The sequence below is a fragment of the Sinohyriopsis cumingii genome, chromosome 1, assembly GCF_028554795.1.
Source record: "Sinohyriopsis cumingii isolate HCF-2022 chromosome 1, ASM2855479v2, whole genome shotgun sequence".
NCBI lineage: Eukaryota > Metazoa > Mollusca > Bivalvia > Unionida > Unionidae > Sinohyriopsis > Sinohyriopsis cumingii.
This window is the reverse complement of record NC_142961.1, coordinates 157,552,993-157,697,171: the sequence shown is the minus strand read 5'-3', so window position 1 is coordinate 157,697,171 and position 144,179 is coordinate 157,552,993. Positions and strand designations below refer to the sequence as shown.

The window sequence follows — 144,179 nt, the reverse complement described above, 5'->3', positions numbered from 1 at the left end:
ATTTCATTCCACAATGCTTGTGTTGCTCTCGATTGTTATAACCATAGTCACATTTCTCACAATAATAACTGTATCCCAGGAATCCAGTGATACTGGTAATGGTATCGAAATGGTCATCGTGATGATAGACATGAATGTATTTTCCGTCCTTACAATCTTGGCCTCGAAACAACAGAGTTCCACGCATTTCTTGAGGGTGCACTTTCAAGGTGTAGCGTGGAGCTAGGGCATCTTGCAATTTTTGCATCTCAGGAATGCCACAGGGTGTGTCTTTGGACAGTCCGGCTTGTTGCAACAGGAGTTCTGCTTCATTTCGTTGTTTGGCTCGATCGCATCGTTGAATAGTTTTCCAGGTTCTTTTCCATTCTACCGTGTCGTTCTTGTTGGCATAGGTTCGTCCCACCACGATGGCACGGGCTAAACACATCTGGTCTTGAGGGTTGTTAATTCGGACGAGACTCTTTTTGGTGTTGCGAAGGTCGTCCACCAATAACATCTTTTTGCATCCAGTTCCTTGAGGAGGAGAGACGTGGGCCATTTTCAGTGTGGCTTTACCATCGGTGATGTCAAACTGGTCATTAGATTGTTGCACCTGTTGTATCTTGTCCATGACTTTGGAAGGGGTCAGTTCTGCGGGTCTGCTAAACTCGATCCAAACAGGGGATTTCAAACCGTCGTGATCTATGGATAGTGTCAAGCGATCGTCTTCTTTGGCTTGACATTGTCGCTTGAGTGCGGTGAGCAAAGAATCCCACATCTCGGTGATAAACCCTTCTGCTTTCTCCAAGGGTACGTCGGCCTTGAAATCTTTAAACTTCACCGTGTAGGTGTAAGCCGTGGTTCTAAATTTTCTAGAGGAGCGCTTTTCCGTCTCTCGAATGGAATAGTAGTTTTCAGGGTTGACTAAGGGTGGTGAACTTGGTTTAGAGGGTTCGGATTCTGGTTCACTCATGTCCTCTTCAAAATCACTGGCATGAATTTGTGCCAAGATTTCAGCCCTGGTACGAGGCGATAGATCACGTTTCTGCCTCTTACTTTCTACTTCTTCTTCTTTCTTCTCGAATGAATGGGATCGTTTCATCTTGAGTGCAAAACGTCAAATGACTCAAGTTTAAACACCACAGACTAATTTATAGTCTTGGCAAACCAGCGTATATAAAAAGGGTGTGTGTCTTGTCCTTTCACTATTCATTTCACTCTCAAGCCGAGCACAGCAATGGAAGAGACTACCCAGATGGAACGTTTCGTCAGAGCTTTGCGAGGGGTCATTAGAAAATTCTCTTCAGACCAGCCGACGGACTACTCTCCTTCCTTTCGAGATAAAAGTCAAGATACTTGCTATATCTGTCAGAAGAAAGGGCATTGGTCTTCAGAGTGTCCAGACCGTCAAAAAAGAAAAAAAACAGGGGCTAAAAAAGACAAAAGTCAAGATCAAGATACCTGTTATTATTGTCAAGAAAAAGGACATTGGTCTCCAGATTGCCCAAAAAAGAAACAAGAGGAGTCAGAAGAAAAGAAGGATTCTTCAGAAGAAGAGAGGGATTCTTCGGAAGAAGAGAGGGATTCTTCGAAAGAAGAGAGGGATTCTTCAGAGGAAGAAGAGGAAGAAAGAAGACAATTCTATTTAAAAGAAGCAAAGAAACATGAGAAGAAAAGAAGAAGGGAAGAAAATGAGGAAAAAACGGTGAAGAAATTCAAAAAACAGAGAGACTAAACAAGGAGAAAGAAGAAGTCAATGAACTTTTAATTAAAGTGTTCTGTGGTGAATTGTGAATTGGATTGTAAAAAAATGGATAAAAGAATACATGAATGATATAAGGTAAGTGTCTTTGAGTTTTGATTTTAAAATAAGAAGCTACACTCACGCACTCATACACAGACACGTACTATAAGGTAAAATGGGTGGGGTTTATTTTTGAGTTATTGGCAAATTGAAATTGTATTTCTTTTCGAGAAATGTGGGTGGCCCTGAAAAGGGCCTTTTTATTTTGGTGTAGGGGTGAGTTTAACCAATCAACTTTAACTGCCTTAAGCCTTTGCCACGGCCAAGGCCTACTTCTGATGATTGGGTTGAAATCACTAAGGGTGGTACGATAGGCTTAGTCACAGGGTTGGCGTGTTTAGCTCGGGAAGGTCGTATTCTCTTCGGTCGTGATAATGAAGTCTGATACATTTGTTTCAGACTTCTTAACTCCGCTAAAATGTCCAACAGTACCGTAGCCGTTTGATTTTCACCCTCTTGTTTCTTTGCTGCTACTTCTTCTTGCTGTTGTTGCTGTTGTTTTTTTCTTACCTCTTCTTGTTGCTGTTGCTGTTGCTGTAGGAGAAAAGCTTGTTCCGCTTCCTTTTGTCGTTGCATAAATTTCTCCAATTCTTCTTTCTGTCTCTGTCTAAAATTCTCCACTTGCGGTAATGAAGAAGGTAACGAAGGTTCTGGAACAAATTCTTGCGAGGTAAGAAAATCCACAAAATCCCAATGTACCTCTTCTGAAAGTAAGTCCGGGTTCCCTTGGGCAGTCTCCCCTGCTGGTGCACCCCAATGGATCGTTTTCTGAGTTTCCGTCATGTTGAATCACTGTCGCATAGATTGAGTGCACACAAGCGCTAACGAATCTATATAGACCACGTGACGTCACAGACTGCTCTCTTCGGATTGGATGCGAGCTGACTGAATTTTGTAACGCGTGTTCGGATTGGTGAATGAATTCAATCCGTTTCAATCCTTCCTGTACCTATAAATAAGCGCAGTTCACTGCATTGATTCACTTGTTCTCGTCGCTTCAAGATGTGGACCGATGTGCAATCTTCTACGCTTGTGTCTTCCATGATGTTCCGGACGGACATGCTCATGTATGTCCGATCCAAGTGGACCGTTGTCCACAGGACAAACACCAGCCTGTGGATACGTAGGATCTACGTTGAAAGACAAGGATGCCTGAAAAGAGTGCTGATTTACGGACCAACAGTGAGACGTAGCCTAAGGACAAGAAGAAGACCAATGCGGTACCATTTATGTTAATGAATACATTAACATAAACCCAAAGGCCCTTTTCAGGGCCAGCCATATTTCTCGAAAAGAGATAGCCTTTCCATTGCCTACCCTTTTTTTAAATTTAAATTTAAATTTAAATTTAAATTTAAAAAAATTTAAAAAAAAAAAATCCCAAAAGCCCAAACTCTATTCCCCACGTTAATTTCCCCTTGTCGCTAGACAGACCCACACTATAGTTCCATGTTAAATTCCCCTTGTCGCTAGAGTGACCCACGATTTTTCTCCATGTTAATTTCCCTTGTCGCTAATCTGACCCACGATTTTTCGCCATGTTAAATTTCCCTTGTCGCTAATCTGACCCAGGGGTCTCTGTAATGCTAATTCCCATTGTCGCTAATGTACCCCACCTTACTACTCATGATGCTGACCCGTTTACCCAGATTTGTCAAAGCCTTCCTGAAATCACAAAACTTACTTGTTATTGATATGTTCTCACAACCAACTTACATTAGTTTTTATGATGCTGACCTAGTTACCCAGATTTATCGTGCTTCCCTCAGACCTGTCTCTGAAATTCCCATAGTCAAACACATATTACTAGTTAGAAACCTGATATTGGTCCTGCTCTGTATTTTACTTTTTCCCCACGCTAAAATGTACTAAGAATCCCATTGGTCATAAATGCATATTGAACTTTTCGATTTAGTTTCTACTGACGGGTCTTTGTTAATATGTTTGTAGTATTTTTATCATTTAATTGACGTTCAACTTCTTTAACACAATCTTCTTGATTCATAATAATAATAATGTTTGATTTTTCAGCCTTTTTAAGCAATATACAGTCGTCATTCATTAAATAATATTAGGACTTAATTTCGTCCCTAGAAATATTACTATAATATTGCTTTTGATGATTGCCAATTAATATCTTTTTTTTGTGATCGCGTCAATATCAAAATCTAAATAGGAATCACGTCCACTAGGTGGTATAAAAGAAGATTTAATTGTGTTAAAATAATCCATTTGTTTCACAATGAAAAGAATCCAACTTACCCTCTGAATTGTTGCATGTTTTATCATAAAAAAATATTCTTTTAATTTTAGGCGTCTACAAAAATGAAAAATTTCTTCAGCTAATTAATTTTATTATTGTGATATTTTGGTTTGGGACAAAATTTTAGCCCTTTGCCTAACGGTATATCGTCATTATCAGATAATCTTTACATGAGAGATTTAAAACTGTTTCTTTACCTCTCTTAATTTGTTTTCTTCGCTTTTATTCTTTTTTCTACTCTCTTCTACTTTTGAATATGTGGAGCCTTCTATTCTTTTGTTTTGTGATGTCGTCTCTGTTAGTCCTTGTAAAATCTTTTCCGTGTTTGTCAATGTCTTTCTCATGGTCACTGTTTCTGCCCCCCCCCCCCCCCCGCTTTTTTTTTTACGGCTTCTGCTGTTCCTTGCTGTAGTTTCTTTGGATTCTGACTACTTCCTTTGTTGTCGTTCCTTACTCTGTTGTTGTGATGTTTTGCTGCTTTTCTGCTGCAGCTTTTTCGGTTGTTTATGGATTATATGCTGTTCTCCAGTTTTTTCAACTTGTTGGCTTTTTTCTTCTTTACTCTTACGTAAATTGTTCAGTTTTTCATTCTTCTTTAGAAGTAAATTTTTTTCCCCACTGGTTCTGTTTTCTAATATATTTAATGATCGAAACTGAAAAGGCTTTGCCCATCTAGTTTCTTGTTTAATTCATCCCTAACATTTTCCATCTGTTTTCCTATATTTAGTGATCTTTTTGTTGTTCTTCTGCTAATCCCTCGCATATGTTTAGCTAGACTTTATGTAACAGAGTATCGATAGAATTTTGGAATTCTTCATTTCCGCTTCCTATGTATATTTTCAGTTTCAGTCGTAGACCTGATGGAACGATCCCGTCCTCAACACATTTGTTCAAGAAACTGCCGTGAAGGGTGCTTTTCATTTGTTTTTCAGATAGTTTTAGTATTTTATATTTCAAAGACGTAGTTTCCTGTGGATCATAATTTGATGCCATTATGTTGGTGAAAAATGTCAGAATTGGGATTTTAACCACCCCACCCCCACAAATTTACAGCGTTTGTGTTTTTTTTTTTTTTTTTTTTTTAATCCTAATACTTTCAATAAAAGACATTACATTTAATGGATACTCCTTTCAGATGGTTACCTCCCATTTGGAAGTATGTTGCCACAGCCAAAGCAATTTAAATCTGGTGGTCAGTCAGATTAAATCAGATCTCCACTGTCCTAAGGAAGGACAGTGAAGACCTGACTTTAGTCAGATTGATCTGGTGGTAAAATGCTGCATGGAGAAAATCGCATGTTATAATAACTGCACTGCACTCAGTTCACATGGAAATATCTGACTTTTTTGCCGTCTGTGAAAGTGTTACCTTCACTTGCAACGACAAAGCACAAATACATTTAAATAAGACGATTTGACCCACCATAATTTCCGAGGATGTGGCAATACTCATGTGGCCTCGTCAGAGTCTCCCTCACCACTACCACTACGGAACCGTTTTAGGACTCAGACTGAACTATCCCCATTTAGGAGGAACTCCTTAGCAAGTCGAGAGAACTCCACGAGGTAGGGGCAGGTGACGCGCTAATCCAACCATCTTAGTCAGAACTAACATTTTTATTTAAATAAATATATTTAAAAAATGTAAACAGCTCAGTTCAGTGGCAAAAACATTTGCGCTTGGTTTAAATTTGGGAGGAAGAAGTTGTGGTAATATACGGTATTAACATTGTTTTGCTACAAATGGTCTGACAGTTACAGGTCACCTAAGGTCAGCTCCAGGAACTCACTCAGTTGTAATCTAGCCATTAAAGAAGTTAGACCAAACCATGTTTTGTGTAATTTAGCAAAACATAACATGGTGTCAGATGTGAAAAGTTTGGTATAATTTTGGATTAATAACATTAAGAAAACTCAGTCAGTCACCTGAAATGGACTTTAATTTCCACCATCTAGCTTGCATATAAAGAAGACAAAGAAAATGTCAGTGCTTTCCTATATGTTATTGGTCAGGATGGCAGAGACATTTACAACACATTTACATATGACGTCAATGAAACTGAACAAATTGATCCACTGACCAAAAAGTTTGAGGATTATTGCAGTCCGAAGCAGAACATTGCAACAGAGAGCCACAGATTCAATACAAGAATCCAGCAAAAGAATGAAACCATTGACCAATATGTAACTGAACTTAAATTGGTTGCAAAGAACTGCAAATTTGAAAAACTACAGGATAAAATGATCAAAGATAGGATTGTCTGTGGGACTAATTCTGATAAAGTAAGGAAAGACTTTTACGAGAAGATGAAGTGACATTACAAAAAGCACTGTCTATATGCAGAGCAGACGAAGAATCCAAAAAGCAGATTCAAAGTATGCAGAATGAAGCAGCTGCATCAGAAGTTCATAGTATGAAAGTTAAGAAAACAGAAAAGAAAATGAGACAACCAAAGAAAGCAGAAATGTCATATATGAAATCAGCGTCCAGATTATTCAACTGTAGTAAATGTGGCAAATTACATGCAAAAGGCAGGTGTCCAGTCTATGGAAAAACTTGCTACAGGTGTCGAAAACAGCATCATTTTCTAAAATGCTGCAAAACAAAACGGGTGCATGGTATGCAAGAATACTCAGCTGAAGAGGAAGATACATCTTTTGTAGGAACAGTGACAAAGGCAAACACTGAAATCAGTGACAAAGAATGCAACGTCACTCTGACTCTTCATGGTACTAATGTTAAATTTAAAACTGATACTGGCTCGCAAGTAAACACCATTCCAAATTACATTTGTGAAACAATGAACATTGACAACGTTGAAGTAAAACCGACCAAGACCCGTCTCACAAGCTATTCTTGCGACAAACTAACTGTTATAGGCAAATGAAAATTAAATTGCATGAATCAAGAACTTGATTTTTATATCACAAAATCAAACCAACCGCCTATTCTTGGGTTCAAAGCGTCTCAAGGTTTGCACTTAATACAAGTAGTTTGCAATGTTCACAGGGATAAGGACAGGTCATATCGTGAAAGAATTTCCCAGTGTGTTCAAAGGTCTAGGATACTTGAAACAAATATATCGTATTGTAATTGACAAAAATGTGAAACCTTTTATCAATCCACAACGGAATATTACTGCAGCTTTACGAGACACAATGAAATCAACTTTGGAAGAGATATAACGGAAAAGTGTAATACGGAAAGTATATGAACCAACAGAATGGGTCAGTTCAATAGTAGTTGTTTGAAAAACCCAAGTCGGGAAAACTACGAATTTGTCAAGATCTGAAAAATTTGAATCAAGCTATAAAGCGAGAGCATTATCAACTTCCTACAGTGGAAGATATAACCACACGGATGTGTGGCGCTAAGGTTTCCTCTAAACTATACGCCAATCGTGGCTTCTGGCAAATACCCCTGGATGAGGAAAGCCACTTATTGACAACATGTAACACCCCGTTTGGTAGATATTGCTAACTGAGAATGCCTTTTGGTATTAAATCTGCTCAAGAAATGTTCCAGAAACGCATGGCACAGTGTTTTGAGGACCTGCCTGAGGTGGAGACTGATCTAGATAACATAATTTTGGGGGGGGAACTTCAAAGGAAGATCATAATGGAAAACTGAAAAATGTTTTAAAGAGATGACAGAAAATAAATCTGACATTGAATCTGGAAAAATGACAATTTGGACTAACATAAGTGTGCTACGTGGGACACATGTTGACATCATCAGGTATTAAGCCTGACCCAGAACAAGTAATAGCAATCACAGAAATGACCGCTCGGACGGACAAGAAAGGAATTGAAAGATTACTGGGTACAGTCAACTACCTAGCGAAATTTATCCCAAATATGCCTACAGTGACAGAGCCAGTCAGAGCACTTTTGAAAAGTGACACTGAATTCGTTTGGGAAAGCTGCACAGAAACATGCATTTTAAGAGATCAAACAGATTCAAAGCAAAGAACTTGTGTTGAAATACTTCGATGTTAAGAAGCCTATCGTTTGTGTTAGTTGTAATGCATCAAAATCAGGACTTGGAACACTGTTAATGCACCTTCTGACACCATGTTATGTTTTGCTAAATAGCACAAAACATGGTTTGGTCTAACTACTTTAATGGCTATAGTACAATTGACTACAACAGTGAAAACACACGCACGCTAGTTTCTCACGCTAATGTTGTCATAAGGCATATAGGGTTACAACTGAGTGAGAGCCTGGAGCTGATCTCAGGTGACCTGTAACTGTCAGACCATTCGTAGCAACAGAATGTTAATATCGTATATTACCACACACAGTTAGAAGCAATAAAGAATGACACTAAACGTGAAAATAAAATGACCAAATTACGAGAAATGATTCAAAAGGGATGGACAAATGATAAACATATCGTACCTTTTGAAAACAGAAATTTCTGGAAATGATGAGATGAACTTTCAGAAATGGACGAGTTAGTTTTAAAAGGAGAGAAGATTGTAATACCAGATGCTCTTCAGAAAGAAATGCTACAAGAGTTGCATAAAAGTCATATGGACACTGAGAAGACAAAGCAAAGAACAAGATACATTATGTATTGACCTGATATGAATGCACAGATAACAGACACATTATGGAATTGTTCTACTTACCAAGAATACAGAAAATCGAATGCAAAAGAACAATTGTTGTCTACACAACCTGCTGCCCCATGGAAAATGGTTGGAACATATTTATTTATGCGGAATAATTACAACTATGTCTTGATAGTTAACCATTGCTCCAGATATTTTGAAGTTGCCAAGTTAGAAAGTACACGAGCAAGCACAGTAATCGCACACACAAAGTCAGTTTTTACAAGACATGGAATACCCAGAGAAGTAAGGAGTGATAATGGACCACAGTTCTCCTAAAAAAAATATGCAAAAACCCTAGATTCAAACACATTACGTCAAGTCCCAAGTATCCACAGTCTAATGGTTTAGCAGAAAGAACCATTTAAACTGTCAAAGGAATTCTCAGTAAGGCAAAGAGAGATGGAAAAGATCTATATTTATCGATATTGGAGTATCGAAATACGTCAATTGATGATACTGAATCTGAGGCACAAATATTGATGAGTCGATGACTTCGATTGACTTTACCTACTTCCAACATACAGCTACATCCGCAAGACGTCAGAAAAAGTAGCACTCAAGATCGCATGATCTGAAAACCCAGGAGGGTGCTATATACGAGAGAAACCGAAGACATCTGTTACAAACAAAAGAGACATTACCAGAGATATACGATACATACGAAAATACTAACAACGAGGTCACTGAACTGAATGACAAGATGCCATTAATTACACTGGACAACAAATTTTTACAAAAGTCATGTTACTGAAATAAAATTAGTCAATTCTTATCAATTTTTATGTGCTGAACACGAATATGACAGTCAAATTGCAAAATTGGCTCTAGTTTTTTTGTAATCTGCAAGAAATTAATGTTTACATAACGAAATGCATTCCAATAGTAAAAGGTCAACTGTAATAGCCTACCTATAAAAAATCAAGTCATTGACTACATCTTAGATTTCTTCGCCTGTCTCTTGTACAGCTGTTCGGGAGCATCTCTGAGGAGTGTCCAGCAGTAGTCAGCCAGCATTGTAGTGGACCATTTTCCCTGGTATCTTTGTTCCATTGTTGCGATATCTTGATGAAAACGTTCGCCGTGTTCATCACTAACAATACCACAGTTGCTAGGAAAGAAATCCAAATGGGAATGAAGGAAGTGAATCTTTAGAGACATATTGCAGCCAAGTTTCTTATACTTCATCAACATGTCTTCTACTAGTTCCTTATAGTTTTCTGCCCTAACATTTCCGAGGAAGTTTGTAGAAACTAGGTGAAAAGCATTCCATGCTTGTTTCGCGTCACCTTCCAGCAAGTTGTTGAACCGGTCACCTTTGAAAAGCTCTCGAATCTGAGGACCCACAAAAACTCCCTCTTTAATCTTTGCTTCGCTGAGTCGAGGGATTTTTTCATGCAGGTATCGGAATGCTGGCAAAGTCCGGTCAATGGCTTTCACGAAGTTCTTCATCAAACCTAGTTTGATGTGAAGGGGTGGTAGCAAGATTTTCTGAGCCTCAACCAGAGCTGGGTGTTGGATATTCTTCTCTCCAATGGCTACATTCTGCCTGTGAGTCCATTCCTTCCTCATGTAGTGCATTTCCCTTGCTCGGCTATCCCACTCGCATAAGAAACACATGTATTTTGTATATCCTTGCTGCAGTCCCATTAAAAGGGCAACTACCTTCAAATCACCACAGAGGTGCCAGCTGTACTTGTTATACTCAATGGAATTCAGTAGCTGCCTTAAGTTATCGTATGTCTCTTTCATGTGGACAGCATACGCTACTGGAATAGATGGAAGAATGTTTCCATTGTGCAAAAGCACAGCCTTGAGACTCAGTTTCGAAGAGTCCACAAATAGTCTCCATTCTTGTGGGTCATGAGTGATTTTTAAAGCATTCATGAGGCCCTCAATATCGGAACAGAATATCAGATTACTTTCCTTTCTGAAGAAAGGCTCCAATTGCTGGTGGCTCTTTCGATATGCAGTAATTGTGACATCTTCTTCTAGAAGATTCCATTGTTGGAGTCTTGATCCTAGCAATTCTGCCTTGTTCTTTGATAAGTCCAAATCACGAATCAGGTCATTTAGTTCTTCCTGTGTTATTCTGTGTGGGGTTGATGATGCACCACAGTGAAAATCTGGATCACTGCATGCTGATGGACCAGGAGAAGAACAGGTCGACTCACCTTTGTCTTCGTCAGATGAATCAAGAGAATATTCTGCTGGAGGTTCTGGAATAGGAAGTCCCTCACCATGTGGAACTGGTCTCAATGCAGACGGAATGTTTGGGTAGACTATTCTCGACTTCTTTCGCTTCGTTATTCCGCCGGAAAGAGGAGGAACCAAGCAGAAGTAACAGTCATTTAGGTGGTTGCTTGGCTCTCTCCACACCATTGGGACTGCAAACGGCATTGATGACCTTTTGCAATTCAACCACTGTGAAAGCTGTGTTGTACATGTAGCACAGCATATATGCGGAGCCCAAGGCTTGTCTTGGTCACCAACCTTGCATCCGAAGTAAAGATGATATGCCTTCTTCACTTGAGAATTGATACTTTTCTTCTGGTTGGCAAATGTCACTTCCCCACAAATATAGCAAAAATTGTCCGCGGTATTAACACACTTTCGAGGCATTACTGTTCTTTATTGTACGTAAATGGATAAAATAATAAGTTTTATGTAACAGTAGCTTGAACTGTCTCGCACAACGTCTAAAATATTTTAAATGCTGAACCTATCTGATTGGGCTTTATATAGTACACTGCTTACGTCAGCTTCAGCAGCCGCCTGGCATTAGTATAATAGGCCTACACATGTATAGTACACTGCTGACGTCAACTTACTTCAGCAGCCGCATGGCATTAGTATTGCATTGCATCAGAAAATGATGCAATCAACTGTGGATGATGTGAGCATGATGGTATTATGCAATGTTACATCATTATTCCGGATGTTGCTGCAGTCCTACTGGAGAAATTTACACAGTGAAACATAGAAAATGAGGTATATGAATATCTTCAAAACGAGAGCCAATACAAATTTTTCACGGTTATATTCGTGTTCGGCACACCAAAATACTACAGATTAGGGCCTTTTCAAGTCAGTAATGATTTCACTGTTGACCAGTGTTATCAGTGAGCCAAACCAGAAAGGAGCGATTCGAACAAAGAGTGGGCGTCTAATGCAAAAGCCTGCAAGATACAGGGATTTTGTTATGTGAACTAGATAATTTTTCTAAACTATGTAGTGTCTTGTGAATATTAGAAACTGTAAGTGGTCAAGGGCATAATAATACATCTGTTATATCGCATCACTTTATAAGAACTGGATTGAAGAATAAACTATTAGGATTGCAGATTTTAGTGGCAATGCCAATATATCACCATGTACTTGTTTTCATGACTAGAAGAATGATTGTGAATGTCATTAGGGCTACAATTTAATTTTCACTACAATTGGTAGAACTTTTACAACTCACCAGAAACTGTTTGAAATATATATTCATGTGCGAAATAGAACTTTGTCAAGTTTGAATATGTTTGCAAATTTATGAAAAGGAAAAGGAGAAATGAACGTGTGAATTTAAAAGAAAAGCCCTAAACTCACTTTTAGGGGAAGTTGTGGTATCTACAAATGGTCTGACAGTTAGAGGTCACCGTAAGTCAGACCCAGGCTCTCATTCATTTGTAATATAAACATTAAAGTAGTTAGACCAAACCATGTTTTGTGTTATTTAGCAAAACAACAGAAATGTATCCGGAAAAAAACTATTGGTGAGTATAGCGGTATACACGTAGCGAAGTTGAGGATGTTGAGTTTCCCCATGCTGACAGTGTGTTACTGGAACATAGGCCAATTACATGACCTGTAAAAGCTTTGATGGTTTTAATCCGGCAAATAACCTGAGGAGAATATAAAACAGCAAGGAGGCATTTTTCATAACGTTATCTTTGAGCTTCAGACAAGAAGAACCCTTCTTAGAGAATAGGTGTTACCTGTACAAAGCGTGACATTAGCACAGCACTGCTTCTACTATCACTTGATAGAACAAGCTTCTCCGAAGAGGGCAGATAATCCAAATTGAATATGATGACGCGCTTAACATATTAATGGCGACTACAGGGGGATCGTCAGTCACCCAAAAGACCAGTTCCGGCTCCAAGGCGCAGGGTTCAGACTCGTGTTGACCCCTAGAAAAAATAAAATTAGTCCTACCAAACGACAGTTTCGGCTCTTATAACAGTGTATTGCCTTCGCCTCCACCCCACCCCTAGTGTAACGTTGGGGATCTGCCAGCCTTGTATAGAAAGGCCAGGAATAGTTGACATGGTTGCGCCACCATTCATGAAAAGCACAGGCTTGCAACAGTTACAGGAGTAGCCATAATATTAGAAACTACTAAATCCCGTCCCACCTCACGCATACGTCGTGCTTGATAGGAGCTGCGACATGGCACCCATTACACCCGGCATAAGACAAAATGCGGCAGTTTGATGCTTATCAAAAAGGCCCGGAAAATCTGATCATCTTTTAAAACTTTCTCCGGCAAGTAACTTGCAGCTGTCTTTGGGTAGAAAATGGTTGTCACTGCCGTTTAAAATCTAAGCAGTGACGAAACTAGCATAGCCTCACATGGGGGCGATTGGATTTGCAACATGTACAATGGGGAGAATGTTAGCATACCTCTATGTTACTTTCATTTACTGTTATTTACATTTCTTCGGATAATGTGCTGTACATAATCTAAGCACACAGCTAACCCGAATGACTGCTCCTGGATACTCCAACGATCAGCCTGAATGAATGTAAAGTACGCTATCTTTGCAGTTATTGAAACAGGGAAAAATAATTTTACCAGAATAGACAATACCAGCTTATGAGAGCGCAATGACTGAATTACTAAATATATAAAACGTAAAAAGGTTATTGGCTCTTTTCTTATAATTTACCTCTTTAAATCCTGGAAGTGAAAATGACCATGAGGAGCTAGCAATTTAATGATAGTTTCACATCCTCAGTAAGGCCAAGCTGTATAACCCATAACACACCCATCAGTTAAACACCAAAAGAAAGGAAATTAAATGTTCTTTTAACAATACTTAAGATAATCAAGGCATTTGAATAAACAGTACAACCAGTTAAAAAAATAAATAACCCCCCCCCCCCCAATTAATCATTATTTTTTTAATTCTAAAAGCTGTAGAGAGTCACCTATTTGGCATGAGATTTTGTAGTATTGTATATTCATCGTTCTTTGCCTTTAGGTCCGAAAAGGTAAGAGACTCGTGTACTCTTTCGCTGCTCTACAAGCCACTAGCTTACACATACGGTAATGTTGATATGATGGTGTTTCTGCTGTTCCAGATGCACTTAGGTAAGCCATGGTTGTGCTTTCCGGCTTGGATGCCATTCCGTGCAGCAGTTTCTCTATATCAATGTTACTCATAGGGTCTGACATGGTTTTTAACTGACTCCAAGTAGCACTTAGACCAATGCCACGAGTCTTATGGTGTGGCTGCCGACGCACAATATATTATGCCACCACATCAAGCGCCACCTGACGTTATCGAGCAGAAACAAACTGACAGGATACTGGTCGGTCTGGTTGCAGAAGGAAATTACAGAGACTTTCCCTTTTAAGAAACACCTAGTTTTCTGCTCGACGCGAGGCCTCGATTATATCTTTTTCATTTAGCGTATCAATAAATGAGTCTTGACACGCTGATGTCGGTATTCGTATGGCATAGACGAGTTTACTACGGGTTGTTTCCCTATGCCGGATGCCAAAAATAAAGGCACAGTCTTTGAACAGAAATAGAATGGTGACTTCCTCGAAGGTTTAGCGAGCGAGCAATGCAGTTCGTCCAGATCACAGCTGTAAAGGTTGACCAAAATTGCTACACGGTTTATCGTATACTAGGGTAGATGATGATAAAATCCAAGTGGCTCTGAAATGCCGATTCGTGAAGGTCGTAGGCAAGCATGCTTTTACCACAGTCGAGACGGCCGATGATTATTTCGCAGTGTGCCTGTAAGTTAAAAAAAAAAAAAAACTCGCGTAGGCTACCCGTCCTTGCGGTACTGTAGACAAAGGGCTAACCCTGAGGCTAAATCGACTTGAAGCAGTCGCCCCCGTTTGCTACAGTGGATGAAAGCCCCGACGGTGAGGTTGTCGCTGTTTTCACAGGCAGCATCGCATTAAAGGCCGTGTCCTGAACGGCCGATAGTATCACGTTAGTTGGCCGGGCTACAGCAACAATGCGTCATTTTACTATCCCCTGGAATCAATGCAAGACTTTTAAAATGTTAGCGATTTTACACTCAGCAGTTACAACGATCATCGTCCTTGACGCTGGTTTTGACTTTAATAACCTGCATGACGGATGTGGCGAGGGAACTAAGGCAGTGATTTCAATCGGTGTAATGGGACCTTCATGACACAGAATAGATGTGCTGCCGTTAGGACTAATACCTTAAACTAAAGCTTTACAACGGACTTTGCGCCCATGTTTGGCGCCGGAAACACCATTAGATGTGAGAGGCACAACGTCGACGCAGTATCATACTAACGGGAGTGGGGGTCTATGGGGCCAGAGATTTTGGGGCGCTGAGACAACGGGCGCCAGAGGTCTTATCGCGCCAAAACCCCTTTTGGCCATCATCGTCTCCCCGAGCGCCATTTACCTATAATACGCCATTGAGACGACGCACATCTGACGAGATTTCAAGCAGCACTACCCATAATTGGATTCCTCATGAGCAACAATTTGAACTCACATAACGTAAAACAATGGCTTTAACAAGCCATTTGGTTAGTGGGGAGTAACCAGACAGACAATTAATACGAATCATTCGTGCCGCTCGCCAATCATGATATTAATGACAGAGTATTAGCGCAACTTGCAAAAGAGTTGACATCGACAAGGAATACAAACAATTGGTGGAAGAGTATTTGCGTCAACTTGTGGTTGACACGTACTGGTTCGAATTTGGATGAAAAGATGACCCAAAGCAAATGGACATTGAATATTTGGGTTACCCAGAGCACCCTCAGCCAACCCGCAATCGCTAACAAAACCAGAGCCCAAGTATTTTCCGGGGGGAGGGGGGTCTGACGTGATTGCTACTATAATGCAGACGTGGTATTTGATGGTACGGCCAAAGTAAAACCCTTTCGTTCATGGTATGTAACGTCATCTATCACTCATGTTACCAGGAATAAAAGCAAAGTTATATGCGAATAATACGAGTTTTGTCACTTTGCACCGTTTGGTCATAAAAACAAGCAGAAGACAGGCTGTTTATCCTCATGTCGAATGTCTTTTTTTCGGATATAAAGATACAAAGGAAACTAACAATTTATTTGTTTAACATCTTAGCCGACTTTCCAATACCTCATGGCGACGGATTAGAGGTGCGTATTCCGAGGGGAGCTAACCCCGCCACCACCATCGGATTAATTAAACTTCACTACACGCTCCTGATAGAGGAATTGAACACATATCCGAGGCTGAAATCCATCACGATCAAAGGCCGAAAAGCTATTTGGGCTCTAGAGAAGGTACCACCTAGTAGGGCAAATGGATTGACACTACACTGACACCCATGTCTCTTGGCACCTGAATTGTGTCAATCATCGTTGCCGGCCCCATCACGATTGTCTTGGAAATTACTCTTTGAACTTTGATCTAGTTTTCATTGGAGGAAATTGTTTTAGTCGCTCCTCACTATGAACGCTAATAGCATGATGAAATCTGCATCTTGGAGAAAAGACAAACTTTATACAATCACGGACACTATAGTCAAAACATTAAAACACCATGGCTAATAACACCATCTTGGCGAAGAAATTTAAGCTCATATTCGGTGAACATGAAAAACATTGCCCTCAAAAAACATAAAGCACACACAAAGTCTACACTCTGATTGTCGCTGGCGTAGATCAAACCTCAAATCGATAGTCCGCGGAAAGCCGAAGTTAGAGAGGACATAATGAAACGTCCCGCTAGAAATTCTTAATAAGCTGTGCGAAGTCTGTTGAAAATAAAGAAACCAAAGAAACGACAGAATGGTCAGAACAATAGCCACCGTGCGTTCCCACCTTAAATTACAATCTCGCTAGAGCAAAAAGAAGTCAGAGGTGGCTGTCAGTAATTTTTGGTTGTTGCCGTTTCGGCGTCTTAAGCAGGGCAACAGCCACCTTGCCCCCCCCCCCCCCCGTCCAAATTCAGTATAGCTTTAATCTCTGTAGTAGGTCGTACATCACGAATGCAACCGTTATTATTTTCCTTTTCAGTCCTTGTCCCTGGACCAGAATGTCCTGCACTCGATTTCCAAATTCTCACACTTACGAAAAGCTGCGCTTCAGCCGTCAACACAGATAACGAATCGATAGTAACCAAGCCCGTGTACATGTCACTGCTGATGTTAAACTGGTGTCACTTTTAAATTGCGGGTGACGTCTGGAGTTCTAATATTTCTCCAATGTCTCCGCCAACCATTCACTTAACATGTTTGTCCAACTTTGCTGTTATTATCCCTAACGCCTGCGAAGTCATGCAAAGTGTCAGCAACATTTCCACAACAAGATCAAAATTTTACCACCGCGACTCAACTCCCTTCAGCGGACCCTCGGTGCCCGTATCGTCTGCTCCTGTGCCTTCTGGCACTTGTTCTGAATCGACATCTGTTGCTGATGGGCATCCACCAACTCTTCCATTTTTTCCAGCTTCCGCTGTTGTGCAGTAATGTTCTTTGTTGTGTTTTTGCGTCACGTCGAACATCCAGGTCTCCCCGGATATCTAATAAAACATTGTCTCTTAACTGCACTACCCAGCACAGAAACACATATGTTGTGCCGGCTTCGTGTTGTGTTCTCCGCCAGCCGGACAATAAGCATTTGGCCCGGCGCAGTGGACGATCCTACAACTTCCATTATTCGAAAGGAACTGATTGGGACCCCTCAAGGATGAAAAAAAACAAAAAAGTGGTGGCGTGAACGCTCCACGGTTGCTTAACTTGGGCTGGGCCGACTGAATGAGCATGTTCACCGACTATAGTTCTCCTGGACTAAGACCAACTAAATGGGGCGAGAAGGGGCAAGCCAGAGGTAGCCCAATCTGTGTCCTGAAAAGTATGCGGGGGTGTAGTGGGGCAACCCAGCCATGGCTTCACGAGTTTTCCACATCCTTGAAGGGTAGTGATTGGAAAAAACTCATCTAAACATAGCCTGGTTGTTTACACCTCTTTTACTAATTTACTAATAATAGAAACAAAGTAGAATCTTGTTGGTACATTAATGCGCAAAGATGGCGTGCTAATGTATAGATTACCTTGGGGTGATAATAGCCTTCTGGCATAGAGATATATTCTGAAAGCCTTATCTATGAGGACATTCTCAACTTCGAGGTCAAACCTACGGATCAAACTGAGACATACTTTTGTCTCGCAGAAAGAGCTAAGTTGGTCCGAACGATGTGACGAGCGTGACGCATTCGGTACATTCTCGTCTCTTTCGAATGCGTGGTGAATAAGTATAGTGTAGTGTCACTTCCCAGATTGGAAGAACATCCGGCTAGATGTGTGTGTGTGTGTGTGTGTGTGTGTGTGTGTGTGTGTGGAACAGTCTTATTAAATGAGTGTTACAAATGTCACTACACCACATTTTGTCAGCAACAGCATGCTGGAATGTATTATTATTCGGGCAACTTTGTCTTCAGAAAAAAAATGAAGAACTCATTAACTTTCAATATCCAGAAAGTATTGCTTACGTTGCTGATTGGGTTTACATGTCATCCAGACATTTGACATTAATGAATCTATTTATTATGACGTAAAAACAGTCACAGGCTTAAGGACAGATCAAAACGACAATATTTCACTCCGAGGGTTGCTGCTTTTTCTATCATGTGAATGGAAAAGGTGGAGAACGTTCCGACTGAAGAACGTTTGCAACTTCGTGGTTCATCCTACGGCTCACATGTTTCCCTTGCAGAAATAACAGGTTCGAAAGGAGAGTGGTAGCTGGCCTAAATTCGTAAACCAGTACTATAGTATAGGCCAGTTAACTAGTAAAATTTTCATCTTACCATTTGTTAGTCAATGATATGGTATTGCATACAGTGACGTAATTCTAATAACGGTTATTTAGGTGTAGTGTATGAGATAACTTACTAAGCAGCCCATGGATTTTTAGTCTAGTGGTTTGTGCGTTTGTAAAGCTTCCCAACTTGTTTCCATGTCAAGAGATTGCCAGTGCACTACCAGGCTTGATTGATTGATTCTTTAAATTAAAGTGGCATGCGTATAATAATTGTGTGCATGTGCCACTGTCACTACATCGTTTGATTGATTGATTGGATTTACGTCGCGTGCGCCCAGAAGGGCATGGAAATTTCTCGAGCTTTTTGTTGTTCCGACATGTCAATCATAGTGGGCACATTGACCAATCACAAACAGTCATCGATTTCACTGTCCATCACATTTGCTTACCAACACAAGACCAGGCTTGATTGCTTGCTTATTACATTGGAGAGAAATTTAACAGATTACGCCTAAAATCACTGAAAATGTATCAGTATAAATAGTTCCCCGTCGTACTTAGGGCACATGCAACGCAGATTGTCGTTATTATGAACGGATGTAGGACGGAATTTTACAAAAAATGTCACCAACCAGACACCATCATGGAAAAATGTCTGCTTTGGAAGTGATAAATTATTTATAATCATGTTTTTATATAAATACACAAAACTGTATTTAAATAATGATAGTATTTATTGTGCTTTTAAAAATGTTGAATACGACTTAATGCTAATTATATGCTTATGTTCGAACTGCATATATCGTACTTGAGTCATAATATTACATGCAAGTAAGAAAACGTGAGTATACCTATTGTATATTTTTGATTTGGATTTTTAAAATAATTAAACTTGGAATATTGGAATCCTGCATCATGCTTCATTAATGCTGATTTTTTTAAATTAAAAAAAAATGCGCATTTTCTTGTAACTGTTGTCAAGCTTACAAAACACCACACCTTATACTTCAAAATTCTGGATTGGCACTAATCGTATTCATATCTATAAATTGGATGTTGATATCAAATGTTTCACAATTTTAAATTTAATTATTTTGAATACAATTTTTATTATCGATTTTATTAAAAACAAAATAGAACCATTTTAACCATTTTAACTCTATGAAGAGGTGAAACAATAATAAAATGTTTATATTGTCTTTATTAGGCTTGAAACTATAACTTACAGCAAGATATGTCCTGCCATTTGTTTAAATTTTTGTCATGATGACTTCGAATACAATTGATATCTTACAATTTACTGATTTTATAACGCCTGCACAATGTTATGACATTATTATTATTATTATTATTATTATTATTATTAAAAGAAGAAGAAAATGGAGCCGGATTTATAGTGGGTTATTCTAAAGCATATGTTGCGTTTATATTATGTACACTAATCTGTTAATATCTAAGAAAACATGGTGGCAGATTCTACGCAGTATTTATGGACTATCAAAATATATTTGATACGGAAGAGAGGAATTTATTGCACGAAAACTTGGTTAGTGGAAATATTGGTAGAAAAAATGTTAAGAATTCTTAAGGCAATTTATAATGATTTAAAAGTCCAACAGTTTTATTACCGATGTTTTTAACTGTCCTATGGGCATACTCCAGGGTTGTATTTTATTTCTTTATTTTTTAACGATCTGAAACGTTTCTTAGCTAAAGGAAACATAACAGTTCCTGCAGAAACCATATAACTATTTGTACTGTTGTATGCAGACGATTAAATTGTCTTGGTTGATAACTGCCCACCGGTTGCAAAATATTCTCAATAGACTGCATATTTATTGCATCAAGTTAAAATTAAAAGTCAGTATGGAACACAATCAAGAATGATTGCATTTTGCATTAGTGGCTATGAAAAGTGGTAGTATGGTCCTAAATTGATAAAGATTAAATCATATTTCAAGTATCGAGGGTGTATATTTTCTGGAATATGTGACAGAAAACTCTTTCTATCTTTGCAAGCATCAAAGGCTATGCATGTACTGAAGCTAAATCTTTCAACATTTGCCAAAATACCTGTAACTGGCTTAAATATGTAAGTTTACACAATTTTAAAATACGTTTAATTTTTTAACTTTTATGTGAAGAAGAAAAATGTTTAAATGTGTCGTTATAGTAACTAATAGATTATTCAAGCTTTTGCGCGATTCATCGTGTATCAAAGTTCCGCCATCTACTCAAGCCAAAGGTCGCCGGTCTACTTCCTCCACAGTGATGTGGAACGAAGTGGATCGTCGATCATTGGCTAACGAAGATGAGTATACTGTAGTCAAAAATCCTGCGAACTAATTAGGGCATGCTTGAGTTGGTCGTGGTACGATGACAGAACGTTAATTGGAATAGTCGTACTCCAGAATGAGAGGTTATAGTAAAAGTACTAGAAGCACACTTAACAGGGAATAATTACAATAATAACTGTATATATAATTGGGGTCAACGAGGGGTTAACGAGAAGTCTCCAATCATGGGTCCAACATACATACATACATACATATATATATATATATATATATATATATATATATATATATATATATATATATATATATATATATATATATATATATATATATATATATATATATAAGATAAGAAATAAAGAGGACGAAAAACAAAAATTATGAAATACCTGGATTATTTTAGGGTATAAAACAGCAAAATATCAGTTATTCGTATCGTAGCACAGCCAGACATCTGACCACTGTTAGGTCAAAATGAAAGCAGAATCACAGCCTATCTGAGCATGTTAAAGAATATTCCAAATCTTCTTCTCTCTATTTACCTTCAACCCAGAAATATTTGATGCACAACTAGAACTCGTACAATTATCAAAGCTAATATATAATGTCATCAAGTACATAACAAAATTATGACAATTTGCATGTAGAAACAGTTAAATAGAAGACTCTCTCAGAAGGGCAAAATAGCAACCCCCCAAAACCAAGAATGACATACCATCGTCGTAGAGTTTTTACAATACACGGATCTTAACAATCACTATGCAGTTTATGGTCGACTGGAAATTAGCTACGTAATATGATCCATAAAACCTGATGTTATAAATGTGAAATTACTCCAATAAAATCATTGCTAATGCAATTAAAAATGAATAATGATCATTGTGAAAATTCAAGTGCTCGTGTTCGGGTTGATTTACATCAGCTATCAAGATTAAAATTGATGTTTGATCCTTAACTATAGGCCTACAAATGTCTTACTATTGGTCTACTAATGCCTTACTATTGGCCTACTAATGCCTTACTATTGGCCTACTAATGTCTTACTATTGGCCTACTAATGCTTTACTATTGGCCTACTAATGCCTTACTATTGGCCTACTAATGCCTTACTATTGACCTACTAATGCCTTACTATTGGCCTACTAATGCCTTACTATTGACCTACAAATGCCTTACTATTGGTCTACTAATGCCTTACTATTGGCCTACTAATGCCTTACTATTGGCCTACTAATGCCTTACTATTGGGCTACAAATGCCTTACTATTGACCTACTAATGCCTTACTATTGGCCTACAAATGCCTTACTATTGGTCTACTAATGCCTTACTATTGACCTGATAAGGCCTTTCTATTGACCTGCTAATGCTAAAGAATATTGGCCTACTAATGTCATATAATATTGGCCTACTAATGCCAGAGAATATTGGCCTGATAATGTCAAAGGCTATTGGCCTACTAATGCGTTACTATTGGCCTCCTAATGCCTTTCTATTGACCTGCTAATGCCAGATTATTTTGGCCTGATAATGCCAAAGGCTATTGGCCTACTAATGCATTACTATTGGCCTCCTAATGCCTTTCTATTGACCTGCTAATGCCAGATTATTTTGGCCTGATAACGCCAAAGACTATTGGCCTACTAATGCGTTACTATTGGATATATAATACCTTACTACTGACCTGATAATGGCAAAGACTATGGGCATAATATACCAAAGAATATTGGTTTGATAATGCCTTGATTTTTGCTTAGCAATGCCGATGACCAATAGCCTCATAATGCCAACTATTATTGGCCTGATAATGTCCTTCTTTTTGTCTGATAATGCCAAAGACATCCGAATAAAAAAAATAGTTTTGTAGGTTTGGGTATTATTCGTTAGAAGCCTGATGAAAAACAAAGAGTACCAACATTCAGTTCCAAGAAATTGCATTTCTGATTGTTCTTTTCAAGGTACATTTCCTCTTTTCAATAACGATGCTCAACGAAATGTTTGTACTTTACCACGCAAATATGAACCTTTGATTCAGCTTGTACTATATAAGAACAGAAAAATGACTATATACGTAAATACAAAGTCATGCTTTCCTATTGTGATGTTAATGTCTATAAAAACCAAAAATGTTATAACACTGAATACAAATCATTAGGTCATCGTCTCTCGACGAATGAACTGCATAATGCAATATCTTCATAAAAGTTATAGACAATTTATCTGGCGAATTATAGGAATTTTGTACAACGTTCGACTTTATAGACATACAAAGAGATGTTAGTAATAGTTGAAACATATTTTATTGAGAACAAATATGAATATATAAAGCAAGAGGATTGAATAAATGTTGTAGAATTTACAAATTCCTCTCAATTTTAAAATGGCGTGTCCAGTATGTAGGAAAGGTGTATATAAAGTTAAATTGAACTATTTTGTTAATTTATGAGAGAGAGAGAGAGAGAGAGAGAGAGAGAGAGAGTCTGGTGAGGTCAGACCGGATAAAGTGTGGTTAAAGGGCAATAACGATACACTTCCGTACAAGTTATTGCACTTTGTGACTCTATTTGTGATTTTTTTTTTCGTTATTACAAATCCGTACATTTCCTTTTGTATTAATAGGTTTTGTTTCGTAAATGTTAATTTGATCTCTTATGTTATTATACAATATGTACCCTGAACGAAATGATAATAATTCTCCATAGGAAATCCACAAACGAAGTCGTGATAATAAAACAGCTGTTTGTCAGTCGGTGCCGGCTGAGCTGCCGGAGGTTGGACAGCTTCGCATGGGGTTAATGGTGACCCTTAAAATGAAAGCAAAACTTTGGATAATAGAATACGTTACTCGTCGGTTCGACAGTATGTGTGGAGAGAGAGAGAGAGAGAGAGAGAGAGAGAGAGAGAGAGAGAGAGAGAGAGAGAGAGAGAAGGGGGATAGAGTTGAATAAAATGGTCAGGCTATTGTTATCTACAGTATAAGATCATACATATTGACATATCTTATTATCTTTTATCCGTTTTAGAAAAAATGTTCACTTAGATTCGATATAAATATTTGAATTAGTTGCACCGTGTAACTAGGTTTAAAATTACATAAGACAGGGATGATAAAGTTTGCTTAAATAATTGAAGTGTGTGTTCTATTTAACAGTCAAGAGGACATATTATATTTATCACAGATTGTGGCATAGAGAAGGATTGCGTGAACAAATACAATAGTGCTGATGACAAGTCCATGTTTAAGAGATCACACAGCACTATCTCATTTGCGATGGCCACAAGTAAATACGAACAGCTGATAACTGACCTGGTAATTCCATTCAGTGATAAAACGTGGAACTTGACCTACTAATCTCTTATCAACTACCTGTTTGATCATCCCTATCGGATGATACTTTTCAACAAATAGAAGGACAATCTCTATCGTATGTATGCAGGTATGTATGTATGTATGTGTGTGTGTGTGTGTGTGTGTGTGTGTGTGTGCGTGAGTGCGTGCGCGTGCGTGCGTGCGTGCGTGCGTGTATGTATGTATGTATGTAAAGTAAAATCACGACTGTGACTACTCCTAGTTTACGACCACTACCCCAATAGCTACCAGAGTTCGGCAAGACAACATTCCAACTGGTGGGCTTAGTCTAAACCGGAAAGTGTTAAACAGAACGGAAAGTGTTAAACAGAACGGAAAGTGTTAAACAGAACGGAAAGTGCTATCCTTGGATTCTCCACGAAAATACTTGATAATAGTAACATAATTTTTATAAATGCGAATAAACAGCATTATCATACAGGTTAAAGAATTTATATATATAACGTAAAAAATCATACTAATAAAATCATCCTACGCCAAGTGTCCCAAGTTTGAACCCTGTCCAAACCGAAAAAGTTCAATGTATGAATACAGATGTTTGTGCTGGTATAAGTCTGCATGCGAGTTATTGTATGTTGGTTCACTTACAGGTTCAGAGCTGGGTTTCAGTTAACGTCAGTCTGTCTGTCTCTATATATGTATGTATGTATGTATGTATGTATGTATGTATGTATGTATGTATGTATATATATATATATATATATATATATATATATATATATATATATATATATATATATATATATATATATATATATATATATATGCCTTAAGTGTATTATAGCAGAAGAACAAGACGCTTGCAATGTTATAATGTATCAGAATGTGGCTTGATACGGATGCGATTGCCCTCGAATCGTGCAATATACCTCTGGCTTTATTTCATTTTCATTGGTTAGTGGGGAGCTTGGGCGCGCGCACATAATAACAAAGAGGCGAGTCGCACATGCCGCTGACACACACTACGACTTCACCTCTAAACATGCTTTGACATGCATCCGTAAAACTTAACAACTGACCACAACATATTTGCCTCCGTCCCTCCGAAAATAATTTGCGGAGTACAGTTTAGTGTGTAAGAGCTTCTACCGTTACATCAATACTTTGTTAAAGTTGTACACTTTGCCACATATTACATAGAAAAAATTCCATAATATGATTTAAAAGAACGCACGCGTTTTGTATCCAATTTGTTTTTCATTTCAAGAGGAAAGAAACAAAAAACGACATGGAATTGGTATGTCACTTGTTAACTACGACGAAAGAGTTCACAAACTGCATACAGATAGTGAGAGTTTCGTGTGGCATTTTTTTTCGGGTTACCCAATGTACCCTTTCTCATCCTTTTAAAACTGATTTCATGCCTCAAACTTACAAAACATACGTGTTATTTACACATTATACTATAGAAATGTAGTGAACCTACAGAAAGGAATGATATTTTGTTATTTTGTTTAAAGGAAAACAGATCTTACTGAAAATGATGTGCACACTTCGTGCAACCAAACCGGGTCACATCTGAAGTAGATTTGCACTCAGTGCCTTTATTAATATGTTCTCGATGCTGTATCTTGGAATTGCAAATTAAATGGCAAACATGATTGTTTATTATAGCATATGACAGATAACTTATCATTGTTGACTATCACGTATTAGCTCCATTCACACACATTGATAATACACATCAGGGTAGTTATTTCTAGTAAACGATAATTAACCTAGATTTCGGTCAAACCTACCCTTTGCAATCGGTAAATCAGTGCGGAGAGCAACTATATCTTTAAATATGTGACGCAGGTGCGTATGGACATTAGATTGTCCATTATTGAAGAGAAATGGAGAGCACAAAAATCCTTTAACTTTTTCCGCATATCACAATTCTCCAGAATAAGTTTATGCTTGATGATAACCACATTTCCAACTTATGCAAATATTATTTGATTATGTCGTTAAGGAAGTTTTTCATCCACGAGTGATAAAACCCACTTTACTAATAATGTATACGTAATTCTTCAAACTTTCTCGTACTTATCAAAGGTGAGGTGCTGATCAAAAGTAATGCAGGTATAAACCTAACAAATAACGTGATGCATGAAATTTGAAGCAACTGATTCCATCAGATACGTTTCAAAATAATACGTACATAGGACAATAACCCAGACAGCATACCTACGTTGGGCCAACGTTGTACCCACATCGTGTTCAACGTTGGCCCAACACGGTTAAATGACGTAGGCACGACGTCAGTTTGCTAACTGGCTCTCTGTTGAACCAATCTGTCATGCCCATGCTGGTTCAAGGGTGATGATTGTTCAACTAATGTCGGCCAAATGTCACAATTTGATGAAGTTCCATTATCATTTAGTCAGGTTGTGTCAACGTTGGAGACAGATTGGTATCCATTGTGTCAACGTTGTCTTACCTGAGGGTCTGTTAGTAAAATCACGTTTTATATGACTCAGTTTGTGTAATATTCTAAATAAAGGTTATATCACGGCTGATTTAATCCCTTAAAGATGCTACAATCAAGTAAAACAAACACAATCATAGATGCATTTCAAAAAAAAAGACGTATTCAGACAGTCAAACTTGACTATCTCCACCATGGCCATGCTTGAATAAAACCATGCCGTCTAGTTTCCACGAAAGTTTATGCAATTTCTGTGCTGAATGTTTCTCAAATAAATTTAAATATAAAAATATTAAATTTATGAAAATAAACCTACTTGCACTATACAATATGAAATTATCATAATAACCGGGGGATGGGTGGGCAAAATTAAAGACACAAACAAAAGCGAGTATGTATTGAATCATTATATCACGTACTCTTTGTCACTTACGGATTCCACAGATCAAGATCCAAGAGTCACGTGATTTATTTTAGGAAATATTAATCTTGGAAAACTTGCATCAATGTGGGCCAACGCATTATCCCAAAGTTGCCATTACAACCACAGAACAATGTTGTCCCAGCCAGTTTCTTTCCAACGTCGGCATCTGAAGAATAGTCCAACGTCAGTTCAACATCGTATACCCAACGTCCAACGTCAGTTCAACATCGTATACCCAACGTTCAGAATGCGATTATGTGCCAAAACTGGTCCAGCGTAGGTGTGTCATCTGGGAATTCAACAAAAACAACTGCAAACATACAACGATGATATACTTTGAGTCAACTAACGGAAGGGATTAATCATTGTTACAAGGCATATCGTATAGATTTTGGATTCTGTCCCCGTTACAACACAACTAAAATATGGACCCTCTAATGTCCAATAATACATTTAAAGTTAGGAAAGTTAGCCGAACAGAGCGCCAGATAGATAGACTAATACACTGAATGATCATGACAAGTTATATATATTTATACATACATACATACATATATATATATATATATATATATATATATATATATATATATATATATATATATATATATATATATATATATATATATATATATATATATATATATATACGTAGAAGGACAACTTAATTTTGATAGAACCTGTATCACACCCATTTGTCTTCAGAAACTTTCACGGCAAGAACGTATGTAAAAGAAGGCACATACAATAAAATTCGATAGATCGATACTTAGATACAAATTCGTAATCATCAATTAACAGAGCATATAATATTAAGCGTGGTGTATAACAAAGCACAGAATGACTAGGAACTAGATGTGAAATAGCAAGTTCCTAAGAGATCATGAAATATTCCGTATTATTGAATCTGTAATATGCAGGGGAAATGGCACAGTACCAAACAGAGATGCCAAAACAATTAATGACTATTACATACACAACGATGGCACAGTAAGAAATAGCGGCAAGTATGACAGGTCAAAATCCGTTTTATGAAGAGACAAAAATGGTAATATAGAAAAAAAATTGCTAGATTGACCTGATAGGCTGGTGGTATCCTAGAAGTCGATACAGTGGTACCATTACACATCAGTAACTATTTCGGAGATTATCCGTTAACTCCCGAGGAATTAAGGCCCGAGGAAAGGAATTTATCCCTTTTGCAGAAGAAGTTGACTGATGATTACCAAGGCACGAAATCATTACCAAAACTTTTGTTCACTAAAAATCGTTTTGCACTATAGACATAAAAAGCTTCGGAGCGGAAATAAGTTTGGTTTAAAACTGAAGAGGACACATAGGTTGAAAACGACCATGGCATAAGTCGATTCGAAAACAAGTCCATCACAAAAAAGCAACTAATGATTTAGATAAGGACACCTTCAAACGTTTATCGAATGCTTTGGTAAGCAAATGGAGAATATCAGGAATAAAGAAGTTGTACTGAAAACAAATATTTGATAAAAAAAGTTATATATTCGGTTACTTCTAGTGCATAAAGTATTCTAGTAATGTTTGCAAGTTCACATATTATCATGGTAGAGGACAATGTCAAGTACAGCTCTGACATCCGTGCTAACGCTATTTATGTGACCCACCCAAAATATCCGCTCTTTCTTATAATAACAAAGCGATGGGATATTGTGATATAATTCGTCCCTACATATGCACCATCCCTGTACCCCTCCAAACAAAACAAATGCCATGTGGAATTTGGAGTGATATAATTCGTCACCAGACACACAACAGGGCCATTGAAGTACCGAGAAATAAACAAGAATATCAGAAAAAAACTTGAGCAAAGCAAAATAAAATTGGATTGGACAAAAGTGCACAGAAATGGAGAACAGTCTGATAAAGAATAACAGCAAAAAGGCATTCCAAATTGTGAAAGACCTCACCAGACAGAAACAACCAAGAGTCAGTACCATTCAAGACAAAAATGGAAAATGCCTCACAGAAGCGAGTGACATTGCAGAAAGATGGACTGAGTATTGCAAAGAACTCTACAACCATCAGTCCACAGGAGACCCAGGAGTGCTTGAAATTCCAAACTCCTCAAATGATGATGACTTCCCCATTCTCAAAGAAGAGGTGGAGTCAGCAATAAGAGCACTGAAGAATGGGAAGGCAGCTGAAGTAGACAACATCCCAGCTGAACTTATCAAGAATGGGGGAGAATCAGTGAAAGAGCTACTAACAAAAATCTGCAATAAGATCTGGCAGACAGTTGAATGGCCAACACAATGGACCCAGTCACTGATAGCAGCAGGGAAGTTCTACAGACCAGACGTTTCAGACCAAATAAAGCCTCCTACGAGAACATTTCCCGTAGAAGCCTCAGATTTCAAAAATAAGCCTTCCTACGAAAATTAATTTGCGTAAATTCAACCCCGATTGCAATTTTTTGTGTGCAAAATCAATGATTCTAGACAAGGATTTTGGGGGGGGGGGGAAATTTATTCTGGTGTCGATGAAGTTTGCAAAGTTTGGCTGCGAGTTTCATGAATAAAACTGATCAAGACCGATTCGATATCTACTACGCGGATCATGAAGATTAATCGTGATAAAACCATGCGGTGTTGCCTGGGCGCGGCTGAAGAAAATTTTGAATTTGTTTATGTCCATATCGCCGTTGCACCAAGTCTGATGAATATTTCTCAACGTGTGAGTATCGACGCCATTGAACACCGATAAGATATTACAATTGTCCCTAATTACCTTTGGAATTTGCGTATATCGCTGCGTCACGTAAATCACATCGGTGTTCTTGTGTCGGCCACGCGAGAATATCCTAGCCGGATTAGTTTGCTTATCCAGCATAACATCATCGAAAACAACAAGATTATTAACATCGCCATCTAAATTTTCCACGGATGGGGTTTCATTGATGTCTGTGATGAATTCGATTGTGCCTTCGTCGGTATTGTCGCTAAATTCCTTTAGCACTTGATAACAACGCTGATCATCAACGGACGGTGCAACCAAATACAACTTATCCCATTTTAGCCATCGCATTATCAAATTTAGCAACAATTGCGTCTTTCCAGAACCAGATGGCCCAATAATTATCATCCTAATCGAATTTGGTAACACCGCGTTGTGTTTCACCTGCTCGCGTCGCTTCGTGGCTGAAAAATCAATTACATTCATGTTACTAGAATACATGAATCTATATTGTGTTAAGTGTCGCACTCACACAGCTACGATAAATCCAACCAAAATCGTCACACGCAACAACAGAAACGCAATTGCAGGAGAATGTGAAGTTTGTAATACACGCAAATTCAGATTTGTAAAAAAAAAATAGAAGAACCGGAGGAGACATTACCGCCTCCATGAAAAATCTACCCGGGTTGCCCTGGGCGAAATATCCCGGAGAGAAGCATCTACCAGGATACAATTACTGCGGACCTGGCACAAGGCTCGATATCAGACTCAACGATAATAATCAACCAAATCCCGGCGAAGATCCAGTAAACGCCATCGATAACGCGTGTTACTATCATGATCTTGCGTATCGCAGCGGGGATTTACAACAAAGACATCTCGCTGATATTAGGCTAATTCATGCAATAGACGCGATTCCTGACAAAAGTTTCAAAGAAAAATTGGCAACTTGGTTGATAAAAGGCGCGATGAAAGGTAAATTAGTACTCGGCGCTGGTAAATAATAATGGAGCAAATATATTATTCTCCGCGAGGTTTTTGGCGAGGAAATCAGCAATAGCCAAACTCGCCAAGGCAGCAAAAGTAAAACAGTCCGTTGCTGAATCGTGGCTATCGAAACAGGCAGTCTGGCAAATTTATCTTCCCCCACCTAAGAAAATACCGTACGCGAGTTTCACCGTCAGTGTCCCTAATGAAGTCCATCAGGCTGATTTAATGTTTCTTCCTTACGATACCGTCGACGGAGTCACATATAAATACGTGTTAACGGTTGTTGATATCGCAAGCAGATACAAGGAAGCCGAGCCGTTATCGAATAAAACAGCAACGGAAATTTCAAAGGCATTTGAGAAAATTTACTCGCGATCTCCATTAACATGGCCGAAGCTTCTCCAGGTTGATCCAGGTCGAGAATTTCTTGGCGCGGTTACTTCACTGATGAAAAAGAATAATGTTAAAATCCGTCGCGGTATTGTAGGTGTTCATCACAATCAGGCTATCGTTGAGAGATTCAACAAAACGCTCGCAGAACGATTATTCGGATACCAATACGCGCGAGAATTCATCCAAGATAATCGATCTCATGATTGGGTATCGAGGTTGCCTCATGTGATTAACGCACTAAATAACGAGACAACGAGAACAATAGCAATGAAACCTGCAATTGCAATTACAAAATCGAATATACCACTAAAGCGAGATTCCACAATTCCGCCTGTGCTAGGTAGCGTCACGGTCAGGTATTTATATAAAGAAGGCGAGGCTGAAGGAGGAAGAAAAAGAGCAACCGATCCAACCTGGAGCGTTACAACACATAAAATATCCGCCGTAACAAGATCATCGGGAAGACCGGCAATTTATTTCCTAGATTTGCTAGCGCCACAACGCGGATTTACCAAGGAAGAATTACAAATAATACCGAAGGATACTCAACTACCGCCAGCGTCATTAATGTGAAACCGAATTCTACCTAACTGAGATAATTTTCTTACTCTTGACACGGCTAAATACACTAAATTTGACCAGGAAATTCTATCATCGACGATCCAAACTTGTCCATCCACGGTTAATCCCTGCGATGAATGTATCGTTGTTGCATATCCTAGTTTCCACGGTGATTTTTCTGCATTTATCGCGTCATTAACAAGATTAATATCAACAAGAATAATATCGTTCAGTACCAAGATCTTTTCCTCTCCGCAGGGTAAAGTAACACTGATATTTTGTTTCCTGGTATCAGCGGGTCTGTAACATAACGGTACCTGCAATGTTGGAAATTTCTCACAATGCAGCTTGAATAACATATCCTGAATAACATCACGAACAATTTTCCTACTAGCAACAATCAAATGATCGGGACGCCACAAATTTAGAAAAATATCCATCGGAGTCTCGTCGATTATTCTTCTCATCACATCGCATTGAATTTTATTCGGTTGTAATCGAATTATTTTCTTAAATTCAGTCAGTAAAATATCATCGGATCTTTAATCAGCGTCGATTTCCTCATAATAGTCAACGAAGTTCCTGAGCCACTCATGAGGAGATTCTCCATCAATAGGATCAGGCTGGCCATGATCTCCGCACATTATCACGGCTGTATTTTTCTCCTCCAGCCATGCCAGGAATGATTGTAATACAACTAAATTTACTGTGCAAATTTCATCAAATATTATAATTCTGTTGATATATTTATTTCCCATACGAGCCGAATCCCATAATCCACCACTGTATTTGAAATAACTGTGATACGTGCAAGAATCAACGCCGCGTTGCCTTATTTCTCGCGCTAATCTGTGAGTTGGAGTCAACACTATCATATCAGATTTCGCAAATAAATTTATCGCTCGTGTTGTTTTACCACTACCACCAGGACCATTCATGTAAACGAATTTGTTACGTGAAATCGGGTCAAATGCAGATGCAGCCATCGATATTTCCTCGCATTTATCTCGATGAAATTTATCGCAATCTTCGACATCGGCGTCCTCACAGTAATCTAGGATATCCTCGTTTTTTATCCTCCAAGTTCCCCAAGAACCATCGGAGATTAAATTATCCAGCCTATACTGATATTTCTTATCGATATAAAACGAGTCCGTTGCGACCCTTACCGCGATATCAGAAAATTTATTTATCATCGACAGTAAATTTATACTCACATAAGCGAGCATCGAAGACCTCAAATGCGTATACTGCGCTGATTCTCCGTCAAGGTAACTAATTACGGTACCCAACTTTTCTCCGTCAATGATAATATTCTCTCTGTTGCAGAATATTCCTCGCGATACCGTATCGGCAATAATAAAGTCCATTTCGGCATCATTGATAAACAATCTAGCGTGTCGGTGTTTATGATCAACGGATCCTCCTTGAGTAAATTTGCCAATTATTTTTCTTCCGATATCCTTCGCGTTTTCACAATCCGTCGGCAACCACACTTCGGTTTGTTTCCTGTATGATATAATCGCCTCGCTAACCGTCAACGATACTAACATTGATGAATCCAGCATATACCTCAACAACACTATAGGGACCCAACGACGCTGCGATAAATGCCGACCAAACCAAATATAACAAATTTTATGTAAATTTTCAGCAAACTCGAATGAAGTAACACAAGCGAATCCGGTCATAACAAAATCTGGCAACGGCCCGTTAATTGCTACCCTTGTCATTTCGTTGGTGGGATGGCCAAATTTAGCAAAATAATCCGCACAATCGCCATATCCAAGAAAACTTCCAGGATAGCACGCGCTCATATCAACAGAGATCATATCTTCGAAATAATATTTGGTATTCCACAATCCGCCATGGCCGTATTCGATACAGCTAAGTTGAATATCAGTGAGGTATTCGTTCCTTGTAGGTTTCCACGAATTTCTCTCTCTGGCAGCGTGAGCAGCAACAGATGGAACCGTAAAACAATTCGTTAATAACTGATCAGGATTTGACGAATATTTCACCGCGATATTTTTCATAGATTCATGTAATTTTTCATCTCGGTAAATATCTCCGCGCGGCAATATAAACTGATCATATTTTTCTTCACTCGAGAATAACCAAACTGATATCGGATCAGATGCGGCTAATATTTTGATATATCGGAACATGGCATCGGAATTGTCTTTTGCGCCTTCCACAGGATAAAATTTAACAACCCGATCTCGCGGGAATATCATTACCGACTGCGACCATGCATGTGAATTATGATCAACAATCTCGATTGGTACTCCTCGTGATCTATACGGCGACGAATATAATATTTCTCCCGATAGCGTTTTCACCGTGATAGGAAATTTAAGTTTCTTGCTCAACACAGCAACATCGTCAATCGATGCGCCATCAACAACTGTCTTCGCCCACGCGTTAATTTTATCCAACCTCAACTGAGTCAATCCAGATCCGCGACGAGCGTTTTTCATATGCTCGATAACGCGCTCGGCAACGCAGTTTATCATCGGTGATTCTTTCATCGCAGGTAGATTTTTCATATCCGGGTTGTTATTCAGCCGATAAATTCCATAAACAACAGCACTAGAGGGATACGCCCTAGCATAATAAGGACCATCGATTCCCAATAATAATCCTGGCTTCGAATTTTTATCAAGAACGACGTTTTTCTTACCGCCACGCACGTGATCTCGTTTATCGCGAATAATCCAAGTGTCGTCAGGCATTTGTGCGATGAATTTTATTCCAAAGATAAATCGCTCCTCGGAATGCGAGTTTTTTATATGCTCGATTATCTTCTTGGCTCGTTCCAGATTCATCGTAGCATCAACAGCGTTAGTTTTCCACGTTGACCAAACATGAATCGCTCCATCATCGAGGAATTCTCTCTTGGCACAATCAACCTCAGGAATGATATATTCTGCCTCATCAAGATCAAATGCATCCATTATTATATTTTAGACAAATATTTAAATTATAATATGCAGTGCAAATGGATACCAATCGGATCAACAAAATCATGCGACAAATCCTGCAGAGGCGATTATTGTGGCGCTCACATATATGCGATTCGACGAGGCAGTAAAGGACCACAGCGGTGCTTAGTTTGTCAAGTTGGCACTCGAGGAAAGACTCGATTGTGTTTATCCTGCGGAGGGAAAAATTATCGGGAATTGCTCAGATATTACAAAAAGAAATCTTCCTCGGTGATAACCTGCGAAGAGGATTATATTAATCGATTCAAGGCAAATTATGATTTAGACAGATAATTATTATATAATGGAAATGAAATCGACGATTCCTGCAATGAAAATCACGCACGAGTATAGATCTCATCCAACTATCGAGGGTTACGAAGCATCATCGGATGGTACCGTCAGAAATATCAAAACAAAGAAAAATGTTGGTTTCGTTTGTAATTCAGGTTATCTCATATTTACTTTTGGTCCAGCAAAGAGAAGAATTGCGTATTCCAATCATAGGTTTGTATACGAGTGTTATTACGGACTAATAAAAATCGGTCTTGTTATCGACCATATCGATGGAAATAAACTTAACAACAAACTATCCAATCTTCGCGCGGTTACACAAAGCGTAAACTGTAGATCCGGTAATTCTGGCAGGCACCCTAAATACGCCAAGGCCGTCAAATCGATAAATCAAGCAACGGGCGAGGAGATGATATTCGAATCGATGACTGCCGCTGCGAAATATTATGAAATTAACTCACAATCGGTGAAATTTGCAGCAGAAAAAAAATATAAAGCAACATTTTCATATAATCTCGGTGAATGGATCAAATTCTCCTATATCCCAATAATATTCGACGAAGAATAATTGAATATTACAGAATTAATATAACATGGATGAGCAAACCATAAACAATATTATCGAAGCCATCGATGATCTAAGGAAAAAAATAAATCTTCCCTCGGAGTTGGACACGAATAAAATTCGATCCGAATTCGAGACGATTGTTCAGGGGAAACTTGAATACAAATACACGCTGCCGTCAGAATACAAATTAATAAAGAAAATCCAAATTGCGATGTATCAATCGCTTGCGACTGTCAGCGATGATCGCGTCGAGGATTTTGTTAAATTATCTACGCTGGTAGAAAAAGCTAGATTGATTTTATCCGACGAATATGAATCAAGAAAAATTACAAGTTCACGCATCAGACAGCTGAAAAAACTTGTCGATGAGAGCAAGGCCAAGGAAATCGCAGACTCTTGAATTTTCCTGAATATTTTCGCAAACAAAAAAAAACAAAAATTAAAAAAATATATTAATTTTGAAAATTTCCTTGGATTTTATTTATTTTTTTTAGCCTGTTTTCCCTGGCGGACGGATTTACGATTTCACCAGCAAATTGATACTAACAGTTTCCCCGCGGATATCAAGCAAATTTCCTTTCTGATCCGTCAGTTTGAAATTTATCCTTGACAACAATCGATTATGACATCGCAGATAAAACGGATTCACCGGCTCCTTTATTATCAAATAACCAGGAGAAGCGCTAGGTGAAAACGAATACAAGATGAATCCCTGCTGTGCTTGATTTGACTCTGACGAATCAACATTGTAGCTGCCTTCGACAACATCCGCGTGAAGATAAATCGCGATAACTTCCGTTATATTAACGATACCTGGCGAGATATGCCGCCCTTGCCCGGCGGGATCGTTATTGTGTTTGAGAATCAATTCCAATTGTACTTTTTTAGTCCACGCGGCATGTAACTTCGGAAATAAATCATCGATGGTATCAGTGACGGATTTTCTCATTTTATCAACGTCATAATCAGGAAATTTGAAATTTGGTAGCGTTTCCTCGGTTAATCCAAATACTCTCATGAATTTTTGTTTTTCTCCTGAATTTCTGATCAACTCGAATTTGCTAATAGGAAGAACATAATCGGCAATTGATATATCGTCGACTATCGCCTGAATAAACATACCATGATAATATTCAACATCATTCGCGAGTTGATTTAAAATCTTCACGCGTTTGATAATTTCGCTACATGAGCCTGATTTATTTAAGATGCATTCATGAAAGGATTCCCGCAATAAATTTAATTGTATTGTATGTTCTTGAATAAATTCGTCGAGGGTTCTTCTTACCAAGATACCGTCTATGGGGGCTATTATCTTAATTTGGGTAGCGTCGAAGATTTCCACGCCGGGGGGAATTTTAGGAAGAGGCAACCACGAGAGAATTCTTTCGTTAATAAAAGTAAAAGCGAACATTACCCAGTTAAATTTGTGGTTATTTATGAGGTTGATGGCGCTGTGGATCAGAGGCTTGTGTTTGTTATCTTCTCTCCATACTTCGTCAGTGGTAAAATCTGATTTTTTTGGCTCCGGTAGTTCTGGAGGAGCTTCCTCGTACCAACCTGGAATAATAAAATCTGATTTTTTTGGTTTTGCTAGAGGTGCGATTTCAGGCCAACCTAATATGGTCCTAATCGATGATTGGTAAATATCTACCATGTACGGCGATTTCACCTCTATCATCGATGACAGTGTTGGTTCATGCGCAGATATTTTTATTCCCGGAGTAGCATCGCCGGTTATATTTGATATTCTGGTGGTAAATTCCTTATCCAGCTGATCAATTTCGTAACTGCCTGTTGGTATGCCAACGACGATCCAATCAGGTGTTCCATCGGGTTTGTTTTTGTTGGCAAAAACAAGTGAATTGTTTGATAATAATCTGCCAAATGATTTCGATCTAACATTAGGCCAGCTATTGTAGACACGCAATTGTGTTAACGCAATTTCTTTGACGCTGATTGGTGTTGGAAAATTGATGCTAAATTCAGGTTTGGTGGAGCTTAACGATATTAACGTCGTTGTCGGCGGTGTCGTGTTTGTCACGATCTGGGCTAGTTCGGACATTATTAATATTCATTTGTTCAATCTCGGAGTAAATACCGATCATTGCTGAAAATTCTAGATCGGAGATAACGCCGTCGTTGAGACTCTCCGAAAGTAGCGATGATAATTTCGAATACGCGTCATTGATTTTAGTTAGTTTGTTTTTGTACAACGATAACTTTTCACTCGTGCACGAGGAGATTTTTTTCGCTACGATATTGAGAACACCAGCGATTGTCGTTGTTGACGAGATTATTATCGTTGCTACGATCGGCGCGATTGTTGTTACCGCGGATAAAATTATTCCAGCACCAGCGACTACCGCAGATACCGCGTACACAGCAACGTCAATGGTAACTAATCTACGCTGGTATTTTTTTATTTTTGTTTGATATTCGTCGAGGAGTTTTTTTAGCGAATCCTGCCATGATCGCGCCTGATTATAACGGTAATCCGATGCGGTCATTTATTAGTTATTTATCTAGTCAATTTCTTTGTAAAATCAGAGTTTTTCCGTTTTTCAAATAGTTGGGGGTTTTATCTCGACAACTACAGTTTCTCTTTCTCGGCAACTGCGACCGGCTCGGGTCGACCAATTACGGCCCAACCCGATAAATATTCGAAAATTACAAAATAATACACTGGTCCTATGGTAGTTCTGCCTTCTGGTTCTAGTGTGAAATTTACGATGTTATTTTCATCTATGGAAATAACGAAAAATCCAGGATAGTATTCATAAATTTCATGATTAACGGCCGTCACGTTAAATTTTATTGATGACTTCGAAATAATATATACTTGATATACAGCCTGAAATGGCGCGGTAAAGTTAAAAGAATCATTATCGGGTGTCCAGGTAAAATATTCTGTCCTCAGCACAAATGATACATTGCAGGAAATATCTTTTGATTCTACCTGATTTGGTATCGAAATACGCATCAACGCAGAAATATCCAACGATGATATTTCTAAGTTAATATCACTAATTTTTGTAGTTGCGTCGAGAAGTTTCGCGTTGATATTTTGAATTTCTCCGTCGTACACTGATGTATCGACTTTTTTATTCGCTAATTCTCGTACCACGTTAATTTCCTCGGATATTTTAGTAACATCTTCGCTGATTTTTTTTGTTTTCTCGTGGAGATCATCGTGTGATGTTTTATCGACTTTTTCGTTTACGATTTGGCGTACCGCGTTAATATCATCGTTGATGGATTTTGTTTTCTCGTCGTGTGATGTTTTATCGATTTTTTCGTTTACGATTTGGCGTACCGCGTTAATATCATCGTTAATTTTAGTAATATCCTCGTCGATTTTTCTTGTTTTCTCGCTGAGATCGTTATGTGATGTTCTATCGGTTTTTTGAAATATTAGTGCACGTGCCGATTCAATATGTTTGTTGATTTGGGCGATATCTTCGTTGATTTTTCTTTGTTTTCTCGGTAAGATCGTTATGTGATGTTCTATCGATTTTCTGACCCATCGCGGTATTTATTTTGGTAATTTCCTCGTTGATGGATTTTACTTTCTCGCTGAGATCGTTATGTGATGTTCTATCGGTTTTTTGAAATATTAATGCACGTGCCGATTCAATCTCTCTGTTGATTTGGGCGATATCTTCGTTTATTTTCTTTGTTTTCTCGGTAAGATCGCTGTGTGTAGTTGAGGAGGTTTCGATGAATTTTTTTATATCCTCGTCGAGTTTTTTACTGAGATTTTTTGATGTATCGTCTAGTTTTTTAAGATCGTTAGTTAGCTTGGTAAATCTTTTTGTCACTCTGTCCTGAAGATCGTCGTGTAATGCTTTATCAGCCTTCAGAAGCAACGTTGCTGATAACTCTTTGTCGGATTTTTCCACCACCGCGATATTGGCCTTCAGGGGTAACTTCGCTATAATATCGGCGATATCAGCAATAGATTTTAATACCATCTCCGATTGACGAGTAAATTGACTGATATGATCATTATATTCGTCTCGCTTGATTATATCAGTTATTTTCACGTTGCTGGTGTGTAATCTTCCTTCGGTATTTTGAAAAACAGCAACTTCGCCAGGGTCCACCTCTGACAGCGATAGAAGATTGTTAATATCGCTCTTGGTTGCGAACTTTGATAGATCGACGTCAGTCACTTCTGCTTTTTCCTTCCTGTAGATAAATCTACCGTAAATATCAACCATGATATTTATCTACGGCGTATTCAAATACAATTTTGTGATACGGACCGGATGATTTTGAAATTGCGTCAAGAACATTAATTGACTCTGGACCGCATATTGGTGGATCAGCTAATGTTTGTGTTGGAAGAGTCGAATACCAAATCGGAAGATTTAGTTTTGACACATAGCTGATAAATTCATTTGGCGGTGCTAATCCATATGAGTCAAAGTAAATAACTTCGCGAGGATTAATCGCGTAGGCAACCCAGTGCGTGCCAGGGCCGGTATTTTTATCGAGATTTATTATTCCCGTCTCGGTAGGGTTTGGTTTTTCTGGTAGTTGATCTCGCATAAATACGCCTCTGAAAAATTTTATTTTTTTATTCTTTGCTTCGCTAAGTAAATCTAAATTTGAGGCTGGTAGACTCGTCTTAGGCCGGATCCGTATGGGGGGCGTCTTAGATAAAGGCCGGATCCTTTTTGTTGTTTTTGCAACATTTTCGCGATTAAGGGAGAGAGGACGGGAAGTAACCCTCCCTTTTTTTTACGGTATCCACTTCCGATAACTTGTCTTGTTACTGTGGAACCTACTTGGGAACCTATGCCTGTTAGCGCGCCTAATCCTAATGCCTTTCCAATCATCGGAAGAGCCAATTTCGCTAGCCCCAATAGAGGAAGAATTCCGCCTGTTTTGACCATGTCTCTGATGGCGCCTATAGAAAGGCTCACATGAACACCGGAATTTGCTGATTTGGCCTTGGTAAATCGTTCACGTTGACCTCTAGTTAGCGACAGTTTGTTAGGTCCACCGTGAATCTGATCGTTTTTCAGTGTTAATTTCATACCGCATCGCTTTGATATCGCTGATTGGAGCTTTTTCATCTGACCCGGGGTCAGAGTTACACTGACGTGTTCGTATGGCATATTAATAATCGCTTAGTCTAAATTTGGAATTTATCACATATTCTCGACAGGAGCATCGATGACTCGCATTCTGCCGCTGATTCCTTCCAAGATCATTGTTCTATCACTGAGGATTACCGCGATGGCTCTTGCTGCTCCGGCTGTGTTAATTCTGGCTTTGAAATGGATATCGACAACGGATTGTTTTACCAAATCGAGATGCTCCAGGGAGAAGTAATAGATAGGATAGCGAGTATTAAAATCCAACTGTGATATTTGCAATCCGGTATCGATATTTTGATCGCGGCCCATGAAACTTAGTAATCGATGATATGCGCGGGCCGTCGAAAAATTTTCAAAATCGATGGCTATTTCCTCGGATGGCTCTTGCTGGCCGTTTATTCTCAGTGAAACGTTTGTTGCCGCGAATCGATCGAATATCATATGACTGTGAAGTTGATCGTATCTGTTTGCGGCTTGAAGAGCAACAAAGATGTGTCTAGGTGCCGAAACACCTTGTCGTGACGCAATTCGCCAGGTAAATATTCCGTTGATATTAACATCGCAGGAGTCGGTCATCGTTGTCAACCAGGACATGACGGATTTTCCGCCTTGATTCATGAATGATAATAATTTTTCTTCCTCAAGTATCGATGGGGTTATCGCTGGCATCCACAAGGTAAATTTGTTTAGGATTACTTTACCGACATTAGCGACATCCGCGCTTACTTCTCGCCAGATGGCTTTGTCACTGCCAGCAGCGTCTCGAACGAAAGTTATCGTGTGTTTTGCTCCGTAAATAACTTTTCTGAAATGCCTACAAAATCCAAAAATGTGAGATAGCGGAATTGCACAGGAAAATCTTAGTTCATTCTCAGTCAGCATAGCTCTTCTCGTGGCAAATCCAAGGTTATAATTGGGATTGGTGTTAATTATCATGTCTTCGAAGTTAACAGGACCAACGCCTTGAACAACAGCAGGAGGATCAGCACGATTATTCGGTTGTCTGATAATATACTGGACATGATCAGCGTTATTAGAATTATCCTTGGAGAACATCATACTAGGACCGGCCGATCTGGTAAAATCATCCGAGTATCTCGCTAGGCCTATTATCGTCGTTGCTATATCAACGTTGTCGGTAATTGATTCGATCTCTCTTCCATCGATCATGTAAGTGGCGCTCTTGAATAAAGCCATAATGCCGTTATTGACGAATCCGACTTTAAAATTTGCTCCAAAGTTGGTATCGTTTGTCCTAATAATTCTCCCAACAACCTCGATATATGCCTCAGATGGAAGAAAATATCTCGTTGTATCGTGAACTTGAATTTCCAAGCGATTATTTGTATTTGGGTCAACCGCATCGTACGAGAAATACTGGAAATCCCGCACGGATGTGTCTCTGCCTACAGGCTCGTCCATGTCGAACACTTCATTTGACACTTGTGCAAACATTTATTATTAAGAATATCATCTAAAACGAAGACCACTGCCTGAAATGAAGCTTGTATTTGCTAGATTTGTCTTAGCAATTTCCTTTGCTAGATTTGTGTTAGCGACTTCCTGCGCTAAATTTGTCTTAGCGACTTCCTGCGCTAAATTTGTCTTAGCAACTTCCTGCGCTAGATCGTTTATTTTTTTATTTGCCGCGTCGTTTATGACTTTGCTGATTTCGGGTGGCATTTCTCTGGTGATAGGCAATTTGACGGGTTGTTTTTTACGCATTAAATTTAATATTTTACTTTTGACAACATTGAAGCCTTTACTGGCCAAATTACTGATACCAGAAATGGCAGTCTCGCCAATTTTTCCTATTGCTTTTAACCCGAGCTGTTTGATCACGGGTCCAATTTTAGGTATTATTCGCGTAAAGAGACTTCCAATGATATCGCCGAATCCATTGCCGTGGATATATCTGTATACGGGCAATCGAGAGTTTACTACGCGGACCTGTTTGGGTCTGCGCTGATGTTTGTGAACAATCATGTTATTTCAATTGTGTTGTTTTAATCGATGAGTTCATCGACAAGTTCCTTGTAAATGTGAGAGTCGATGACACCGCCGCGGAATAATCGCTGACAAATATCTGAGGCTTCGTTGATTACTTCGCGAGAGTTATTTCCGGCTCGTTTTCCTCCGATTAATACCTCAAGGCGAGATACATCGTTGACAACACTGTCAGGGCAAACAGTATATCCGCTTCCTGTCTTTGATTTTGAAAATGACGATGGCGATAACGCTTCCTCGAATTCTTCTTTTTCGCTTAATTCTCTCACAGCCTTTTTGAATCTATGGTAACTTGGAAGATAAGGATCAACCTTAATCCCCTTCGCAGCAAAATACACAGCGGGAATCCATTCGGAGGAGGAATAGTTTTCTGAAGATCTCGGAAGTAAATACTTGCCCTTTTCTCTGTAACCGTACTTAGCAATTTCAGTCAAGTTGCCTTCATATAATTTTTAAGCCCCTCCCGGGAAAAATCCTTGACGGGAAGAGTTCCGTTAATTCTTGAAGTTTCACCCATCGATGTTCCCGTAATATCATTTTTTGAATACTGCTCAACATGAGAAAAATTTGTCCCCCGGGCCTGTTTCTCATTATATTTTATTCGATATATCGCCCTAGTCCAAAGATCTCGTGTTTTATAAAAATTTGATCCCGCGTCTGTTAAATATTGATGTCGATTATCAAAGGTACGCTTTGCAAAATAACCAAGATCCTCAAGATCATTAGGATCATAATTGTCTAATTCCAATTTCAGTTCGAGAAACTTTGATTCCTTAAATTTATCCCTTATATTCGCGAGATTATCTGTTTCCTTTTCCTTTTTTTTTCTCTTTGACATTTCTTCTTCTTCTGGTTCTTCTTCTTCTTGCGCTTGTTCTTCTTCCTGTGCTTGTTCTTCTTCCTCCTCTTTTATTCGTTCTCGTTGTGTTTGTTCTTCTTCCTCCTCTTTTATTCGTTCTCGTTGTGCTTGTTCTAGTTCTCGTTGCGCTCGTGCTTGTGCTTGTTCTTGTTGTGCTTGTGCTTGTGCTAGTGCTTGTGCTTGTGCTTGTGCTCGTGCTCGTGCTTGTGCTCGTGTTTGTGTTTGTACTATTCGCTCCGGTAATGTTCGAGTGTGTTCCTCAATGTCTCTCGTCATGGGAATAAGCCCCTTCTTCCTAAGTTCCTTATCTTCCTTTTTATCGCCGTATGCGACTTGTTCGATCGCTCCAGTGACTGGACTCAACAACTTTGACGATACCTCGGTAATTCCATATTGCGTGTCTTCGTAATCACGAACATTTCTCTTAAATAATCGTTTTGTCGGGATAAGCTTCCTTACTGCCGCTAATTCTTCTCGCGCTAATCTGGCAGAATGAGGCTCTCCAACTCTACTAGCTTTCCGACTCATATTATTTTCAACTATATTGTTTTAATGCGAGGTAAAATTAGGATCCGCAGCCAAACTTTGCAAACTTCATCGACACCAGAATAAATTCCCCCCCCCCCAAAATCCTTGTCTAGAATCATTGATTTTGCACACAAAAAATTGCAATCGGGGTTGAATTTACGCAAATTAATTTTCGTAGGAAGGCTTATTTTTGAAATCTGAGGCTTCTACGGGAAATGTTCTCGTAGGAGGCTTTATTTGGTCTGAAACGTCTGGTCTGTAGAACTTCCCTGCTGCTCACTGATTATAACACTCCCCAAAAATGGCAATCTCCAGCTGTGCCAAAATTACAGAACTATCAGTTTGATCAGCCATGCTAGTAAGGTAATGCTGAAGGTCATCTTGAACAGACTGAAACCACAAGCAGAAGAAATAATCGCTGAAGAGCAGGCCGGGTTCCGGAGTGGAAGAAGCACAACAGAACAAATATTCAATCTCAGGGTTCTGTGCGAAAAGTATTCGCAACACCAACAAGACATCTATCATGTATTCATAGATTTCAAAAAGGCCTTTGACAGAGTGTGGCATGAGGCATTGTGGGCCACAATGAAGAAGTATAACATGGGTCAAAAGCTAACCAATACCATCAAGCAGCTGTACGCCAAGGCTACCAGTGCAGTAATTGCCCAAGGTGCTGTTGGGGACTGGTTCCAGACAACAGTGGGAGTGCGTCAAGGCTGTCTCCTGTCACCCACACTTTTCAACATATACTTAGAGCGCATCATGAGCGAAGTCCTGGAAAACCACTGTGGGACAGTCAGCATTGGAGAGCGTAACATCACCAGCCTCCGCTTTGCAGACGACATTGATAGGCTGGAAGGCAGTGAAGACGAGCTAGCCACCTTAGTGAAGAACCTGGATGAAACATCTTCCAGATTTGACATGGAGATAAGCGCTGAGAAGACAAAACTGATGACAAATAGTGGCAAACAAATCTCAGCCAAGATTAAAGTCAGAGGACATGAACTGGAAACAGTGAGCCAGTTCAGATATCTTGGTTCCATAATCACTGAAGAGGGATCAAGAGCAGAAATTTTGTCAAGAGCAGCACAAACAATGACAGCTTTGTCAAAGCTAAAACCCATCTGGAGAGACAAGAATATCTGTCTGAAAACTAAAATCAGACTATTGCGAGCTCTAGTCATCTCAGTCTTTTTGTACTCATGTGAGGCATGGACCCTGACAGCAGAATTACAACGAAGAATCCAGTCACTTGAAATGAGATGCTACAGAACCATCCTTGGCATCTCTTACATAGACCACATCACAAATGAAGAAGTGCCTAACACCATCAGGCGTGAAGTAGGCCAATATGAGGACCTCCTCACCACCGTCAAAAAGAGAAAGCTGACTTTTCAGCATGGTCCCACATTTCAAACTCTTAAAGGAATTATTACCATACGTGTACAGTATTTACAGGTTACTGCATTTGTATGGGAAAATATGAACGAGTTTTTCGGATGGAATACCGCACGCCCTTGGTAGTGCAGTATATCCATCCGATAAAACGAGTTCATATTTTCCCATACAAATGAAGTATCCTTTTTATTATATGCTCATTTTATTATTCTACATAAAGCTTAACAATATTAATAAAATACACTACAATACACAAAGTGACTGAATGTATACAGTATTCCAAACTTAATACACAAGCGCAGATTCATCATTACACAACAACATTATTACTGCGCACATAACTCTGCAAATGTGTTTCTGTTTCTGTCATTGAATGTTTGAAATCATAATGTGGGAAAAATATGAAGTCTTTCAATTGCAATTATCAAAACGACGCTATGGAATTTAATGTTTATTTCATCTGAGTGCAGTAAGGATGATGTAATTGCACCTATATTCGAAATTACAGTACAATTTCAAAATGTATAATCAAGATTGAGAACCTATGACATGGCTCATGTAATTCGGATTTGCAGAACTAAGAAAGTACATTCTGAGGAAATTCAGGATGTAAAACTATAAGTATATTTTTTGCCATTCTTATTACTAACTAAAAAACACAGTTTATGTCTTGTCACTTGCATGTTATTTGTAAGTACCCTTTCTGGCGTCTTCTGTATAGCTAGCCTAAATCCAAAACATTGTATCAAAAAAGTTAACGCGGAATGTGTCAAAGCAGCTCGTATGTGGCAGTCCACGAAACATCTGCTTTACTTCATTCAGAAACAAATTTCACAACCAAATCTTAAAGCGCCTACTACGCGAGTGTACATGATTTGTTTACAAATCAAAAGTGCTAGCGTCTGCGTTCATTGTTTGTTTACAGTAGAAAGTAGTTCCTTTATGAGTGCAATATGAAGTTGAGCGCGACTTCAGCATCGTAAAATATTGAATGATTCTGACAATGCAATGTTAACGGAGAAAAAAAAAATGAGCATAGAATAAAATTAGTAATCACAGCTCTTTCAACTCAAAGAATTCACATCCTCCACCTATACATATGCAGTGTCAAGGTCACTTGAAACTTTTGTTACGTTTTGTTTTTGTTGGTCTTGTCATAAGTATTAAAATCTGTATTGATACCTGGATTGCAGATTCTGGACGAATAGCGACGATGGTTGGATTGAAGAATCCGGAGTGGTAGATAAGATACATTGAATATAGAATGTGGAGGCGTAGCTGTGATAATTGGATTGTAGAATTTGTCTCTTACATTCAGCCAAGTTTTTAGAGAATATGTTAATATCCATAAATATTAGATAATCTTTTTGCCAGGCTCAGCAAGCCCAGACTTTCTGATATGCGATAAGTCATGTATTGTTAGAGCAGATCTGTCACCATACAAATCACTTGGTACAATACGACAATCTTAAAGCACTAATTTGTTCCCCCACCCCCTCCAACTTCTTTCTGTAATTGCATATTTCCTGTTTGTATTGATCTATTTAAGTTTTTATGAAATCCGTTCCAACACCCAAATCAAAACTTTTTATGCCCGTTCCCGAGTTTAACCAAGTTATAAATATCTCTAAAAATGTTTTCATACCAAATTAGAGAAATATTTCTTTCTTTTCCTTACACTTGTCAAATTAAAGGACAGTAAAGCGCTGTGTCTAATTCATTATCGACGATGTATAAAACAAATAAACAAGGAAACATCCCTCCTCGCCAAACATTAAATGCTATTATGTTTTTAAAATGGCTCACGTTTCTACAGTGGGATCCTTTCAAGACGATAATATTCTGCATGTTGCTTATCAGTGACTAAAATCATTTACATCGTAAAGTAAGATACGTTTGCTCCATGTTATTTTATCTGACTCGCATTATATACATGAGCTTTTCGACTTTTTTTGTGTTGGTTGACTAACATCATGTGTCTATTTCTTATTTGACATTCTTTATATCCTTCTTTTGCTGCATATATTTTGTGTGCATTTTTGTCTTGATATGCATACATATATATATAAATATACTATTTCAATAATCAGTTATATGATCATACAATTCTTTACTACGTATAAATACGCTTTCAATCTTTCCATAGTATATGCTTTCAAAATGCACAATGGTTTTAGAACGCTGATATCTAGTATGCATTTCTTTCATCTTTATTTGATTTTTCATAAGCGCAGTTGCAAATTTCTCCTCGATTATATTCCTTGTAACAGGAGGGGTTCAAATTGCACAATCTTAGATAATACAGAATAATTTTGTATGTTACAAGCTTTGTCAATATATACACTGCTTGTGGATCGTCATAAGTATGTTATCAAGTATTCCTCACATTAGATATATGACACTTTGCACGTTCAAGGTTAAGCACACGTACTCGTATGATGGCCTGTACCTTTATATGGCCCGATTACACAATAACCAATAATTACGGAAACTGTAAATATGCATCGGTTGTCGCAATTATCAGTGACAATTACCCTGACTTAAATTCTCAAAAAATAAAACAACAATCTCAAAACCTTGCAACGGCTGTGTTCACATGAGGTAACCACATATATAAATTTGGGACAGCTGTGTTCACATGAGGTAACCGTATACATAAATTTGGGACAGCTGTGTTCACATGAGGTAACCGTATATATATAAATTTGGGACAGCTGTGTTCACAAAAAGTAGTCATATGTATCAGTTCTGGAAAGATATCGTGTTAGTGATGTAGTATTTATTATTATGTAGGAATGTATGAAAATCATAGCTTGAATCATAAGCCAGCGTTCAAAACATTGCTCAAAATAGGTGACCTTGAACGAGGAAATATGTGACAGAACGCAAATACGTGTTATCTGCGACCTAGACCCAATGTCCAACGGATGAAGAAAGTACGTGGCAGAATGCAAATCTTCTTTGTATGCGACCTTGACCTCATAGTTCAAAGGGACGAAGAAGTATGTGGTAGGACCCCAAATCTGCTCTATCTGCATTCTTGACCCCAAGGACAAATGATGAAGAAAGTATGTGGAAAAATGTAAATCTGCTACCTTTAGCTCAAGTTCAAAAGGACGTGTGAGCAACCTTGACCATAATATCCAAGGGATGAGGAAGTATATGTCACAATTAATTGTCTTCTTTCATGAGGCGTGCCAAATACTAATATAATTCATAATTAGATTCATGAAATATATTAAAATGAAAAACGTTTACCAAAAGCTTAATGTAGATCCACGGTGTTGGGGACCCTGACCGCAAAAGTCTAAGGGATGGAGGAATGTGTATTAAAATCGATTATCTTAGCTTCTGTATGAAATACACCAAGAAGTATGAACACTATTAATCCAGTGCTGAGTGAAATGTATTTAGTTAGTAAATGAAAAACAGAAATCAAAACCTTAAAACACTGTTGATACCACGATATTTAAGGCTTAGGAAGACGGAATACTCCAAGTAAAACATGAACAAAGGATGGCGTTCATCGGACTTTGTAATGAAAAGCACAAGTGACTCAGCACATGACTTCAAGGATCGAGCTTTTTAACTCATGCAACTTTTGACTGACGCTTAGTTTGTTCATCTTTATTACATAACCTGTTTTAGAGAAAACGTTTACTCAATTTGAAAATTAATATGAAAATTCTCGTCTAAATGCAATGCATATAAGTTAAACAGGAGAATACCCGCCCGCCCCACAGTGTTAAACATTCGAATTAATCCCACTTGAACCACTTGCGTCCTCATTGTCAATAAATAAGTAGGTAAAGTGCAATTAATCCCAATTATTCATGTTGCTGGTGTTATTGCGTGCTCCATGCGGTTGTTGTCAGCATCTTTATCGGTCAAAGCACTATAGAAAGTCACGGGGTTTACTCTTAGCGCTAGAAGATGTTAAGGGATGCAAAATCTGGACTTTGGACCCGCTGCATGTATTCCGTCACAGTATATAATCCCGTTCTCGTGCCAAGCAGCAAAATCCGTGACAAAACTCGGTTCTACATGGACACATGGAGTTCCAATTAACAGTTTTTCTCGCCCTCGTGGCGACTGGAGTTCACTCTGGTACGTACTACATATGGCTTCTTATTTGGTAATGAAAAAGGTATTGCCGCAGTAAATCATATGTACCAACGAATTATTTTGATTGTTGTGCCATCGCAGATTTCATTATGAAAGATAAAAAAAAAAAACAACCAGCATTTACATTATATTAGACTATTTATCTGGTTCGTTATATTAAAATGCAATAATTAATGATTAATTGAAGTCTTTCAAATGATAGGCTCTTCCACAATAAACTGTGGATGCATTTAAAAATAAATAGTGGCATCTAACACATGTATTTAGTACAGTAACATTATATTTCATTTCCTGAACAAAATATTGAAATTAGTACCGTGTAAAAGAGAGATGACACTTCAGGAACACTGCTCCCCATTGAAACACAAGTAGGTCAGTCCTTCATATTCTTGAGGAATTTTCTCAACATGTGTAACATTTTATCTTGTAGTTACCAGAAATCAAGTTGGTTACGTGTTCTTTATTCCTAATTTAATAAGGAATAAGTAACCAGTTACCGATTCAAAACTTTGGACATCGAGTTGGTTACTTGTTCCTTATTCCGATTGAGTAAGAAATACGTTACCATTTACTTATTGCCGTGTCAAAAATGTTTGAATTCTTCATAAAAAAAAATACCTATCAAGTCCACATATGGAACATCCACTCCTTAAATGATTCTGACATTGACCTATCTTTGCGATTTATATCTAGGGTTATTTTCGACCCACATAACAAGTTACCGAGAAATTTACAGAGAGTAATCAGATAAATTAAAGGGTACCTAGTAGTTAATTAAAAAATAATAAGATTTGTATCTTCCTTTTATATGCTCAATGACCTCAACCACGATTACACGCAGCGCAACCTCTGGCTGCTTTTTTTGCTTACGAAAAAAAAAACTTAACTTGTTGGTTCAGCTATTTGGCTTCAATACCGTTTCTAATGTTTCCTTCCTCTGTTGGTCTCATATTGTTCATATTAAATACTGCTCTATGATTCCGTTCTTTCCATTACTGAAGTATTTAAGAAATCGAACGTTGCTCTTGTCGTTTTTCAGAAAATGTGTTTATGTTCCTGACGAATTTGAAACTTGGTTGTTGTTTCGATCCATAAAAAAAAGGATTTAAAGAAATTTTTACGTCATAAATCACGTGGTTGCAAATATCTTGAATATAAACCTTGTTTTCACTCGCTTTCATCAACAGTAAACAAAATAATAAATAAAATCACGCTTTGCAAAAGCAGAATGTGGTTTCAGAAGTTTCAACTCATGTGTTTATTTGTGCATGTACTCGGTTATTCCATTTTATTTTGATCCAGCTTTGCAAAATCTACGTCTGTTCTGTCCGGAACAAATACTGAACAAGTTAGTTTTGACTAAAATTTAGCCACACTGAAACATAAGAATCTATATGCACTTAACGTAGATACGAAACAAAGGGTTTACGTTTCAGTTCTCTCTCTCTCTCTCTCACACACACACACACACACACACTTGGTAACGACACACGTAAAAACCAGTTTCCTAACGTTCTGCACCAATCAAGCTCTTTGATGGAAGAATATCATCTTCCGCACCCACCCACCACAAAAAAACTAACGCAAAAGCAGAAGGATAACATTAGACAGATACATATTTTAATGAGATTTATGAAAAAATGAGTTAAATAATGAAAGAAGAAACCATTGGTTAGCATGCCCATTTATTCGCCAACTATCTTGCGAACCTGACATCAATGAAAAGTTGGGTGTCGGTTCTGTTGGTATATGCTACATATGTGCATTTGCCCCAAACATGTCATTTTACGAAAACACCTATCAACCTTTTCATGATGTTTTGCTTGTCATTTGAACCTTCGTGCCGAGCTGTTTGCTGCTTCTTGACTAACAAGTACTTATTTCCGCTCCGAACAAAGAAAGACTTTGACCGGCACTCGAAAAGGACATCGTATAATGTATTGCTTTGATAGTTAGTCAAGAGTTCATAAATGGTAACATTTTCCCAAACGTTAGAAATATTTTTAAATTAATTAAAATGACAGTAAGATATTTGATGGAAAGAAGGAAGGACAACTGGATTCATTAGTAGATGGATGGATGGATGCATGGATGGATGGACACACACACATATACACACATACATACATACATTGTATGCATAAGTTTTGACACTGTATGTATATATTCAATCTGATTAAAATCAGACCTCATCTGTCCTACGTTAAGGTCTAACAGTGACCACTTAGGGGTCATGTTCTGTTGACTAATGTTACTACCATAATCGCTAATTTATATCATCATTTGAAGTCCTATATCTTCGCATTCGGGAGACTAAGCAGTGAGGCTGAAGAGCATCAATGTGTGCCGAACGATTGGATTCACTTTCAGATTTCTGAACGTCGCATCTCCACTGGCTAACTCAAAGGTGATTAGAATATGACCCCTAGGACTGTGGAGTTCTGATTTTAATCAGACTGTCTATATATTTTGCGCGTTAAACAACGTTCTTGTTTAATTTAACTATATATCTACCTGCCAACACACTTATATTCATACATACAATGTACCTCTCTAACAAAGTCATATGTACAGCGTTCTTTTGCATACCAAGGCCCAGCAACGTGGAATGACTTGCCCACTGAACGTAGACACAAAGACACAGTGATCATATTCAAGAGGGCTCTCAAAACTCACTTATTTTGACTTCAAGAACAAACTTAAAGACCTAATAATGTTTCCTACCTTAAATATTCTCAGCATATATTTTGTATGTTTTCTAATTTCATGGTGCTTGTTTTTGTAATAATATTATTATATGTTTTTTATCTTATAGGTGTTGTCTAATATTGTAAAGCGCTTAGAGATTCTAAAGATTAGGCGCTATACAAAGTCCTCATTATTATTATTATTATTCTCTTTTTTTCTCCTTTGATTTTAGGTCCACTACAAGTGCAACAGCCCATCTCCACATGCTCAAGGGAATGTACTGGTGAGTATATATTTTTGTTTTATGCGTGTGTGTGTGTGTGTGATTTGGATTTTTAACGTAGCTTTAAAAAAAAAAATCAGTCATATCGCTACGATGTCTGCAGTGTGATAGTTTATAGTGATGTCTAACACTGGGCATCATGCCGCAGACATGTATCATGATGTCCCACCCAGTCACATTATCCTAACGCCAGGCCGACCAGTCCTAACACTAACTTCTTAATGCTGAGCGCTAAGTGAGGTAGCATTTTTGTAAGTCTTTGCTATGACTCGGCCGGGGATCGAACCCACGACCTCCCGCATCCGAGGCCACCGGAGCGGTATATTTTTGTTTTATTGATAACTCCAACCAGGGTGGATGGCGGGATGGGGCAGGTGCGGTGTTGTACTTTAGGGCCAGGATATCATAGCTGTTTCATACAACCATGCTTTACTCCCTTCCTCATCCCATTCAGCCCTCTTCTCCCGTAGGAATGAACTATTTTCTCTCCGATGATAAAGATTACAGGAGACATCCCAACAACCCCATACACTGCAGTTTCCGTGGAGGCGGTAGTTACGCCCGTGATAGATCGTACATACATATAAACATGTACATAAAATCGGCTGCAATATATGTACTTATTGCGGGAACCATATATAGCAGTGACAGAATAGAAACTGTAATTGTGATCCGTCTATTAATCAGAAAAGCATTTTGATAATTTTATAAAGGTTTGCACTGCCATAAATATATGCGTATTAATTCATCAGAGTACATGAAATTGCCGAATAATAATGACTTAAGTATTATCGATTTGATAATGTGAATAGAACATGATGTCTTATATATATATATATATATATATATATATATATATATATATATATATATATATATATATATGCATTCTCATATAAAGTGAACAAGATGTGACGGAGCTGTATATTTTTATTTACATTCCAATAAAAGTACTCAGGTGGTGCGATACGTACATACCTATTATTGGAAACATGATTTAAGAATAAAGCATTAAACTACTACATCTGGCCCTCAATCGCGTGTGCCGGACTTGAAACACCTGATCTCCAACGTAACACAGTGGAGTTATATGTTTATCCCGATTCAAGTAAATGTTGAAATTTTAGATGAGATGGGTTAGTTATTAACACTGGTAACTGCTTTATTTATGTCTTGTTCAAGGCAGACATGAATTTTGATATAACGTAAATCGACACAAGCGGGCCGAACAATATTCAATGATGGAATGGTGCGTGTCTCATAGTTAACAACAAAAGGTCGAATTACATAGATCGAGAACTTTAGGTTATCCCTCAGTATTTCCTTATACAGCAGGCACTCTTGGAATTAGAAACTGACTATCTCTCTGCGATCGACACCACAATAACATGTACTGCACGACCAGTTTCTTTTGCTTACATTTTTATACTGAATTTTCTTACCCCAATTTTATGCATTAAATTTCAATTGTTGTAAATTAAAACAAAGAGAAAATAAAAATGTCTATATGACTATATCAATGACTGACTCACTGGCTTTATTTTCCTCGTGGAAGCGATTGCATCAGGTTTATAAAATTCAAGATAATACTTGATCTTGAAAGACAGCAAATAATCAAAGTACAAAATGAAAGAGAATTCCTTAGTCAGCTAACACATTTTAATAAGGAACAGCGGTATAAGTACAACCATTTAAATAAGTATAGAGATATATCAGAACTAATATTGTTGATCTTGGTATGGCACTCTTTAAGTATTTGCCTAATTCTAGTAATAATACAAAGAATGCCTGTACACGTGGTATCTATTGTTAACTTATTAAAATATATTTTGAGATATTAAGACCTAACAAAAATTCTGTATGTTTTTGAAATATGTCTGTTGTTGTTATAGCGTTTAACGCCATTTTTCAGCACACGATATGCTATACATGGCGGCCAGTATTAATGGTGGAGGAAGAACCCGGGAAAACCCCGGAAAGAACCACCGACCCACGAGAAACTACTGGCCAGCTTTCTCACATACCAACATTGGTGAATCCGAGACTAGAACCCACGCAGACAGCGCTTTAGACCACTCGGGCCCCCTTGTATTGTATGTATGTATGTATGCATGCACGTACGCACGCACTTAGGTAGGTAGGTAAGTGGATAGACTAAATGACGGACTGGTATGCAGTTATGTATTGCATTTATACTTTCCTACCCGAATGTAATCTTTATAAAGGTCTGAAAACAACATTATAATGTTTGTTTAAAATAGCTGTTTTAAATCTGTTTATTGTGCATCATTTTATTTTAATGTCTCTCTTCTTTCTGTGTGATTGTATGCATGTCTATGTGCTTTCTGTGTGATTTGTATGCTTGTCTGTTTTGTGTGATACAGGTGCGTCCGCAGAGAGAGAGAGAGAGAGAGAGTGTGTGCGCGCGCGCGTGTACAAATATGTAATGGTCAGCTATTAAGTCTACGGATGTAGACCAAAACATGTTTAGAGGTAAAATCGCGGAGGGGGTGGGAACTGTTCCTTCACCCTTGTTCCTATGTGCGGGCGACCATGGTGTGATATGTATGCGTGTCTATATGATTTATGTGCAATATGTGCGCATGTCTCTATGTTTTGTGTGATATGGATGCATCTTTTTGTCTAAAATACTCATATGTTACTCTCTCTGTACACACTTTTAGTTTACTGTTTTGTCGTCAGCTGTTCAGTCAGGACCGGATCTGGTAAAGTGTTGTGGGTGGGGCAGTCTCTAAAATTTCAAAAGGCATCAAAGCAAAAGTTTGTGTCTGTTTACTCAGAGTGTGCACAATACACAATAAACGTGCGCAAAAACGAGAGTCAAATTTCAAGTGATAAGTGAATGTACGTTTGTGTGTACTTTTAGTTAACGGGGTGGGGTCCGGACCCCATCCCCACCCGGCACTGATAGATGATTTTATTTATTGTAATATCCAATCTTACATATTAAAATACAATTATTTTATGTCTGACTATAGTAACCTCTTTAAATATGTTAGCAACTGACGCTTAAATTAATCCAGTGAAGATATTCTGTAGTCAGATGTTCCACACAGTGTATAGATAATTAACTGCTTTCTTCTAACCACCACTTCTTCACTGTAATCTATGTCGGGAACAATACAGCAACAACAAATAATAATAATAATAATAATAATAATGCCAACGAGTTAGACGTAAAATCGGAATTGATGTTTCTGAACCGAAAACTTAATTAGCTCAGAAAAAGATATTAAGGGGAACTTTTCCCACCAACTTTGCAATACATCTGTTGTTTATTTTTGTTTTTTTTTTTTAATTGTTTTTTTTTTTTTTACAGAGGACAAAGTTTTGTAACTCCAATTTGTGATTTGTCTTCTAAAACAGGGGTGGGCGAACTACGGCCCGCGGGCCGCATGCGGCCCACCAAGGGCTTTCATGCGGCCTAGGAACAAGTCATCATTCGCACTGACTCTGTTTATGTTACTCTACTTATCAAATAAATGTGCTTCTTTTGAAGTTTAAGTTTAAATTTTCAAATATTAACAACATATTAACATCTGAAAATTAATTAGATGTTATTTAGAGAAACCTTTTGTTTTTGCTATTTCAAATAGTAATTATTTGACTTAATGAACTATGCGGCCCGCGACAACGTGTACATTTGTGTATGCGGCACTTGCACTGGAAAGTTTGCCCACCTCTGTTCTAAAATATCGATGTTTGTAAGACAGGGAACTCGGTGAAGTACGTGGCAATTTCGGCTCTGATTTCAGTTTTAGGGTTGACTGCAATGTCAAAAAACAAAACAAAAGTTGAATGACCCAAATTGTTACAATAAATATGACTCATTTGTTGGCTATAACATCGTTATGGTGTCGAGTGACTTCTATTGTATCTTTCACATGGAAAGGTCAAATATGTATTAAACAGACAGATACGTTGTTGATATAAAAAAAAAAGTACAAACCAAAACGAGGTTATATACGGGTATTTGATAAATAAAAGTATGGGGATAATCTCATATAGTGTTTTCGTTCGAGCCATGCTATTTATTACTGAGATAATAAATGTCTGGAGCTAATATAATGTACATAATATTTTTTAAATATTAGTTTTTATGTTTTTGTTATTCAGTAAATTGGTGCAAGAATATTTTTCTTGAAGCTATCTGACAGCCGGACGGTTTGTTGCAAACAAATTACGAGTCCACCCCCTCCGCAAAATATAATAATCGTCACTTAAATAGAAGTTCTTGTAATAGCGAAATATACCACACATTATGAATAGAACATATGCTAGTTATTCGTACCTAAACACCGGAGTAAGGCTTAGGCTCAGGGGGGCACGTGCCTACCCCCCTTCCCAAGTCATAGCTCCCCTTTCCGGTTGCCGTGGATTAAAAAAATATCGAGTTCCAATACATACAGAGAGTATAATACATAGCCTAATATAACTATAATAATGACACACATATAACTATAATAATGACACACATATAACGAAAAGCTGAGGATCAGCTTTCAGTGTGTATGTGTAGATCAATACCTTACGTTCAGTGCCCCCACCCCCCCACCCCGATAAAGTGCCTCGGGCCCCAAAGCCTTAACGCGCCCCTTTACTATGCTGTGACAAAGTAGTTTAATCACACATGCAGAAGAATAGTGAACATATCTGGATGTAAAATGTAGTTCTAGCTATCCTTTGAAACCTATCATTTCATTTTCGATGAGGATGGGGTGGGTGTGGGGCCTTGGGATTTCTTGCAGACTAGGATAATTTTTGTTCTTTTACAACATGACCCATCTTTATCAACTAAAATAATGCATATAATTGATTCCTTCTTTTGCAATTGAGTGCAAGATAATTTTGGCAACCTTTTGGGGATTGGAAATTTACTTTCCAAAAATCCTAGGAACTTCTGGAAATTTCAATTAACGGTCCTTTAAACGTATCTTACATGCACAAAGGATTATATCGTCCTAGGTTAATAAGCATTTGAATATTAGAATATTCTATTTCAATGTATTTAGGCAAATTTGAAAAATTCTGGTGTTTTGTGACTTTTATAGCGCCGATGTTTTTTTGGGTGTGTAAGTCAGGTGAACTGGGTCATGATTTGATGCCCCTCGCATTAAATCTAGCGCGATGTACCATCGATTTACCCGTACTCTAGTGGAGATAAGATACGGGGTTAGATAACAGCGGTATACACAGCTTTAATCAAATCTATCATCCCAGATGAAGAAGCCTTGAACTTCGATTATATGTCCCTGCTCATCAGTTTTGCAACTTAAATTAACCGTTGGACGAAATCTTGAATGAAAAGTGAGCAAACTAATTTAAACTTGATTGTGTACATGAAAATGGTTTGATGTACGTGAATTTAGGGACAAACCATATCCCTTTTGCCGGGGTAGGTTAGGGAACTATGATTCATGTAGGGAAAAATGTCTGCTCCCAACTAGCTTGAAAAAATTATTGCTCTGGTTTGTTAAATATATAGTACCCCCCCCCCCCCCACCAAAACCATTAGGAAAAAGAAAAATGAAATGACCTAATTAGAAATAAATTCACAGCACCCACCCCGAAAATTAAAAAGTTAGACCCTTATCTATCATACGTGTCTGTGTTGCCAGTTACTTATCATCTTTTTTTCTTTTACGAATCATATCAAATTTACTGACATAACTTTTAAAGATTTACGTATCACAGAACTTCGAGACTAAATAAAGGCATTGATTTAAATACACATCTATGTTATATTAGCTAATGGATGTGGAGATAGAGACCATCTAAATTATGAACATTCCATGACCTTTTACTTTTAATGTTAAAGCTTGTTTTGAAACGCGAGCCTGTAAACCATGTTGACATTTAGATTAATCAATCAGCGTTAGCACTGTGCTATTATTGTTCATGTTGCAGATTTATAACATTTAAACCATTCCATGAAATAGATCATTTGGTCCCAGTCTAAACCTGTTAAAAAGACCGATTTTCCTCCGCCGAAAATTGTTTTCATTATTATGTTATGCCCCATGTGTTTACACTGTGTAAACACTCAAATGCTCATGGAGAAAAAAAAAGAAAAAAAAAAGAAGCCATCTTCAACCTTTTTCTTATGTAGCACTAAACCGTTATAGTTTTGCTTGTCATAGTTTTGTGTTGAATTATTAGCAGGCGACCATGATGTATTTGCTTAGGTTAGGAGTTGGATAAATTTGTATGTGTGTATCTGAACACATTGCCATGTGGACCCTCACAATGATGGAATTAAGAAAAAAATTTCATTTATTTACTTATCTCATCCTCATATGAGCTGAAACATGAATGAAATTTCTTTGCAAAATATTTGTCTTCGATAAATTCATAGTACAAAGTAGAACCTGATAAAACATTAATAGAATCACCTTTTGCGGAAAAATAAAATACTTGGAAATGACAGGAGACATGGAGAAATTTATTGCAATCATGCCTCCATCTGCTTTACAGGATTATCTGTCAAAAATGTCAAATATTTGGGACATACGTTAGTGCAATAACAGAGCATTACCTCTATTCCGCAAAAAAAAAGAAAGATGCTTTTATTGCAGCATAATACGGGTACTAATGCATAAAATTTTCAATTTCTATTTTTTATTCTCGAAACTGTGTAATGAATCTTTGGACTTCATGGTGAACAGAGCATGTAGCAAGTTTACCTCTCCCCCAAGACCCAAGATTTACTGAAATAAATACTAAAATTAATACACTTACTGCACTGTTATATATATCTTTAAGTTATGTCTAATGAGAAATTTATTTTCATCATTTTCATATATTGGCCTTTAAACGATAAATCCCAGCCCATTTTCTGGTTTTGTTTTTACAGGTAGAAGCAATTTTCAATACAGTCCGGGTAGTACATATACATACAGTTATGAGGTTGAGACAAAGACAGCCATTTTGGGCGCCACTGAGGACCAATCCACCATCAAGATCAGGGCCACAGCTAATATAGAGGTCCTCTCGAAGTGTGAGATGCTTCTACAGGTAATCTCTCTCTCTCTCTCAAAAGTTTATTTAAAGGGCAGCAAGGTACAGGTATATATGAAAGCAAGCATTATTATTATTATTTTTTTTTTTTTTTTACCACCGAAAGGTATTCTACCAGTAAAAATAATATTCTTATATTAACCTGGGACAGTGAGGGTCGGGGTGTGATAAATAACTTTTCATTAATAATGATAAAATGTAACAATTGTTTACCTTCATTATCGATACAGTAGCACAAATTGTGTGTTATGACAATATCACCAGTTTTGGGTGAAACGATTCACCTGTGTATCAGTGTATAATTTTGCATATTGGATATTAGCTGCGCTGTCGTAGCCTCAGCTTGATTTGTTGTGGTTGAGGTCTACGAGGTAGGAGTAAGGTAGTACTAATATTAGTACTAATTGGATATATATGTCGATATTTATGGCGGGTACTTGATACAAAACAATATATACCGCTTAAAAAGTTACCATTAATCTTCAACGCCAGTGGGTAAATTATTTGTTGTCTGACTCTTTGTTATTTACGTGTATCGATATGTATCATGGCAGGCAGTGTTTCGCAATACGTATCGATACTTCGCATAGGAAAATCGTTTGACCACTACTACAGTATATGCATTAGAACTGGATGTAACGGCAGAGACATTACTACCGAACAGCAAAAACTGGATATCTGACATACCGTACAACCTCGGCAAATGCAGTTGGTAAAACGCTTTTAATCAAAGCGTGTCGTCGCTGGATTGCAGAAGTCAGTGTTTGAATATGGCAGTTGATCTAGAAGTCATGCATTTACACTTTCGAATTGAACTCTGGTAATAATAAACTAATCTTACGGAACGCACGTCATCGTAACATCGTAAGGCCATTTCCGCTAGTTTTTGAAATAAATCTAGGATGTAATTAGTCGGCATTAAGAACTATATTCTGAACTACTTTCGTTCCCATGGAACAAAATGGCGGCTAAAGAGTCAAAGTCACAATCGGAATAATCTCGGCCTTTGCTATCGTAGCTTGTGTGGTGAACTCAGCTAGAGGCGAATCACCAAACATCAAAGTAATGTTTATTCCTTCAACTACTTCCGAAGTTATTTCAAGACCTGACGGAAATGGCCGAGTGATGTTGTGATAACGGTACTATTTATATGGACTCAGAACTGTTATTATTCCTACATAATCCTTACATTTGTTTGTCAGTATTGAACTTTCCAGTGTCTCCAGATCCTAATAAATCACATGTTCATCTAAATTCTCTTCATGGATGAAGTCACGGAGAAGATATTTTTAAGTGACGTCATTTTTCACTTACAGACCACAGGTGCTCGACGCGTGCTTGCTGTTGACCCACCCCCCTCATAATCTGAAGGAAAAAAATCATACAGAGTGACAAAAATTCCTTAGATTACCCCCATGACCCCTTCTGCCATAGGACCCTCTCTATCATACTCTATCAGACTCTCTTATATAATATGATAGAGAGGGTTCTACGTCAGAACGGGTCTTCGGGTAATCTAAGGTATTTTTGTCACTCTGTATAATTTTTTTCCTTCAAAGTATTATTTTCTTTTTCTCAACATCAAGCTCAGTTCGAGCACCTTTGTTCCAGACCAGCAACAATGTCTCATTACTCGATGTGTACTGTAGTCAAAATACACATCCACACCATATTGCTTATATTCAACATAATAAACATTTTGCTTTAAATCAGTACCAAACAATGTCTAAATCTAACACATGTATTACCACTGAAATGTGAGAGGAAAATAAAAGCTATAAATGTAGACTGGGACTACATTGGTAGGTACTGACCCGAACGTAATAATTCATGTAAAAGAATATGAACCAGTCTAGAAATTGGTTAACAAAATAAAATGGAAAATTATCGACCTTTTCCGTCTAGTCGAGAATGTCAACCTTCACAAGTTCCGGTAGTTTTCGAAACTAAGGATCACATGCAATATTTACTTACCAACTAAATTGAGGAGACCGACAATATTCTAAACTACTCTCCTTCGAAACTGAAGATTTGGCAACTGATGCACTCCAATAACCATAGACTATTTTCCATTTTTAATAAACACATGTTAATACATCATTCATGACAAATTCATTTATTTTAAAATGTATAGTAGACTGAACTAAGCAAATCATTACAAGAACAAAATAATGGGGCAAAGTATTTGGAACTTTTATGTTACTGTTAACATACAAGTGTGTTGTACGAGTTGGTCAGCGTATGGATAATATCCAACGTTGGATATTAAATCGTCAGGTAGAAAAGGCTCTTATTTAAGGTGGTGCTCTACAGTTTCTTATTTTGCATAAGGTTAAATTTGTAAAGAAAAAGAATTTCCCAGGTTTTCCTCACCAGTTATACTGCCTATTAATAGGAAAACAACTTTTATATCTTAGTTAATGTTAAAGCAGCTTTAATTCCCATCAATTTGGTGAATGATTGATGGGTGTAATTTATGTTATTGAGTATCCAGCTTGGCTTTACTTCAGATGTAAATCTATCAAAACTGCAAGCTCTGCTTGGTCATTTTCACTTCCTGGATTTCCAAAGTAAACCGTAAACAATCAAGCAGATAACTTTATTTACTTTTTATTTATTTTGTAATTCATGCATTGCACTTTGAGAAGCTGGTAGTGCATACTTCAACAAAATTTGTTATCTCTTTTTAAATAACTGCTAAAGTTAGCCTACTTTAAATCAATTCGCGCTGATTTTCGAAAAATCGGGAGCAGCCACATCTACTTCCCAGTTTATTTCACGACCAGATGGAATTAGCCGAGATGTTTCGATTGCATAACATAATGGTTTGGCTAGCCATAGTAAGTTGATAACGATAAAAAAGAATTAATGAAAATAATCTTTGGAGATTTTATCCCATTTGTAACTGAAACAAATACAGACAAACTTTTCTTTATGGAGTTTTCAGTCCTTTAATAGATTTTGCCATGGAAATTAGGACCCGATTCATTTACTCTACTATCTGGCAATTTTCTATCCAATTTTGGATAGTATCCCTACGCCGACCAACTCTGAGGTCACGTCTGAATGTTAAGAGAAACAACGTAGTTCAAACACGTTGTCCCTAATGTTGATAATTTTAGTGACTTGATTAATCAATCTAATATGTTTTGAAAGTGATTTTATACTAAGTGTGTTAAAAAAGTGTGTTAATACATGTTTTGGCAAAGCATGAATTTTTCAATTCTTATAGTACAAGTCACATGGGTCATGTATATGCATTGAAATTGTTCTTTTAAAATTTAACACTAATTTTCTTTAAACCAAATTATATTCAGTCCTGATTACTGAATGCTCTGCACCTTAACTGTCCCCAAGAAACGTCCACATGAAACTTATATATTGCTATGGGTTTGTACAATAGTGGCCATGTACTAAAACTTGGGTCAAAATAAGAGGGTGTCGAGTGGAATCGTCACAATCGAGGGTAGTACACCATTGTTTATAAATATGCGTAGCTTTTGTTGTGACATCACAGCACGTGACATTCAATCCGGACTGTACTGGATAACATCTTCAGATTCATTTCGTCAAAAAAAAGTTGTCGTATTTTAAGATTGATTTTGCTGTATGCAACTCTCGGGGCATTTAAATAACGACTTTCCAAAGGAATATGGATATATACGAATCCAAATGAAGTGAATACTTGTTACTTAAAGGTATGTAGAATCAAATTCTAATTGTGACTTATACTTCAGAGCACTTTCGCTGTCAAATCTTGATTTTCGGTGATACGTACTTTGCACGTTGCGAAGCTCTTTTAATTTGCACGTAAGTAAATATTGTGTGCAAGACTTGTGTAGTTTGGCAATATTGTAATCTTCGCTAACCAAGGTTCAGGTATGCTAATCCTATCTACAACTTGGCAGCTCAAGCAGATATCTATGTGCATCCAGTATGTGAATTTCGATTGGATGTAGTCATGTGTGGTATGCCACATCATCCAATCAATATTAAGTTGCTCAAATATGAACACTGTTCCTACATGATCGAGACAAGGGGAGCATACAACTTGAATGGACTCATAAATGAGCTATTTTCCACTGCTGATCAGTGTTTGTATAAATACCTTGTACTCAGATACACCTGTAATGCAATTTGTTACATGCTGTTGGTTAGTTGGCATTACACACTAAGGGAGGCAACCAATGAAATCCAATAGATGTCACTAGGACAAAGCACTAAAATATCAGCTCGATCTGACAAGGTGTCGATAGGGTTAACATATCGGAACCATGGCTAGTGAAGATGCGATATTGTAGGAACTACTAGGGCCTATATGTTTAGCTGAGTTTACTTCATTTGGAATATTTTTGGATTTGTCCCTAATGCATTGACCAGTTGGTATATGGTGGCTGTGGGAGGAGACACTTTATAAATTATTTCTTGCCATCTTCCACACAGCTACTATTTTATTGCCAACATTTTCTCAGAGATGCCCCTAATTCATGTCAATAATATTTTTCATGATAATGGTTTAAATTCACAGTAGAGCAAAATAAATGGATACATGTATATAGATATTTTACCTCAAAATAAATGGATACATGTATACTGATATTTTACCTCAGCTCGAGGCTGATGCCCATTAAAAAAGTCATACCCATATAAGTCCATTGAATTGCGAAAATTGGTCAGGAATGATAATTTAAATTTTTTTTTTTGGTTATGCAAAGATTGTTTTGACTTTGCCATTCTGGATCAGTTGTTTGTCATGAGAAATTATTTTCCAGCTTCGGGATGTATCAATAGAATCCTCAGATCCATCCTTACCTTTGAGGTTAAAAGCCGGAAAAACCTCAAGCGATTTCTCGGCCGTGTTACAGCAGCATCCTCTCCGATTTTCATTCCAAGATGGCGAGGTTAATGAAATTTGCCCTGAGGATGACGAGAGTTCCTGGGTTCTTAATATCAAACGGGGACTGCTTTCTGCCTTCCAGAACACAATGGATGACCTTGACATGGATCGATACAAAGCAAGAGAGGTAATGCTTCCAAAGACTTTTTTTAGGCCAATATGCCAGCGAGCCAGTTTCAATCAACAAAATAGATATTGATTTTCTATGCTTGCCCAAATGCAAAACAGAATGATATGATGTACATCGATTCATCCACCCATTTGTTGCCTTTTCTGTATTCACAAATTAACATTTGTTCACACCATCCACCATCTTTATCAAACTTGTGTATGGCTTGCACATTTGATAAGGAAGAAGCCTATTGAGTTTGAAGTCAAAAGGTCAAAGATCAAGTTCATTTTTATTGAAAGAAGTTTGATTATTGGCAAAATAACATTTGTTCACACCATCCACCATCTTTATCAAACTTGTGTATGGCTTGCACATTTGATAAGGAAGAAGCCTATTGAGTTTGAAGTCAAAAGGTCAAAGATCAAGTTCATTTTTATTGAAAGAAGATTTTTTTTATGTGCATAATAACATTAATTCTACATCACATACCATGACCAAACTTTTTGATGTTCTGCACTTGGTAGGAAGAAATTTATGTTTTGGGAGTAAAAAATCAAAGGTCAAGGCTTTTGACTGAAAAAGTAATTTCTGCATGATAACTTATGTTCTGCTTCAAAGATATGGATTAAAGTTTGTGGATTACATGCACTTGGATTAAGGAAGCCTGTTGATTTGGGGTCAGACAGTCAAAATGTTATGGTTATTGACCATGAAAAATGAAAAATGGGGTTTATGTACAAGAACAAAGTTCTTTATTAAGATTGTTGTTGTTGTTGTTGTTGTTGTTGTTATGGGGTTTAATGCTCTTTAACAGCACAGGATATGCTATACATGGTGGCCAGTATAACTGGTATAGGAAGAACCAGGGAAAACCCTGGGAAGAACCACCAACACTCTTGGAAGCTTATTGGTAAGCCTTCTCATGCACCCACATTAGCCAAGCCTGAGACTTGAATCTATACAGACAAGTGAGATGGCAGTGATCTGGAATGGTGATTACTTTAAACCACTTGGCCATGTGGAGGCTCCCTTTATTAAATTTGTCCCTAATTGACAGTTTATTGTTTACACATATATCCATTCCTTCAGGCAATGTGTGTTTGTAAACACATCATCCAAACATTAATAGAGAACAGCTTCAGCTCTTTTTTGGTGGGACCTCTATACATTACATTATTGTATTACCCTTTTTTATTAGAATGATGTGATGGGAAACTGTCCGACAGAATACGTCCTGACTCAGAAGGGGTGGAAAGCCAAGAACATCAGAAAGACCAAGGACTTCCTTGCCTGCATGGATCGCCAAAGCTACGAATCATCAATACGGTCTGTTCCACTGAAACTGGCATCAGTAAGTAGTCAGTTGATACATGTTTATAGAAAGTTTTAAGCTCTATTCATTTTAAATTGATCACATGAGTTCATGCAGTGTCAGCATGAATCAGCAGATATGGCACAATTTTATCCTTGCCTAGGAGGTAATTGAAAGTACCCAGAGAAAATCACTGACGTTTGGATGTTGACCGCATACCCATGTATGTGTGTTCATATTGGGTGCTGAACACAGGACCACAGAGGTGTAAAGCAAGCCTGCAAGGTAGTTAAAAGTCATAATTTTGTTTTGTTTCAGATTAGTGTATCCCAACTAAATTTATGTTACCTTTATTTGTTTGTGCATATATATATATATATATATATATATATATATATATTTCATTTAATCTAACATAGGTACTGACATGGCTAAATAAATCATCTTTTGAACCTGTCTAAAACCTTCTTGGCAGACTTCTCGCACAAAACCTACTTCTTATCCATTCTAGCTACATCATGCATGGTCATTGCGATGCCTTTTTTTGCAGTGGTTCAGCTTCACTTAAGATGGCTTTGCTTTCATTCCTAAGAACATGCCCCTGCTCATGGGGAATTAGCCCTTGGTGTGAAGCAAATTTCCTTGTTGTACCCTTTACCTCAAGGGTGTTTTCAGTTGATTGTGAGGGCTTTAAAGAAGCATCTGAATCAAACTGAGGGTGATTTCGTAAGTTTCTACTTTTGAAAGAAGGAAAGTACGATGTCTTAGTTCAGGCTATATTGTCCTGTATACAATGGGATATTCACTGTTCACATAGTGAATAAATAGCTAACCCAAGATGAAATCAATTATTTCTTGCACATTTTGGCTCATGATGTTAGTACAGTAGCCAACAGTATAGCATTTGAACATAACTGTTCCTCAACTGACATTATCCAAGTCATGCCTTAAGTTGAATTTGAACATAACTATTACTCAACTGACAATATCCAATCCATGCCCTAAGTAGCATTTGAACATAACCGTTCCCCATCTGACATTATCCAAGTTGTGCCTTAAGTAGCATTTGAACATAACCGTTCCCTAACTGACATTATCCAAGTTGTGCCTTAAGTAGCATTTGAACATAACTGTTCCCCAGTTGACATTATCCAAGTTGTGCCTTAAGTAGCATTTCAACATAACTGTTCCCTTGCTGACATTATCCAAGTTGTGCCTTAAGTAGCATTTGAACATAACTGTTCACCAGTTGACATTATCCAAGTTGTGCCTTAAGTAGCATTTGAACATAACTGTTCCCCAGTTGACATTATCCAAGTTGTGCCTTAAGTAGCATTTGAACATAACCGTTCCCCATCTGGCATTATCCAAGTTGTGCCTTAAGTAGCATTTCAACATAACTGTTCCCTTGCTGACATTATCCAAGTTGTGCCTTAAGTAGCATTTCAACATAACTGTTCCCTAGCTGACATTATCCAAGTTGTGCCTTAAGTAGCATTTCAACATAACTGTTCCCTAGCTGACATTATCCAAGTTGTGCCTTAAGTAGCATTTCAACATAACTGTTCCCCATCTGACATTATCCAAGTTGTGCCTTAAGTAGCATTTCAACATAACTGTTCCCTTGCTGACATTATCCAAGTTGTGCCTTAAGTAGCATTTCAACATAACTGTTCCCCATCTGACATTATCCAAGTTGTGCCTTAAGTAGCATTTCAACGTAACTGTTCCCTAGCTGACATTGTCCAAGCCATGCCTTAAGTAGCATTTGAACATAACCATTCCCCATCTGACATTATCCAAGTCATGCCCTAAGTAGCAGTTGAACATAACCGTTCCCCATCTAACATTATCCAAGTCATGCCTTAAGTAGCATTTGAACATAACCATTCCCCATCTGACATTATCCAAGTCATGCCCTAAGTAGCATTTCAACATAACCGTTCCCCAATTTGACATTATCCAAGTCGTGCCTTAAGAGCATTTGAACATAACCGTTCCCCAATTTGACATTATCCAAGTTGTGCCTTAAGTAGCATTTCAACATAACTGTTCCCCATCTGACATTATCCAAGTTGTGCCTTAAGTAGCATTTCAACATAACTGTTCCCCATCTGACATTATCCAAGTTGTGCCTTAAGTAGCATTTGAACATAACCGTTCCCCATCTGACATTATCCAAGTTGTGCCTTAAGTAGCATTTGAACATAACCATTCCCCAATTTGACATTATCCAAGTCATGCCTTAAGTAGCATTTCAACATAACCGTTCCCCAATTTGACATTATGCAAGTCATGCCTTAAGTACCATTTCAACATAACCACTCCCCAACTGACATTATCCAAGTCATGCGTTAAGTAAACACAAAAACATAGATGTTGGTCATTCAGAAGCATCATAAATGTCAGAATATTATGCAATCCACATTCTCGGAATCTGATGTAACTCCATATGTGTTAATTTCAGTTTTAAATCTTTATACATACAAAGCCCAATCATTAAACATAGAGTGTGAGTGTGAATACAAAATGAGGATTTTGTGAATGCAGGGACAGATGACCTTTACTGCACTGAAATGTGTACTTTTGTTTCAGAACTTGAGGTCACTTCCCCTCCTGAAGAGCACAATCCTTTGTGAGCAGACAATTGCCTCCTCTGGCCAGCTGAAGGAGGTGCAGTGTCATGAGACACACATGTTCCGACCTTTCTCGAAAGAGAACAGTGGTGCTGCTACCGAGATCACTCAGAAACTGACCTTGATCAGGGAGACGTCGACAGTATCATCAACAGAGAAGGGTGGGCTCTGAGTTTTTAATGCATAGGACTTGAGAAACAGGATTTGATTTAAAATTTAGTTAACCTATTTCATGGGTGATCTGTAGGTTTGGTTTAAATCATTATCCCAGTGCATTACGTGCTCCAGCCTTCATGCATTGGTAATGTTGCACACATCACTGGACAATTGTAATGGGAATCAGTCAGAATTTCACAATCGATGATCGGTTCCACTTTACCAACTTACAATCAGTTGCTAAGAGCAAATTTTATTTTTTGTTTGTTATACAGTTATATCTTTGCACAAGAGTTCAAAATATTAATAAATGTCAGGAGTAATCTCTTTTAATGACATGTATACTTTGATATGATAATTTTTTTAAATTTTTATAACTAATATGTTATTTTTGTTCTACAGCTTGAAAGCAACTTTTTATGGCTGATGAGTTTCATATTACTGAAAACCTGTTGCAGGTCCCCCCCAAACCCTTTCATTCATATGCGATGTGTCTATCATTTATAGTAAAGAAGGACAAGGTTTTCTTTATTTACGAATACTATAAAGAATTTCACATTTGAACAGAAACAAATCACCCAATTTTTTTAAAATAAAAATTAACTCTACAATTTAACAGCAAAATTGTGTAATCTCAACTATATGTTCTTATTAAGTTTGCAGTTACAGAGTATGATAATTCAGATCAATTATATTGGATAGGAAGTGCTGTACAGCTTACCATTTACCCTGGAGTTTACTAACCTTTATATTGGATAGGAAGTGCTGTACAGCTGTACAACTTACCATTTACCCTGGAGTTTACTAACATTTATATTGGATAGGGAGTGCTCTACAGCTGTACAGCTTACCATTTACCCTGGAGTTTACTAACCTTTATATTTTGTATGCATATAAATAGTAGTAATCTCCCATTCCGCACAATCACTTATAGAGTTTTACAATCGATTATCTTATTGGTTCGCTCAACCAACTGATGATTGATTATAATCGATAATTGGAACAGCACTATTGGATACTGTTGGACACTACTGAACATAGAGACTTGAAACCTTGGGATATGGTCAGGAGTAGTCTGTAGATGTGGACAGCATTTTCTGAATTATGTCCATCCCTTGGGCAGCGGTGATCGAGGTGGGTGGGAACACTTGTTTGTTGTGTAATTTCTTCTGTACCATTTGGAAACCATGGGTTATGATTGAAAGTGGTCATTATATGTGCACAAAATTTTACTCACCTCTAAGGTGTGGCAATGTGGCCCATTGCTCATAACTCAGAAATCACTTTACAGAGATCCTCAACATTTGAATGTGCATGTGTGTGTGTGTGTGTGTGTGTGTTTGTGTGTGATTCAATGCCAAATGAGTAATTCTCATTGATATTTCAACTGGAAATAGATCTTTGAAATAAGCCAAAAGACTTTGCTTAGTATTGTATAATAAATGAATGGAAGGTAAGATCAAGCTTTTATTGATATCCGTCTCTAGGAATGCTGATAGAGTTAGTCCATGCCCTACCAAATTGATATCCATCTCTAGGAATGTTGATAGAGTTAGTCCATGCCCTACCAAATTGATATCCATTTCTAGGAATGTTGATAGAGTTAGTCCATGCCCTACCAAATTGATATCCATTTCTAGGAATGTTGATAGAGTTAGTCCATGCCCTACCAAATTGATATCCATCTCTAGAAATGTTGATAGAGTTAGTCCATGCCCTACCAAATTGATATCCATCTCTAGGAATGTTGATAGAGTTAGTTCATGCCCTACCAAATTGATATCCATTTCTAGGAATGTTGATAGAGTTAGTCCATGCCCTACCAAATTGATATTCATCTCCTGGAATGTTGATAGAGTTAGTCCATGCCCTACCAAATTGATATCCATCTCTAGAAATGTTGATAGAGTTAGTGCATGCCCTTCCAAATTGATATCCATCTCTAGGAATGTTGATAGAGTTAGTCCATGCCCTACCAAATTGATATCCATTTCTAGGAATGTTGATAGAGTTAGTCCATGCCCTACCAAATTGATATTCATCTCTAGGAATGTTGATAGAGTTAGTCCATGCCCTACCAAATTGATATCCATCTCTAGGAATGTTGATAGAGTTAGTCCATGCCCTACCAAATTGATATCCATCTCTAGGAATGTTGATAGAGTTAGTCCATGCCCTATATCTCATTGATATTTCCATTGGAAGTATATCTTTGTAATAAGCCAAAAGACTTTGCTTAAGATTGTAAAAAAAAAACGAATGGAAGGTAAGTTCAGGCTTTTATTGATATTGGCACGTAATGTACATTGCTTTCCATTTTCATTTTTGGAGAAGAAAAAAAAAACAACCATGTAGTTATCTTCAAAACTATTTGGGAAGTTATTGCTTTGAATATTCATGAGCTAATAGCAGAGAAGAACTGAAAGTCAGAAAGTTTTAACAGCCTTGAAATTCAGCATTTGACAAGATTTCACATAGTTATGTGTAAAATGGAGTCAAAGACCTGCAGTAACTTATGCATTTACAATGTGGTGACATAACTTATTTAAGACGTGGCATACATACATTTAAAAGCTTAATCCCTATGTCAGTCCACAAACCTGTTTACTTCTAATAAGTTCAACATCTTGTAAGTAGTTTTACTTATAATGTGCATCAGTTATTTTAACAAGGCACCCAGCAAGTATAGAGGACAGGAAGTAAACTGCCAACAAGAATGATTGGTGTTATTATCAAGGCAAGATATAATCGAGGTTTCCTTCTAGTTCTCCTGTTTCCTTCATCTCAGAGGTCACATAAATTTGTAACATCTAAGTTACAGGTTTTTGAGTTGTTTTAGTTGTTTTGACTTTGATGTACATTACAAAAAGTTTTAAATGCATTAATTATACTTAAACTTTCCTGATTGCTGTTCTTTGACCATCCTTTAAGAGTGGTGTCCCCTGCTTGCAAAATATGAGAAGCTTTTCTTCCATTTGTGTAGGATGAAGACTTTTAAGAAAATCACATTCACTCTGTTATATGTTATGCAAAAAAAAGATAGCTGACTTAACAAAAAATGTTTCTTTTTAAGTATATCAAAGTTTGGCAAGAATTTTACCTTATAAAATTTTGGTTATTTAGGTAGTGTTTGATCTATGAAAACATTTTTCTTTTAACAGATTTAATCAGCCGACGAAGTAATCTCCTGTTTGAGCACACTCATGGCGAGATTCCAGCCACTGCAGGAGTCATAGATGCCAAGAATAAACTGGAAGAGATCTGTAAGAGTACAGAGCAGGACATTCGTTCTGAGACTCCACAAGACTTTGCAGAGCTGGTCTACATCATGAAAAAAATGGACAAGTCTTCTCTGCGCAGTTTGTTCACTGAGATAAAAGAGCCATTTTTCTGTCCAAATAATGCAGACAGAACTCAGTAAGTTTCCATTTATCAACACATGTTAGGGCTTAATGGTCCATAGGTATTAACACATGTTAGAGTTTAATTGGTCCATAGGTATTAACATGTGTTAGGGTTTAATGGTCCATAGGTATTAACACATGTTAAGGTTTAAGGTCCATATGTATTAACACATGCTAGGGTTTAATGGTCCATAGGTATTAACACATGTTAGGGTTTAATGGTCCATAGGTATTAACACATGTTAGGGTTTAATGGTCCATAGGTATTAACACATGTTAGGGTTTAATGGTCCATAGGTATTAACACATGCTAGGGTTTAATGTTCCATATGTATTAACACATGCTTGGGTTTAATGGTCCATAGGTATTAACACATGTTAGGGTTTAATGTTCCATATGTATTAACACATGTTAGGGTTTAATGGTCCATAGGTATTAACATATGCTAGGGTTTAATGGTCCATATGTATTAACACATGCTAGGGTTTAATGGTCCATATATATTAACACATGTGAGGGTTTAATGGTCCATAGGTATTAACACATGTTAGGGTTAAATGGTCCATATGTATTAACACATGCTAGTGTTTAATGGTTCATAGGTATTAATACATGTGAGGGTTTAATGGTGAATAGGTATTAACACATGTTAGGGTTTAATGGTCCATAGGTATTAACACATGCTAGGGTTTAATGTTCCATATGTATTAACACATGCTAGGGTTTAATGTTCCATATGTATTAACACATGTGAGGGCTTAATGGTCCATAGGTATTAACACATGTTAGGGTTTAATGTTCCATATGTATTAACACATGTTATGGTTTAATGTTCCATATGTATTAACACATGATAAGTTTAATGGTCCATAGGTATTAACACATGTTAGGGTTTAATGTTCCATATGTATTAACACATGCTAGGGTTTAATGTTCCATATGTATTAACACGTGCTAGGGTTTAATGGTCCATAGGTATTAACACATGCTAGGGTTTAATGTTCCATATGTATTAACACGTGCTAGGGTTTAATGGTCCATAGGTATTAACACATGCTAGGGTTTAATGGTCCATAGGTATTAACACATGCTAGGGTTTAATGTTCAATTGGAGATATGTTAGTTCCACTGGATTCAGAAAGTTTAAAGTAAGAATATCAGTTTCACTCAGAGTTCTTTGTCCTCTATTCTCTTTGATTCTGTCAACCGTCACCAACTGTGAGGTGTTTGAACTTGATCTGGAACACACCAACATTTAATAACGTAGAAAATGGTGGGCTACAAGGTGCTGTTTACAGCTCTGCTTAATAATGCATTGAATAATTTGTCATAAATGTAATTGATCTATTTTACATTTTGTAATTAACAAAGCAAATATTAATATTGAAGGATGAATTGAATTGATGCGAACATTAACTATAAATCTCAGTTTGCATTTTATAAGATTGTTACAAAGCACTACTACATGGATCAGTGTAAATGGAGTAGAATGTAAGGAACTCTTGGAGAGATTGATTGACTTTATTTGGGCAAAACAGACTTAGAAAAGACTTTAAATTTCTGGTAGATGAAGCTGCAAGGGAGGATTCTTTGTATGTATATTCTCAGATTTATCATTTACAATCAACAAAGATGTGTGTTTGTTTCAGAAAATTCTTCCGTGATGCTCTTCCTATGCTGGGAACAGAGGGAGCCATTGGTTTGATGCAGGAGATGATTAGATCTAATGAAGTTAGTGGTGTAGAAGCTGAGATGTGGCTGATGTCTCTGGCCTTTATTCACCATCCAACACGGGAAATCCTTGTTGAAGTACAGGTATAGACCAAACCCCATAATGTCAAAGCAGTTGGGGTACAAAACTAAAGCTTGATCTCTACCTCCTTCCCCCAAACATTTGTGTTCATGCCTTTGAATGCTAGCAAGAAAGGACAGGAAGCAGAGCATCGTTATTCCGTAAAGTTGCAGAATAGTCTCAGATGAATTATAGTAATTTTTTCTAAGATTTTCATTTCCAATATTTGTTTAATATTGTTCAATACATTTTATTGAAACTAACTAATTGTAGCAGAGGATACCTTAAAATAAATTTTTGAAGAACAAAAGTACAGTATATTTTTGAATTACCTGTCTTACATTAAATTAGCATATATGTAATTGTTTTGCTTCAGAATCTTCTAGGCCTTCCATCTCTAAGCAGTAAAGCTTTCCTGCCATTGTCCACTCTGGTCCACACCTTCTGCCAGGCCAACCCCAATTGTGAGGGAGAAACTGCTGTCCAGTCTGTTGTATCCCTTATTACTGAGAAGATTGGCTCCAGATGTCTTGTCAACAACAATCATCAAACTGTAATTTACTATCACTCCATTATAGAAACCTTGTCTTTAATTTTTTTCTTCACTGGTCAGTACCCAATGCGTACATTAGTTAGCAAAGGTACTAGTTTTTGAAAACTGATTGGACTCCATTTTTTCAAACTCTTGATATAAAATTTTCAATATGTAATCTTTCAAAACAGGCATATATGATTGAATTCAATCTCTTTGTTTTGAAACATTATAAGTTTTTATTATCTAACTTTCTTACCTTTAGTACATATTTAATTCTATTCTTCACGGTCATTGTCATTTTAAAGTCATTGTCATTTTAAAGTCATCATTACTTTAGAGACATTATCATTCTAAATTCATCATTACTTTAAAGACATCATTTTTAAGTAATTAATACTTTAAAGTCATCGTCATTTTTAAGTCATTATTACTTTAAAGTCATGATCATTTTAAAGTCATTACTTTAAAGACATTATAAATTTAAATCATTACTTTAAAGTCATCATTTTTAAGTGATTATTACTTTAAAGTCATCATCAGTTTAAATCATTACTGTAAAGTCATTATTTTTAAGTGATTATTACTTTAAAGTCATCATCATTTTTAAGTCATTATTAATGTAAAGTCATCATCATTTTAAAGTCATTACTTTAAAGTCATTGTCATTTTAAGTTATTATTACTTTAAAGTCATTATCATTTTAAACTCGTTATTACTTTAAAATCATCATCATTTTAAAGTCATTATCACTTTAAAGTCATTATCATTTTAAAGTCATTATTAATTTAAAGTCCTCATCATTTTTAAGTCATTATTACTTTAAAGTCATTATCATTTTAAGCTCATTATTACTTTAAAATCATCATCATTTTAAAGTCATTGTCATTTTAAAGTTATTATTTAAAGTCATCATCATTTTAAAGTCATTATCACTTTAAAGTCATTATCATTTTAAAAAAGATTCAGTGACCATACTTTACTGATTTGTAATTTTAGGTAAAATGATGGTGTTTGAACTGTTCACATATCTACATATTCTTACCTATATCACACAGGTAATGCTTGCCTTACGTGCTATTGGAAACATCGGTCATGCACAAACATCAATACCCACCCTGTACAGCTGCATCAGTAACACCAAGAATCCCATGGATATCAGGGTGGCAGCTGTAGAGGCTTTCCGCAGAATGTCTTGTGGAGCAGATGTAAGCATTAATGTATATACTAAGTTTATTAATTTGTGATGCTATGTCCATTAATGTCTGATACTAAATTAATTGTGATACTAAGTCCATTTTGATATGTTTTTGCATAACAGAAACATATGACTGTGTCACAGTCATCATGTTACACTGTGACATAATACCAAGAAAGGTCACATTCTTGGCAGTTACGTAATAAACAGGATGTCAGATTTGTGTTCCATGGAATGGAGATTGATGAAATTAGTAATAACGTATACCATTTTAAATATCACTTGGCATCATCACATAAAGTTCAAATCAGTTGGGATACAACATCTAGCAACATTGCATAGAGCAATATCATTTATAATTACAAGATATTTGTGGTAAGCAGAGATGACAACCATTCCAGATTTTGTGGAATTATTGAAAACTTGTAGTGAAAACTGCCTTTTTGAATTATATGGCATAATTCAGGAAAAAATGAGTTTATAACATAACATTTTTAATGGGTTTTTGTATGGACAAAAGCAGGAAGAAAAATACTTGATTATCAGTATGATAGAATGGTATATTGTGTAAAAGACAATTGCAGTGGAAAATAAACCATTAAAAGAGGTTGTTAATAGGTAAAAATGGCAGCATTTGTAATGAGGAAAGAAAGATGTAAAATATTTGTGAGGAAAACTAATGTTTATGGATACTGTCTTGACCAACAATGGTGAAAGCATTCAAGCTTTTGAAATTGGAGGAATGTATACACACCTTATATTCTCAGAGGTTTCTTATTCACACTGTCGACAGGCATGCATGGACTTGTAGGAAGTATAGAAATAGGATCATAGAAATTTATTCCTTTAACAAACACATTATATACTTGTTCATCTCTTGAGTTAGCAGCGTGTGTTATAAGAATGCATTTATTTCAGAAATTTGGTGTATTGTCAATTCATCTGTTTTATTGATTTTGTAAATGAATAACATTTGTATTAATATTTAAATTGGTGGAGGGTCTTGTTTGTTTTTATGAAAGAAGAATTACTTGTTGGCAGATTATATTTAATGGCTTGTAGCAAGAATGAAATAGTTATTTACTGCCTATTGAAGACTTTTTTCTTGTCATTCATTCCTCATGTATTCTGGGTTCAGTTTTTGATCTTTCATTGGCTTCTGGTGTGAACTTATAACAATACCAATTTGAGAGAGAGAAGTGGTAGCACAAAGGTCAATACTATAGCTATTTATGTGGACAGGTATAATATTTATGTGGATAGACATAACTATTTATGTGGATAGGTATAATATTTACGTGGATAGACATTACTATTTATATGAATAGGTATGCACTTATGTGGATAGACATAACTATTTATATGGATAGGTATAATATTTACGTGGATAGACATTACTATTTATGTGGATAGGTATGCATTTATTATGTGGATAGGTATGCATTTATGTGGATAGACATAACTATTTATATGGGTAGGTATAATATTTATGTGGATAGATATAACTGTTTATGTGGATAGGTATAACTTTATGTGGATAGGTATGCATTTATGTGGATAGACATAACTATTTATATGGATAGGTATAATATTTACGTGGATAGACATTACTATTTATGTGGATAGGTATGCATTTATGTGGATAGGTATGCATTTATGTGGATAGACATAACTATTTATATGGATAGGGATAATATTTATGTGGATAGGTATAACTGTTTATGTGGATAGGTATAACTGTTTATGTGGATAGGTATGCATTTATGTGATAGACATAACTATTTATGTGGATAGGTATAATATTTACGTGGATAGACATTACTATTTATGTGGATAGGTATGCATTTATGTGGATAGGTATGCATTTATGTGGATAGACATAACTATTTATATGGATATGTATGCATTCACAGTATAACTTACCACTTCTATCATTTTAGTAGAGGAAGAATGGGTCTTAGTTTAGAGTTAATCAGAATTTAGAGTACAGGTCTAAAGTTGGCAGATTAAATAAGAATTTCCAAACTGTTTTTGTAATTGGGAAAGGTTATGCTTTGGGAGTTTTTCAGAAGGAGAAATCATCATATAGACTTTTCACGGGTTTGTTGAATGTTTCTTGTCTTGAAAAGAGATACATTTTAATATTACAGAGAAACAACTTGATGGCCTTGTTCAGAAATAGTGGTGAGGATTCAGAGCTGCGTATTGCAGCTTACTTGGCTGCAATGAAATGTCCCAGCAAATACATTATCAGTCAGGTCCACAGCACATTAGCCACAGAGGAGGTGAACCAGGTGAGCTCATTTGTGTGGACACATCTGACCAACCTTCGGGAAAGTTCTGACTCGGCCAACCAGGAGGTGAAGGCGATGCTGAGAGATGTCATCTTTGAGAAGGAGTTTGATATGGACAAAAGGAAATTCTCACGCAACTATGAAGCATCATTCTTTTTAGAGAAGCTTGGCACTGGTGCTAAGGTGAGTCTCCTCCCAGAATTTCTTTTTTTTTTAAAGTTCTGGAATATGGAATGCAACACTAGTTCATTTAATTGTTATTTTCTCTAATCCTCCAGTATCTTCAAGTACATTACCTGATCATAAAATACATTAGGAGAACAATAACTTGCTTATGATTATGTAAGGAATTTAAACCTGTTTTACGAATAAAAGATATTTCTTTGTTAATACTTATCAAGTTATACTATGTGCACATGCTTTCAAGCCTTCCACATAGTTACTTCCCTGAGAAAGCATGCTGTCTGCTCCCATAGTAATTGACACTTTGCAGGATTTGGTGCCAGATTTGCAATTAAAAAACAGACCATTTTATGTGACTTGTATCTTGGCAATGGCAAGTGGACTTTTGTTGCTAAGTAATTCAGAGTATGTAGTTGATGTATCTTTTTGTTGCTAAGCAATTCAGAGTATGTGGTTGAATTTTGTTGCTAAGCAATTCAGAGTATGTGGTTGATGTTTCTTTTTGTTGCTAAGCAATTCAGATTATGTGGTTGATTTTTGTTGCTAAGCAATTCAGAGTATGTGGTTGATGTATCTGTTAGTTTAGATCTGGTTAATATCTTTTTAGCTTGGAGGAGTCAATTTGGTTCAGTGGTTTGCATGCTAGACTTGTGATCCCAAGGGTACAGTTCAAATCCAATGGTCAGATAAGCCCAGGTCAGCTAGTGTGGTGTGTCCAGTTGCCTTGGAACTATATAGCTTGCTTGTGTTGCTGTGCCATTAAAAGCCAGACTGAAGCATGCCAAGTTTGATTTTTGACTTGAGAGGGCTAGATTGGGAGGTGGAGAGGGCTTGATTTGGGAGGTGGAGAGGGCTAGATTTGGGAGGTGGAGAGGGCTAGATTGGGAGGTGGAGAGGGCTAGATTGGGAGGTGGAGAGGGCTAGATTTGGGAGGTGGAGGATGTTTTCCTAAATTATGATTGGGTGTATGTTAAACTGTATTCTATTTTACAAACAATGTTAGTATACTTGTGTATTATCAAGCAAGATAAATCTATGTATCTGTAGGACACCCATCAATTGGAATTCTGATTTTTAAAAATATATTTTTGCTATGAAACTGTACTATGTATTTGTAGAACACCCAACAATTGGAATTCTGATTTTAAAAAAAAAATTGCTATGAAAGTGCACTATCTGAATAGATAAAAAGCTCAAAGAATGCAGAGCAATCATTTTATGTTTTGATATTCTCATCCTTTTATTTTAGAGAAACTAAAAAATTCAACGTTTGCTATAATTGTGTTTTCCAATTTTATTTTGGTTCAAAATAAATTGTGTTGCAATAAGTGGCATTGCAGTAATTTTACTGTGAGTATGAATTATCCAGTCATATAGCTTGAACAATAAGTCATATCTATCATGTAGGTGTTCAGTATGGACTTTTCTGCCATAGGTGTCATTTTTGAGAATTTGATTACACATACCTTTCAGTAGCAATTATTCACTTTACTTTGCTTTTCCTTGAGTAAATAAAATCTAAGTTTCCTAATGTGCTTATTGTAGTGAAATCATTTTCCTGCCAAATCTTTTGAAACTTGACTGTCTTTAATATCTTTTTATTTCCAAAATATTTTTATTTATACTTTCAATGATAGACAGAGAAAAAGACTGTTCAGATACTTAATTTGCTTTCATTTCAATGTGCTTTTTTACAGTGAATTTAAATTTTATTTTAGTGCAGTTTATATTTTATATTTTCTGTAATGTCCATTTTCTAGAGCAAAAAAGAAATAATGTAGTTAAACATCAAAATATGCATTTGAGGTGGAGATATAATCCTCTTGCATTATCTGCAAGTTGTTTTCTGTTCTTAATATCTTTCCTAACGTACTGTATCCTTTTCTTCACAGATTGACAGCAATTTGGTATGGTCAGCAAAGTCATTCATTCCCCGCTCAGCATCAATGAATTTGACCTTTGATCTCTTTGGGAGCTCCATAAACCTGTTTGAAGTTGGGGGCCGAGTTCAGGGTTTGGAGTACCTTCTGGAATCCTACTTTGGCCCAGCTGGCTACTTTAAGAATCCTGCCAAGACCCAAGGGCCCCAGACCCAAGGGATTAAATCCAAAGACATCCAGTCAGAGAAAATCAATGATATAAATGGGAAGGTACATGTATGAATAAAGTTGATATGAATGGGGAGAAAAACAGCAATAACTACACAAGGAGCAGTAACCATAACAACTAAAATGAGAACATAAATAATTATTATAATTATAAATAATTATTAAAATGTCAGTAACATCAGTAAAATAAACAGATGAACAAAGGTAATGTAAGAATATGAAAATTATCCAGATTTGTATAGTCCTATATCACTGCCTTGAACATGGATATTTTGGAATATCCAAGTTTGTTAGAACTGTTGGTGCAGTCTTGATGAAGATCCTTGGAAATGTTTTAACATTTCTTGCCTGTAATTTTGACTGACTTCTGTTAATGAACAGTTTTCTAAATTAACTACCTTCTCTTGTTTTCTTCAGCTTGATTCCAGCATGGATGACTTGAGAGCTGCACTGTATACTAGAGTTTTTGGAAATGAGTTGAACTATGTGACGCTGGGATCCAAGGCATCACAGGATGATGACTTTGGTTCCTTCAATCTGCCTGAATTCATCAGCAAACTGAGGCAGAATGTACCCCAAGAAATGTCCCTGACAAAGAGCATCATGCTTATTGATACCACTCTGGTCATACCAACTGGTGTAGGTCTACCATTGAATTTGACTCTGAATGCCACTGCCAGTATGGCACTTAAGGTGTCAGGACAGATGAATCTTGTCAAGCCCTCCACTAGTGTAGTGCTGGAGGGCAGTCTGGCACCAAGGTATGCTCTTGTAATGCTATTTGCCTACACTTCTTGTTCTGCTTTATATTTTAGGTTAGCTTTTCCAATATGGTTAATATTTTAATTTAATTTTTTTTGTTGGCATTGACAGTTTAGCAATCTATACTTTTGCACTATAATATTTTCCTTTGACACTTACATGATTGTTATAAAGCTTTTATTTTGTACTTAATTAACCCATAAAACATTCGTATGTTAGAATATTTTGTTTACCTGAAAAGAGCTACACCATGGAATTTTCCAATGGAATGTGTAAACTAAAGTTGATAAATTGGTTTTTCAGATTGATGTCCTTTATGCTTAATCTTATCTGATTACCACACCATTTATTTTGGATGAAAACCACCCCCTCCTCTTCCCCACACAAAATTAAGAGTTTTATTTCAGATATGGTCTATGCTAATTTAAGCCTGACATTTGGAATTTAATTACTCTAATATTAAATACAATATGCAGAGATTCCACATTGTAGCCAATGTTTCTATTACATATATCTAGATCAAGGGTCTCAAACATTGTAGCCAACCTTTCTTTTGCATATACCTAGATCAAGGGTTTCAAACATTGTAGCCAGCCTTTCTATTACATATACCTAGATTAAGGGTCTCAAACATTGTAGCCAACCTTTCTATTACATATACCTAGATCAAGGGTTTCAAACATTGTAGCCAGCCTTTCTATTACATATGCCTAGATTAAGGGTCTCAAACATTGTTGCCAACCTTTCTATTACATATACCTAGATCAAGGGTCTCAAGCATTGTAGCCAACCTTTCTATTACATATACCTAGATCAAGGGTTTCAAACATTGTAGCCAACGTTTCTATTACATATACCTAGATTAAGGGTCTCAAACATTGTAGCCAACCTTTCTATTACATATGCCTAGATCAAGGGTTTCAAACATGCAGCACACCATGCTGTATCTTGTAGCCTGCAAAATGATTGGCATCACAAAGTGTTATGGGAGATAACAAAGGTGGTGTGGCCCTTGGGCCACCAAAAATGCCCGCATGTAGCCCTCAGGGTGGTTTGGTTTGAGATCCCTGACCTAGATACTAGGTGTCTTCACTTTTATAAAAGATACTACACATGACAAACATTTTTCATAATAAAGGCTACCAAAACATTTGTTGTAGCAGTACACATATCTCATTTTGTCAAATTTGTTCTTTTTCGCTTAGTGGTGCGATTGCTGTCTCATCCATTATGAGCATTGATGCAACAGTGGTGCGTGGAGGACTTAAGATGGTGTCAACTCTCCACTCTAGCACAGGAGGGAAGGTCAAGGTGGAACTCAAGAAAAAGCAGTTATTTAATCTTCAGCTAGACCTGGCTCAAGACAAAATGGAGATTTTGGATGTTAAGTGAGCCTGATACTTTAATTTTGTGAACCTACAGCAATACTATTGTTAGATATGGCCAAGTAGTTTAGGATGGGTTTAAGTCACATATCATCAGTTTAACTCACATATCATCCATTTAAGTCACATATAGATTTCGTTTAAGTCCCATATCATCAATTTAAGTCACATATACATTTCGTTTAAGTCACATATCATCAGTTTAAGTCACATAGACATTTCGTTTAAGTCATATATCAGTTTAAGTCACATATATTTCGTTTAAGTCACACATCATCAGTTTAAGTCACATATCATCAGATTTAAGTAGATGTTTACAAATGTTTACTAAATTAGAAAATGTTCAAAGCATTGATTTTTGACATTTTTATCTACTAGTTCATGAGTCTTTTGCATTTTTTTTATTCAGGTGTTGATACTTTGTTCATGAAACAGTGAACAAAGAAACTGCCGAAGACCAAAATCTCAGTAAAGAGAAGCTACTATGAAACCAAAATATGTTTCTCATTCTTAATTTTTTTCTTCTTCTTTACATTTTCTAAGATTGATCCAGTTAACTCAGATTCTTTACACTAAAAAAATGTTGGCCAAAATTTCATTGGTACACCTGAATTAACCTCATGGCTCAAGTGTAATTAGTACACCTGAATTAATCTCATGGCTCAAGTGTCATTAGTACACCTGAATTAACCTCATGACTCAAGTGTCATTAGTACACCTGAATTAACCTCATGGCTCAAGTGTCATTAGTACACCTGAATTAACCTCATGGCTCAAGTGTAATTAGTACACCTGAATTAACCTCATGGCTCAAGTGTCATTAGTACACCTGAATTAACTGCATGGCTCGAGTGTAATTAGTACACCTGAATTAACCTCATGGCTCAGGTGTAATTAGTACACCTGAATTAACCTCATGGCTTAAGTGTAATTAGTACATCTGAATGAACTCCATGGCCCAAGTGTCATTTGTCCACCTGAATGAACTCCATGGCTCAAGTGTCATTAGTGTACCTGAATTATCTCCATGAGATTGAAATGCAGTCCAGGTTTGAGGAGTGAACAGTACAATATTCTTAAAGTTAAAATCATTTCATTAATTTTCAAAGAAGACAAATAATTTTTTGTATATCTATGACTTCTGATTTGCTTTATTAGAATACCATGATATTCTAAAGTCAAGCTAAGTTATTGTAATACTTGCAATTTCCTTTTTAGTCAAAAATGTAGAAGTACAAGATAGTATTGAAACACAAAGATATTTGACATTATACAGTGAAAAATTTTAAATGAAACTTAAGGATTGATAACAGAAATGCTAACGATAATCTCTAACGCTTGTGGAAGAAAAGAGGAATCCAGGATTTTTCAGATGGCGTATTTATGTTTTATTTTTATGGCACATCAGCACAATACTGGTTATAGATGCTTACTGATGGTAAAGTTAGACAAATGTTATCTGGATAGCACATAAAAATGACTCTTCAGTGCAAAATTGTTTACATTTTTTTCTAATTGCTGTTTGAGGGATACCATAATCTTATAATCACACAACACCAGCATTATCTTTAATGTAATCATTAAATGTGTGGAATCAATACATTTTGAAGTATATTTTATGGAAAACAGGATTGTAGATTTTGTAAAATTATGATATATGGGTCAAAGTAATCAAATACATATCCCATTCATGTATATGAAATACATGTATATGAAGACCTATATATTAATACATGTATAATAATACATGTAGATGAATACATATATATGAAAATATGTATGTAATTACATGTATGTATGTATGCATGTGTCGGATTAGTTTTTAAAACAAAAGGCTCTCTTGGTTGTAGGCATGTTTTTTATATACACAGAATGATGTGTAAATTCAGTCCACATCAGCAGAATCACTAATTTACTTAGTACAATGTATGATGCTTATGAAGAAAATTTGCTGATAGTGTATTATCCCATTTATTTCAGAACCAAGTTCTTCATCTTTTTTGATAATATTCACAAGGAACAGAAGATGCATACAACTGACTACAGTTACAAGCAGTGCACCAGTGAAAGAGCAGCAAGAGTTATTGGCCTTGAGATCTGTACAGCATCCTTTGTTCCCAAGGAGAAGATGGCTACTTCTCCTTACTTTCCACTCTCAGGACCGGCTGGTTATAGTATAATTGTCAGCAAAAAGGACCTGCCTGCTGGTTTTGTCTTGGAGGCCAAGACAGTCGATGTAAGGAAACAGTTTATTGACAATAAGACCCTTTGTAAATCATGTGTTTTTGAATCTTTGCAAAATGCACCCAATGTATAATTGAAATGAAGTTTTAATATCAACAGCAATCAAGAATGGCCTCAACAATTTATTTTTTGATAAAAAACATTTGTTTCCCAATGTTTCAGACCAGCTAAACATACTAACATTTGAAGAAGTTTAAACAATCATTTAGGATACAATTTAACACTAATGCTGTATCATTTATGATACAATTTATCACTATTGCTGTATCATTTAGGATATAATTTATCACTAATGCTGTATCATTTAGGATACAATTTATCTTTAATGCTGTATCATTTTGGATGTAATTTATCACTAATGCTGTATCATTTAGGATATAATTTATTGACAATGCTGTATCATTTAGGATACAATTTGTCACTAATGCTGTATCATTTAGGATACAATTTATCACTAATGCTGTATCATTTAGGATATAATTTATTGACAATGCTGTATCATTTAGGATACAATTTGTCACTAATGCTGTATCATTTAGGATACAATTTATCACTAATGCTGTATCATTTAGGATGCAATTTATCACGAATGCTGTATCATTTAGGATACAATTTATCACTAATGCTGTATCATTTAGGATATAATTTATCACTGATGCTGTATCATTTAGGACACAATTTATTACTAATGCTGGTACAGTCAGATAAAACTGTTGTAGCCAGGGAATTATATTTTTGTCTCCTACGTGTTCATCTGCAGGAATTTATTTATTTTTAGACACCAAGTCAGACAATCATCAGGTTCATGGCTAATACTCCAAGCTCTGTTGTGGACCGAGCTCTTGGGCTGGACATAGTGGTTGACCATGCTCAGAAAACCCTGGATGCTAGTCTTGCCACCCCATGGAAGAGAGCCGACTTTTCAGGTGAAAAGCTTAAATCTTTTACTGCCTTCAAACCACTCTTTTTCTTGTTTAATTTGGAAATTTGAAAGATTTAATATTATAGAATTTATAATAATATTATGTAACCCACAGTATCATTTCATATGAATTAATTGTAGATGTTGAAAGTATCTTGAATTTGCATGTTTGAGTGTTTAAAATACACTATCTAGATTTTGCATGATGTTTTCCATCTGGAATTTTATTGTTCATGCAGCTTAAATGATCATTAGATTCTGATGTCATCGACTTGTTGCAGGCTTAACTCCCTTTTTCAGCACATGATAGGCTATACATGGTGGCCAGTATAACTGGTGGTGGAAAAACCTGGGAAAACCCCAGGAAGAACCACCAATCCATGGGAAGCTATTGGCAAGCTTTTTTACCATACCCACATTGGCCATGCCTACTACTAGAGCCCAGGACAGGGGTGAGATTGCAGTGTTTGGTAAAGTCAAGCTATTTAGAACACTCAGCCACCGAGGGCCCTAACATCACTTGTTACCCAAGTACATTGTAGAGGTATAAATTCGGAGTGAAAATAGGGGTAAAATGACCTCTGTGGTTGTGATCTCTGTGGCTTGCTTAGTAATGAGGAAGAAAAATGCTTATATAATCTTAATAATTGTATTGAAAGTCCTGTGAGGGAAAATGACAGGGTAAATGAAAAGGGCTTATACAAACCTAATAATCACATTGAGAGCATTGTTGTGAAAGAAATTTAAATGGTAAATGAAAAGGATACAAAATCTTTGGAAATCATGATTTATGACCTGCTGCAATATGGACAAACAAACAATCTGTTGTAGAAACCTATGTGGTCCCATTAATTGTGTTATACTGATAGTTTCAATCCCATGTGGTCTCATTAATTGTGTTATACTGATAGTTTCAATCCCATGTGGTCTCATTAATTGTGTTATACTGATAGCTTCAATCCCATGTGGTCTCATTAATTGTGTTATACTGATAGTTTCAGTCCCATGTGGTCTCATTAATTGTGTTATACTGATAGCTTCAATCCCATGTGGTCTCATTAATTGTGTTATACTGATAGCTTCAATCCCATGTGGTCTCATTAATTGTGTTATACTGATAGTTTCAATCCCATGTGGTCTCATTAACTGTGTTATACTGATAGTTTCAATCCCATGTGGTCTCATTAATTGTGTTGTACTGGTCAAGAGGAGTCAAAATTTGATGAATTTTTCAAATATTCTTTTGGCTTCTGCTCTGTCAATGATTAGTGATTACTTTTGGCTTCTGCTCTGTCAATGATTAGTGATTACTTTTGGCTTCTGCTCTGTCAACGATTAGTGATTACTTTTGGCTTCTGCTCTGTCAATGATTAGTGATTACTTATGGAAAGGTATTCAGCTAAGATTGTTACAAGGCAATACACCAAGTTGTACATTTTTATGTGACAACAGATTTCATACAGGAAAAATGTCAATTTTTAGAGAAAGGTAATACTCCAACATTTAACAATCTTTCACCAATTCTATTCTTAAAACAAATATTGCTATTTATATACTGATGTTTTAAGTTTCAAAAGACAAGTTGATGTATTCTCATTATGAAATGATAACAAATGATATTTTGTTGAAAGTGGGCAGTGATAAGAATTTTAACTTACAGGGAAAAGGGTTAAAAATGCTTTTATTCGGCAATGTTTGTTTGAATTTACATTTCCGTCATTCACAGTGGTATATTGTTTATTATGTGGTCATAATTCCTATGAATGATTGTGAAACTAAGTAAAAAAAATTGAAATGTGAAATGTTTTTTAAATTTAGTTTAGACTTTTTCAAGGCACTATATATTCAGATTGGACGATGCTGCCTAATGAACCTTTAGAACAAATTTCTGGTATAGATAATTCAATAGGACTATATCAGTCATAATTGTTTCCATGCAGTCTACATGTGTATAATTGTTACTGATTTAGTTTAGGTTTGTTAAGTAAACACACATTTACATTATCTTATGAATTACATTTTTTCATAATCAGGAAGCTTCCAAAATACCCAGGATTTGAAGGCATTGACAGGAAAGCTGACTTTGGATCGAATAAAAGAGTATGTAATGGATCATCAGTTGAAGATAAGCCGTAAAAATGACCGCCTCACATTTTCTCCAACATCAATAATTAAGATTCCAGACTGGAAAGACCTCAGTTTGACGGGAAACATCGATTACCTGAAAATGAAGAATTTTACAGCTGATCTTTCTCTGCAAGGAGCTTTCAAAGATCCTGTCCTATTGACAAGTGAGTGTAAAAGAAAATGTTATATTTAGAAAAAGCAAAACTAGGAGAGAAAGGAACATAAGTATATGTAGCATTCCTACCTCTCTCCAGTCTTGATATTATATGCTTTTCTCAGCATTGCTAATTCCTGTTTGCTTTTTATAGATAACTTGGATATTTGTCTGGGTGTGCCTGTCCTTCCTTCTGTCTATCATTCTGATTATCCATCCCACTTGTTTATTATCATTAACACCCATAATGCTGGATTTCAAACAAATTTAGTATGCTGCTTGATGTTGAGACCATGTCTGAGATCAATTGTTAGCATTCTATTTTATTGCTGAGACCTTGTCTGAGATCAGTTGTTAGCATTCTATTTTATTGCTGAGACCTTGTCTGAGATCAGTTGTTAGCATTCTATTTTATTGCTGAGACCTTGTCTGAGATCAGTTGTTAGCATTCTATTTTAATGTTGAGGCCTTGTCTGAGATCAGTTGTTAGCATTCTATTTTGTTGCTGAGACCTTGTCTGAGATCAATTGTTAGCATTCTATATTAATGTTGAGACCTTGTCTGAGATCAGTTTTTAGCATTCTATTTTATTGTTGAGACATTGTCTGAGTTCAGTTGTTAGCATTCTATTTTATTGTTGAGACCTTGTCTAAGATCAATTATTAGCATTCTATTTTATTGTTGAGACATTGTCTGAGATCAATTATTAGCATTCTATTTTAATGTTTATCAGTTATAGCCACTACCTGTCAGACCGTTTTGTTTTCTTTTATTACTGGATTCGAAACAAATTCAACTTCCACCTTGATATTGATGAAATGTTAACTGTGTTTAATTGTCAGCATTTTACTTCATCGTTTAGCAGAGTTATAGCCCTTGATTGTCAGACCCACCAACTTTCCTTTCCCCACAGTAAATTCTTTTATTAATTTTGCATTTTAAACTAAATTTAGTATGTTTGAAATTGATGTGATCTCGGTACAGTTTGATGATCTGCCTGTTGCATCCTTGTTAACAGAGTTATGGTGCCTGATTGGCAGATCCACCCATTTCTGTACATAATTCCCTATATACTTTAATTACTATTGGATTTCATATAATTTTATAGACAGCGTGATATTGATTAAGCTCTGACTGAATTAATTAATTAATTAATATATGGTAACTTAAATATAATTTAATTATCAACTTTCTATGTCATGTAGTATTATTGCCGCTGAAATGTTGACCCACATTTGTTATGGACTGACTATTGATGAGACCTCACTTAATTCAGTTGTCAGTGTTCTACGTTATTTATAATCGCTTTCTTTACAAATATACCTTAACTCATTTGTACTCTGTCACCATTGTCACCAAGCTCATTCCACTACACTCTACTTTAACTTAAATAAGGGACCTAAGTTCTTGGGGTTTTTAATTTATTTTTCATCAACCATAAGATCAATGCTGACACCGTTTCACAGAATGCTTCCTGGTATTAAGACCTTGTAAGCATATTTAATGATATTAATAAACAATGCAATATGGCTGCTGATAGAAATGATTGATAAATTCCATCCTTTTCCAACTGGCAATATAACAAAGGTTTTGTTTACATGCATTTCTATGTAAGTACTTTTATAGTAATCAGCCCTTACCACTTAGCACATACACACGCACACACACAATCATAGACATACACAGAAGCATATTTTGATGGTTTTAGCCACTTTTGGTAAATTTATGTGGAAATCCCAATGAAAAAAATTGATGACTTAGTTTTGAAAAATTGAACTTGGATCACCCTGGCATTCCAGGCTTCTTCAGATCTCTATAGATGGTACAATATGGTCCTTATCACTGAAAATACCCAGATTACTAGGTCACTGTGACTGATGTTTATCTGCTTTAGGACTTGGTATATATTTCTTTACATGCCAGTCAAAGTTTGGACTTGGTATATATTTCTTTACATGCCAGTCAAAGTTTGGACTTGGTATATATTTCTTTACATGCCAGTCAAAGTTTGTTTACCTCCCAAAAAGGCAGGAAAGCAATGAATTCGTTTATTTGACTATATTATTATATGCAAAACAGACTTTTGAAAATGTCATGAGGAAATTTTAATTTGCCCTGGAAATGTTACATGCTGGTTTGGTAGGGAAGCATTTCCTTTGGAAAAAGACAGCTGCATTTTTGTTTGATGATTTCAGCATCTGTGTTGAACACAGACATCTGGGTGGGTGCAAAGGGAGAGTTTACCCATGAAGGCGACCAGGTGTACAAGCTTGAAGCTTTGGTGAAGAAAGATGCTCAACAACGGAAGAAGAGAAACAGGGAGGCCTTTGAACCAACACTGTTCCTCAGCACTCCCAGAAGTGCCCTTATTAATATTACAGGAAGTTTAGAATACATCGATGACAAACTAATCCATCTGAGTGGAAGAATTGAGGAGATTGTGAAGAGACCAGTCACTATTAATGGTGAGAACCCACTAAAAGCTTAGCTCACTGGTTTTATATTATTTCTTTTTTGTTCATTTTATATTGTTCGCTATTTTCTTTTTCCTAAGCTGTTCCATATATTAACACTTGGGCAAAAATGATGTTTCATTAGAACTTCTAAATGTTGAAGCACTGTGGACTGAAAGTTTTTTTAGTTTTGCTATGACCTTAAGGTTTCCAGTTTGTTGTTGTGAGAATGTGTTACAATGGGTTTATGTGAGTAATTCAGGTGATGAGAATGTGTTACAATGGGTTTATGTGAGTCATTCAGGTGATGAGAATGTGTTACAATGGGTTTATGTGAGTCATTCAGGTGTTGAGAATGTGTTACAATGGGTTTATGTGAGTCATTCAGGTGATGAGAATGTGTTACAATGGGTTTATGTGAGTCATTTCAGGTGATGAGAATGTGTTACAATGGGTTTATGTGAGTCATTTCAGGTGATGAGAATGTGTTACAATGGGTTTATGTGAGTCATTCAGGTGATGAGAATGTGTTACAATGGGTTTATGTGAGTCATTCAGGTGATGAGAATGTGTTACAGTGGGTTTATTTGAGTCATTCAGGTGATGAGAATGTGTTGCAATGGGTTTATGTGAGTCATTCAGGTGATGAGAATGTGTTACAATGGGTTTATGTGAGTCATTCAGGTGATGAGAATGTGTTACAATGGGTTTATGTGAGTCATTTCAGGTGATGAGAATGTGTTACAATGGGTTTATGTGAGTCATTCAGGTGACGAGAATGTGTTACAATGGGTTTATGTGAGTCATTCAGGTGATGAGAATGTGTTACAGTGGGTTTATTTGAGTCATTCAGGTGATGAGAATGTGTTACAATGGGTTTATGTGAGTCATTCAGGTGATGAGAAAGTGTTACAATGGGTTTATGTGAGTCATTCAGGTGATGAGAATGTGTTACAATGGGTTTATGTGAGTCATTCAGGTGATGAGAATGTGTTACAGTGGGTTTATTTGAGTCATTCAGGTGATGAGAATGTGTTACAATGGGTTTATGTGAGTCATTCAGGTGATGAGAATGTGTTACAATGGGTTTATGTGAGTCATTCAGGTGATGAGAATGTGTTACAATGGGTTTTTGTGAGTCATTCAGGTGATGAGAATGTGTTACAATGGGTTTATGTGAGTCATTCAGGTGATGAGAATGTGTTACAATGGGTTTATGTGAGTCATTCAGGTGATGAGTGACAGATGTCTAAATCATGATGTTACATTAGCTGCTAATATGTGGTGTCAAACTTTGGACAGGTGATTAAAATTTTGGATTGGACCTTTTGGACAGGTGATTAAAATTTTGGATTGGACCTTGCCAAACTATTGATTGATATCTATCATGTTTAACAGGTCTTAGTGTGTTATAATTAACAAACCATATATTGAACTTCATGTGGACTAAATGCCTGGCACAAATAGAGAATAAGGCAATGAATAGTTTGCAAATCAACAAATATATACATACATGTAGAAATAAAATAAAAAACATTGTTTATTAAATTTTTAATTTAAGCCTTTAAGATCATCAAAATCCAAAATATTTCATTCCCATAGTCTTTACCTTTATAAAGAAGTTATAATATTTCTTTTTCCTTTGACTCTTATGCTGGCAAAATACTTGTTCTTCTGTTATATATGAGTTTGTTGATACTGGCTCTTTCAACAAAAAAAAGGCCTAGGTTTTGTTTTTGAAGTCACTTGGTCAGATACACCAGGCATGCAGATGGAAAATGTGCAGTATTTATGTCAGTCTTCATTTTTATGATCTTGCATTAAAAAAACCCATCAGTGTGCAGTGTTGTACCTTGAATGAGCTCAAAACAAATTCCCCACCCATAACTGCCGGTGTACCGTTAAATTTAACAAATCCCTGTATCATGATCATTTTGGGGATAGAGAGGTACATAACCACTGACAGTTTGATCAAGGTACAACACTAGGGATTCAAGCACATATCATTAACAAAGTGATATGCAGCAGGCCCCTTTGGTATAGTATAGGCCTCTTGAATGTTTCTGTTTCTTGTGTGAGTGTGTTTTCAGAACAAGTAGGCTCCAAGCCTTTTTGATGCTCAACAGGCTTCAGGTCTTCTTGTTGCTCCTCAGACTCAAGGCCTTCTTGTTATCTAGTTACTTTTACATTTTATTTGCTGAACTAAAAATGTAGTAATTGCATTGGATGGAAATTAGATGCATATTGGAACCAGTGCCAGTGTTTTCTCCAGGATACAAGACTCACAGCTAAATTTGAAATGCCCCCAACCCTGCAAAGGAGCAAGTGTATGAAAATTGCAGTCTGTTTTGTCATGAGCCCAATGAAACCTGTTTTCTTCATTAACGTTAAGATAGCTGAATCTTATCATGTAAATGCTTGAATTTTAGATCAACCCCCATTAACAAGCACTTACTAAGTAATTTGTTGCAATTATGCAATAAGATGCTTTCAAAGATTATTGATTCCTTTAAAGCATTTCACCTGTGGCATATGGCAAGGTTGAATGGAGGCAGACATGCATCTTTTGGTATTTGATGGTAATGTCAAATACATTCAACTTAGTGCCATTTTCATTGATGGCAGTGTCAAATACATTCAACTTAGTGCCATTGTCATTGATGGTTGTTGTTGTTGCTGTTGTAGGGTTTAATGCCATTTTTCAGTACACGATAGGCTATACATGGCGGCCAGTATTAATGGTAGAGGAAGAACCCGGGAAAACCCCGGAAAGAACCACCAACCCATGAGAAGTTACTGGCAAGCTTTCTCACATACCCACATTAGCCAAATCCGAGATGAACCCATGCAGACAGGTGAGATGGCAGTGATCGGTAATGGATAGCGCTTTTGACCACTATGCCACTCAGGGCCCCGTCATTGATGGTAATGTCTAATACTCTTAACTTTGTACCAATATCATTTATGGTAATGTCAAATGCACTTAACTTCATGCCATTGTCATTTTTGGTAATGTCTGATACATTCAACTTAGTGCCATTGTCATTGATGGTAATGTCAAATACATTCAACTTTGCACCATTGTCATTGATGGCAATGTCAGATACATTCAGCTTAGTGCCATTGTCATTGATGTTAATGTCGAATCAATTCAACTTGGTGCCATTTTCATTGATGGCAATTTCAAATACATTCAACTTTGTGCCAATGTCATTGATGGTAATGTCTGATAAATTCAACTTAGTGCCATTGTCATTGATGGTAATGTCTGATACATTCAATTTAGTGCCATTGTCATTGATGGTAATGTCTGATAAATTCAATTTAGTGCCATTGTCATTGATGGTAATGTCTGATACATTCAGCTTACTGCCATTGTCATAGATGGTAATGTCTGATACATTCAACTTAGTGCCATTGTCATTGATGGTAATGTCTGATACATTCAACTTAGTGCCATTGTCATTGATGGTAATGTCTGATACATTCAACATAGTGCCATTGTCATTGATGGTAATGTCTGACACATTCAGCTTAGTGCCATTGTCATTGATGGTAATGTCTGATACATTCAACTTAGTGCCATTGTCATGGATAGTAATGTCAAATACATTCAACTTAGTGCCTTTGTCATTGATGGTAATGTCAGATACATTCAACTTAGTGCCATTGTCATTGATGGTAATGTCTGATACATTCAGCTTAGTGCATTAGTCATTGATGGTAATGTCTGATAGATTCAACTTAGTGCTGTTGTCATTGATGGTAATGTCTGATACATTCAACTTAGTGCCATTGTCATGGATGGTAATGTCAAATACATTCAACTTAGTGCCTTTGTCATTGATGGTAATGTCAAATACATTCAACTTAGTGCCATTGTCATTGATGGTAATGTCAAATACATTCAACTTAGTGCCATTGTCATTGATGGTAATGTCAAATACATTCAACTTAGTGCCTTTGTCATTGATGGTAATGTCAAATACATTCAACTTAGTGCCATTGTCATTGATGGTAATGTCAAATACATTCAACTTAGTGCCATTGTCATTGATGGTAATGTCTGATACATTCAGCTTAGTTCCATAGTCATTGATGGTAATGTCTGATACATTCAACTTAGTGCTGTTGTCATTGATGGTAATGTCAAATACATTCAACTTAGTGCCATTGTCATTGATGGTAATGTCTGATACATTCAACTTAGTGCCATTGTCATGACTCATGATCATAGTGTGCTAGTAATCAAGATAAACATGTAAATTCATTGTAAATTATTTATCACACATATGCTTGTAGAAACATACTGTAAGGGGCCTATTCATAGATGCTGTACTCATATAATATATACATATATGTATGTATGTGATGGGCTCATTGGCACATCAGCACAATCCTAGCTCTGTAGTGGTGTGTATAGTTACTCCAAAGAGGCATTTGGAACAAAGCAGAAGGCAAAAATATGGAAAATACTTAAAATAGAATGTAACATTTTTGATAAACGCTGAAGTCTGATATATCGTTCAAGATGTTCTTTGCTGAAGTATCCTCATGGGATGCATTCTAAAGCAAAACTTTGTGCCTCCATTAGTTACCTCTGTGATACATAGGAGGGTGCATCAGGTACCTGGTGGCACTTCCCCAACCACCCAAAATAATGAAGGAATGAATGCAGTCACCTAACAATCTGATTGGATGAAAGTTTGATCTGAATCTAACCAATCAGATACTTTTACTCTGTACTAGGATGACACTATGTTTATACTTAAGATTTCCATACATTTTTTACCTCCAGCTGACATGACTAAAGTATATTATTCCAAGAAAAATCGTACAAAGTATGATGGCAAAGCAAACATCCAAGGCAACAATTTCATGATCAAGGCAAACTACATCGTAGACAAGACAGGCGATAAGGTTATCTTCACCAAGTTACGCACGGACTACAATTTTGGAAAGGCAGCAAAAGACACAATCACAGCCAATTGTAAGATTACCAATCGAAGCACTAAGAACATGGACAATTTCAAGAAAATAACGTAAGTACTAATTTACTAATTTTGTATAAATGTATACCATCTTTTCTTTGTTTGCTGTAAAGTTTAGACCTGGTGATCACAATATCAATATCCATGCATTAACTCAGCTTAGGACCAACCATGCATATTACACTTAGAGTATCAGTATCCATGCATTAACTCTGATGTAGGACCAAGTTTAGATATTGCTCTCACAAATCAACTTCCATACATTAGCTCTTAATGTAGGACCAAATTTAGACATTTGTATTCACAAATCGGCTTTCATGCATAACTGATGTAGGACCAAGTTTAGACATTGTACTCACAATATCAGTGTCAATGCATTACCTCTGCATTCTTTTAACATTGACAGATTTGCACCTTAGCTAATGTTTTGAATTTTACTGCATTTGTGTTCAGGCTTTCTTTCCAAAGAATATTGATTATGATGGTTAAATCTTTCATATGATAACATGAATCAGTTTTCTGAATGATTACATTTTTTTTCCTTGTTTTCTTGCTGTTTCAGTAAATCACAAATGATGTATATAATCTTTCTCATGTGTCTACTTGTTTTTGTATTTTCAGTTCATTTAGATCAATCTGCAGTGTGTTCTTTTTTATTTTCAGTTCATTTAGGTCAGTTTGCAATGCAGGTTGTTATTTTCTTATTTTCATTTTAGTTAGATCAGTTTGCTATGTGGGTTGTTTTTTTAATTTTTACTTCTAGTTCTTTTAGATCAATTACCTATGCAGGTTTTTTGTTGTATTTTTTTATTTTAGTTCATTTAGATATTTTTCTATACATTTTTTTTTCTTCAGTTCATTTTAGATCAAATTCCTGTGCGTATTTTAAAAATATTTTTTGTTATTTAGATCAGTTTCCTATGAGGGTTGTTTTTTATTTTTAGTTCCTTTAGATCAATTCGCTATGCAGAGTACAATACAGACATCACAGCAAGTTACAGTCACAACCAAAAGTCTACAGTGACAGAACTTCTGATCGACTATGGGAAGAATCTGAAAGACAAGTACAACAAAAATAAAATTGAATTCAACACCATCACCAGACACAAAATCACCAATGAAGATGTTGATGTCAATACGACCATGACACTTACATTCCCAGCTCAGGTAGGTAGATTCCAGATTTCTGCAGTTTTGTAGCAAATGGCATTGGGCTGTTAAAGAAGTAAATGGGGAGGGAGGATGTCAGAATGTTGGAAGATACTTTTTAAAAGTTCCACCACCCATGCATTTTTATTTGACTAGCAACATAAAACACTCAAAACAGTATTGATTACTGGCCACCATTACTCGCATTTCATTTAATGAAAAGCCTTCTTACCTCCCCCTTCCCAGCACTGTAAGATCAGGGCTATTCCACAATAGCATTGTGGTTGTAGGGGTGAAAGGCACGTTTAATTGTGGGTATTTATCTGTATGGCTTACATTGGTGCAAGTAATTACCAAAATCACCAAAGGCAAGCAAAATTTTCAGACAGCAATTCATTTAATTTAAGACAATAAATTGGGCAATTAAAGCATTTTGAGGCCTGGCCTATCATCAGCTGGTTATGCAACTGCCAGTGCAACATATTCTCAGCTTTGTATCAGTGATCAAAGAAAATTGATTTTTGAAGAAAAGAATTAGATTTAAAGGACATACTATAGTATGATCAGACATTTATTAAACTAAAATGTTGAAACTACATTGAAGCCTCTCAAAAAACAAATTTCATCATCTTTTGGGATTCCCTTTCCACTCTAATAACCTGCTAATACCCCAGATCTTATCGAAACATGATTTACTGAGACAAACTGGAGAACGTGCTTTGCTTTGCTGGATGCCTAAACACGTATGTATAAAGGATAATGGTAATCTTGATAGCTCAGCCGAATCTATCATAAATGGAATGTTCCATATTTTGACTATATTATAAAAATAAGCATTGCAGGGATGAGATGGTATGCAAGACACATATTCCTGACTCATTTATAATTTCTGAAGGGTGAACCTCCAGCAGAATGTGTGTGAGTGTCCACTGACAGTGGAGTACATTTTTGTGTAGTGTATTGACGTCAGCCTTGAGAAACACTGTACTCTGCAATTGTCCACTGACAGTGGAGTACATTTTTGTGTAGTGTATTGACGTCAGCCTTGTGAAACACTGTACTGTGCAATTGTCCATTGACAGTGGATCACAGTCCTAGAGGGCGTGTTGACTTCAGTATTGTGAAACAGTGTTCCCTGGCAGTGTCCATTGACAGTGGAACACATTCTTGTAAATTGTGGTAACTAAAACCTTGTGAAACAGTGTAATGTACCAGTGTCCATTGCCAGTGTCTATTGCCAGTGTACTGTACCATTATTTATTGCCAGTGTACTGTGCCAGTGTCTATTGCCAGTGTACTGTACCAGTATTTATTGCCAGTGTACTGTACCAGTATTTATTACCAGTGTGCTGTACCAGTATTTATTGCCAGTGTACTGTGACAGTGTCCATTGCCAGTGTACTGTACCAGTGTCCATTGCCATGAAGCACATTCTTGTAGGGTCTGTTGACTTTAACCTTGTCAAAAAACAAACATTTTTTTGTGTGTGAACTAAATTAAATAGCTTTTTGATGATATATCAACAGAGAAAATATTCGACTTTGTGAGTAAATGCAGTTTATGTTGTGGAGCTTCATGCTATCATTTAAGGATCTTATATTTTGTACTTGGTCTTTTATTTACATTTTACAAAACTGTAACATCTTAATCTTCGCTCTTGCAGTATCTGATGTTTCTGTTTGTTTGGAAACTCTAATTAAAAGCTTTTTTTATGCATTTCTTTATACAGTGTGACCCGCCATAATGCGCCCCACGATAACTTGAATTCGGATATAACACGGTCATGGCTCCCGAAATTTCGTATATTCAGTTGCATATGAAAAAATATTTTTTGTTCAAAGTACGTGAAATAGTGTATAAAAAATATATTATCTTTTTAGAGAAGGGAGCACATATGAATTCAAATATAAACACAATCGTGGCATGGTTCCTGAAATTTTAAATACATGTACGTATATTTTTCTCATACTGGGAATTTTTTTATTTTAAGTACGAGAAATAGTGTGTAAAACATTTATTATCATTTTGTGGAAGAGTTCGCATACAAATTTTGATATAATGCAGTCGTGGCGTAGCTTCTGAAATTTAGCAATTTCACCAGGTTCTTGAAGTTTTATGCCAAAATAAATAATATCGGAAATGTTACTTATTACTGATGCAAGAGTAAAGCCAGTAAGTTGTCTTTGTGATTGTCTTCAATTAATTCTATATACAATCATTGCTCAGACAATAGCCAACATGTGTTTCTTTAACTGCATGCACAACCAAGCAGCAGACAATGCCGTGGTTGATAAAAGATTCTTACAATTTAATAAACATCAAAAAACGAAAGCCGCCAACATGTTTGTTGGGCTTGGCGGTGTTATTAGATGCAATCAGTTGACCAGTAAATAATGTCCACTTTATTAGCTGGAAATTGAAAGGGTATAATTTTGTACATGCATTCAGCTTAAAATTTATAAAAATGACCTCGTGACCATTGCAGGTCTACTGTACTTAGTTCTCTGGTTTTACATGTGTATGGTGTTTGTTTATGAACTCGTTATTAATTTCCTATTTTTTATAAAAATAGTTTACCGTTATGGAAAGCAAGTTCACAAACACAAGTTGTTATCTACACTTTGTGCAATAATTAGTATAGTAGTTTTCACACTTTTCTTTCGATATTCACAAAAGTTATATGCATGCTGAAAGCATGTGTTTGTTAATTATTTTTGCTGTAGTTGTTCAAATGAATAGGCATACAAACATTAACTATTGGAAATTTGCAATGAATAAATGTGCATGGAAATGCATATGAGAAAATTTTAGCAGTATGAAATTTGTACAGGCACTGTTCGTAGACCCTGGAACCTAATGAACCATACATGTGCTTCGTCTTTCTTAACCTAATTTTGCCGTTAATTTTACCCATTGAATTCAGACACATAATGATCTGTGACAAAATTATTAAATAGTTTAAATATGTATGCAGTTTTTGCAATGGAATTACATATCATGGATTAATTGCAAGCACTGACGGTATGATATTAGACGGCAAGTAAATGGTATTAATACTCTGTTCATGCTATATATTAGACGTTGAATTCAGACACGATGATCTGGGACAAAATTATTGAATATTGTAAATTTGTGTGCAATTTTTCAATGGAATTATGTGCATTATGGATGAAATGTATGCCATGATGGCACGATAGTAAATGGTGTTGATACTCTATTCATCATACACATTAGACACAAATACATGTATAAGTGCCAATGAGTTGTTCTCTGAAAAACGTAAAATACTGTAAAATCCTGCATTAACACAACCCCGATATTAATGCAGACCAATTTGTTGGACCCCAATTATCACATTATAGCTGGTTTCCACTGTGTCAACATTTTTTAGAAGTTTGCTTTTAATTAGCACCCTATAGCTCTTATTGTGCTGACTTGATGTTACACACAAATACATACATATATGTACATATTATCGTTTTCATTGTTCCATTGTAAATGTTAGCAGCCTGTAAACTGACAGTTTTATTTTTAAAACAAGGAAAACAAAAAGACAAAATGAACAAGTGTTTTGAAGGGCTTGTATTTTAGTTTTATATTTAAATCAGACTAAGAACACATTTTCCTTCTCATATCTTCTTGTCAAAACAGTTGTAAAGAATTCTGATATAATAATTACTGTATTAAGCTCCAGTATTTTTTCAACATATTTTTAAAGTAAAAACAAAAAACACTAATTACAGAAAAATGTTTTTGATTCTTTGGAATGTCAGATAAAGAAATCTTCTGATATTCAATGCTCACTATATATAATTGGTGACAGTTTTTTTTCTCTCAACAAATAAACGTGTCTTGCATTCACACATCATGTTACTCATACTTGTTCTTCAACAGGCATGTGTCTATTTCTACGCATACAATGACCAGTTAACTTCAAAAACTAGGGGCCCCGAGTGGCCGAGTGGTCTAAAGCGCTCACCGTTCCGGATCACTGCCATCTCACCTCTGTCTGCGTATGTTCGAGTCCAAGGCTCGGCTAGCGTGGGTACGTGGGAGAGCCTGCCAGTAGCTTCTCGTGGGTCGGTGGTTCTTTCCTGGGTTTTCCAGGGTTCTTCCTCCACCAGTTATACTGGCCGCCATATATGGCCTATCTTGTGCTGAAAATGGCGTTAAACCCCAGAACAACAACATCAAAAACTAATGTAAAGTGAATAGAAATGAGATGCATTATGATTTTATACCTTCGTATGGGAAACCACTTAACTTGGGAGATACATTTTTGATGGCAGAATGATTGATCTTTCAAGACTGGTTTTTCTACAGTGAATAGTGGGGCATAATTACAAGGTATTTACAATTGCAGTATTTATAAAATTTAAATGCCTTCAAAGAAATGGGTAAAAATCACTTTGGTTAAATTATTGTGTTGACAAATAAATACAAATTATACTGCTACTTAATATCATTTGAATTTTAATTTCTTTTCAGGATATTGATGTGAAATTCAGTGCAGCAGTTGACAAGACTCCTTCAAGTTTGGCATCTGGGATGAACCTTGTGTATAAACCTGGAAAGACAGTAGAGGGTAGTTTTACTCTTCACAACAAATCCAAAGCACTGTCTGCCTATGCCACTAAACTCCTCCTTAAAACACCGGACCTGGATGTGGACTTGTCAGGAAATATTGAACAAGAGTCTTTAGACAAATATTCTAGCAACATTGAATTTGAATACCAACGGGGACCAAGACAGCGAATTCAGACTATGATCAAGATGATTCGTGGCCAGACCTATGAGGTAGCACTAGATTATGAGGCACCTAATGAACCCAAAGTTCATGCAGGTGGCATGGTGTCATGGGAGAACAGGACTTTCAGCGCCAATGGAAAAGTTCAGAGAGGATCCAAAGTTTACAGCATAGACACCTCTGGTTCAAGGCCAACAGACAGATCAGCTAAGTATTTATTGAGTGTTAATACACCTTGGCGTCATGTTATTACAATGCTGGAGGGAGGAATTGAATCTTCACTGAGGCGAGTAATGTTTGATGTAAAATGGGATGCAGATAAGGACCTAGACCAGAGAGTTCTGTTTAATGTCTCAACCAACTTGAAAAGCTTCAGCAACTTTGAGATTTCAACAAACTTTCACTATCCATCACAGACTGTAGGCATGAATTTGAAACACTCGTCGGGTGACAGGTACATCACTCATGTTGACCTGTCATGGAGTCCAGACAAAATCATTGATGCTAACATGATCTTTAGGAATGAAAGAAAGTCTGGAGACTACCATAGGGTGGAATATGAATTCATGATTAAAAGTCCTTTTGAAAACTTTGAAAACATTGGATGTGACATTTCTTATGTAAGGGACTCCACACAATACAAGTCTAAGGCTAGCGTTACATGGGCAGAGATGAAGAAGATTTTGATATCTGCTGGAGCCAAAAGACCAGTAAGTTTCACTTCTTTGGATGTCACTGGCAGCATTGAGACACCTTATGATGATTATAAAAGTATGACAATGAGGTTTCAGCACAGGTTCCTTGATGATTTAGACTCAAATCTTGTAGTTCAGTGGGGACGGAACAGACTTTCAGCACAGGCTACTGGACTATATGCAGGTACTCAAACTGGTCGAACAATAACTGGGAAATTGGATGTACGGACACCTTTCACAGGAGTTAGGACACTTCTCTTGACCTTTGATCACAATGATAACATGGAAACCTTCACCACCAATATGGTATTCAACAAAGAATCTGCCACTTACAAGGTGTCAGTGGAGGTTAAAGAGGCTTCTAGTGATATTAAACACTTGAGTCACTCTGGTAAGATGCGTATCGTGATTCCAAATGATGATATCAAAACTGTCTGGGAAATCAGAACAACACCTAGCTCCATCAACACAATGGTTGACATTGTGCCGTCTCGAAACAACAGATTCAAGCTTCAGTTTGGTTCCAACATGGAAATGGAAGCCATGAACACAAAGATAACATCTGGGTTCGAGTTGTTGATTCCAACAGAACAGCTTAAAGAGCTTAAGGTGGACTTTTTACATGAATATAGAGGCGATTATGGCCGAGTCATGCTATCTGTAATTAAGGATAAGGCAAATATAGTCCTCTATGATCAGGACTATCAGCAAGCATCCGGATCTTTCAACTTCAACTATAAGATATCTAGTATGTATACGGAAGATTTCATCGTCAAGTTTACATCCAGTTATGCAGCTATGCCTTACATTGGAGAATTGAAAGTAACATGGGCTCCCTATCAAGTCATAACAGTCAACACCAATTTATTTTACAACGAATTTGGAACTTTTGATGTAGCTGTACGGATGACGACCCCATTCCAGATGGTCTCTGATATTTCTGCCAAGTCAAACCGCAAAAGAGTTGGCTCAGACTGGGTGGTACAAAATGAGGTTGCGTATGGTCCAGGACAAAAAGTTACATTTGAAACCACATATCGGTTTGACTATGTGAAACTTTTGATTTTATCTCTACAAACACCCTTCCCACAGTTCCAGAGATTGCAATATGAATTCAAGCTTGAGGGAACTCCAGAAAACTTTAAAGGAGACACATCATTTTACCTGATTCCCTATGTTCAGAAGATTACAGCTTCTGCAAGTTGGATGAAGATGTATGGCAATTTGGATGGAAGTTTCAAACTTACTACTCCCTTCCCTAGCTATCCTTACATGCAGGCAAGTGCCAAGAGCAACATGCTAGGTTTGTCCAGGGTATCTTCCTTTAATTTAGAATACCTTCCCACCCAAGTAATCCATGTAGAAAGCAACTACAGGTTTACATCCATTGATAATCTCCAGGGCACCATCATCATCAAAAGTCCATTTACTGAAAACAAGCCTGTCACCTCCACCTTCAGCCATGTTGGCAGTCTTGCTAAGTTCCATACCAATGCAAAGATAACCTGTGACTGCATTGTAAGACCTGTGTATGTTGATGCAGATTTTGACAGCAATGATTTAGTATCAGCCACCTTTGAGATGTCTAGTCCTTTCCGTGGATATGAAAAAACAAACTTCAAACTCATTCATAATGGAAAAACTTGGTCTGATTTTAGAACTGAAGTAAAGTATGAAACAAATAACAAAACGATAAATATTGAGAGCATGTTTAAACTGACTGACAAGTATGAAGGAAAACTGCTAATGCTTACTCCTTTCCCTATTGTAAGTCAAGTGGGTCTTGTCTTCAATCATGCAGGACAGTTCCCTAACATGCAGTCTCATGCAGAACTCATTTATAATGATGATCGTTCCTATGCAGACTTGGCTATGACACACTCCAAGCAGTCCACATCAGGTACCTTTACATTGGCAACTCCTTTCACAGAACTGAACCATATGGGAATTACTCTCAGCCGTACTGGCACCTTCCCCAATATTCAGACCAGTGGTGAGATCTCTTATAATGATGACAAATTCAACTCAAGTCTCAGTGTTGAGCATACCCGTACAAAATCATTGGGCAGTTTTTCACTAATTACGCCATACCAGGTGCTAAACAACTTCAGACTGGTAATGGGTAATCAAGGCAGTTTCCCCAACATTCGCAGTCATGGAGAGGTGGTCTATAATCAGTATCAGTTTAACTCCGATTTTACTTTTAGTCAGTCTAAAGATGCAACATCAGGCCTTATCTCCATCAAAACGCCATTTTCTAACATCCGTAAGGCAGAGGCCAAATTTAGACACTCAGGGGAATTCCCTAATATTCACAGCAGTGGAGAGGTTGTGTATGATGACAATAGAATTGAGTCTCATGTGGATCTTCGACACTCAGAGGCTAGAACTTCTGTGTTGTTGTCGATGACAACTCCGTTTGAAGGATTTGAAGATATGAGAGCTTCAGCCAGCTTGACAGGAGTTCCATCTAGCTTCCAAGCTGAAGGAGAGATTACATATGCACCAGCCATGAAAATACGAGGCACATTGAATCACCAGTTCATGCCTGATTCGATCACAACTGGGGCAGTTCTGAGCATCCCCTATTTCAATGACGACTTTGTCTTTGATTATACACAGACTGGTAACTGGCCTGAATTTACACAAAAAGTAATAGCAACTTTGGGTAAAGCCTATAGATATGAAAAGTCAACTAAAGTCAGTTACATGAATACCAAACTGTTAGTTGATGTACGCCAAATCACAACTTACAGTGGAGAGACAACAAAGGTTGCAGGAATTTTTGAGTACGAGCAGTCAGAGAGCCTTTTGGCATCAAAGGTCATGGCAGAATACAACGAGCACAAAATTAATTTAGAGTATCTATTACGGTGTATGCTGCAACAACAGCGATTGGTGGAATTGGAATCTAGTGCAGTTATTGACATGCCATTTGGAAATATTGGTTACAATAAGGCACAATTTAGCCTGAACCTGGATGGTAAGTTTGACCTGACCTCATCTTTGACCTCATCCAGGATTGACCCAGTGTCCTTCACCCTGTACCATATGTACACAGAAGGTGAAGCCATCAAGGAGAATCTTGCCATTCAGTATGCAGAAGGAAAATCTATCACATATTCATTAGTGGCCAACAAGATGGGTGCAAACTTGAGGGTGACATCACCTTTTGATTATAGAGCTGCTAACTTTGAGGCTGTCATAACGCATCGTGGTAATCTCAAAGACTCGGAGCAGGTTGTCACTTTTACCATGCTGCAGATGTCACCAGTCAGACTACAGACAGGGTTCAAATACAATTCACACTATGATATGGAAGGTTCCTTGAAGTTCACAAGTGGCTTTAACAAATTTGAAAATATACAAACTTTAATACAGAGCAGAAAGATAGGTTCCAGCTACATGCCCCACTTAGAAGTTAGCTGGGCTAGAAACAAGAAAATAACAGCTGATTGTATGTTTGATCTGTCCAGTGATACCACCAGAACAGACATCAAATCGAGCCTGAATATTGTAACACCATTTGATGTCCTGCGCAGTATGGAGATCCAAATGACTAGCAACCATTTGGTAAATTCAGAAAGAATCTGGCAAACACTCATGGCTCAGCACAATGGGAAGGTGTATCTTGATATGGAGACAGAGATGACTGCGATGGACAAGTACACAGGACTTGTTACTTTCCGTCAACCTCGGTCGATGGAGTTTAGATTCAGTGGAAGAAACCAAGGACAGAGTGCAGAGGCTGACCTGAACTTGAATTGGAATAAAGATGATGACAAGAGCAATTTTGGACTGTCTTTTGGACTGGCTGACAAAGGAGATGCCTCAGCATCTGAGAAAAACTTCCATCTAAAGGCCATACACCCAGAGAGAACTATCACCCTAAAGACCAATTTTCAAAATAATAGAACAGGTTTGATTAGCACTGGTAGCCTGTCATGGGATGCAAATCAAAACCAGATGGTCTCCTATAACCTCCAGGCCATGGACAGAAGTGTACGAGGCACAAAGCTTAAGGTTGTTGGCCTGCGACTGAGTGTCCCAACCCGCACCATCGACATGACTGGAACCTTTACTGAAAAGTTGTCAGAGAAGATTGTGGATGCCACACTTAAATGGGATGCTGACAGGGATGCTGACAAACAAGTTGGAGTCAAAGTCACACTTGCTCCAGAAACTAAGAGGAAGATGGCCAAGATTGACCTCACATTGCCATCCATTTCCAAGGTAAATTTAACAGACAGACACACACACACACACACACACACACATGGCCAAAATCAGACACACAGTTGAAAACATAATGCAAGTCCAATCAAATGGATGCAAAATTTGCTGAAAAGTTATGCTATGAGTGAAAGACAGCCTCTCTGGTGGCTTAGTGGTTAGAGCATCCACCTTGGATACAGGTCATGAGTTTGAACCCCAGATGAGTCATACCAATGACTTATAAAGATGGCACTAGAGCTGCCTTGAAAGGCACTCAGCGTAAAGAGGTTAGTGTTAGGACTGGTCAGCCTGGTGTCAGGATAATATGACTGGGTGATACATTATGCTATATGTCTGCAGCCTGATGCTTCAGTGCTAGACATCACTATGAACTGTCACACTGCAGACATCGTAGTGCTATGTTAAAAATCCATATCACTCATACACACACATGAGTGATAAAAGTAATAAGAAAATAATAAGAATAGTTATATTTCAAGATAGCTTGGCATGATTAAATATACTTTGCTAAATTTGGAAGTAGATTATATTGTAGATTAAGAACATAATATTTTCTGTGTAAACCAAATTTACATTTTATTTTATGTTTTGCAATCATATCCTAATGTACGAAATCCTATTGTCTGAGCTTTTGTCAGGGTCTTGCAATTAGAAATACACTTTTGTAGACCTCAGTTATTGTGTAAAAAACAAATCATATTTAAAGGTTTATTCTTTTTTTTGTTTTAAAGAAAATCTCAGTGAAATCAGAGCTGGCCTTGAGTAATGGACAATCTGTCTTTGATGGCCTGACAGAGCTAAGCTATTCCACTGACCCAGAGAAGACCCTGAGGTTGGTTTACAGGCTTGAGGATACTTCAGCAGATGGCACCACCAATCACACATTGAACTTTGTATTGTCTCATCCACACACAAACACCAACATTAAGCTCACTTCAGCTTTTGGTAGTTCATTTGGAAGATGCACAGGCAGTGTACAAATGATATATCTTACTGATCGTAAAGAAGAGAAGAATTTAGCTCTCAACTGCGAGTACAACAAACTGAAGAGAGACCTTCAACTTCAGGTAAACTAATTTGCAAATCTCAAAGTGGGATATGTTTAAAAAGTCAGTGTATTCACTTGAGTGGTTGAGTATCATTTATGTAGTACTCATTTGAATGGTTGAGTATCATTTATGTAGTACTCATTTGAATGGTTGAGTATCATTTATGTAGTACTCATTTGAATGGTTGAGTATCATTTATGTAGTACTCATTTGAATGGTTGAGTATCATTTATGTAGTACTCATTTGAACGGTTTAGTATCTTTTATGTAGTACTCATTTGAACGGTTGAGTATCATTTATGTACTACTCATTTGAATGGTTGAGTATCATTTATACAGTACTCACTTGAATGGTTGAGTATCATTTAATAAGGCATTGCACAGTGCAGTAACACTTTTGATGGGCAAGATTATATGTATTCAGGGTTGCAGCTTGAGCATGGTTTCACAGGTTTCCCAGATTTGCTTGGTCTTTGTCCCCTAACCTTGGCTTCTGTGCATCTCCTGGGTATATATTTTTTTCAAAAGAAAATTATCTGCCTATTCTTTTTAATGGACAAATGTCCAAGTCTGTTTTGGCTACAGCAATGACCAGAGCCACTGAAGGTGATACAGAATATATATTATTATGTATATTTGATTTAACTATATCTGATTTAATATATATTTATTTCAGTTTAATTGTTTGTCAGTTTTACATGTTTTATTTTTCATTACATGCTACTGGAATGTAAGTGTATTCTCTAGAGATGACACTTTTTTCGGAAAATAGTTTGACATTGACTGTTTGTTTTATAAACACCAGGTGTTGATCTAAATCCTGACTCTGTTTCAAAATTGTTAACAACCACATAAACAAGTTCTGTTTTATTTTAAAATGATTGGTTGTTGTCGAGGTCATGATGGGACTTCATGCTTAAGATGTAAACAAATTTTTACTGGGGGTGCCAAGTGGCTGAGTGGTCTAAAGCACTCTCTGTTATGGATCACTGCCATCTCACCTCTGTCTGCATGGGTTTGAGTCTAGGATTCGGCCAATGTGGGTATGTGAGAAAGATTGCCAGTAGCTTCATGTGGGTCGGTGGTTTTTCCCAGGGTTTTCCCGGGTTCTTCCTCCACCATTAATACTGGCCACCATGCATAGCCTATCATGTGCTGAAAAATGGCATTAAACCCCACAACAACAAATTTTTATTTTTTTATTTCTTAGAGAAAAATGATTGGTTTTTGTCAGGGTCACACTGGGTAGACGTAAATTTTAACAAGTACTAATTTCTATAAACTTCAAAAACATGATCACGTGACCCCCTTGTTTACGTTTAGAAGACATATAACCTATGTTTTAGAGAATTATTCTCAGTTGAAGCTGGGCTATTAAGCTGGAAGTTGTATATATGTTGAGCTGTTTGGAGTTATTTTAAATTACTTGGATTCAAAGGAATTAATTCTGTTATTTTTCTGGAAGATACCTGTGCTCATGTGAAATTCTTAATCAAAGACAGTTCTTATAAGAAATTTATTTTGATTTCCAAAACTGGAGTGATAATTCTTTTATCTACAAGGAACTGAAGACTTCAACACTACAGATTTCCCCGCACATCATCATCTTCCATCTTGGATTCTTCATTGGGATTTGAACTTGAAATCAGTAGAAACTTTTGTTATTAGGACTACTAAAATTTTATTCTTGGATTGTTTTGGATTTTATTCTACAAAACCGTTAGTTCATATTTTTGTATTGTTACAGAATTTTTCCAGGGAAATAAATTATTGTATTTTTCAAAGCTTGTTGTTTTCACTCTTACTTGTGTTACTGTTTATTCCAGCCTAAACACGTGATAAGAATATCAGTTAATTTCCATTTCTTGGTAGGATCCACAAAGTGGGTTTGTACAAATATATGCCAAAATTTGCCATGGCTGGATGGAAGAATTTAAAGTTGTGGATTCCCCAGTATTCTGGCATATGTTTGCACACAGCAAACCATGTATGGTCATTATTTTGATATAAATAATTGCTAAGTACATAAATTATATACCAAAGACCTACAAAAAACCAGTAGTTGAACAGTACATGTAGTTAAGAAATTTGGGCATTGCTGGCATCACAAAATCTCAGGCATTTGTCTAGTTTATATGTACCTAATTTTTTTAAAATTATGTTGCTAAGAATAGATACAAAAATGGTTATGAGAGGATTAATATTCAGTAGTATATGTAACTTGTTGAAGTATTTTTTTAAAACTTGTATTTATCTATATAGATAATATATAGTAATGACAGTGATGATGCAATTTTAAAGACAAGCAGGGATTTTCAATTTTGATATAAATGCAAATTATACACAACATCACAGCCTTTTTTGAAAGCAAAAGTTCTTGTATGGATACAGGTTATTTATACAATAACTTCTTTATTGTCTAGTTTGGTTACTAATAAAATAAAGTGAAACTATTGACTACATATAGTGCTGAAATTATTTCCTTTTTGAAGTTTTGAAAAGGAGTGTTTATTTGTTTCAGATTTCATCTCCCTCTGATTCAGTTGGCCTATATGGACAACTGTCTGATATATCCCCATACAGTCTGATGGTGAAAGCAACAAGGAATGTCAACATTGTCTGGAATGGCAGAGGCACACTTGACATGAATGCAAGAAGTCTGGAAATCTTCTCCAAACCAAAGAATGGTACTATATCTTAATATACCAGTTGCTAAAGAATTGAGAAGAAAAAAAAAGAAATATATATATATATATATATATATATATATATATATATATATATATATATATATATATATATATATATATATTTTTAAATAAAAAAATATATATATTTATTTATATATATATATATATATGTGGTGGTCAGCCAGAATGATCTAAAAAAATGGATGTGGGATGTGATAATAACATCCAGCTTGTATCCTAGTATGCAGCATTTATACCAGTTGTTCTTTTTTGCCATGTTTTAGTGTTTTCAATTCAGTTCCTATCTAGTCATTTGATTCAGAGTTCACATTATTGTCTGTTTCTGCTAAAATTTCATCTCCCATATTGGTTTGGATATCTGACTCATTTTTGTCTGACTAACACTTTGACGCTGTTTGGACATCTGACTTTATTCTTGTCTGACTAACACTTTAACACTGTTTGGACATCTGACTTTATTCTTGTCTGACTAACACTTTGACGCTGTTTGGACATCTGACTTTATTCTTGTCTGACTAACACTTTGACGCCGTTTGGACGTCTGATTTTATTCTTGTCTGACGAACACTTAGACGCTGTTTGGACATCTGACTTTATTCTTGTCTGACTAACACTTTGACATTGTTTTGACAGCTATTACTGTCCCATTAACAATTTTGTTTTAATATATTCAAGCACCACCACATAATATGATATTCCATTTCTTGTCTGTCTGTTATAGGCAAGGCAGTTCACATTACCGCCACCCTTCCCAGTGACACTGCCTTTGAATCTAAGATAGTAACCATGCAAGATGGCCAGGAGACCACTGAAGGAGAGATCTCGGCAGATCTACGTCTGAACAGAATTCTCCATGCCAAGTTTAATTGGAGGCCAGAGGTTTTACAGGATTTGATGGTAGGACATTGGTTAATAATTTTGTATCAAATGTATTGAAAGCTTGTTTAACAACAACAGAAATAATTAGAGCAATATGTTTATTTATGTGAGAATATGTATTGGCTTTGTGTGAGCTATTGTTTTGGGTGTCTAATTAAAGTTAAGTACAAAATTTCTGCAATGTGGTTATTAAAAATATATTGTTGAACACATAAAGGAAGTTTTCATTGGCTTTGTCTTGCTTAATTTGTGAAACTTTTATGTTTTTAAAAATATGTTGATGTGAAGTAATTTGCTATCTTCTTTTGCTATCTTCTTTCCACAGGAAGCAGGCTCAAATGCATTCCAGGGTTCTGGCAACAACTTCAATGAAGTCTTCCGGGACTCTTCTTCTGAGTTGGGTCAGGAGGTGACAGCCAAATACAACAAAATTAGCCAGAGTCTTGATGAGGAGTTGTCTCCCTTGGTACATGAGCTTCGCACTGAACTTCAGCAATTCCGTCAGCAGCTGGGTAACATGCGGCAAGAGATGAGAAAATTGTACCAGGATAATGTTCTATACATGAAGGATTTGGGAGAGATCAGTGAGAAAGCTGTAACAGATATTTTGTGAGTATCATATGAGATAGAATATAACATTTATGTTTGGTCTTAGAGAGATCAGTTTTTCTCAGTGCTAATTGTGTATACTGTAAATGTCCTCTTAACTGAAAACAACAAAAATCCTGATCTATCATAGCAGATCAGGGTTTGTATTTTTTGTATTCTTTGTTCTATTGATTACTCCTAACAAACTGCACAGACCCAGATCTGCCTTTGCATTATGTGATAGCAGGTCTGGGTCTGTGCAGTTTGCAGTTGGACTCTTGTTTATAAGAGAGTATATATGATAATAATGTCCGATGTAATGCAGAGTAGATAATTTCTTTCTTACATTATGCTGTCCTCAGAACACAGTGGAGAATGTCTCATTGAGACTAATAATAATAATAATGAGGACTTTGTACAGTGCCTATTCTTTAGAAGCTCTAAGTTCTTTACAACATTAGACAACACCTTAAAAACCCAATGTATATAATGATATGATTACAAAAAAAACATCATGCAATCAGAAAACATAAAACATACTGAAAATATTTAAGGTAAGGAAACATTATTAGGACTTTAAGTCTGTTCTTGCAGTCGAAATAGGTCAGTTTTAAGAGTACTCTTGAATGGGATTGCTGTTTTTTGTCTAAGTTTAGTGGGGAATTCATTCCACATTGCTGGGTACTGGTATGCAAAAGAACATTGTCCATATGACTTCATTTTCATAATGGTCTGTACACATGGGTGAGGTCGGATCGGTATGTTGGACTGGAGCCTGTCAGTGAAATGTAGCGCAGAGAACAAATTTTGTGTTTTGATTCTGGATAGAATGGATAGCCACTGTGGGGGTACAGAGCAGGGGGAGGTTTGCTTTGATCATGGTACTCTAAGGATGATCCGAGCAGCTGTGTTTTGAACTTTGTGATGTTTCTGAAGTAGATATTGAGACGAACCAGACAAAATTGAGTTACGATAATCCAGTCTTGAAAGTACTAAGGAACACACAAGAGTTTTAGTGGCATCAACTGAAAGGTGATTGCAAATGGAGCTGATGCATCTCAGCTCAAGATATGCAGCCTTGCATATGTTCATGACATGTTGATGCAGTGAGACAGTACTGTCAAGAGTAACACCTAGGTTTCGTACTGATTGTGGGAATTTAATGTTGGTGTTGCTGATATTTATTGTTTGAGGAAAAGGATGTGAATGAGAAAGTCTTTATGTTGTAATCAGAATGGCCTCAGTGTTATCATCATTCATCTGCAGCTTGTTACATGTTATCCATGATTTCACATCAGAAATGCACCTCTCTACACCTTGGATGGTAGCATCAACTTCATTTGGGTGGCTAGATTTGTATATTTGGGTATCATCAGCATACAGGTGGTGAGACACTTGATGATGATCTATGAAACTTGAGAGCGGCTGAGTGTATAGAATGAAGAAACCAGGTCCAAGAACAGACCCCTGTGGAACACCACAACATAGATCAACTGGGCTGGAGTGTATTCCATTTGTGGACACAATTTGTGTCCTGTTGACCAAGTAGGACTTGGACCACAGTAAGGCTGTTATCATGAATGCCAAATACATGCTGGAGACGGTGAAGTAATATATCATGGTCTATTGTGTCAAATGCTGCAGACATGTCAAGGAGGGTGAGGACTGTAATCTTTCCACTATCCAACGCAGAGAGAATGTCATTAACTACTTTTTGAAGAGTAGTTTCAGTACTGTGGCAAGGGCGATATGCAGATTGTACATTGCTAAAAAGACTGTTTGAATTTAGATGAGATACAAGTTGGGATAGAACAACTTTTTCTAAGATTTTTTTTACATGAATGGGAGATTAGAAACTGGGCAGTAGTTCTTTAAATCATTATGGTTGAGTGTTGGTTTCTTCAGCAGAGGCTTTACAATGGCAATTTTGAAAAATGATGGGAATTCCCCCAGATGAGAGAGAGGTATTAATAAAATAAGTTAGTGAAGGCAATATTAGATCTAAGCACTCAAGCAGCAGTGATGTCGGAATCAGATCAAGTTCACATGACTTTGGTGCACTCTTCATCACAATTGTATGACTAAATCCATAGAGACAGGTTCAGATGCTGCCAGCAGTTGATGTTGAAATTCAGTAGCATGACTGTATGGTGACAATGTGCCAGTTGAAATTGTTGTTGTCATGCTTATCTCTAATGGTTTGTACTTTGTCAATGTTTTGTAAGTATATGTCAGTTCTAAAATAATTCGCTCAAATGGTCCAATTGATTGCTATGCACTGCATTGCAATGTATAATGGACAAGTCAACTGCCATGCACTGCATCGTACTGTATAATGGACAAGTCTGGCACAGTGAAATAAGTTTGTGAATTGATATAAATAATACAGTTCTCTGAAATAAAAGCAGACAAAAATGACAACAGACGCTTTGAGTCATCTTTACTTTAGTGCTGATCTTGTTATTAGTAAGACATAATTTTATATAAGTAACGATGAGAAAGTCATAGTGAAAAGAATGATCCATAGATGGTACCCAGGAAGCATTTATAAGTTTGCAAGCACTACGAGTTAGATACTGTAAATCAGGTAACGTAAAATGTGGGACAACAGCAGCATCAGGTAGGAATGAGAAATTCTCTTTTGTGTTCTACGGGGCAACATGATGTAACTCCTTGATTCCATTCACGTTTTCAACCTCAAACAGTTAGTTAACCAAACAACCCATAAACATGGTCACATTTTAGACTGGATTCTTCATAGACCTGATGATAACATTCTATGGTCCTCCCTTGTGTCCCATGAACTTGCATCATTTCATCTCTGCATTATATTCCATCTTGACGTATCAGTCCCTAACCCTCCACCTTTATTTGCTACTAATGGAAACCTCTGCATGATAAACAGAACCCAACTAATGCATGACATCCAAGCAAACCTAACAACTTGCTTACCTACTACAGCAGAACAACTTGATAACTGCCTGTTTTAATTGCTCAACAAACATGTCCCAGTAATCGTGAATTTAAACATGCCCCGTAAAGCTGAGAGGCTTTGGCTTTCTACCAGACTCACTATTCATAAGCAAATCTATGAAGCCACTAAGAAGAATGCCACAAACATAGTTCTACTGTGAAATCAGCCCACTACAGTGATTGAGAATACTAACAAGCTATGTCTATGAACAAACATACACTACTTCCAACTACCTTCTCTCCAGCTGACAAATTTCTTCGCTTTAAACCCAACCTTGATATTGTTTCTGCACATAACAAACTTTCAATGAGTTTTATGTTGTTTGACAGTAATTAGACATTAGACAAAATATGACATTGAGATTTTGACCCATGTCTTTTGTCCAGTAATGTGAGAAAAAATATTCTTTGTTATGCATTATTGTTTGGTAAGAAAATACTGCCCATTGGTTAGAATAGGCACCAGTTATCTTTCCTGTCTTACAGTGATGATGTAGGATTACATTAATCCACTAAATTTGTCATCAAGATAAGTAATAATGATATAGAAAGCATATTTTAGATTTAAATGACACTACAGTATATTACTGGATAGTGCAGTGGTTATGCACTTTTCCTGCACCTTGCTTTGGACCCAGGTTTGATCCCTAATTCCAACACTTGAAAAAGTTAAGTATCACTCATTTCAGGTCAGTAATTCTCTGTGGGCTGTCTGGTTTCCCCAACCTGATGAAGGATGATTTCATAACAGTTGTGAGAATTTGTTATAAAATACCATCAGATAAATTTAAATGTTACAAATCTAAATTTAAGGAAATAATGAAACCATTGATCAATAATGTGGAAACTCGGCTTTTGGACAGTTGACATGTAATACAGTTTTTCTCCAATAAAAGGAACAGCTAGGTCAGTGTAATAAATTTGTCAAGAAGTAAGTTGTGAGTTTATTATTAGATGAAGACATCCTTTGTAAATATTTTGCCAGAGTTTTGTAACAGTTGGAGGTAGACTTATCTTGGAACATGGGCTTATCTTTGGATAAATATGGCATATAACTTTTATAAAATTTGACAGTTACATGGTTGTTTTAATATCCAATTCTTGCTGTATTGATTATGCTTATTTTTATTTTTATCTGATTACCTGTAAATGAATGATGGCTGATGGTGAAAAGAAGCCCTTATTGTGACAGGACTCATTTAGTTTTTTTTATTTGTCAGGGATTTTTAGTTAGTTCACATAAGTGAAAAAGCAAGAAATAGCAGCTATATTTCCAACAGCTTTGGTTATATAATCATCATCATGTTTTGAGAAGATTTTGGTTAAAGTTGGGATGAATCATTGTGAAGCAAAGGATATTCCTTCTATGAAACACTCTCAGCCTTTGGTCCATGAGGTTTACACAAGGTTGTAAATGTTTTCATTTTGAACTCAACATGCAGGCATTGGCCTTGTGAAGTTTAATTCATATAAAGCTAAAACTATACAGTGTCTAAAATATCAGTATAGAAAATACATTGATTGCATCAAGTTAATATTTCTTTGTTTCATTGTTTGGTGACAAAAGTTTAGGGACACGTTCTTAAATGTGTGCCCCTTCAATAGGCATTATTTGTGATTGGTTTGTTGGTTTAGTTAGCACCTTATTAATTTATTACACTGGCCCACTTCATTAGCACTTAATTAATTTATTACACTGGCCCACTTCATTAGCACTTAATTAATTTATTACACTGGCCCACTTCATTAACACTGTTGTGATTCCAAATCCATTATCCGGTTGACCAATGTAAGGTGTGACTAAAAAAGTCTAATTGCCAGTTGTATAGCTAGTTGTATAGCCAGTAGTGTGTTAAAAGTGCCATCAAAACCAACAAAAGGAAACAACACCAGTTGATTAAACAGCAATTTTTCCCCTTTTGCTGAACACAAATCAGACATAATAACACCAGTCGTATAGCAGACAACTATTATAGTTAAGGACTTAAATAGTTATATAGAAAACAACCATTATAGTTAAGGACTTAAATAGTTGTATAGCAGACAGCTATTATAGTTTAGGACTTAAATAGCTGAATAGCAGAAAACTATTATAGTTTAGGATTTAAATAGTTGTATAGCAGACAACTGTTATAGTTAAGAACTTTAATAGTTGTATAGCAAACAGCTATTATAGTTAAGGACTTCAATAGTTGGGTAGAACTGTTAGTAATATGGTTTAACCATGTTACTAATAGCACTACCCAACTATTTAAGTCCAGAAGTGATTGTTTCTCATTATCTTGTGGTAGAAATGAGCCCCAAAAATGACCTGTGCAATGTTTGTGTACTGTATGTTAACATAGCCACTTACATCAATTAAAATGACTAGTCAACAATTACAGACAATACCTACACTGGACAGCAGATCATTTGGTGTCATTGGTTTTAAAACAATAATTTTGCTATTTTTAGGGCCCAGTACAACCAGGCCATGATGAGGGTAAAGATAAGTTACACGAAATTGGCCCAACAGGTTGAGGAATGGACCAACAAAATCAAAGACTATCCTATCAGAGAGCGATACGATGAGATCGTAAACAAAATGGTTGCCAATGTTCAGGTACCAATTGTTTATCACTTGTAAAGATTATGACATACTTATTTCCCCAAAAAACACAAACCAAAATGGACTTTTTTCCAGGTTGTGACATATTTTTCACAAATTGCCAGAATTAGATGCTCTTTATTCATTGGGAATTATTTTTCCGTGAAAGCAATTTTTTTTTCTAAACATTTTTCTCAACTCTTATATGTATATTTTTATTTGGTAAACTTTTGTGAAATTAGAATAAATAAAAAAATTATTAAACATTGAATTTTTAAACGTTTTATGACAAACTTGGCGCAAAAGGCGTCATTACAAATCGGATCATGTTTCTGTTAAAAGATTGGCTAGCTGCCAGACAGAATTCTGAATAAAAATTAATTAACAACTAGTAGTAGATAGATAGTCTTTGGGGATTTGTCAGCTGAACACAAAAATATTAGCAACTCATTTGCCATTAGTTAAACTTTAGTATCAGTCTGTCTTAAACTTTTTCATGTTGTCTTATGGAGTTACTCATTTGAAAGAAAAAAAATCCCACTTGAAAATGTTGTATGGCTATACATATTGTTTTCATGTACAGCTATAATGTAACTGTACAGTGTTAATTTAGTCAAGTTTTACTTTCTTCTAGAGTTTGTCCTGCCTGTGAATCATGTGTGAGACAAAGATATCACTTTGTATTTTTGTTATTATGGTCGTCATGCCATTAAGATTAGTCTTTCTGGCATAATTAAGTGAAATATGGAAATGATCTTAATTTCAGATAATAGATATACATGGAATTAAAACCATATATGATAATGTTGAATGCAAGTATTTTTAACAAGATTTGTAAAAATAAATTAAGAAAAGCAATGGAATGGGTATATCATGAAATATGAAGATGCCATCTTTTATTTTAATATCACAGATTTTGCTTTTGCCTATGAATTTTTGGTTTTAATTTAAAATATCTTTTACATGTAACTTCCTCAAATCCTGAGAAATGAAATACGTGTAGCAAAGTCAAGGTTATGAGGTTAAATGGATATGTGTAGCAAAGTCAAGGTTATGAGGTTAAATGGATATGTGTAGCAAAGTCAAGGTTATGAGGTTAAATGGATATGTATAGCAAAGTCAAGGTTATGAGGTTAAATGGATATGTGTAGCAAAGTCAAGGTTATGAGGTTAAATGGATATGTGTAGCAAAGTCAAGGTTATGAGGTTAAATGGATATGTGTAGCAAAGTCAAGGTTATGAGGTTAAATGGATATGTGTAGCAAAGTCAAGGTTATGAGGTTAAATGGTTCAGTACAATGCTACTCAGACTTTCAATTTATTCTTGATCATAAGCAATAAAACTAAAGCTTTCCAGATGTGCAGGATCTATATGTGATAGGTGTAAAGTAACCATTGTTGAAGTGTACTATACAATTATCAACAGTGCTGATTTTTTGAAGACTTTTGCTTGTTTTAAAATTTGCCATGATAACTTTTCTGATCCGTTCCGAATTAATTCTGTTGATGAGGAAAGGGGGATCGAGGCCTAGTTAAAATTGTTTAATGCAAAAGTTGTTCTTATCCCTAAAATATTTGACCTTGGTTTTTTTAATTAAGTTCTCTTTTTGAATCATTTTACAATTTGATAAGTTTAGGTCCAGGCCCAGTATTCATGAAACACCCTCAGTTTGAGTGTTTGCTCAGATTCAAATTTTCATAGATTACAGTCAGTTAAGTGATTGAAATTTCAAGTAGAAATATATTTTTAGATAAAAGTTTCTGTTAAATATATAGTTTCTTTTGTATGAATTTAACAAAGGTAAGACTAATAACAACAGTCAGTTTGAGTTTGAACTGTTAAGTTGAGGATTTTCTTGAATGAGTCTGGTGTCTGATTCATAAATCTTTCAAATGCTGCGACATGGGGAATATATTGACTGACATCAAGTTACTGTCCAATCAGACATAGCAGTTATGAGTTTAGTCTCAGTTTGAGTGAGAGAAATGTTTCATATACTCATGTCTTGAGCTCAAGTTTGAGCTGGAGATTTTGTTTCACCAATTACAAACAATGTTACATTTAAAAGGTCATTTCATATTAGGTCCTAGTGGGTACTTAGTCTTAAAGTTGAGCTCAGTGTTTTGTGATCTCCATTGGTCTGGTCTTCAGTTTTTATCTTCTGTGTTGCAGGCAGTTTTACTTACAGCTGGTCAGGAGCTGGACAGGGTTAGACAGGTGATGCTGGACAACATGTCCAAGTATGCTGGACATCTGGACAATCTGAAAGAAGTTGTGTCACAAAAGGTCAAGGAGTCTGTTACAGGTAATACGAATAGATGCATAAATTGAATATTGATAACTTGTATAAATAGCAGTGAAATCTTGATGGATGTTACTACTTAGTTCTTATTAGTTACATAAATTAGTGTAATTAATACGGTTTGTCCCTTTCAAGTAATCCAGAAATACCATTTTTATTGTACAACCCAAGTTTGAATCAAGCTGGTCCTGAGTCACATACAGTACTCCTTGTCAACAAAGTTTCCCATCAATAAAATGTAGCCAAAAATGATTACTTGTCTCCCCAGTGAGTGGCAAGATATGGGTGTCACCTTTATGGCAGTAATAGTGGCAGTGGCAATGGCAGCTTTAACATTTTATTTGAATATTTTTCAGAGTTATATCTTCCACATCAATAAGTTTAACTGAAACTGGTATAATATTTATGTGTGAAGTTTGAACACTCTGGTATTTTAGGGTGTCCTCCCTTGCCTGCCTAGAGAGAAAAGCTGTGATATAATTTTACTTACTTTGGTATTCTAATGTGCCATCTCATACCTGCTTAGATAGAAACTTGTTACATCATTATGTTACTTACACTGGTATTCTAATGTGCCATCTTGTGCCTGATTCAAAAGAAAGTTGTGACATCATAATGCTACATACAGGCAAAATACTGCCTTTTGCACAAGCCTTGTTTTATCCATACCAGACAAATTTGTAACATCCTTCTCTTCATCAATGCAAAAACCTGCTGAGGAAATCCTTGTATGGATAGATGATTGAACTGATCAGACATTGTGGCTTTTTTGTTTTTGACAAACCATTTTCATAACACTGGAGGAATCATCTGTTTGGATAATTGCCAGAGGTAAACCTTTTAAAATCCTTGCTGACTTTGAGAGGGGACTCTTTTCATGACCATCCTTGCTGACAGTGAGAGGGGACTCATTTCATGACCATCCTTGCTGTCTGTGAGAGGAGACAAATTTCATGACCATCCTTGCTGGCTGTGAGAAGTGACTCATTTCATACCATCCTTGCTGTCTGTGAGAGGGGACTCATTTCATGACCATCCTTGCTGTCTGTGAGAGGAGACTCATTTCATGACCATCCTTGCTGGCTGTGAGAAGGGACTCATTTCATACCATCCTTGCTGTCTGTGAGAGGGGACTCATTTCATGACCATCCTTGCTGTCTGTGAGAGGAGACTCATCTCATGACCGTCCTTGCTGGCTGTGAGAGGGGACTCATTTCATGACCATCCTTGCTGTCTGTGAGAGGGGACTCACTTCGTGACCATCCTTGCTGGCTGTGAGAGGAGACTCATCTCATGACCATCCTTGCTGCTTGTGAGAGGGGACTCATTTCATGACCATCCTTGCTGACTTAGAGGAGACTCATCTCATGACCCCTGTTGTGCAGTTATTTGATGTTCATCCCAAGCTTGAAGATTTTTTATACCAGTGAAACAAACATGTCTAATTTGTAACCAAATGGAAGTATGTTTGTAACATTATAAATGTCTATCACATCAAAGGTTTCATTAAAGGGAGTCATAGCCACTGTTACCCAAATAAATGAAGTTAGTCTGTATTCATTTCTCCAGGACATGAAATTGTGCAAATATCCTCTAAGTATAATGACCGCTCCATTTAAAAAGCATTAATTGCCCTTAAATATAATAAATCACTCTTAATTATAATAACTTCCCTGTAAATAAAATGCCCCCCCCCCCAATATATGACACAATCTGTTCATGTAGCCACTTGACTTTTAGAGTTAATGGTGTCATGGTATGCAGGAACCTCAGAACTCACAGTATTTGTTTACATAGAAGGACTTGAAATATGAAATTTAAGAAGACAAAATGTAAGTATATTCATATAGAAAAGGTTATATATGTCAGTGGTTTGGAAATTTGTAATGTTTTACAAAAAACTTGACAGTGCTGAACACATTTCATCTTAGACTTAGGGAGTGTGATATCATCTTCAGGTGCCAGATAGAATTTGTTTCATAAATTGTTTAGGTACCATTTACAGGAATTGGAGGAAATTTAAAAGTTTGACTTTATAGTTGACACAGATATGAACAAAACAGCTTGTAATAAAGGAATCATAAAAAAATTTCATGTTATAATCCATGGTAGGCAATGAAATTGCTTGAGGAAGTATAGGGTTATGTCAGGTAATTGAAACAAGAGAGGCTCAGTGGTGTACATTTTTTTTAGAGTTCCTTGATGATCTTGCTTTGACACCATATGTAGAGAAGCTTCAGTCAGCCTGGAAAGATGTAGTTGCTCAGTACCCTGAATTGACCACTCTTCTTAATCTGGACTTCTCTGCACTGGCCGCTGACCTAAGGGAGACAATCATTGAGACCCTGAACAAGGCCACCTTGGAAGAGGCCCTTAACATTCTGCGAGTTAAGACTAGAGGCATTGCTCAAGACTTTTTCAGAGGTGTGCTGGGAGAAAAGACATTCCGTCAGCTTGAGAACAACATTGATGAAATTGTACAAAAGGTAGGCCCCAATTGACAACAGTGGTGATAATTTTGAAAAACATATTGGGAATAACAGGATTCCCACGCTATCGGGAAAAAGTCGGGAGAAATGATAATTTTTTTCCCAACCATAAAAAGTCCTTGAATTTTGCAAATATTGATGAAAGTTGGGAAAACCCTGGGAATTTTCCTCCACGATGTGACGCTCTAAACAATTACATAATTGAGTCATAACTGAACTGATCGTGAGATAAATTTATTGAGTTCTGACCAGAATATTAGGAGGTTGCAGTATGGATCATTTGGGTGCTTGCCATAAATATATTTGTTGAGACAATCCAAACGCTCAGTGGATTAGGTTCATCTAGTAGACTTTTTGTTTCACAGACAGCTCAGTATCCATATTTTTTATATGGAAGGTATGAAAACCAGTCTAGCATCACAAGAGGCCAACAGTTGGCTCTAAGGCATAGCCGCTTAGCAGATGGGCTAGCAAACTTAAATGTTGTTAAATCGAGCTATACCTGCATGAAATCAAAATGAAAATTGTTTATTTTCTCAGAAATTGCGAGAGTATTAAAATCGCTATGTCTTTAATCTTCTGAAAGACGATGAATCTAATGCGTTTATGAAATTTGAGCTGATACTAGCGATTTCAGTAGCATGTCACACAAACACACAGAATCTCACAACCGTCTTTTTGAAATAATGTCAAAAAAATACTAAATGAAAGTCGTATACTGATTGTAATAAAAATACAAAAACGAAAGAGAACAAAATTATCTATTATTTTGAGACCAACTTTGCAGTTTTGTTGTATCATGTGACTACCACGATGTCATGTGCTTTCTCATGCAGGGAGCATACAAAGCAGGGAATCAGACTACTATGCTTGATGAATCAGACTGGCCAATTTCTTGTAGTTGTTCTTGAAATAAATATGTTGAGAATTAAATGTTCTTTCTGCTTTTACAAAAGGTATCAGACTTTCATTTAATATAATTGAAATTTTTTACAACAACATTAAAAAGTTTGTTGTTGATATTACTTGACTATTGGGCTTAAGATGTCATTGTTTGAGATTTGTGAAGTCATGTGACTATTAACGCAAATGGTGAGTACCGGGTCAGGTTTCATCTATGCTGAGTTTCGTCTAGTCTGTCAGTGTATTAAAGACATAACGATATGATACTTGCCATTTTTGAGAAAATAAATAATTTTCCTATCGATTTCATGCAGTTATAAGACGAATAACTCAGTTTAAATTTGCTAGGACCACTGGTAAGCTATCTTACAGTGGTGGCAGATTCCAAATTTTTTATATGTAACTGCTCTTAACCCACACTCCATCCAAAAGGTCCAAATGTGAAAAATGGGGTTGGAATATTCAGCGGAAACCCAGATTATAAAAATTCTGAATCTCTGAGCCAAACTTTGGTGCAAAACTATTTACATAGTGACATGTAGCTTGAAGTATTATTACACAGTGACATGTAGCTTGAAGCATTATTACACAGTGACATGTAGCTTGAAGCATTATTACACAGTGACACTTAGCTTGAAGCATTATTACACAGTGACATGTAGCTTGAAACATTATTACACAGTGACATGTAGCTTGAAGCATTGGTTTCAGATCTTAAATGGAACATAGGAGAAAATGGAAATTGTCGTCCCTTTTGTTATATCTTAAGAAACGATAAGAACCCATGGACTACAAGAAGAGAAGTTGATTTTACAGAAAATTCAGTTCTTGTTTATACAACAGTATATAATTTTGAAGGTCTTGTGTCAAAATTTGAATCAACCCTTTTGTAAATGTCTTTAAATGATGGAATTTTTAACCAAATCGTCCTAAGGAGTTTAGGTTGGTTGAAAAATCTTGTTTGAGATTTTATTGACACATAATTTCAGGGTTTAGCCTTTTTTGTTACAAGATAAGATTCTAATACTTTGCTTTTATTGGGTTTTTTTCATACAATGACAGGAAAAGTTTACTTTGTATAACATGCTCATATATTGCTCTAGAATTCTTTAGTATTAAAGGTATGAGAGGAAACAAAATAATTTATGCTCATTTCCATGTAGCAACATAATGCAGTTCAGCAAAGTAAAGTTAGAACTTGTATTCTGTATATTGAAATGGCTTTAAATGCCAATTTTTGGGAGTATAGTCAAATTGATTTGTGTGACTCCTTCTGTGGTATTTTACATGATCATCTTTTCTGACATATATGCTTTGGAGAGTCTTGAAAGAGAAACATCTTCAGATTTGGAAAATGCATGTTTTATAATCCAAAATGTTCTCTAATTCCATTCAGTAATGGTCATATGTTAACCTTGAAAAAATTTCATCCTGGAAAAAACCTGGAAAAGACCTGGAAATTTATATTTAGAAAAGCGTAGGAACCATGGAATAAAAATTGCAGTAAATAACATAATAGAGTGCTCACAATTCTTGTGTCTTTATATATTTGCTTGGAAAGAAGACTCTAAAATAGCTATAATGGACCCCTTCCAACAAAATAGCAGTTATAGGGGAAAGCAAATTTTTAAGTAAATTATGTTCTCCGAGAATACTTGCCCAATAACATTACATTAGCCTGCTTCACTGGATTCGCAGGATAGCAGGTTAATATTCCTAATTTAATATAATTGGGGAGCATATTCAAAGGTGAAATACTTCCCTTAATAGACAGTAATAAGGGAAAATATAAGTTTGTAGCACACTTTGTTGTTCCTGAAACATACCATGATGATGATGATTAATGTTGTTGTTGTTCTTCTTCTTCTTCTTCCTTTTCTTCTTCTTCTTCTTCTTAATATTATTATTATTACTATTCAGGTAATTTCCATATATAAGGATTGGGACTTGGAAAAGAACATTAAACAGCTTGCTGACATGATCTATGAGGAAGTATACAGCCAGATTCAGGCTGAAATTGAACATCTTCCTGTTGGCATTTTGGAACTTCACAAGTCCAGAGTCATTGTCTTCAATCTGGAAAAAGGAGCAGTAGAATTTGAACTGTATTTACCTGTCCAAATAGAGAACCTGGAGAGGATTTTGACTTTCAACATAAATAAGTATGTGGAAAAATCACTGGCCAAACTGAGACAACTAAAAGAGAAGTACTTCCCAAGAATGGACATTTCTATCTGGGATCCACTGTATACACTTATGCCCATCTCTGGTAACCCTGTGGACTGGATACCTCCATTTGATGGTGAGTTCATTATTAAAATATTGCCATGCAGTCTTATCTTGTTAATCTATCATTTAGCTATCAACTTTTATTAACACAAATGCAGTGCTTGAAGGTATGTTCCTACAGAAGTTTTACTGGCTTCAATAAAAACAAGCATTTATTATCTAGAGCTGTAAATGGAATCACTTTCAGGTAGAGAAATTACTTTTGATGAAGATATTTTAATTTGCCACCATTTGGTGTTCCCAAAGTTATGTCCCTTGTACTACTTTGTCAGTGTAAAAATGTGGAATACTATCTATCACACATATTTTGTACAGCAAAATATTTTTTAAAAAGCAAAATGATCTGATTTATTAGAACAGATTAAATAATCCCAAACCCAGCATTTTCTTAGGTCATTGCTTTTTTCTTTGCTATATATATGAATATGATTTAAGTTGAGATGAATTTACAAAGGGAGGTAAATGAGGATTAAAGGGGAGTTAATTTTGAAGCTTTGTATCAGCAGCAAGATTGGTATCTAATAAGAAGAAACAATTTGTTTCGTGTGTTTAATTGTATATATTTCATGTGATACAAATAATAATGTAGTTTTATATGTGTTTATGTTGTATATATTTCATGTTGTGATACAAACAGTAATGTAGTTTTATATATGGCGTTGCCACTTGTAAATCATAATTTTCTACTACCCAATGAATTGTATGTAGTGTTAACAAGGAAAATAAATATCTTGTATTTATTTCACTTATATATAACACATGTTAGATAGGAACAGTTTTTAAAAAATCATTTATGTGTCTTATCTGGTAATGCAAGTGTTTGGTTTTACAACTTTGTTGAGTGGAGCAGTTTAAGTTTGATTGGAGAGACAATACCCTTCATTACTTTGAAGTCAGCCTATTTATCTATCAAATCAACATTTTCACACTCAGTTCTTAAACAACTAGCATTTCAGTATATGTTGATCTCTTAGATAAAAACACGATATAAGCTTATGAAAAGTATATTTAATTTAAAATTTGTAGTTGTTATGTGAAAAACTGTTTTTACCTTTGTCTTGTAAATATTTCTGTTCCTTCAGTATTATTTACTTGTTCTTTGATAAATTTTAAATTATGATATTTTTATACAAACTCCAAATGTAAGATATGCAGTTTGGAAAAGGAATGGTAGGTTGAATTGTGGATGAAATGCTTAATAGCTTTTGTTTGTGTATTCTTAGCCTATGCTACAGTTTCTGGAAGGCACCACTTCCGAACATTCGATGGTCGACATTATGACTTTGCTGGAAGATGTAACTACATTTTGGCCCAAGATCGAGTTGACAAGAACTTTACCATCATCCAGAAATTTGATGGCCTACCACGCAACTTGGAGCGAACCTCTCTAGTTGTAATGACAAATGGAAAGACAGTTGAGATCTATCCCACATACCAGGTGGGTGCATGAATTTACAGAATCAGAAAATACCTACTTACAATTTTAAAATAGAGTAACACATTACATAAACTGTACAGGTGGATGATTTGCTTTTGAATTTTAGTTTGGTGTTTTACTGCACAGCAAGAGAAGTAGGTTAATTAGTGCCGTGCCAATTGGAGTGAAGTTTCTTGCCCAAGGTCACACCATGGTAAGCATCCGAGGCTAATTTAATATTAGGATTCAAACCTGGATCTTATTGGTCATGAGTCAGGAAAGCTTTGTTGTTGTTGTTGTAGGGTTTAACGCCATTTTTCAGCACATGATAGGCTATACATGGCGGCCAGTATTAATGGTGGAGGAAGAACCCGGGAAAACCCTAGAAAGAACCACCGACCCACGAGAAGCTACTGGCAAGCTTTCTCATATACCCACATTGGCCGAATGTGAGACTCGAACCCACGCAGACAGAGGTGAGATGGCAGTGATCCATAACGGAAAGTGCTTTAGACCACTTGGCCACTCGGGGCCCCGTCAGGAAAGCTACCCACTATGCCACCAATTATTGTTTTGTTCTGGTACAAGAATCAGCATTTAGATGCCTGGGTTTCTTTTAAAAATGAGCTGTCCAGATGTTTTGTTGATTGAATAGTTGTGCTGTTAAAGAAAGAGATCAGGATACAAAACATATCACGATCCTCATGGCTAAAACTCTTGTGGAATATATAGCTGCCAAAAGGATGCTTTGAACCCTGGGTCATTGAAACCTTTCCATTGTCTCAGTGCATTACTACATGAGCACATTGACTGGATACTAACTACTTTCTCTGATCACAAACTGAAATCCAGTTTAAAAAATGAAGGATTAAGAACCAGACTATACAAAGTGGTTCAGATATGGTTTACTGTTATGTAATGGGTATATTATGATGTTGTGTGCTACCTGTAACATTGTCAACCATTGTCTCCTTGTCTTCAAGCGAATAATTCCTGGCATTTTCCTCCTGGTTATAATGCCAAATCATCACATTCTGCACTGTATTCATTGTAGAGAAAAGATTGCAGTAAATGCTGTCTAAATTGAGTGTGATGCAGTGTTATTTTCTTCAGGTGTCATTTTATCACCAAATTTACAGTGTTGTTGTTCCAAAAAGGGAGGTAACCCACTGAGGAATTTGAATATATATTGTTCAAGCATATTGTTTTTCTTGAATGTGAATGGCATGACACAGGTATCATTTTTCTGGCAGCAGCCTGCAGTGTTGGCATAAGCAGTGTGAAGACCATGTTAAAGTATTTTCATCTTGAGTTGCTGTGTTCAAATGAAATAGTGTTATAATATTACTATATGCAGAGATGCCAGCTATTCGTAACATTGCAGAACTTGGTTGACAAATTTTACGTATTCCTTTTTTGTGCGATAAAGTCTTAATGGCAGGTTTTTTTAAGGACACAGGTATAATCGTATAAAGAAAAATACTGCAGTATCAAGACTTACAATGGAAACACTCCTGCCCTTTTCTTCAATTTTTTTTTAATATCAAAAGGATAGAATATTACACTTCATTCATGGTTTCAGCTTGAAAGCAGACTGCACCTAGAAGTGAACCAGATGAAATAATCACGACAGCAATAAAGAAGAGATAATCATGCAGAAAAGTTTATTATCATCATTATCGTATTTACAGTGGAAGCTATTTATGCTTTTGGGATCAGAAGACTTGAGACTTAATAGGACTCCTAAACTGGCACATGATTGAATGTTATTGAGAAAGTTTGTTCCATTTATTAAAATGTTAATCTTCTATAAGACCTACACAGATTAAGGAAAATATATGCTAAGATTCTGATTGGCATGCGGATGGTTTGAGATCTCTGCTATATAGGTAAAGTTTGCACCCCAATCCACTTAATACACTACAGATTCTGTCTATGTGTCAGACACCTGTCAATGAGCTTTTTTAACACAAAATGCTATGTTCTGTGGAACACCTGTTCTATGAATCTTACGACGATTTGCATCAAGCATTGCATATTCTTTTTAGCACAGATAGGAAATGATGAAAGAAAAAAGTTTACATTATACTGAGTCATATTTTACAGGTTTTTTTTTTTCCGTAGGTAACCATCGATGCACAGCCAACAGATCTTCCATATCGATATGAAAAACTGGTCATCAAGCGCATTGGTAACAGTATCCATCTTGACAACGGCAAGGGTTTGAGACTGATATCTGACATTGACAACAACTTCCACTTCATCGGAATTAGTGGCTGGTACTTCAACAAGGTCCGAGGCCTGCTTGGAACATACAACAATGAGCCATACGATGATATGATGACTGTGAAAGGGGATGTTGCCAGTGACATAGAGACTATGGTTGCATCATGGGAAGTGGCTAGGACATGTAGAACAAATCAAAACTTTGCTGAATCACGTGAGCCAACACCAAACCAGAATGAATGTTCTGCCATGTTTGATTCTTCCAGCTCTTACTTGAGGCCTTGCTTCAGACAGGTAAGCAGTGAAGTATTTATCTGTCTGTCTATCTGTCTATTTTAAATTTGTGAATTTTACTATTATTAACTTTTTATGTGATAAATTGATTTGGTGAACTTGAGCCAACCACCATGATGTTTTAACTTTCTGTTCAGTTATCTCCATTTAAAGGTCACACTTATCCCAGATATTAAATTAAGAAAACTGATAAAGGAAAGGATAAATATTTGTAAAACAGAATCTAAGTATTTCTTTCTTAGTATACCATAATCGTTATACTGACATTTACCAAACAACTTGATGTTCATCAGGTCAAATACCAAATCTTTTTCTTCACATTCATCTACAAGTTTTTAGTCTTTTCATATGGCATTCAATTGAAGAACTTCGGCATCTATCCTTCAGCCAGGCTACTACTAGATAAACAAATAAAATTTTCAGATACTAAGTTTTACCAACTGATAACTAATATCAAAACACTTGTTAGATTCTTGGAAACTGAATTAATTAGACTAATTTGTAGTATTAAATATTTTTATTTAAGGTGGCCCCTGAAGAGTCAATGAAGATATGTATGTACAACTCTGAAAGCTGGTGTGACATAGCAGCCCTCTACATCCAAACTTGCAGAGAGAAGGGTGTCAGTCTACGCTTACCAACACAGTGTGGTATGTTACATATTTATCTGTCTTTAATGTAATCCAAACTGTAAACTGCATAGACCCAGATCTACTGGAATACTTTATTTAAATGATGTAGAATTCATGTCTACTTTTGGGAGATTTGGTTGTCAGTCTGAGACTTTCATACTCCATATTAAATTAGTTCCTTTTCCTTGGCTAGGAACAGGAAGTGGTTCACAACATTAAATTGACTGAGTTGATAAACATTGTTGTCTAATGCTAAAAGCATCTTATTTACTGTTTGTCTGAGCTTCATTTTCTGGCACATATCAGTAATGATAGCTCTAGGACTCTGACATTTTGTGGTGTGTTATATATAGGTAAATACCAAACTTTCTTGTCCACCAACCTACAACTTTGAAGATAGATCTTTGAAATGTGTCAATAAGTGTGCACAAGTGTAATAGAATGTCAGTTCATTCCTCCAAAGCAGGATTGGATATAAAATTTCGGATATGTATTGTGTGCATAAGTTTTAGGAGAATGAAGAATTCTAGTGATCACATAATTTTAATGAGTTATGCTTTGAGGAAGCAAGTAAATAGATAGTGTCCATTGATGAATGCATGATATAAATTAATGATGGGTACACACTGCATGTTCAACCAAATCAAAGTTTCAAATAAACTTATATTTGTCCTGTATACATTGGTGGTCCAACTGCATCTTATTTTTAATAAAATTCTTATGTGTCAATCAATGTAAATCAGTCTTGATAAAATACAATTTTATATTTGATTTTAAATTTAAATTTTAACTTGATCTCTTTTACATTGTTAGTAAACTGCTAACAACTGTTTGGAATGTCCAGCAACAGTAAGGGGACTATAGTATCAATTTATGTACCATTGCATTGAAATTGATTACAAAGAATGTTATTTTTCCAGTGACTTGTTCCGATGAGTCTAAGAAGGTTTATCAGGAAGGAGAGACAAGGACATACATGTCCAACCAACCTGACTATCCTCAGACCAAGAGCTCAAGTGACGTTGTGTTCATTGTGGAGGATAGGGATTGCAACAGAAGAGCTGCCGCTGAACTCCGAAACATGGTCTGGGAGGTGGATCAGGCCATGCTCAAGAAAGGTAAGAATTTTTAATTATCAGATTTGGGCATACATTTCTCATTAGAGTATCAGATTTGGGTATACATTTCTCATTACATTATCAGATTTGGGTCTACATTTCTCATTAGGTTATTGGATTTGGGTATACATTTCTCATTAGATTATCGGATTTGGGCATAAATTTGTCATTAGGTTATTGGATTTGGGTATACATTTCATATTAGATTATTGGATTTGGGCATAAATTTCTCATTAGGTTATTGGATTTGGGTATACATTTCTCATTAGATTATCGGATTTGGGCATAAATTTCTCATTAGGTTATTGGATTTGGGTATATATTTCTCATTAGATTATCAGATTTGGGCATACATTTCTCATTAGAGTATCAGATTTGGGTATACATTTCTAATTAGAATATTGGATTTGGGTATACATTTCTCATTAGAGTATTGGATTTGGGTATACATTTCTCATTAGAGTATTGGATTTGGCATATATTTCTCATTAGGTTATTGGATTTGGGTATACATTTCTCATTAGATTATCGGATTTGGGTATATATTTCTCATTAGATTATCGGATTTGGGTATACATTTCTCATTAGAGTATCAGATTTGGGTATACATTTCTCATTAGAGTATTGGATTTGGGCATAAATTTCTCATTAGGTTATTGGATTTGGGTATACATTTCTCATTAGATTATCGGATTTGGGTATATATTTCTCATTAGAGTATCAGATTTGGATATATATTTCTCATTAGATTATTGGATTTGGGTATACATTTCTCATTAAAGTATCAGATTTGGGTATACATTTCTCATTAGAGTATCGGATTTGGGTATACATTTCTCATTAGAGTATTGGATTTGGGTATATATTTCTCATTAGATTATCGGATTTGGGTATACATTTCTCATTAGATTATCAGATTTGGGTATACATTTCTCATTAGAGTATTGGATTTGTGTATATATTTCTCATTAGATTATTGGATTTGGGTATACATTTCTCATTAGAGTATTGGATTTGGGTATATATTTCTCATTAGATTATCAGATTTGGGTATATATTTCTCATTAGGGTATTGGATTTGGGTATATATTTCTCATTAGATTATCAGATTTGGGTATATATTTCTCATTAGAGTATTGGATTTGGGTATATATTTCTCATTAGATTATCAGATTTGGGTATACATTTCTCATTAGAGTATTGGATTTGGGTATATATTTCTCATTAGATTATGGGATTTGGGTATATATTTCTCATTAGATTATCGGATTTGGGTATATATTTCTAAGAGTATTGGATTTGGCTATACATTTCTCATTAGAGTATCAGATTTGGGTATATATTTCTAATTAGAGTATTGGATTTGGGTATATATTTCTCATTAGATTATGGGATTTGGGTATATATTTCTCTTTAGAATATTGGATTTGGGTATATATTTCTCATTAGATTATCGGATTTGGGTATACATTTCTCATTAGAATATTGGATTTGGGTAAATATTTCTCATTAGATTATCAGATTTGGGTATATATTTCTCATTAGAGTATTGGATTTGGGTATATATTTCTCATTAGATTATCAGATTTGGGTATATATTTCTCATTAGATTATCAGATTTGGGTATACATTTCTCATTAGAGTATTGGAATTGGGTATATATTTCTCATTAGATTATGGGATTTGGGTATATATTTCTCATTAGATTATCGGATTTGGGTATACATTTCTCTTTAGAGTATTGGATTTGGGTATATATTTCTCATTCGATTATCAGATTTGGGTATATATTTCTCATTAGATTATGGGATTTGGGTATATATTTCTCATTAGATTATCGGATTTGGGTATTCATATCTCATTAGATTATCAGATTTGGGTATATATTTCTCATTAGAGTATCAGATTTGGATATATATTTCTAATTAGAGTATTGGATTTGGATATATATTTCTAATTAGAGTATTGGATTTGGGTATATATTTCTCATTAGAGTATTGGATTTGGGTATATATTTCTCATTAGAGTATTGGATTTGGGTATATATTTCTGCAGTCAGTTATTCTGTCAAACGAAAAAAAAATCTGCCTCCATTTGTTTTTCTGCATTAGCAGCCTGTCAGAATTTAAAGTTATCTATCCAGTGGTGGCAACAGTAATGCAGTGTTTGCATAAATGGCAGTAACTTGAATTTAATTACGTTTGTGCATTATGCAGATCATGTGAGGTTAAATTCTGGATACAGTACATTCTGATCATCAGTGACTTCTGTATCATTCTGATTAAACGTGAATTCTATATTATTTTGCAGGTTTCTCTGAGAATCGCTATGGTCTGATTGGGTTTACAGCTGGTAACTATTTCCACCACACAATGGAAGGCCAGCTTTTCAATGTAGCAAGTAAATTTGCCATGGGCTTGGAGAGTCTGAAATTTGAGAATTCCAGTCAGGGACAGATGAATCCAATTGCTGCTATCAAGATAGCGTCAGAAATGCCTTTCCGAAATGGTGTCTTCAAGTCTTTAGTTCTCCTGACCTGTGCACCATGTTCCGAGTCCAACAGTGAAACATATGATGCTGTTAGACAGGCTTTGGATGATCAGGACATCAGCATGTTTGTCTTGAGACAGAGTGCCTTCCAGCTTCTCAACAATAGAAACCCAACTGACAAAATCTATGGTAACGTTATGCTACATATCTTTCTTATAGGGTACATTTCTTGTCCAACTGCTAAACCATTTTTTCATCTTAAATTTACCAGTTTATATTTATTTTAGTTGTAAAATATATTAACCCTTTACCTCATAGAGCATAGTGACAAAGTGCAGCTCGCTATACATAGAACACAGGTTACCTAGTCGACCGCATACGCATAGCTTGCCTGTGAACTAAGCAATGTAGTGTATGTTACATTTAACAGCAATTTTAACCATTTTACATTTTTGGTACACATCTATTACATGTGGAACAAGTTAAGAGTAAAGTCCGATTGTTATAGCTGTGTAATTATTTATCACGGAAGAATTTGTTATGTGCTTTAAAATCTGGAGAGAATTCGTTCACCGTCATGTCAGTGAGGCCGTGTGGCCAACCGTAGAGCTGCCATTTCTCATACTCGAAATTTACAAGTTTTTCATCTGTGTCTACATCACTAAGTCATCTAAATTTGATAATTTATAAAAACTAATTGCAGCCTATATCAATATCAGAGCCTTTACCTTGGTTATTGAATCCTTCATAGTTGTGATTCTGATCATGAAAACTTCGTAAGTACTGAATGAAATCCGCGACCGCCATTTTGGAGAGTGGAGATTACGACCCAGTTACTTTAAATAGCAGATATCGACCAGAACATAAACAGTGACCACGTGATCTGACGTAATTATCATTCACAGAAATGAATGTAGTATCTAATAAGGTGGCGCTACGAAAACCGGCTTAAAATGGCTGATGTTTACAGCAGACGTCTAAATGCGCTTCTATGGGACTTTTGTAGAAGCGTCAAAAGACGGTTGTATGAGGTAAAGGGTTAACTGTGAAGTGTTTTTCATACATGGATGAATTTCAAAGTTACACTTAATTTTGTCTCACCTTTGAATGCTAAATTTTAAAAAAATATTAAGGAAACAAAATCCCAAGGACGTGTCCCTGGGATGGGTGAGTTACTTGTCTCTGTCCTCATTGTACTCAACACAGTACACTTCTTTACTACACTGCTTACTCATTTACTAAAAGTACCACAGATACTTGATGTAAGCTTGATAATAATATGGGTCAAAGCCTTGTAATTGGTATAGCGTAAGTCGTAGCTTCTTAGATAAACTCAACAGACAAGGTTTGTAACTCAAGAAATGGCAGTTGAATTCACATTTACAATGCAAACTTCATTTAATCTTGATGTCATGCAGTTTCTTGTCAGTGAGTTATCACACATTTTTACATGCTGCAGATGTTAAAATACATGTCAAAGTTATATGATCTTCAGCTGTTCAGACAGTGTTACACTTGCCCCAGGGGCCCGGAGTGGCCGAGTGGTCTAAAGCGCTACACTTGCCCCACTAATATTTTCAAGACTGTGCTGATTTCTTGTCATGCCAAATTAAATGTTCCTGCAGATATTTCACAAGAAAAATGTCACTAACTTGTATTTAATAGAAGAATTCAGTTTTCCTAAAAAAGAAAGAGTGCTGATTGGTCAAAAGAACTTTTCTAAACCAACTAGACTTCAACCAACTGGCTGTTGTCTCAACATTTATGCTTTATAGATCGCTTACAACAGCATTGTTTGAAGGTTGGTGTAAATTGGCTGAGACATTTTAATGTAAATTCACAACATTTCTCTTGTGAAAAGTAAGTACATGTTGATAGAAATATGTGATGGCATCTTTCATCTGGCATGAAAATATATTAATAAAGCTTCGGTCTAAAAATACAGGTGACCTGTAGCAATAGTATCATTGCCAGACCTGATGAAAATCAGACAAAGTTTGACATTCTCTGCTTGTTAAATTCTAAGAGGTCTGATTCATAATGATGTACTCATTGAGAGGTAATCTTTCTCCACATCAGAAATGTGTCCAAAATTAGTGAAAAGTGTCACTGTAAATGCAAAAACCTTTCAGTATCAAGGGCGAGTGTGAAACTAACACATAATATATACTCATGATAGTTATCAATTTTGTATCACGCTTACATCTGGTACCTGTATATAAAAAAGGAAGTTGTTTCCTCTGAAGCATGTTTTAAAAGGAGGAAAATTAAGTACAGGTTATTTATAACTGATGCGTGCCAAATATCAAGAGATATTGCTGATTAAAATAACTGCACTCAGACTGATTATCAAGGTGTAAATCAGAATCTACTCAGCCCAGAGATGAGTACATAGTAAAATGTTTACTTGGCCCACCTGTTTGCATCCATTCAGGATGAGTGGATGAGTGGTTTTCAGGAGTATAGAAGATGGTATCGATTTAAATTCAGCAGCAGTGGCATCATCAACAATATCAATGTATTCACCTGAAATTCTGATGTAACATTACTATCTACCCTAAACATGTCCCAAGATATACAAGGATTTAGATTGTTGCTTACTTGGGGTGGCATTAACATCATGCTGGTCACTAGTGAGAAACCACATTCCATGGAAGATCTTGACTGCACTTGTTTTCTGTTGAAATTGTCATTTTTGAGGTGGAGGAAAACTAAAACACCATATAGTATTCATAAGCCTTAGTCCTTACATGTCTCATCACTATGGACCATATATTTCCTACAATATTGTACCAACTTTTATATACATGTTCAATTGTTTTCGGTAGGCTTGGATGAGAACAGCGTTTTCACTGCAAGACCATCCTCCAAAAATGTAGGTGATGACCTACTGGAAGACATCCAGATTCCTGATGACCAGTGTGCAAACCTAGCCATTGATTATGATGGGGCCGTATTTGATGCTGGCCATCTAATTGATGGGAACCGACGACATCAGAGAACCTTCCTGCAGTTATTTGGGGAGAAAGTCAGTGATAAAGCAGAGAAACCTGAATGCCAAATCTGCAGATGTGAGCTGGACAAGTATGGATTTGCTAAATCTGTGTGCCAGGCATGTGATTCAGATATCTCAGAGCCAGCGGTAAGCCTTGCTAGCTGAACTAAGTTAAATTATTGTACATTTTATGTTTGTTTCTGTGATGATGGCTTAATGATAAATAACCAAAGTACTGTTATGTATTACTCTATTTAAGTGTTTCTTCATCAAATCAATTGCACAGTCACAGAAACATTTGGAAATTACTTTCAGCTGCATCTGAATACAACCCACTCTGAAAAACGAAAAGTGTTTGACTATCTCTGTATCATTTATATTAAGGGAAATAACTCATACAAATTAACTCCCCCTGTTTCGAGATTTCACAGTCTCAGCCCCAGTCAAAATCATGCATCTTTTGCTGAATTCACCTAGGAAGCTATTGAACATAAAGCACTAACCAGGTGCTGGATCCCACATGGATTGCCTTCGCATGTGCACAAATGCATAATCTGTGGTTGTGTTAATTGTGCTAACGATCCCTCCCATTACATTAAAATAACCTTACATTACTATTTGAACAAAGTGTTTGTTTGCTGTTTTATAGAGTTGGTCAATAAAAGGATTGATCAATCTTAAATTGACCCTATATGTATCAACCATTTTTCCTGTCTGCAGGGAAAGTTGAGTCAGTTCAGCAAAGTTTCAGTGTTTTATTATATATTATAGTGCGGTACCAGGTATATAGTATTGCTTCAGTAAGTGACTTTAACTTCTGCCGAAAGTTTTTGCACATGTTTATAAGTCATCTCTTTTTGTAGACTGATAGGAAAGTGCCAGAGAAGTCAAAATCTTAAGAGAACATAAAGTTACATTGCTGGTCAGATAAAAAGTGTGCACATTTAGACATTTTTGCAGGAAAACTTAGTAAAAACCATGTAAGGCTGCTCAATGATATGGAATTAATGTAAACATAAAGTGTTTCTTTCTCTGGAATGCTATTATGGTGATAAGATTGTGTATGGGAAAATCAGGAGAACAAAGAATGCATGTGGATAAGGTTTATCTATGTGAACATCACATGATGATGTTTTTAACAGGTTGGGCCTTGTTAGAGAAATGTAGGTATATTAGATATGTTCTTCAAAGCACAACCAACTCTTTTTCTCATGGCAATGTTGATATAATTGTGAATTGTGTATTTAATTAATTCAGGTATATATCACGGACCAAAATAAGTTACCATGCTAAAAACAAAGATAGTTAAACATGAGCTCCTTAGATAGTCCCAACAGATATATAAGCACCAAATTATGATTCATTTCAGGGATACAGATGTGTGTGTGTGGTGGTGGGGGGGGGGGGGCAGGGCAGAACATGCCAAACTTTATGAATTTATTAAAAACTATGTATGTAATCTGCATTTGTATGGATTTAGTTTTCTTTTACAAAAATGTCAAAATATGCACAACTTTGATCAGTGAAGATGTTTTACATCCTATTAACATTTTTGAGAAGTTGGCAATATTTGTGTGGAACAAACTTTGTAATTGGTAGTATTCTATCAGATTCCCATTAAAAGTATAGCTGAACAAAGTGCCAAAACATATTTTGACAAAGTTTAATATGTCTTTTAAAAGTTGAACAAGAGATAATGTGAAATAAAACTTTTTTCACATGAAATCCTGAATTCTGTCTTGTTTTCTTCAGTAAAAAAAGATTGATGGTGTGTTTATCATCTAGCATGAATGTATCATGAGGGAATTTAGGGTATGCAGTATTATCAGTGTAATAAATCATACAGTATTGTATAATATTAAATTATACTGTATATTAAAGTTACAGTAGCAACTTTGTACTGTCTGTCAACAGGATGCTTATGACTCAAAGTAGTGGCTCACATTTATCTTCATAAAAAATTATATTTATTGGAAAGCTTTCAAATTCGGTCCACTAGTTTACTTCATCAGCTAGGAAGAAGAAACGATGTTAAAAACCATGGTAACCGATACATTTCATCAGTTATACATTTTAGTATTTACTTGTTTCTTCCTTTTTATCTGAGGAAGACAGTTGATACATTTGTCAATTTTGTACATTTTTTTTTTCTTACAGCAGAATGACCCAAGTTTCTTTACCAATTTCATTGAGGGTCATGAAGAATTTAAAACACAACTGAAGGTAAGATGACTTACATAATGCAGCTTTATTTTTTGACCCTTGCCAACAAAGTCAAGGCTTCTAGTGCCAATGTGAAATTAATTAATTAATTAATTGATTAATTAATTAATCAATTAATTAATTAATTAATTGAATAATTAATTTATTAATTAGTTAGTTAGTTAAATAGTTGGTTAGTTAGTTAAATGGTTGGTTGGTTGGTTATATATTAATTTCCTGGGAATATTTTGAAGCTAATAGCATGCATTATAATATATTGATGTGGTTTTACACCTGAGTTTAGGAAGTTATGACATACATGGCATATTATATTGATGTGGTTGAACACCTTGGTGCATGAAGTTATCACATACATTGTAGCAAAATATTAGTAGTCGATGGATTGATCACAGTATAAATCTTGCGTAATAAGTTTACATAGAAAGTTGGTATATGCTGTTTTTATTAAAGAACGGACTGGAGATTACTTTGTATTTTTTCAGTTCAAAGTATGTGTTAGCCTTCATATTATATCTCTTCTTTTCATGCCATTTGCAACTTATAATTTTCTCTGAAGGATACTGAAAAATATATTGTGACATATGACTGACTGAAATATACACTATCATGCATGACTGAAATATAAACCATCACACATGACTGAAATATAATACATCATGACAAAATCAACAAAGATATACACTGTGACACACAACTTTTATAAATATACATGACTGAAATATACGCCATCACACATGACTGAAATATACATATGACCCTTAGATGATTGAAATGTACCTCAGTACACATGGCTGATTTAAAATTGTGTCATGACATATGACTGACTTAAATGTAAATCAGGGCATGACTGACTGAATATACACCATGACACACGACTGACATATATACATCAGGGCATGACTGACTGAATATACACCATGACACATGACTGACATATATACATCAGGGCATGACTGACTGAATATACACCATGACACATGACTGACATATATACATCAGGGCATGACTGACTGAATATACACCATGACACATGACTGACATATATACATCAGGACATGACTGACTGAATATAAATCATGACATGTTGACTCACAAATATACAACAGGACATGACTGACTGAATATACACCATGACACGTGCATGACTAATATATGTCGGGGCATGACTGACTGAATATACACCATGACACATGACTGACATATATACATCAGGACATGACTGACTGAATATAAATCATGACATGTTGACTGACAAATATACATCAGGACATGACCAACTGAATATACATCATGACACATGCATGACCCACTGAATATACACCATGACACATGACTGACTAATATATGTCAGGACATGACTGACTGAATATACTTTATGACATTACTGAAACATAGCAATGTTTATCATTTCATGTCTTTTAAAAAATCCTAACAATCTTCACAGGATTTGTAACCCGAGAAATTTGTTTTATTTTCAAGAAAACCTCATGATGCTAAGAGCTGTAGAATTCAGTGTAAATTACCTAAGTGAATATTAGTTGTTTATATTTTCTTTACAGGAATTTATGACTGGAATCTATTCCAAGTGATGTCACCTTGAGTATTGAAGAAAACCATGTTGATTCTCTGAATTTCTTATACAACAAGAAAACCTCCGTTGATTCTCTGAATTTCTTATACAACAAGAAAACCATGTTGATTCTCTGAATTTCTTATACAACAAGAAAACCATGTTGATTCTCTGAATTTCTTATACAACAAGAAAACCTCCGTTGATATTATACAGCTTTTGATTGAAAATCCTGATTGTCAATAAATTTTTCATTCTCTGTCACAAAAACCACATAACTATTTATCAGTCTATTTATTATCCATCTCCATTTTCCTCAAGTTTTCATTATTTGTCAATAATGAATCAATAAATCTAATTTCTGTTGTGCTCTTGATATGGCTCTTTACTATAAACATTTGTTTGAATTAAACGTTTAACTTCTCATAGATGGTCAAAACATGAACAAAACAACAAGGCTTTGAAGCATTACATAGTAAGACGTGTGATAATTATTTTTCTAGTTATCTTTTATTATGTATTGCTGTAGCACATATGCGATATAGAATGTAAGTAATGTGTAAGTAAATTGATAATGTAGTCATTTATAATTCATGATTTATAATTCATGATACAAAGCGACATTTATCTTCTATTTGCAATCTAAGGCATCCGAAAATAATCAGTATTCACTACTCATATATGCTACTGGAGTTTTTACAAATAGACCCAAAATGTTAATTAAGAATTTCAAGACCAGCTTTGTAAAATTGAGTACATATGTATTTTCAGTACCTTAGTTCAAGTATATTCCCAGTTTACATTGTTTGACATGTATTATGATAATATGGTATGTAATAGTTTAGACACTATAGACTTAGCTTATTACAATTGGTTGAAAAGTGATGACCTTTGCAAAGGGCATGACAATTTATGATTATGTGATTTCCTTATTTTCGTGTTTGATTTTTCATTATCATTCCATTTTATGTGAAGAGATTCTGGTAAATAAAATACTAATGAACTTTTAGTCTTTATTTTATTTCAACAGCATTCATTAAGTGTTTCATTAATTTTCTATCCAAGGATTATGCAGCCTATAGTGAAGAAACATTCCCTGTTAAAAATTGAATTTTTGACATCAAATTTAATGTCTCTCCTGCAACAAATGTTGCAAAGAGTGGGTCATTGAAGTGTTATTTCATCCCTCTATCCATAATGTGTCACTTTTTGGTTATTATTTTTGTTAAGGAACTATATTATTAGATTTGTGAGGAGCTGCAGTTTAGAGAACAAACCTTTCTAGCAATGAAAGGAAAATGAAATCAAAGGTCAAGGTTACATATGCAAATATTTCAATTTTAGATGATTGATTTGTAGTTTCCATATAGAGGTATATACGTAGTAATCCTATTGTTTGGCCATTAGCTGTTCTTTCCATCCATCTTTTTATTTGGCATTTATTAGTACAACTATTCTTGCAGTATTTTATGGGTCACAGAAACTTGGTACAAAACATTAGATACATCTCAATTATGTGACTGGAATAGAATGAGGGAGTGGTCGGGGTATATTTAATAAATGATTTTCTCACTACTCATAGTGCTTACTTTTGGATTGCCTATATTTGAAATGGATGAATTGTCATCCGACACTGCAAAGAAGCTTATTATGGGATATAAAATATCACCAGGGGTTTGGGGGTCAAAGATTCAAAGTCACGGGTAGAGTATTTGGTATAAGATTTTCTTGTTTTGAAAAAGATTAAGAAAAGAAACTTATTGAATTATGGATGGACATTTTAAATGTATTCATAATATGAACAATAATGTATGAAGCATCCCTATTAGTTTGGTGTTCAAAAGGTCAAGGTCAAATAGCAGTGACAATCTATTGTATACACAAATCAGAATTAAGTACATCAGATTTAGTTAAAGCTGCTTTTTGTTGATAACTCTTTTGGCAAAATTTTGGGAGAAAGATACAAATTAATAGTTTTTGTCATTAACCTTTTAGCAAAATCTATTTTAAAAAATACTGGTATTGTTAATGTGTTTGCTATTTTGTTCATCCATCCATTCATCTATTATTGATACTTTTGTTTCCTGGGAGGAACTCCAGAACTGGTTTAGTTATCTCAGTGAAATATAGTACACATTTTGTACCAGTAATGTCGACAGTTCATCAGTTTGAATATTTTTAATGCTTTTGTCCGTTTGTTCATTATTCATCCACCATTCCCACTATTTATTCTGGATCAGAAGCTTATGACTTTACTTAGATTTTGTAAATACCAACTTCCTATATACGAAATGTTACAAATCTCATGGTAAAAATTTGACATTGTGTGCATGTCAGCAACTCCATCCATTTTATCCTTCTGGTATGTAATATGATGGGGGTGGGATATATAGCTTTTATTTTTTATCCTACAGTTTCTATATCCATAAATATAGATATTTTCATTTCTGGAACATAACTCGCACACTGTTCAAGATATTTTATGTAAACTTCGTTCGCATATGAAGTAGTTGGAAAGAGTTGTCTTTTTATACTTAAAATTTTCTGCATTCATTATTTTTATATTGTCATGGAAACTAATTTTTGTATAGGCTGTATATAAATAGAAAGTTGCATACTATTTTAAGTAGTATAAAAACTTGCAATGGTCCATATGCTATTTTCAAGATATGTCTTTTCTTAAGTGAGACATAAAGGGATATAACTCTTCTTACTTTGTGAAGTGCTCTGATGGACACCACATTGATCCATCTGAGGGACACCACATTGGTCCATCTGAGGGTCACCGCATTGGTTCATCTGAGGGACACCAAATTGGTCCATTTTGGGGGGACACCAAATTGATCCATAGTGTGTTCAGGAGGGACCACATTAGTCCAAAGTGTAATAGAAAATGAAAAAGTTTGGAGAATTGGCACCTGTATAATTGATAACATGCATATTATTTTTATATAAAAAAATTCAAAATATTTGATGCAGGTCTTAATTAGACATTTTAGAACCAATTTTTTAAAAACATGTTTTCATACAAATTATATCTGAAATTGTTGACCGGTCAGAATAACTTTTAAAAATGGATAAAAAAATATAGCAAACAACATAGTAAGTTCAGCTAATTTAATAAATAATAAAAGCAGATCTCCATTTCATTATAAATTGACATTTAAAGTTATATTTCAGTATATAAAACAAGCTTTGTTCCAATAATACATGGTGACAAGAATATGTATTAAATACAATTAAACAGAATCTGCCAGTGAAGAAGATCTCCAGGACGGGGCCAGACTTTCTCAAACTACAGCAATATATTACTATGATTCAGAATTTAAAACTCTTAACATAATAAAAATTTTCTAATGAATATTAATGATGGTAAAGTTGAAAAACAAAAAAAAGGAAATTCTTGAATGAATATTTATGATGCTAAAGTTAACAAGTACACATATTTTCAAATATATTTTTGTTAAAACAAGGAAATACCGATTTCCAGGAAATACTGAAATTCACAATGTGCATGAGTCTGTGGTGTAACAGGTTCGATTTTAAAAAAATGGAAACTTATAATATGTAAGAAATACTTACATGTTAGCAAAATATGTAAATATTGAATGGATAAATATAGCCTTCTACCTTGTTATTAAGATTCTTTAAAACAGGTGTGGGAGATTTGTGTTTTGAAAATTAAAAGAAGTTTCACATAATTTAAAATGGTATCTGTAGACTTTTTCAGTCTCTTTAAATGTTGATAATCTGCATTGATATACATGTAGTCTATGGATTACATTGTATGCTTTCAGTTTTAGCACTGATATGCATGTAGTCTATGGATTACATTGTATGCTTTTAGTTTTAGCATTGATATGCATGTAGTCTATGGATTACATTGTATGCTTTCAGTTTTAGCATTGATATGCATGTATTCTATGGATTACATTGTATGCTTTCAGTTTTAGCATTGATATGCATGTAGTCTATGGATTACATTGTATGCTTTCAGTTTTAGGTTTTAACCAATCTTTGGTGCCATTAATGGATGTGAAATGTATTTGATGCTTGAGAACACTGATGTATTTCTTGGTTATCATGCAATAATGTTGTTTTAAATTATTTCTCAGACATTCCATTTTAAATCGTGTTTTAATTAGTGGGAACCATATAAATGTGAAAATAGAAAGAAAGTAAGAATAAAAAAATAAAAGTGTCTACCAATCAGAGACTGCATGGA

General features: G+C 36.2%; 1 protein-coding gene across 2 annotated transcripts; it reads left to right on the top strand.

The window, feature by feature from the left end:
- Nucleotides 1–49,548: 49,548 nt before the first annotated feature.
- LOC149808215 (uncharacterized) lies at nt 49,549–140,963 on the top strand. 2 transcript variants are annotated; one of them, XM_089974973.1, is made up of 37 exons: nt 49,549–49,701; nt 52,640–52,690; nt 59,565–59,725; nt 64,501–64,752; nt 65,936–66,088; nt 68,645–68,846; nt 72,003–72,258; nt 73,896–74,061; nt 74,415–74,591; nt 75,629–75,778; nt 77,919–78,245; nt 80,138–80,395; nt 80,771–81,114; nt 82,321–82,503; nt 84,481–84,736; nt 85,523–85,670; nt 87,700–87,957; nt 90,143–90,412; nt 95,199–95,442; nt 96,336–96,558; nt 101,029–106,215; nt 106,950–107,285; nt 109,789–109,954; nt 110,700–110,875; nt 111,183–111,466; nt 116,873–117,020; nt 119,179–119,311; nt 121,502–121,794; nt 124,621–125,002; nt 126,213–126,427; nt 128,531–128,926; nt 129,453–129,576; nt 130,479–130,676; nt 132,987–133,355; nt 135,995–136,308; nt 138,322–138,384; nt 139,944–140,963. In XM_089974973.1, exons 1-37 carry the CDS (start codon nt 49,647–49,649, stop codon nt 139,971–139,973), a joined length of 12,948 nt encoding a protein of 4,315 aa, XP_089831099.1. In that variant the 5' UTR covers nt 49,549–49,646; the 3' UTR covers nt 139,974–140,963. The 2 variants fall into 2 exon arrangements, with proteins under 2 accessions (XP_089831099.1, XP_089831092.1); XM_089974966.1 differs by having other exon boundaries at nt 49,550–49,701; nt 138,319–138,384.
- The last annotated feature ends 3,216 nt before the right edge of the window (nt 140,964–144,179 follow it).

What these genes read in the sequence shown, in the direction of transcription:
- LOC149808215 (XM_089974966.1), top strand. Translation starts at nt 49,647, where the DNA reads ATGGAGTTCCAATTAACAGTTTTTCTCGCCCTCGTGGCGACTGGAGTT. An exon ending in GACAATTTCAAGAAAATAAC is followed by an intron (nt 95,443 to 96,335) that starts GTAAGTACTAAT and finishes TTTTATTTTTAG; the next exon opens with TTCCTTTAGATCAATTCGCT. An exon ending in GGTCAAGGAGTCTGTTACAG is followed by an intron (nt 119,312 to 121,501) that starts GTAATACGAATA and finishes CATTTTTTTTAG; the next exon opens with AGTTCCTTGATGATCTTGCT.